The sequence below is a fragment of the Gossypium raimondii genome, chromosome 13 (genome assembly GCF_025698545.1).
Source record: "Gossypium raimondii isolate GPD5lz chromosome 13, ASM2569854v1, whole genome shotgun sequence".
NCBI classification, from domain to species: Eukaryota; Viridiplantae; Streptophyta; class Magnoliopsida; order Malvales; family Malvaceae; genus Gossypium; species Gossypium raimondii.
The window spans coordinates 2,955,729-3,097,940 of NC_068577.1; the positions used below are offsets into that span (position 1 = coordinate 2,955,729).

Below are 142,212 nucleotides of genomic sequence, written 5' to 3' on the forward strand. Positions count from 1 at the left end.
CCGATGGTTAGACCGAACCAGTCAGGTCGTCATTAACTAGGACCGAACCAGCTCGGTGTCGTAAGGGTGTCGCATCTGCATCACCAGACATGGCAGTGTTAGTGGTATAATAAAGAAGATCCCAAGAGTGATTTACGTTGGTCATCAGTGGTTGAGCAGTGGAAGAGTTACACTCCTACTGAGACTCTACTAGAGAATTTGATTTCAAATTAAGTATTCCAAAAATAATATTATTTTAATAGTTTAATATTAAATTTAATTTAATACTTATCTTAGTAGTATTTTTTAATCTAATATTAAAGTGATTATCTTAATATTAATTTAATTTAATGTTTATCTTGTAGATAAACATTTTATTATTTTAATAAGATTTAATATTAAACTTAATCTAATATTTATCAAAATAAATATTAGATTAATTTAATATTAAAGTAATTAAGTTTAATAATAGTTGAACTCTCTAAACTCTCCCTATATAAAGAGAGTCTTGGGTCATTATTTACACACACTTAAATTTAAGAGAAAGTTTAAATTTAAAAGAAAGTTGTAGAGAGAAAATTATCTAATGAGATTATTCCAGAAAATTTCTAAAAATATTTTTCTAATTTACAACTTGACCTAAAAGTTTAGAGAAATTACAAAATTACCTCAATGGTAATTTTTGTGAAAAAATTTTTTGATTTGAAGTGAGCCCACACTCGACAAACGTGAGATTGAGGATAGCGGAGAAGACTATTCGGTCGAAGCACTCATCTTAGACGAATCGAAAAGGTACAATTTTGATTAAGTGCTTATAACTTTAAATATCACAACCAAGATCTTGTTTTGGAAAAAATTTTAAAACTCTGGTTTTTTCCTAAATTTATTTTCCGCTGCGTTTTTCAAACCTATTTTTCCAACAAAATCAAGACCGAAATTCTCTCTTTTCTTCAAGTATTATTAATTTTGATAAGATGTGGCATTCTTGTAATTATATACATGTTTAGGGAAATGTATGTGAATGAATTTATGATATTATTTTTTTATTATGTATGATAAAGTGATTTTGCCAAAATTGTGATTCCTAGAAACTTAAATGTAATTTATTATTTTTTCGAGCATGTATATTTTAGATAGTGGACTATCATCTCCACGCAAGGTTTAATTTTATTATTTTAGAATAAAATATGTTAGTTGAAAATAGAAATAGAAATTTTGTAATATATTTTTCTGATGGAACACGGAGAACCAAGACACATTCAAGCTGATCAAGATGATGCCAACTCGACCCAACCAAATCAGCAATAGACCGACGGTGGTTCTACAGTAGGAGGCTTTCGGTGGTCTGACGGTGATGATTGACGGCAACAGCCGACGGGGTGGCTAGCGGTGGGCGACGACACAAAAACGACGATAAAAGACAGTGATAGCGAAAATGTGAACCAATACGGCAACGAAAGTCCGTAGTGGCAAAATACAAGACCAAGTATGCTTTTGGGTGAATTTTGTGATTCTGCAACTTTATTTTTTTAGGACGGAATCATGAAAACTTTGGCTAATTGGAGTTATTTGAATTTTATGCTTTTATTTATGAGATAAGCATAATGATATTTATATTACTACGAATGTATATTCATGCATATGTATGATAAGCATGACATATAGTTTAGGGAAGAATGCCACAAGTACTTATCATGCATATATTGATCATTCATGATTGAAATCGAACATTAAAAACCTTCCATGTTTTTAAATTATTGAGTAGGAGAAGGTCCCTAAACAAGACCTACGAGCTCCATCAGTGGTCTCTTATGATGACATGGCAATTTAACTACCCCATGATAGGGTTGTCTTGTGGTTTTCACTGAAGAGATTTCCTGAAAGTCGGTAGAATTGTCTTTTAATCATATGATAGTTAGAATTTTGTTCTAATCGTATGATTATACTGAGCTGTTAGAAGCTCAAAACATTTCTTTATAATACGTGCCCTTTAGCCACTCAAGTTGAGCCTAGAAAATGCTAGAAGGAGTCTGATGAGATAGCTTGTTGCTATATGCTGCCAAGCATGACCAATACATTTTATAAGCAACTTGAGAGTTGTAAGACTGCTAAAGCAATTCTAGACAAACTAGAAGACATGTTCAGATGCCAAGTTGTCTTGGCTCGACGGTTGGCAATTACTAGTTTGATGAATGACCAGCAAAAGCTTGGCACTCTGATTAAAGACCATATGATTACTCTTATGGGATACTTTACCGAGGCCATAAACAATGAGGCCAATTTGGACCAGAACACTCAGATTGAGATGGTGTTCAAGAGGTTGTCAAAGGATTTTGATGGTTTTTAAGCTACATATAACCTTGGGAACAATACCCTGACGCTTACACAAATCATGAAGGAGTTACAATCCTATACGTTGATGTTGAGTGGCAGTTAGTCGGTTCAAAAAGCAGAAACAAACATAATTGTTACTTCTTCCTCAAAAGGGAAGGGAAAGCACACTAAGAAAGACAAGACTAAGGTTTCTAGGCGACTACAAGTGGAAATAAAAAGAACCGGAAAGCCTAAAGATTTATCTAAATAAAAATGCTTCTTCTACAATAAAAAAGAGCACTTTAAGGCAAACTGCAAAGAGTGGAAAGAATACTTAGCCACCAAAGTCAAAGGTATGACTCTTTTTATGATAAAAACTTGTTTAGTGGAGGATTCAATAAACCATTGGGTCATTGATTCGAGAGCCACTAATCATGTATGTGTTTCTCTACGAGGGTTTGAGGAGACGAAAGATCTTAAAGATAAGAGTATATCGTTGCGGACTGGAAACGAGAAAACTATGGCAACTGAAAAAGTGTGAGATGTACATCTTTATTTTGAAAGGTATTTTCTATGTACCAAGTTTCAATTCCAGTTGCATGTTTATATAAAGACGGCTTGACTGTGACTTTAAATAATAGTATTGCAATTTTTAGAAATCGCAAACTTATCTGTAATAAATAGATGTCAAATAATCTCTATTTTATCAAACCAAATATTTACACACTGCTTGAGATTGAAATATCGAATAAAAAGACTTAAAAGTTCTCACTCTAATGAGATGTACATTTGGCATTTAAGACTTGGTCATATTAACCAAAAAAGAATCACTAGACTTGTGAAAGATGATATTTTGAGTTCGCTTAAAGAAGTTTATCTTCCACAATGTGAATATTGCTTGGAAAGTAAGATGACTAAGTGATCTTTTATGTAACACCCCGTTACCCAACCCAATAGTCGAATTCAAGTTACGAGATGTCACATTCATTGTCGGAGCAACCATTGTCAAATTTACAGAAATATAATCATTTCAAATCATCATCCAAGCAAACAACAGCATTACAAACATTGTATAACATAAACAACCTTTTTTCGGGTCTTATACGAGCATACGAATGCCCTAAAATTAACCTGAGATCGAACAAGGACTATTTTCTAAAAGTTTCAAAACCTTGTGTTGACGTTGCGACGTAAGGGGGGTTCCTCGTCGCAGCGACAGATTTCCTTATCGCATCATTGCCTGGAGTTCAAGCTCGTCACGATGACCATCGTTTAACGTCGTGACGTAACATATTATTTTGGCAAAAAATGTACCAATTGGTACCTAATGCCAAGCCAACCGCTCGTTCCCTTAATTCATGCCTAAGTCAATCATTTTACTTGCAACAAACACTTCAAAAACATGTTCAAACATGTATAGATGGTCACATTAATCTCTCAACATCTACAACTTCAATCACTCATCAAACATATCATTTTTACCTGCCAAGAATCACAAATCAACACTAACATGATACATACAAAAAAACATAACCAAAACACATACAAATAACCATATGCATCCTCATTATCAATCTCAACATTCCATCATTCGTTTAACCAACATTCTTTACCAAGAATACATGATAAACCTTAAAAAACTACTAGATTGTCCACACCAATTCATATCCCTAAAGTTACCATTTCACATACCTTATATGCATTCCAACCATTACCAAAACATGTCATTATCAACAAAGAATTAACCATTTATACCACATTTCTATACCAAACTTGCATATACCTAATTACATACATTTATCAACTTCTAATTCAAACACTCCAACATAGCAAAATACAAAAGGACTCTACTTGGTGCATGTCATTTAACTAACAAAGCAAATTCACCAACTTCATTGAGTCCGAGATTTTGTCTGGATGCTAAAGTTAATGTAACCTCCCAAACCCGACCTAGACGTTATAGTCGAATCTCGGAGGCTATATTGGCAATCGAAATTGTACAATAAACTTCAATATTTTAAATCGTACTTTAAAAGTATTTGTCTTTTTTAATTCAAAACTTGTGAGCTTGATTATTTTCCTTTGTTTTGAGAAAATATGTTTATTTTTAAAAATCATGCAACTTTATAAATTCATTTGTAAAGATCACATATTTCAGAAAACTAAGTCGTATTTTATTAAAAATTATTTTAATATTGCAGCAAAATTTAATGCTAAAATCATATTTTCATTAAAAATCGCTTTTATGCATAATCATTAAAATATTGAATAAACAGTTTAAATATTTAAATCATGTCAAAAATAAAATAAAAATCCCCAAAGTAAAGTCCCATGTCACAGTCCATAAAGAAAAATATTATAGTCCCAAAAATAATTATTATAATAATATTTAAAATACTTTAAATTAAAAACCATTTGAGAAGCTCCTTCAATAGCCGCGTCCAAGTCCTAACCTCGAGGGTTATCTGTAAAATCAGTAACTAAGTAGTGAGCTAATAAGCTTAGTATGAGTATTAACTCCAAAAACAATAATAAACAGTAATATAACACTCAAGCTAGTAAATAAATAGAATATCAAAACAGTACAAAATTCACAGTTTATGTAGTGCATGAGCATGTTAATGCAGTGTTTTCAGAAAAATGCCTTACCCAACTCCGCTACACACCATAAACAGAGATTCCCAGAACTCATCTAACCAATAACACACCAGTTTGTGGACATGCCATCAATAATGCAGATAAATTGTTAGAGTTATGGACAAGCCACCAAAATTGCAAACGAGCTGCCAATAGTGTGGACAAGACACCAGTAATGCAAATAAACTGTCAGTATTGCAGACAAGCTGTTAGTACTTCCTCCTTACAAAATCATCCCACCCCAATGCAATATGACATGCTTAATCAATATCAAAGGCAGTACAGTGCAATAGGAATGATTTTTAACATGCTATAAGTGATAGTTACAATGAGCATGATTTTTCATGCGTTCAATAATTCGGTATCAGAAATCATGATTTTATCATGTAATCGTTATACAGCGGAAACAGTGGCATGTCTTAAACATGCAATTATATTTATCAATTTCAGTGAACATGCTTTATCAAGCTTTCAATATTAGTATCAAATCAATGGCATACTATCATCACATTCATACAAAACATCATTGAGTCATACAATAACGTACACATTTTTTTCAGTACAGATTTCCAGATTAGGGTACTTATTTGAAGCCTATCCTTAACAAAGGATTTCTTTTTCCACCACAATTACTCATGTAGTCAATTGGTCACAATTATAACAATAGTTATGCACATATTATTATTTAATATTTTTTTGTATTATTATAGAACAAGTCATCATTAATCCTTAAATCAGTTAGAACCCACACTACGAATAGCAAGACCGTTCATACTGACTCTGATCCCAACACTCCAAATATGTAGATTTGGCCTCAATTAATCTCCCAAATTAAGATTCAATCTTCCTAAATCGAGAATGCAGATATGAGAGATTCGAATTGGAAAGCCTATGTCAGCAAGTTCAGAAGATCTACGATTCGACAGAAAACTTGATTAGAGAGGGAGTGTAGCGACCAAAGATAAAGATAGTTGGAAAATAGAGAAAAAATGTGGGCAACAATAGTGGTGGTGTGACGGCGACGACGGCGGTGGCAGTGGAGGTCCAATGGTGTCAAGAAAAGGGTGAGAGAGGAGGGACAGTGGTGAAGTGGTGGTGATTAGGTGTTATAACGGTGGTCGAATGTGGCTAATGGAAGAGGAGAGAAAAATATGAGAGAAAATAGTGGATGAGAAGAGAAACAAAATATTTATTTTGTCTAGGTACATGAGACGGCAAAAGTCAATTGGTGATGAGGAAAATGGCAAGGAGTGAGACATGGGGAAGAAAAGAAAAGGAGAGGGAATAAGGAAGTGAAAAAGAGGATAAAAAGAGAAAAAAGAGAAAGTTATGGAAGGAAAGAATCTCCCTTGGATGGAAACTTAAAGGGATGAAAAAAGGGGGTTTAACCAAGATTTAAATGCTGAATTTAAAAAATAAAACAAAAAGGAGGAGAAGGGAATTGAACTTGGGTCACAAAGGAAATTTAGTTTGCTCTTAACCACTAGGCTACAATTCAAACTTGTTCATGAATTAACTATAACTAAATTGAAATGGGGTGTGACATCGATGCTCGGGATCTCGTGTTTAACCTAACCTACACATGGAAAACAAAATAGTTCGCTGAGTAATAAACTCAGTGGTATTTCTACAATTCAAACATCAAATGCAAGTTAAGCTAATCTATGAAAATCAATAATCATGTCACCTTATCAATTGCAAACCATATTACCAAATGCACCAATTATGCCATATGGTTCAATTTAACATATTCAAAAGATTAAGTTAGAAGCAGTCGTATTAGCATATTATATTTCGAATCGAAATGGATTGATTCTTCCAATTTCATATCAATCTTCTAGGCTTATAATTTGGTTCACATAGTATTTCACAATAGTAGTTCATTTCAAATACCATTTTCAAATTTTCATTTTAAGCCCCTATTAACCTGACTCGGACTCGAATGGATACACAGATCCAACCAACACACCAATTTGGCACCCGCTGCCTCATTGGACAATTATGAAATAAATAGATTGTACCTAGCGCTCATCAGTATAACCAAAGTAAAAATTGTGCCCAGCACTCATCAACACGTAGTCAAAATAACCCGTACTCAATCTATCTTATGGCATGTCAATTATATCTGACTCTACCTGAACAGTTAATAGGGTAACAACCCTTCAATTCTGAATATATTCCAATTTCACAATTCATCATATTCAATTCATCAACCAAACAGTCATTTCATATGTTATAATAATATGAATCAATCCAATTCAAAGTTAATTTCACATTTTCATCAATTTACACTATTTTCAATTTTATGCCAATTCAATTCAACAAATTAATCTCAACTTACCACAATATCTTACTGTGCTATACAATGCACTTATGCAGCAATTTAAACAATTCAAATTTTAGAAATACAAACTAGAAACTCCGAGCTATTCGTCAAAGACTTTAGTTTTTCATTTCCTTTCAATAAATCCAGGTCAACGTTAGCTTCGAATTAACATAAACATAAAACACCATCAATAATCAACCAAATTCACAATCAATTGTCATTTTATACAAATTTTGTATTTTATTCAATTTAGTCCCTAAAACCAAGACTAACATAACTTTCAATTTAAAACTCTAAATTGTAATCTGATTTCACTATTGTCCATTAGGAACCTCCTATTTTTTTTATTTTTATAGACAATTTTACATTTTATTCAGTTTAGTCTATAATGTATGTAACTATCAATTATGCTTTAAATTTTAGTCATTTTTCATATCTAAGCTTAAAATCTATCAATTTAACACCAAAAATGTCAATTCTCAAACTATGAAAACTATCGAACTTTAACAGTTTTAAAAATTAATACATGGGCTATCTAAATTAAGCTCTCATGATCTCAAAAACATATAAATTACAAGAAAAAAAACTAAATTACACTAACCAATTATTGATTAAAAGCTTTTAAACCTTTATCCATGGTGTCTCCTCTTTGTTTCTTACTTTGGTTTGGTTGGGAAGAAGAATTTTCTCTTTCTCCCCACTGAATTTCATATATATCCTAAGTTAATTTTGTTAACTAGTTAATTAACCTTTCTTTATAATAATTAAATTTCCATTTCACTAAATTAATCATCATTTTATGCTACCGTCCACCCACTAATGCTTAGTCATAGTATATTTTCTATTTTGAACCCTAGGTTAATTGTAATTTAAGTCTTTGATCCTTTTACTAATTAAAAAACTATAGCAATTAGACTTTACAATTTAATCCCTAAACCTTAATTTATCACTAATTCGGTAAAATTACCTATACCAAATTCAATTCACCTAAATAATAACTTCGTAAATATTTTGGTTTACGAAAATGGGGCCCCGAAACCCAATTTTTCTATACCATTGATTCTTGGGTCATTACATTCTCCCTCTTTTAAAAAAACTTTGTCCCCCAAAATTTACATGAAATGAGGTGGGGATATTGGGATCTCATTGCTTCCCCGGGTTCCCAAGTCAGTTCTTCCACGCTGTGACTGTGCCATAGAACTTGCACAAGTAGAACGCATTTATTTCTTAGCTCTTTCACTTCTCGAGCCAAAATTTCAATCGATTCCTCCTCAGATGATAAGTCAAGTTGAATTTCGATTTCTTTCACCAGAATAATATGAGACGAATCCCAACGATATCTCCTAAGCATGGATACATGAAATACGTCGTGTATCTTGTGTAATTCCACCGATAATGCTAGTCAATATTCCACTGGTCCAACCCTTTCTGTAATTTCATACGATCAGATGAATCTAGGGTTTAACTTCCCTTAACGACCAAACCGTAAGACTTTCTTCCACGAAGAAACTTTCAGGAATACCTTATCTCTCATTGAAAACTCGATATCTCTCCATTTCAGGTCAACATACAATTTATGCCTATGATCAGTTTAACCATATCTTCAGTTTCCCGAATCAATTTCGGCTCAACAATCTTTATTTCGTTTAATTTCGACCAACAAATAGGCGTTCTACACCGTCAACCATATAATGGATCATACGAAGCCATTTGAATACTCGAACTATTATTATACACAACTTTGACTAATAATAAATAACTTTTCCAACCTGATTCAACCTTGTACCTAAAGATTGCACAGCGTGCTTGTGTTGATTATCTCTAACTTTGGGAGTGGCAAATCAATTCTAATTGCTAGCAGGTCAAGCATTTTGCGACATACTCAACAATCTCTCTTTTCATATTTTCATATTGGGCCACCAATACATTTTCCGCAAGTAAATATATAAACAAAATTTTAATTTAATTTTTATAGATTATGAAATCAACTTAATTTGATTCCTTTCAATAAATTTATAGTTGATGTCATAGTAGACGTAGAGGAATGAGGAGATAAAAGGTTGATTACGTCTCCACTTGGGAATATGGGCCCGACTCTGCACTCCAATAATCTAGTGGATGATTTAACATTTTCTTTTCTTTTTAGCCAAACCTCATGGGACCACATTTCCTATTGCCATTCTTCTAAAAATCCTCTAATCCTCATCTTGTAATTTAAAATTCGTAATAATAATACAATTACAAAGAAACTAATTGTGATTGAATTTTCAATCATTTGAAAATGCAACTAAAAATGGTATGATTAAATTATTACATCTTACTAAAAATCTTCAACAAATCTCAAAACAGGCAAAAGAATACCTTAGAAACCTTATCCTTTAAGGTAATTAAATAAATTAAAATTAGAAAAGTGAAATTTGATAAATTAAAAATTAAAATAAATAAAAAGCGTTTACAAATTAAATAAAAGTAATAACTCGGATTCGTTAAATTTTAGTCTAATATCATTTAAGATACAATTTTTTAAAAAAAGTAAGGTTGTAAGAAATAATGCAGGAAATTGAAAAGAAGATACTTCATTCCATTTTTATGCTTTTAAGAAAACAGTAACAACATCGATCAAAAACGAGAGAACCCAAACCAAACAGTAACAGAGAAACTTTAGAATTACTAACTACCAAACCCAAGCCAAACCCATAACAATATAGGCCCAAGCCCACTTTGAAACCCTAAACTTAAGACCTCCAGTTGCCTTCAGATGCACCGCCGCCTCTTGAGTAACGAGATCCGCCGTCACCGTATCCTCCTTCACGGCGTCCACCTCCGTATCCACCTCCACCATACCCTCCACCGTTTCCGTATCCACCTTCACGGCGTCCGCCACCATATCCTCCTTGGCGACCACCATATCCACCACCGCCGCCTCCACCGCGGCTGTAACCACCGTTTCCTCCTCCAAATCCTCCGCCACCGCCCCCACTTCTGCGCGATTGGGCTTCGTTGACAGTTATGTTCCTTCCATCAAGATTTTGACCGTTCATTCCTTCGATCGCGTCCCTCATAGCTTTCTCGTCACGGAAAGTAACGAATCCAAAGCCTCGGGATCTTCCAGTCTCACGATCATTAATGATCTGAAAATGAAAACAACAAAACATTACTTACTTGAAAAAATATCACAATAGAAATTTTAAAAAAAGATTTGTTAAAATCGATCGATCTTCGGCCCAAAGGGATGAAGAAAGAACGTACCGGTGAGAGTTTTAAAAGAGAATAGTAACAAGAGAGTAGTATCAAGTAACAAGTAACACAAAAGAACAGAACAAGGATCACAGATCATATGACAGGGGCGCCCAGATCGGGTCGGATCAAGTCAGATCTGGAGTCCGATCCCTGCAACAAACGGACCTTCGATTCGACGATTTCACCAAACGCACTGAAGGCTTCTTCTAGGGCCCGGTCGTCGGTGGCCCATGCGAGCCCTCCGACGAAGCACCGGAACTCGACATCAGCGGCGGCCATGAGGGGGAAATATCAAATAAACAAGGGACAAAAAGGGAAACTAAGAGGAGCAGATATTTTGTAAAGAGCTGTGAATGGTTAAAAAAGAGGGGGACTAAACCATGATTTTATAGGGGGTGTGAGGTCTGAATTAGGGTTAATTAGAGCTGGATTGGCTAACCATGGTTAAATTCATGACAACCCTGAATAATAGGGGTAAACCGGAAATCGAGAAAAAATAAACCAGGGTTAGTTATGTGGGTGACTAGGTCAGAAAAGGGGCCCACAGTCACGTGATTTCTGAGCAGTTGAGACTCATAAAAAAAGGGCATTCAAAAAATATCTTCTTACCTACAAAAATATCTATCTCACACGTTCGTTGCGTTCTACTTGTCACCGAACGTTATGGCGTTTAGTTCGGTTCCTTTCTGCATGACCAAAACGGCCCAGTATTACTTTCGTTTTGGATTTTCCTTTTCTTTTGGGATTTAAATATTTTCTTTTTGAAAATAAAAATTAATGTTAAATTTTTATTGGATTCATATAGCAATTTAAATTATTATTATATTAATCATTATTATGTAATGAAGATATTTATAAAATATTGATATAAATAATAAATAGGGTTTTAGTTTATTAATAAAGTAGAAATGTCAAATTTTATAGAAGCTTAGTTTAAATATTGTTATGTGTATATATTTTCTATATAAAAAATATAACATGATAAAAGATTTATAGACATCACTTATCCATCTATTCAACATTTTCATCGATTTATTCGTTCCATCTTTCATTTTTAGTTTTTTCATTTATTTATTTATTTATTGTTTCTCAATTTTTTATTTTTGTTATTTTCTTAAATTTATTTGGTGTCTTCATTTTAGGTTAGATCTAAATTTTATTTTCAAATAAAACAACTTGAATGCGATGGGTTTTTACAAAATATTATAAAAATAAAAATAACTAAAATGTTATCATTTTTTATTTACCAAAATATATTTTTTTTATTTACTAAAATATATCAAAAAAAACAAACAAACAAAAAAAACCTGACACCAACCTGATCAGGCCAATTAAATTGGTGGCACCCATGGTGCCAAAGTCATTGGCCCATGGTGCCAAAGGAAAAAAAAGTGTATAATTACTTTCTAAGTCCTCCTTATTTATTATTTTCTTTTTATTCCCCTTCAACTCATTTTTTTATTTAATAACTCTATTTTAATTTAATAAATTGTTCTCATTTAATAACTCTACTTTAATTTAATAAAATATTAAGTAATACTTAATTTTTTAAAATTAAAATAGACTTATTAAATGAGAAAATTCTAATTAAGTGACTACCTGCAGTTTCAAGGACCTGACATGAAAATTTACCATTTTGAATTTTGAAAGTGAATTGCTCCTGCTTGGCACTAAAATTGAAATGTGACTAATTGTCTTCTAAGCCCTCCTTATTTATTATTTTCTTTTTATTCCCCTTCAACTCAATTTTTTATTTAATAACTCTATTTTAATTTAATAAAATATTCTCATTTAATAACTCTATTTTAATTTAATAAAATATTAAGTAATACTTAATTTTTAAAATTAAAATAGAGTTATTAAATAAAAAATTGAGTTGAAGGGGAATAAAAAGAAAATAATAAATAAGGAGGGCTTAGAAGGTAATTAGCCACATTTCAATTTTAGTGCGCAAGCAGCAGTAATTCACTTTCAAAATTCAAAATGGTAAATTTGCATGTCAGGTCTTTGAAACTGCAGATGGTCACTTAATTAGAATTCTCTCATTTAATAACTCTATTTTAATTTAATAAAATATTAAGTAATACTTAATTTTTTAAATTAAAATAGAGTTATTAAATGAGAATAGTTTATTAAATTAAAATAGAGTTATTAAATAAAAAAATGAGTTGAAGAGGAATAAAAAGAAAATAATAAATAAGGAGGACTTAGAAAGCAATTACACACTTTTTTTTTTCCTTTGGCACCATGGTGCCGCCAATGACTTTGGCACCATTGGTGCCACCAATTTATTTGGCACCTTTGGTGCCGCCAATTTAATTGGCCTGATCAGGCTGGTGTCATGTTTTTTTTTTTTTGTTTGTTTTTTTTTTGATATATTTTGGTAAATAAAATATATATTTTTTTTGATAAATAAAAAAAAGTTATAACATTTTAGTTATTTTTTATTCTTTTATAATATTTTTGTAAAAAACCCTGAATGCGATCCTTCCTCCGCCATCATTTATCATTTGGTATTAGATTTTTGCATTTTGAATTGTTTTCTTGTGTTATATAAAGTGTTTTGCAGATGTTACTTAAAACAAGTTTTAAAAATTTTAAAATAAACAATAAAAAAACTTGGGGCTAAATTTTATGACCAAAATTTTCAGATATGATATTTATCATATAAAGAGGGTTCAATTCAATTTTGTGATTTTAGCACATTAGGAAGATTGTAAACGAAAAATTCAAGTTATTTTCCATTATTTCGGATTTTCTATTGGGTAGTTCATTTTTTTTTATTCTAGTCTTAGGTATTCTTTTGTTTTTAGCTTTTCTTATTCTATTACGCATTGTTTTTAGCTTTTCTTATTCTATTACGCATTCTAACACATTTTCTCTTCTTGTGTTAATAAGTACAAAAAGAGTTGCATCTCCTTTCTGTGAGCGACTTATTTCATTTTGAGTCAAGTTTTTCTTTGGCTTCTTAGAGCCTTAGGTTATCTTTGTTAGAGAGTGATCCCACATTTTTTTTAATATTATTGAATTTGATTACTCTTTAAAAGTTATAAGTAAGAAAATCTCAACTTTTTGCCTCTTAGAGTTGTTTATAGTTTATTGCGAGTGCATAACAGTGAGGGTTAATTCTTTTTGACCAACTTTTCTTGTTTGAATGTCTTTTATTTTAGCCTCTAATAATGGTACACACGCATAGTATAAAAGAGGAGAATAATAAACCTTGGGCAAAGCATAGATGTCGTGTTTGTAAAAAACCGCACGAACATGTTGTTTCCAATGCCCAAAAATATTCTATTGTCAATGGATTTGTCAAGAAAGGCATTTGACCAAAGATCATAGCGGGATACACATACTTAATTGACCTTTTGAGGAGCATAAAAAAAATGCCAACAAGCAAACGAGAGTATGATTTATCTCTCACCTATTGTGAAATGTCATTAGTGTGGTTCCCAATGTCCAATTCACTATCCACCCAATGATGAAAGTTGCAAAGAAAAATATACGAATGACACCAAGCCTATTAAGTAGTCTTCTTTGAGTGCTACCATTGATGATAATGATATGAATAAGTAAGAGACTCCAGGTGACACCGTTTGTGAAGACAATAAGTGTGATTTTGTGCCTATTGTTGAGTCTAGATCTAGTAAAGAAAGAGAGAACCTATCCAAAAGTGGGGAATGGTTATGTTTTCACTAACCTTAACTTGAATTTGTCTAGCGGATTTGTTTCATTCTTTTAGGAATTTGTTAATCATTTGAAAGGATCTCAATTAACCCATTCCACCTATGATAAAGATTCCTTTTTATTCAACCAAATACAAGATTCAAAGATAAATATTTTCGAGGAAAGAGGGGATGATACATGTACGAATGGGGTGAAATTTATTAAATTTTATTCACCAAAGTTGTAAATTTTCAAAATTGGAAAATCAATAGACTTTTGATAACTTTTTGAATGAGATCTAGACATTTCTAGGTTGAGATGTCTCCATATATCTCTTAGGTTCAAAAAAACACTTTGAATCATTTGAATTCAAGTTTGGGAGCTCAAGTTATAACTGTTCTAGTGAAGATTATGCGAGCAGAATTTTTGGACGGGATTATTACGGAAATTATGAGTTTCGAGTTTTTAATTCGAGTTTAAATTATATTTGGGTCAATTTTTAGGCTTAATTTTTATTATATATGAGTTCAATGTTGTATTTATTAGGTTTCATTATTTATTTATTCGAGTTTGGATATTTTTTAAGTTTTATGTTATTTAGGATTTTTATGTTTCTTAGTAAGCGAAGTTTTAGCTTAAAACTACTTATTATTTAGATTAATTGAATTTCTTGCGGTTTATATCTCAAATGGTTCAATTGGATACTTATTCATCTATCCACCATATCCATCGGTTTACTTGTTCCATCTTTTACTTTTTTAAAATTTTCGTTTCTTTAGTTATTTATTATTTTTATTTATTCTTTGTTCTCAAATTTCTTCTTTTAGTGTTTTCGTTTTTTCTTTCTAAATTTGTTTATTTCTTTTTACTGGTCAAATCTGGATCTTTCTCAAGTCAAATAACTTAAATCGATCTTAGTCCACTATTTTTATCACATAATTTAGTGATTAATGATGTAGTTTACCCAATTAATGTTTACTTCTTAGAAAAACACTCTTATTTTAATTGTTCTATTCTTTTTTTTTAACGGCTCTATCTTGATGGTAAAGAAATTATATTGTTTCATAATTGATTTATTTTATCAATGGTAAAGCACATTGCATTATTAACGGAAGATGCATGTTTAAACATTAGAGACGATATTATTAGAAGGGACAAGTAAGTAACCACTAATCTCAAACATGGCCCGTAAAACAGATATAAAGAATACCAAAAGAAAAACCCTTATTGAATTAATATCACTAATTAATATTGACTGGACCTTAACTCGATTAGCATCGACATTGTTGCCAGTGCAGGAAGACGTAGGTTCGAGCACGTTGAAACACGTAGTTAAGGGTTGGAAATAAATTATGAATAGTTCTAAACATTATATAAAAAATCACAAATTAATCAAAAATGTAAAAAATATATATTTAAATAATAATATAATTAAAATGCAAATAGGATAAAAGGGCAGATTAATAAATTTTAACTATTCCTTTTTAAATAAAACAAAACTCACGTCTAAAGAAATTACCACTTTAGCTTTAAAAATGGGTTATATAATTTTTTGCCATTGAACATAGTAACTAAGTTCACTTTAGTATATGCTTTTTTTTTTGGGTCTATTTTGGCATCTGAACTTGGCAACTAGATCTATTTTGGTCTTTGAACTTGAATTAGTCAATCAGATTAATTGGATTGAGAAGCGATCAGTATAACATTCCGAATAAAGGGGTTGACCAATTAAACTGGAAACTGTTTGGTGGTGAAAATCAAATTCTGGGACAAAAACCAATAGTTGAACAAGTTGAATCAATTTAATAATTTGTTTATTTTTAAAGGTTTTAGATTTTTATGAATATTTATTTATTGTTGGTCTAACGGTTGAACCGATCAAATCAAGAATCGGTGGCCTGGCTGGTTCAACCACTAATCCGGTTATTAAAACACTGAATGTGACATTTTAATATTGCATCACATTATCACATAAAAATTTATATAATTATTTTTCAAGTAATGTTATGGTACAATCTCAAAATGTCGCATAATCAAACTTTTATAATTTTCAAGTTCAAGGACCAAAATGGACCTAGTTGTTAAGTTCAAGTCACAAAGTGAACCCAAAAAAATTAAGTACCAAAGTAGACATACTTAACAAATTTAAGGGCCAAAAATTATATTATCCCTAAAAAAAAACTACCACTTTTCATAAACTTCCACAACTGCCCATTCCTATTCTTTCCTTCTTTTCACAATATTTTTAAATTATTTTTCTCTTTCAAAATTTTAATATTTCATAACTATTTTCAATTTTAGTATAGATATTTTAAAATTTATGCACTATAAAAAAACTACTCATTTATTCCCAAAAAAAACTACCAATTTTTTTAAATAAAATATAAATTTTCACTTTTAATTAAGAAAAATAAAAATGTAAACGTTGAAATATGATGGAATTTGAGATTTAGTCTCTATATTTTAAAAGTTGAGTATTCAATCTTTCTACTTTTTCAATTTAAAAACTTTAACCCATCATTATTGTCGTTTATAGTTTCCGTTAATTTTTGTCAACTTAACATGTTTAATTTCCATCAATCATATGTCACGTCACATAAGGGTAACCGAATCAACGCGATAAATTGACAAATTCAAGGGTGAAGCCAAAACTCTTTTAGGGGGACTGAAATTGAATTACAAAATTTTAAGATATCAAAATATAATTTTATCATGTACTAACTTATAATACTATTTTTTGAAGGGATTCAATATTTTTTTCATATTTAGGAGGCCAAAGTACAATTTTACCATAAATTAATTTATAATTTTACTATTTCTAAATGGACTAAACTACAAAGTTTCATTTTTAGGGAAGCCATGGCCCTTGCGAGCCACCCTACCTTCGCCTCTAGACAAATTCTAGAGGAAAACACTTATTATTTGAATGATTGGATTGAGGTTTTTAAAAAAAAAAAATAGTATGAGTTAAATCTTTAACCTTTTAATTATAAGATTAAATCTTAAAATTTGTGAAAATATAGGGACTAACAGCAAATTTTAACCAAATGTAAAAGAAGTGGGACTTATGGGCAATCTTGTATTTTGGAATATACCCAACTATTCATTTTGATTGGGTTGGGCCTAATTTATGCAAAGCCTTTATCTTTCAAAGATGGCCTAAAAGGCTGTTGAATCCAACCTCAAATTCAAACTTCTTGTCCACCTTGACCTTACAATTTACATTCCAAGTTCATATGGCTACTGTTTTTGTTTTTGTTTTTGTTTTTAAATAGTTATTGTGTTGTACTGAACCGTTAATTACTATTAACGGTGTAATAGTAAATTGGTATGGCACGTTAAATCACCATTTCAAACAAAAATTTTAGTTTAATATATATAATTGATCCCATATTTTTTCGTTTTGAGCAATTTAAATTTTTTTCTTTTATCTTTTTTAACTTTTATTTTCCTTTATTTTCCATTTTCTTGATTGTCCCTCTGTTTTCTCTCTTATCCATTTCTTTTAACGTAGTTTTTTATGATTTTCATTTGTTAAAACTAGTCCTTATACTTTCATTTTTAAAACAATTTAATTTTTTCGAGTAAGGCGAGCTTGTAGACTAGTTTTAACAAATGGAAAACATAAAAAAAAACTATGTTAAAAGAAATGAAGAAGAGAGGAAAACAAAGGGAGAAGCAAAGAGAATAGAAAAAAAAGAACATAAAAGAAAAAAGTTTACTTAAAAAAAAATATAAGAACTAATTGTAGAACTTAACCTAAATGTTTTGTTTGAAATGATGATTTAACGTGCTACGTCAGCATACTATTACACCGTTAACGACAGCTAACGTCTCAGTGACTAAAATGTTACAATACGATAACGTAAGTGACTAATCGTAACATTTCAAACAAAGTGACTATTTTAATAGTTTACCCTTTTTTGTGTAAAAATTAACCCATCTACATAATCATATTTAACTACTAATGTTTAGCGAATTCTCTGCAAACAGTTGCAATCCCTCATTTTTGTCGAAAGTCATATGATGCGATCAGCTTCTATGTTTTTTTTTTTAGGAATATGGATAAATTCCCATTGAATCATTTCCAACAAAATCTGTTGAATATGGTTAATAAGTGCTGAATGAGAAGACCTTGAGAATGTTTCTTTAATGAACTGAATAACATTCATTTTGTCTATTTAAATTAACACTTTGTCCCATTGCCCTTAAATTTAAAAGATTTAAATATCAGCATCAAATTATTTAGGTTTAAGGGTGTCAAAAGCCCTTAAATTTTTTCAAAAAAAAATTAAGCTCATTCTTTTCTTTTAATCAATTGAACACTTGAATTTTTAAAATGTATAAAACTTCTTCCAAAAAAACAATTAAGCCCTTGCTCTTTTTTTCACTCAATTGGGTATTTAAACTTTCAAAATGTATCAAAAGACTCTCAAAATTTTCCAAAAAGCAATTAAACCCCTACTCTTATTAAAAATAGAAAAAATTATAAATAATAATAAATAATAAAATTTAGAAAATTTATTAAATTTTAATAAGAATATAAAATATTTTAAATTTATTAAAATTAAAATTTTTATAAAATCGTAAAAATAAAAATTGTAAAATTTTATAAAAATATAAAAATTAATGACCCTAGTTTTCTTTTTTCAATTAAAGTAATCACATGTCGTAACACAACGTGACATGTGACAAAAATGATAAAAAAAATAAAATCAATAAAAGTTATAGAAAAATTATAAAATGCTTATTTTGGTGCAATAATTTTTATAACAAAATTTTACTGAATTTATATTTCTTTACATTTTGTATAATTTTCTTACGACTTTATAAAATTTTATATTTTTTATATTTCTATTATTTTTTACGATTTTTATAAAATTTTACAGTATATTATATTTTTTACAATTTTATAATTTTTCTAATTTTTAATATTTGAATTTTTATTAAAATTCAATAATATTTATAGCTTTTATTGATTTTAATTTTTATATTTTTTCTAATTTTAATAAAATAGGGCTTAATTGCTTTTTTTGAAAAAGTTTGAGGGTCTTTTTTATGCATTTTAAAAGTTCAAATACCCAATTGAATGCAAAAAAAGGGGCCTAATTGCTTTTTTTGAAAAGGTTTGAGGGCTTTTTTGATACATTTTGAAAGTTCAAGTATCCAAATGAGTGCAAAAAAAAAACAGGGGCTTAATTGTATTTTTTCAAAAAATTTGAGGGCTTTTTGCACCCTTAAGCCAATTATATATATATATTATTTGTAATTGTCATAAGAATACTTAAAAATTCATATTTATGTTTTTTTATCAATTTTTATTATAATGTAATTTAAAATTTTTGTCTAAACTTATTTTTCGAGTTTATATTTTTATTCAAATTCTCTCGTTTTTCAATGAACCTTCCAACTTAAACACATAAATTCAACCATGATTTTCTACTTGAAGTTCCAAAGTAGTTAAAATGATAAAAACGTTTGCTTAGTTTTTGGTTGTGGTTGGGAATACACAAGGATTATTGTTTTTGCTTTACGAAGAAAGAAGGTTTATCCTCTTATAATAATCATACAAATGTTTTGGTATGATTGTTTCCATTCCATGGGCTTATTTTTTACTCAATGACTCTGCCTTAGAGTAACTTCAAAGCTTCACATTTCTTCTCCAAAAGCATGGATAGACCTGATCGGGGCGAACCACCGGCTTAAAAAATAAAAAAATATAAATTTGAAAAATAAATTTAGACAAAAAATAAGATTTATTCTCTAAATGAATCAAACTCCGAGTAAGATTTTTTTTATCCGGCCCAAATCACATATTTATATTTTCCATGGAACCCAAATTAAAAAAAAAACATAAAAAAGTAATTATATATATATTATTATATTTATGTTAATTTGGATACATATATCTACAACTGTATGCTTGCTTGCTATTTTTGAGTTGCTGCCATGGGTTATGTTTGCAGTAGTAAAATTTTCCTTGGATTGCTTATGTCGGAGAAGGCAATAGTAAATTTCCATGGATTCCTCATTTTAATTTCAAATTTTTACTATATTTTTTAAATTCTGTTCCTATAGTTATGGAAGCTGTAAATAATTTGTTATGTTAATAAAATATTCATGTAAGTTGTAGCTTTTAAAAAAATAATCTAAATTTTTTTTAAAACAGGCTAATCGAATAAAGTTTGAGTTTAGTATTTTGAATCTACGTCGAGCTTAAATAGAATTTTAAGCCTATTTTTGGATCAAATTCAAACCTAAAAAGCGGACCTAAAATTCTGCATCTGTCCAACCAGAACTAGACTTGTCCATGGGCCTAAAAATCAGGCCTAGAATTGCTAGGCCTGAGCTTGACCTGCTCGAATTAATTTTTTATATAAAAATTTTAAAATATATAATACATAAAAATATACTAAAAACATAACAAATTGAAAATAAATTTTAAAATATTAAGATAAATGTAACTTAACAAGCAAATACCTCTAAAATAGTAACAAAATTAACAATAAAATAAGAGTTATATAATATCCAAACAATAATAATAATAAAATAGTAACAAAACAGTAAGAAAATAATAATCTTTTTTGTTGTTATTTTTCTAATTCAACTATGATAAAGTCCGAGCCAAATAAACTTTACTCGAGACTTAACGAACCTTATTTTTTAACTAAATATATTTTTCGAGCTGGACTGGATGGTTGGGTCCATGGCGGGTGTAGCCAGAACCCAAAGACAGGGCAATGATTAAATTATTATAGAAAGGTACAAACTAGCCTGTAAAGTGATAAAAGTTCGTATATTTTGGGGGGAGGTACAAAGCCTGGAAGCTCCATCAATTATTCATGCTTTAAGTGTGGTATATGCAAAGCAAAACTCATAATTTTTAAATTTATAATTCCAAATAGTTGTACAAAGCTTTGGTACTGTCCTTTTTTTCCCCCTTAAATATTAGATTGTTGATCAGCAGACACGTACTAACGCCAACTAACTCATATTTTAAATTGTCTGTTGCTTGAATTAATGTAATAAATCATTTAAAAAAGGAAAAAGAAAACTTGAAACATTTATTTAAAAAGATTCAACTTTTAATTCAAGCAGAACATCAAAATCTACCGACAATAACTGTAAGTAGTGGTTCATGTTTTGACCATGCTTTAATTATTATTATTATTATTATTTCAAATATTGACTAATATTATAAGCTAAGTGTAACGGCTTTTAAGTTAGACAAATAAAGGAGGAAGGAATCCGTCCACGTCCAATTTTGCCCCATGTCATGTCAAATTCTAATAATTACCGACTTCAAGTTATTAAACTAGTTTTAATCTAATTCAAAAAAAGATTTTATGAAATAGAGATATCATATTATTACGGACGAAATTAGGGGTTGGTAGGAGCTTTAATCCCCCTAAAATAGAATATTTTTTATTTAAACTCTTTGAATATTTTAAAATTTTAAATTAAAAAAAGTAAAATTATATTTTGTCACCTAAAAATGATAAAAATTTGATTTAATCCTTTAAAAATTATAAAGATGGAGGCTATTAAAATGATGAAATTGTATTTAATTTCGGCCCCTCTAAAAAAAATTCTGACTTCGCCCCTGCATATTAATTTTAGCATTCTTTTTCCATGTCACTGACACATCTTTTTGATAATTTTTCAAACCTGAACCCTTAATCTTGGACCCTAAATCTTGAATCCTGAGTCAAATGTTTAAGGTTCAGGGTCCATGGTCTATGATCCAAGATGTAAGATATAGAATTTTAGGGTCCAGGGTTTAAAATTTTAGATTTAAGATCCAAAGTTTAAGATTTAAAATCTTGGGTCAGGTTGAAATTTAAATTAAGTCTAATGCCGGTAACTGATATTTAAAAAAAAAACTTATTCGATATTTGAAAATTTTGAGTTAAAACATTAATTAAAAAATTAGGAGTTAAAAGCAAAAATATAGAAGACCTACTTCGATTTTTTTGGGTTGATGTTGACAATAATTCAACAATAAATGAAAAAACAGCTAGGGCAGCAATATTTGGTGCTAAAATTTGAGCATTCATGGTAAAGCTTTGAGGTGAGGGCGGCGCTGCCTATCTCAGCACCACATATTTGCTTATATGAATTAATGAATTTAATTATTTATAAGTCCTTTTTTAACTTTTAAATAAGAGAATAATTCGTTTCAGCGTATTTGAATCTATTAAAAATAATATTAATATTAACTGAATTAAGACTCGATTAACTTAATAAAATATATTTTAATTTGTCATGATGTTGTTTATTTAAATACTTCAATATATTAATTTAATTATATGAAAAGTGGTAATTAAAGGGGATGGCTGGTATCGTGGAAATTCAATTTTGGTATAAGCTAGGTTAGTTGGCCTACTTTGTTTTGTTTTCGTTTTGTCTCACTCTTAAAGCCCTCGTCAAAAGGGAAGCATTTCAGTTCATACATGAAAAATAAAATGGAAATTAGACTCGTGAATTAAGTCTGAATTAAACCAATCATTTTAAATTTTAATAATTTAGATTAATTAGTCTTGGACGAGTAGTGGACCTTGAAGTACTAGTTTTGCATCTCTCTGATTAGATTGACTTATATTAGGATTAATTGTTAATGATTAATCGAGTTTGATAAATTCACCCTCTAAAGCAAGAAGTTCTAATCTTGAGGGGATAATATCAATCACTTGATGCCCATCCAAGCGATCTGTTATGGTTATTTCGTACCATTTATTCTTTTTATATGATTTTATTCACTATATTTATTTGCGTAGTATTATAAATTATATTATTATTTCTGCCATCGATTATGAAATATTATTGAGTAATCATATTAGATTCCCGTCATTTTAGGTCCTTTCAAAGCATGGATGAAGCCAATGGGATAGGTAGCTCATTTGCGTCTTGCTAAAAATAGATAAATTCCATATTTAATTCTCCATAAAATTTATAATTTAATTAAATCCCATTCAACATGAAAATTTAGCTTCCAAAGATTTTTTTTTTAATTTTTGTTGACATTTCATAATCACATTGAATCAGATCGATCCTTCGAAATTGAATTTAAATTAATCAATTCAAGAAAAAATTAAAAGCTTCGCCAATACAAAACAATACAATTAAAAGTATATAATAAATATACATAACAAATACAAATATTTATCCGATTAACTACAATATAGAATCCAACTAATATAATATACAATATATGAAACATCGAAATAATCCAAAAAAAGGGAATAAAACTTACAAAGGCAAAGATGTGTATGAAGTGAATTATGTGTGAGAGAATATGTTCTAAGGTGTGTTTGGTATTGCTACTAAGAAGTACTTCTGAGATAAAAATATTCCTAAACAAATTATTTTTTGAAAAAAAAGTACTTCTCCAAAATTAAAAAGTGGCTCAAAAGCACTTTTTTGATAAGCCGAAAATCTTAATTTCTTCCTAAAAGAAAAAAATTAGCGTTGAGGAATATTACTAAACTAACCCTAAATCCATGTAAGAGGTTAAAGAAAGAGTTCACATGTATTGTAGGTTAAATTTGAGTTGGCGACATTAACATCACTGTCATGGAAACAGTATTATAGTTTAGTCAAAGATACTACGAAGCAGGGACCTGAATAAGAGGCATGCATTCCTCTGTGTCCCTGGTTTTTTTTTTTTTTGGGTTAATTGGGGTTTTGTCTTTTCTTTCTTTCTTTTTATTTTTAAATAAAATTAACAACTTGATATATACAATAATAAATATAATATGCATCCCATGTTCTTATTTTTCATTTTTTTAAAAAAAATTAGGTGGATGGATTCATTGAATTGTAAAGGTAGGCACGAAGGTGTAAAGGAGATTTATCATATCTGAGTTTCCGCAGCTGACTATTTCAGCACTGAGTTTGTGTAAGTGGTCTTAAAATAAATATATTTGCTAAATTTTCTTTTTCTTTTTTTATAAACTAATTAACATTAGAATTATTTTTTTTATTATGCCCACGCCATTAGTGTTGTTTTAATATTTTTTTAATAATTTTTTATATTGTTGAATCTTTATCTTGATTGATGTGAATATTGTCGTTAATGTAAAAAAACGTGGGTTTCAGTAAGTTAAGTTGTATTATCTTTTTATTTATATGTAATTCTAGGCATTGTAAAAAAAAAAAACTAAAAGAAGGTGGGTAGAAAAACTTATTAGACACTGGGATCGATGGTATTTAATAAGTGCTACCTACTATCGGATTTGAACCAATGACTCTCGTCGTATGAAAGCAATACTCTAACCGCTGAGTTAAGTAGGTCATTTATTATCATAAGGAATCATAAAGAGAGAAAAGGGACTTATTACATCGATGGATTATAAATCTAATGTTACTTCTAAGCAATACCAATCAAACCGACCAAAAGGGTATGACTATGATGTTGGATCCTGTAATATTCACCTTGACAAGAAATTATCTACATAATATGATAAAATATGAATCACAAACACAAGGGATATAGCTCAGTTGGTAGAGCACCTTGTTTACATGTGTGCCAATGTATAAGTTCGAATCGAGTTGACTTTTACAATTTGAATAACAGATTGGTATAAATACCCTTTTGGTCTTTGTCAAGTTTGAAAATGAACAAATTGATCTTTTTCTCAAAAAAAATTACAAAAAAAATTTAAAATATTTATAAAGATTAAAAAAATTCTAAAAAAATATAAAAAAGGTAAAAAATAAAAATTTTTGTAGAATAATAAATTTGGGAACTTAAATAAGTTAATTAATTATTCGATTTTATTATACTAAAGTATTATTATTATTATTATTATTATTTTGCTTTGAATTTTTTTAAAAATATATATAGTTTCAATTTTATGTGCTCCAACATTATATTGTAACAATATTTTAATTTGACATGTTTAATTTTTTAATTTAACTCGAACATTTTACTCAATTAAAAAAAATCAAATCAAGTTAAGATGATAAAATAGGACTTGTCAACTTGATTAACTCGAAATTTTTTCACTCGATTCAATCGAGCGCTCACACCTAAAGAAGGATAATATGTTTCAGTGCACTCAAAAGCAACAATACACTTATCAATCGAGCTAAGACTCAATTGGCTGTTGTTGTAATATTTATACCGGTTGAAGTCAATTCATTTTGGATTCAAAGTTTAATCGTTATGTTTAAAATTTATGAATTGTTATAATATTTTTAATTTTTAAGATAAATGATGTTATGTCAACATGAAATTTGTTAAACTGTGGAGTTAATGTTTTAATAAATAAAATTATTTTGAAAAATATAAATATTTTAAAAGTTTTAAACAAAACCTGTCAGTAAATAAATGTAAACAAGTAGATGTTCCCAAATAAAATCTCTAATTTTAAAAATTGTTGGAGGAGAAAATTGTGGTTAAAAACTTTATCCCCATTTTGTGGTAAAAGTAAAAATAAAATAAAATACTAAACTCAATTGCTGTTACATAAGAAAGCATCTTTTATTGTTTAGAATGATTAAAATAAAAAATACAAATTGGGTGATCCCAAGGAAAAAATAGTACTCTCTTTATCTTCAATAAAATATTTGAAGTGAGATCCAACTTTAATATTTAATTTATCAATTGAAACTTGAAATGGAATCAAAGAGAAGAGTTGGATTATGCATAAAATCTATAAAAGGACTGAAACTGAAAAAATAAAGGGATTAAATTTTGAAAATTTGAAAAGTATATAGGTACCAAAGTGAGCTTAAACCCCAAAACAAATTGGGTTGGGCAAAAGTGTTTGACTTGAGGGAAACAAAGGACGTCAGAAATACCAACTACTTGCCTAAATGAAGCCAATGGTGGAGTCCCCCACATGAACTCATCACCAGTAATGTAACTTCCCCCCTTAAACCCTTACAGTGACACTGATTCACCTAAAATTTGCCAACAAAAATAAACAAACAAAAGCATGTGAAACCCCTCAAGACAATGAAATTAAAGGAAGATCAATGATAGGGGGCAGTGCAGTATTTTTCTTTAAAGCGTTGCTTAGCTGGCTTTGGAGGGCTGGCCGGAGTTCAGACAAAAAAAAAGGGTACCGGCGCCCTACCTGGCTCTGTTTTCTGATTAAAATCACGGAGCCACCAGTTTAAACTTTACCACTGGTTCATGGCTGTTAATCTGTTATTAAGCTTCTTTTTACCTTAATTAAATGAAAAATGCCAACCAATTAAGTTTTTGACCGGCCTCCCTCCCTATTATCTTTCCAGAATTATTGATTAAGATTAGTACTTTTTTTATTTATTTACTACAATTTTTTAAAAACATTTCATGCTTTCTTTTCTCTCTCTCTTACTCCCCTTTTGTCAACTGAAGAAACTGAAGGATTTAGAGAGAGAGAGAAAAACGTAGGTAGAGAGAGAAAAGAGGGTCAGCCAAGAAGAAGAAGAGACGTTGATACAGATTGGGTTACCAACAGTTTTGAAGAAAAAAAAAAAAGAGCTTTGGTGCATCAAGGTAAGAGCTTTTTTTGGGGGGGAAAAATTTCCTTTTTCGGGTTTGAGTCTTCAACAAAAGGGAAGAAAGTGGCTATTTTTTTCTCTCTTCTAAAGTGGGTTTTTTTCTTTTTTAATGTCAAATTTTCGTTACATGTAAATGATAAGGTTTATATGATTGGGGTTAGACTCCATGAGCCATGGTGGATCAGCGTAGCATAGGAGTAGCTTTGTTGTATCTCTTGTTGTTGATGTTACTTGAGTCTACATTGGAGCAACAAGTGCAACAGCGACTGAGTTCACGCATTGAGTTCACAGCTTTATTTGAACTGAGGTCCTCTTTGGGGCTTAGAAGCAGGGATTGGCCTAGAAAAGTTGACCCTTGTACCAGCTGGAACGGTATAAGATGTGAAAATGGCAGTGTTACTTCCATTAACATTTCTGGGTTTAGAAGAACGAGGGTTGGCAAACGAAACCCGCAGTTTGCTGTCGATTCTCTGGCGAATTTTACACGTTTGGTTTCGTTTAATGCCTCTGAATTCTTGCTTCCTGGTCCTATCCCTGATTGGTTTGGCCAAAGGCTGTTGACATTGCAAGTGTTGGATCTCAGGTCTTGTAATGTTTCAGGTGTTATACCTTTGAGTATTGGTAATTTGACTAATTTAACTACTCTATATTTGTCGGATAATAGGCTCACCGGGCAAATTCCTTCGACTTTGGGTCGATTGTTAAGACTTTTGGTTCTTGATCTTTCGAAGAATTCGCTTACTGGATCTATTCCATCATCACTTGTATCACTAAGGAATTTAACAAGTCTTGACATTTCCTTGAATAACTTAACGGGGTCGATTCCTCCTGGCGTTGGATCCCTTTTGAAGCTACAAATTCTGAATCTTTCAAGCAATAGATTAACGTCTTCAATACCTGCACAACTTGGTGACCTTGATAGCTTGGTTGACCTTGATCTCAGCAGCAATGGTTTGTCAGGGTCAGTGCCACGAGATCTTAGAGGGTTAAGAAATTTGCAGACAATGGACTTCGGGAACAATGGCCTCCAAGGGTCTCTTCCGGTCGCATTGTTCCCTTCTCCAAGTCAGTTGCGGATTATAGTTCTGAGAAATAATAGTTTCAGTGGCGACCTTCCTGAAGTATTATGGTCACTACCTGAGTTGAACTTGCTCGATATCTCTCACAATAATTTCACAGGGATGCTGCCTAATTCTGCTTTGAATGATAATGCCACTGCTGCAGTACTTAACATTTCCCAGAACAAGTTTTATGGAGGTCTCACCACTGTTCTTCGAAGGTTTATCTCTACTGATTTGTCTGGAAACTATTTTGAAGGCAGGGTTCCAGACTATGCGCATGACAATTCATTTCTTAGCACTAACTGTCTCCAAAGTGTGTCAAGCCAGAGGACTTTAACAGAGTGTGTATCATTCTATGCTGAGAGGGGCCTGAGTTTCGATAATTTCGGGCCTCCAAATTCAACTGAACCCCCTGCAACTGAAAGTCAAAGGAGCAACAGAAGGATAATTATACTGGCTGCAGTTTTAGGAGGAGCAGGGCTTGTTGTGCTACTAATGTTGTTGCTATTGGTGGTTCTATGTTTCCGTAAAAGGAGCACAAGGAATCATAGAGGGATCGATGTGGGAGCAGTTCCTGCTAGAGAAACATCTCTTTCACCAGTAGAAGAAATTAATTTTTCGAGCCTAGGTGATTTATTTACCTATCAGCAACTTCTTGAAGCCACTGGTGATCTTAATGATGCAAACCTCATCAAGCATGGTCATTCTGGTGATCTCTTCAAAGGTATCTTAGAAGGCGGGCTTCCTGTTGTTGTCAAAAGGATCGATTTGCAGTCAATTAAAAAGGATGCGTACCTTTCTGAACTGGAGTTCTTTAGTAAAGTTTCACATCCACGAGTTGTTCCCTTATTGGGACATTGTTTAGAGAGAGAACATGAAAAATTCTTGGTTTATAAATATATGCCGAATGGGGACTTGTCAAGTTCCTTGTACAGGAAAAAGAGTTCAGAGGATGATAGTTTACAGTCATTAGATTGGATAACAAGATTGAAAATTGCTATAGGAGCTGCAGAAAGCCTATCTTTTCTGCATCATGAATGCACACCACCCCTTGTCCACAGGTATTTTGCAGCTTTCCATTTTTATGCTTAAACTGCCTTCACTTGCACAATTCTTTTCTCATATATATCGTAACTTCTCATAAGTTGGCATGTAGAGAAATTTACTGGAAAAACTGCCTCATATCTTTTTTTCATTTCGGTGTGCAATAGATAATTTATTGATTAGCTTATGTACGCTGTACAAAAACTCGTGGTGACATGTTTTCTTTTGTTATTGAAGAGATGTTCAAGCTAGCAGTATACTTCTTGATGATAAATTTGAAGTGAGATTGGGGAGCTTGAGCGAGGTCTGCGCTCATGAAGGTGATGGTCATCAAAATAGAATCACAAGATTACTGCGGTTGCCACAGTGAGTATTCTGCAGAACTGTATTATATACATAGATGAATATTGTAGCTCACATAAGATGTTTGTTCAACGGTTTATTGCATATTGATTGTTACGTATTCAATTTTTAGTCAGTTTCCCGATACAGTCGACTTTTTTAATGTTTGTTAGTCTCTTGGGTGTTGTGGTTTGGCATGTGTATTTTGTAGTTTAAGAAGTTGCAGAAAAATGTTGTCAGCCGCCTTTTAATTCAAATATTTATCGATTTTTTCCCCATGGGTTCCTTCACTTATTTATGGATAACACTGGATTTTGCATTATTACTTCCTTTAGTTGTCATGAGTTCTAGTAGATAAAGACTCATTTAGGTTTCTCTCGTAAAATCAACTTTCTTTTTACCAGAATGAAGTTGAGGATTTAATGTGTATGGTTTTCACAGGGAGAATCTAATTCAACAGTGTTGTACTTCTACATTGTTCTATGTTTTAGCTACAAACAATGGAACGGACTAATAGGACATCGGATTATAAAATATGAACTTTGAGACACTTAAGTCCATCGTGATTTGCTTCATTCTAGTTCCGGTGCATATTTTTCCTTGACGGAAGCATGTTTCCTTGACTCAAAGGGATTAACCCGAGATCAGGTTTTAATGTCTGATGCAGTAGAGTGCTGCAGTTTACATGTTAAATAAAAATGTTATATATTGATACGAATCTACAATATGAAGCAATGCCAGGCCCATATGCATCAACATTCTTTGAAAACCGAGTAGTAATTAGCAAATAGCATGTCTCTTTTTTGATCTTATTGCTGTTTCAAACAAAATGTTTGAGTTGTATTTCATGGTTTTTTATGCTTGTTTTATCGGTAAAGGTTGTCTTACAGTTTTTTCTTTGCTGCATGCAGGTCATCTGAACAAGGTTCTTTAGGTATGTATACATTTCGGTTGTAAAATTCACGCTTATTTTAGATCTCATTGTTACCACTGGGCGGTTCATTTGTTGATATATCCTGCTTTGCACTATAGATCCTACATGTTCATTACATGCATTCAGCCATTTTTACTAATTAGCAACCATTGTCATTCGAGGTTCACATTCGGCAAGCATTGTACCTGAAAATTCAACTTCGCTTCCTTCTTCATATCCCCCCTTTTATTAGATCGGCAGCTTATTGCTGCAATATGCCTACTCATTTAGACTTAACAAATAAATAAATTCTAATTCTAGGACAGACAAAATGTTGCCAGTAAATTTGCTTGAGAGCATAGAATTGACAGTAAAACATTTTTCTTCAAATCCGAAATCTTTTTCTGAAATTTCCTTTTTTATTTGTAAAACATGCAGGTTCATCTACAGCAATATGCGCCTACGATGTTTACTGCTTCGGGAAAGTTTTACTTGGGTTGGTAACAGGTAAGCTGGAGATCAGTTCATCGAGTGATACCGAGATGAAGGAATGGTTAGAACAAACACTACAATGCATAAGTATATATGATAAGGAACTTGTGACCAAAATTTTGGACCCGTCTCTTCTTGTGGACGACGATCTATTGGAGGAAGTCTGGGCCATGGCCATTGTTGCGAGGTCTTGTCTCAATCCAAAGCCTTCTAGACGGCCCCCAATGAGATATATCCTAAAAGCTTTGGAAAATCCCTTGAGAGTGGTTAGGGAAGACAATACAAGCTCAGCAAGGCTTAGAACAACCTCATCAAGAGGATCTTGGAATGCTGCTCTTTTTGGTAGCTGGCGTCAAAGCTCTTTGGATGTAGCCGGTATTCCAGCAGCCTCCACTACTAGAGCTGAAGGGGGAAGTAGTTTCAAACATTCAGGAACGACGGGTTCGCAGGGCAGTGCTCAGAATGGTGGAGGCGACCATTCATCTTCACGTAGGCGGCATTCAAAGGAGATTTTCCCGGAACCACCTAAACCACAGCAAGATATAGAACGACAGGATCGTGACTAGTATAGAGGTTAATTCGTTCTCCAATTCTTTCTTAACAAGACAGCAGGCTTCCCATTCAAGTGCATTCTGGTCAGCAGATATTTTGCACTGGACTGGGAGGCTTTGAGGATGCACAAAACTTCTTTAGATGTTCATTAACTACCGAGTTTCGCGAATTCGAGTGTCGTGGACAGTGGTTTTAGTTTGTGACTGGATGGATATGGATAAAAGGGTCGGGGCAAAGAAAGGGGGGGGGGCATTGACAAGTAGTAGGTCATATTTGTTTGACAGCTTGTTTCAGAATAAGAACAAGCTACAATTTTTATTTGTTATTGTGTTTGTGGTCCTTTTGCGCAATGTAAATTGTAATTGTCCAGGATTCTTTCATTCATATCAGATTTTCAGCTATGCAGAAAAAAAAATGAAAATCAGGGGAAAGAAGAAATTATACTGATTCTTTTTTTGTTAGGCATTTCTATGGAAATTATAGTACTAATTGAAAGGGTGGCAGTATTTGGTGCAAATCTTATTTTCTAGTCTATGATGGTGAAAAAAAACAGTATGAATCAGATACATTAAGCGATGCAAGTGGGAAAAACACTATATATTTGAGTTTTGTGGATGGATAAAACAGGATTGGGAGAGCTTTTCTTCATTTAGGGGTCCAATCATCCCCAGGTTGGCTCTAAGTTTCAATGTAACCCAATATAACTACAGTTCATCGAGAGTTTCAAATATAAAAAAGGAAGGCAAAGCAATGAAATTTCTATAGGAAAATGAACAAAAGGAAGAGGTTCCATCGAGTATTGTAAAGGAAGAAAATAACATTGAGATTACATTCTCTCACTTAAAATTTTAATCTGGTTTAACTCTAAATTTAATCAAGGGTCAATGTAAGAGGATGTAGAGTGCGTTAAAGCGCATATTTCTCTTATCTATGGATTGAGAAGATACTAAATAATTCTAAATATTGTGGAAAACAAAAATAGATATGATCAAAACTAAATTTCGATTATCAATTAATTTAGTTCGAAATTGGATAATTAACTAAATTAAATTAATTAATCTAAATAAATAATAAATAATTTATATAATATATTTTTACAGTTAATAACTAAATCATTTGAACACCATTAGTAATAGACATTGCGAATAGACAACGGAAAAGTAAAGGAAAAAAACATAAGAAAGGTTCCACCGAGATTTGAACTCGGGTTACTGGATTCAGAGTCCAATGTCCTGACCACTAGACCATGGAACCATGTTGGCTAACTTCTCAAACCTTTATTTTTAATACTATTTTAATGCAACGAAGCTATGAAACCCCTCCCTAGTTTATCCATGTGCATTTCCCACCATTACCGAAAATGCTTACTTACACTCCTCCCTCTCTCCACCTCCACCTCCATCTCCACCGTTACCCTCATTCGACCACCATCTCCTCCTCCCTCCACCACCACCCTAACCATCCGACCACCACAGCACCTGACCCTGTCCTCCGTATTCATAACTCAAAAACCACTTCCTTCCTCCACCACCGCCAACTGGCCACCACCACCACCAACGAAACAAAGAACCCACCCCAAGAATACGAAAATGACCACCACCATCACCGAGATTCCGAAGATAAACCCAAAACCCCACCACACATACTTCCACCTCAAGAGAAACAAAACATCCTAGAAATGTCCCTGGTCACCAAACGCGGCCCACAATTCCCAGGCTCCATTTACGCCAATTCTCTCCCTTCTCTCCAATCCGTAATCCAAACCCAAAACGAAGACGATGAGGATGATGAAGAGGTGATGATAAGACGGGCGCTTGATATTAGAAGGAAGGTAACAGCGGAGGTTTTCAAGGCAGCAATGAAGAAGGGAAAGTTTGGGATTACGTATTCGACGAATTTGGTTAATAGACTGCCGGATTTTATTGACCACGTGATGATCGAAGCCGCTGCGTTGAAAAGGTCCCCTGAGTTTAAGGATTCCACCTTTAATTTGCGTGCTAAGCTTGTTATTGATCACTCCAATGTTGTTCCTCTCATAAGGTAAGACATTGCATTTGTTAGATCATGTTTTAAAGAAATAGAAATGATTAATGTATATCTATGTTGTATTACTTGTGATTGCTTAATTGTATAGGTGGCTGAAACACAATAACCTCTCATATCCCAAAATTGCAAAGCTGATATGCATGTCTAAAGGGAATCTTGACTCTATAAGACGGCTCGTTGAGTGGTTGAAGACGGTTTATGTGAAAGGAGAATTTCTGGGTGCAACGCTTTTGAAATCCGGAGACGATATTTTGCATCGTAGTCTAGAAGAACTGGATGAGATTGTTGATTATTTGGAGAGTAATGGAGTTAGGAGGGACTGGATCGGTTTCGTTATTAGCCGATGTCCGAGGTTGTTGTCCTATAGTATGGAGGAAGTGAAAACGCGAGTCGATTTTTACTTGAATATGGGTATGAATGAGAATGATTTCGGGACAATGGTATTTGATTATCCGGGTGTACTTGGCTACTTCACTCTTGAAGAGATGAATCAAAAGGTCGCTGACTAATTTACTTGCTCCTCTAACACGGCTCATCGATCACAATGCTATGGATTTGCTTTTATTAAGTTTTGTTAGAGTAATTATTGTTATCTAGTCTGCATAATCAATAAGATATATGCTCTTGTTGGTCATCCAGGTTAATTATCTGAAAGAGTTTGGGCTCAGTACCGAAGATGTCGGGAAATTACTAGCTTTCAGGCCACAGTTGATGGGTTGCAGCATTGAAGAAAGATGGAAGCCGCTTGTTAAGTACTTATATTACCTCGGAATTTCTCGAGATGGAATGAGGAGAATGCTTACCATTAAACCAATGATTTTCTGTTTCAATTTCGAGGCTACAATTGCACCAAAGGTTGTCATTGTTGTCACTTTACTTCCTAGATGTCGTACTTATTTACCTAACGTCTTTCCTGTTTCATTATCTTATATTTTCCCATTGTGATCCTCTTTATATCTTAATGTGTACATTTAGATTATATGTCATGAAGTTAATGCTTCAGCTCACATGAACCAAAATCTTCTATATTGAATGTTTGTGATGTCATGCTGTATAATATGGATGCTGACATTGATTTGGTCATCATGTTTGCAGGTACAATTTTTCCGGGACATTGGTGTTCGAGAGGATGCCATCGGTAACATGCTTGTTAAGTTCCCTCCCTTACTAACCTACAGCCTGCACAAGAAAATTCGGCCAGTGGTTTGTTCTTTTTCTTTTGATTTACTCTCTAATAGCATTTTAGTAGATTATATTTTTATTTTTGATGATCGTCTAAAAGATGTAATTCACACTCAGTTTTTTAAAATATAAATTCTACTTTCAGTTGGATCAAATGATTCAACTACACATTAAATATATTTGATTCTGCTTCTGGTATTATTGTTAGTGTTGTTTATGTTGGGATTCTACTGCCTATATGGTGTTTAAGATTTTAAGCCAAGCTAATATAGTCTGATCAATAACCCGGGAATATCATACAGGTCATATATTTGATGACCAAAGCTGGAGTTACAGAGAAGGATATCGGTAAGGTTATAGCTTTGGGACCAGAGCTATTGGGTTGCAATATAGCAAAAACCCTTGAGGTTAATGTAAAGTATTTTCTTTCACTTGGCATACGAGTTAGACAGCTGGGTGAGATGATTGGCGATTTCCCTAAACTTCTTCGATACAAAGTAGATCTTCTGTATCCCAAGTATCAATACTTACGGAGAACGATGGTACGCCCCTTGCAGGATGTCATTGAATTTCCCAGGTAAGCAAAATACTGTTTTATCTATTTCATTAAAAGTAGTTATGATCATAGTTATGTTTGTTGAGAGCAAGTTTCTAGGAGTTGACCTGAGATGTTCTTGAATCCTAATGGAACTCGAAAAGTGTTATTTCTCAAGCCATTTATCGAATTTATTATTTCTTAACCGGGAAGTCGTATTTAGAGTCTTCAACATAGTGAAAATTGAACAGGTTTTTCAGCTATTCTCTTGAAGAGCGAATAATTCCGAGGCACAAAATTATGGTGGAGAATCGGGTTAACTTCAAACTTCGCTACATGTTGGCGTGCACTGATGAAGAGTTCAACCAAAGGGTTGCAGATAAGGTCGAAAGGAGGCGGAGATTTGAATCCGGTCGCATGGATGATGCAGTGTCTGATTCTCAAATGGCCGAAGGTACCTTGGGGAAGACGGCAAGTAGTAGCTTATCCAGCTGATGTAAATGCGTTTTTTGGGTTCTCGTGTAAAGGATTAAGTCGAGGACAGATGAGAAATGGGCATACCAGAAGTGAGGATTCTCTAGGGTTGTTGCTGGGAGCTTGAAAGACTCTATTAGGTCCTCACACCACTTTCGATATTTCTTAAAACCTCAATGACCTTCATTCATTTCTTGGATGTAAATACTAATGAAATTTATCTCCATTTCCCCCTTTAACGTAGGATCAAAGGGTTTGTGCATACTAGTGGGATTGTGTACTAGATCATGTGTATCTATTAAATATATGAAGACAATTATGAGCCTGAAATTTTCATGAAAGCTCATATTTATTACATTTATCATCTCAAAGTTAGGGTAAGAGTCGTAATACAATCACAGTGTAGAACTTACAAGGTAAAATTGCATTTGATAGAGAGGTGATCATTTTAAAAAATCGAACTTGAAACTGATGTAACAAAACATATCACAAAAGTTATGCACCTTCTCATCATTTGGATAAAGTTACACAAACTGAAATCTTGTTCCTTCAACAAAGGCACAACGGGCAAAAATACAAACTAATATATGCAAGACCATGCATCTCTTTTTATTTTCCTTTCAAGAAACTAGGAAAGCGGCAGTTGTTGTTCCAAGCAAGAAGGAAACAGAGGGGCAACTTCACCGATAAAGGCTTTCGGATCTGAGATTCTCTGCAATCTCAGTTTCCCATCGGTCACCGTTCTCAAGCAGCTTCTCTTTGTCATACAGCAGCTCCTGCAATAACGTCGGCAATAACTAATTCACTTCAACTAACAACCAAGAAGTGATAGTAACCGTATACGATTTAGTTGAGAGAAAGACGAACCTCATGAGTCTCGGTGGCAAATTCAAAGTTGGGTCCTTCAACGATTGCATCAACAGGACATGCCTCTTGGCAGAGTCCACAGTAGATACACTTGGTCATGTCAATGTCATACCTTCAAAGTTGAACTCGTGTGAGACAAAGAAGACAACAATAATAGGAGAAAAGCAAAAAGACAGAATCAACCTCGTTGTCCTACGACTTCCATCCTCTCGTTCCTCAGCCTCTATCGTGATTGCCTGTGCGGGACATACCTGATAAACCACAAGCACTTCATGAGAACTATATCAAGATAGTAAATCCATACTTAATAAAGATGACGGGATCAATCTGATTTGCAAAATGTATTAGCTATCCGTGGAACAGTTTGACCAGCTCCAACTTTTCAAAGATTGCAAACTCTCAAGATAAGCAATGGCAGACACTGTTCTTCCATTGTAGAACCATAGAATGTTACGCAGACAAATAGTGGAAATAGTGGTAAACCAGGTTTCAATGCATATTCCAAAAGAGTCAGTGAAGTGACCATAATATCCAAAGGTTTCAGGTATGTCAACCTAAAAAATTTTCACACAGGCTAAAAAGGTAACGTCCCGTGGCACTCGCATGTCCAGTCAGGTGCCTATATCAGTGAGCAGCGGATAGTTTCTATGCGGATTGATAATTGCTTTCCCCTATTGAATCACTGCATGTTGGTACCATTCACATATAACAGGAACAATAATTTAGTTAATGGCGCCAAAAGGATAAAGCTCCAACTTACCGCTTCACAAAGTTTACAGGCAATGCAACGTTCCTCTCCAGTTGGATATCGGCGGAGAGCATGCTCCCCTCGAAAACGAGGGCTCAATGGACCCTTCTCAAATGGATAGTTAATCTGCATAAGGAAAGATAGTTTGCATCATACTTTTGCTTCAATCTAAGCCCAAAGAGAATGATTAGGAAGATGCTTACAGTAACTTTTCTTTCAAAGAAGTACTTGAGTGTCAGCATGAGACCCCGAACCATTTCAGTTAGAAACAGCGTGTTTATGCTTCTCTCGAAAACTGCAATTGTGCAGAATACGAGAAACCAATCACTTCCTAAAAGAAAATGATGTAAAAAGCAATGGAAACAGAGACATTCTGGCGCACTACATTACCAGAACTCCAGTCCTTTGAAATCTCCTTTGCAAGCTGCTCTCTTTCTTCATCATCTACAATTTACAAATAAAAACATCCATGAACAAACATGGGTAGCTATGCACTTAAAAGCACTCATATGCATTTTCTAGAGCTCTGTTACAAGAAATCACTATTTCTACAGCAAATTCTGAATTGGTTCGCATGATCCCAGTCAAGAACACTAGCGATCCAATTCAGTAAGACTAGTGATCCCCTTAACACATGGTTTATTATAATACTATTGAGTAAAACAAATAATTCACAAAACTTAAAATTTTATTTATTCAGAATTATGTGTTTATATAAATATAAAAGCTATATACATACATATACATAAAAGTTCCAAAGAAATGTTTTAGGTTCCAATAAATAGCATTTCGTTCCTAACAAATGATCCAGAGAAGTGTACCCTATCGAATTAGGTTTTACAAAATGTAGCGATTTGTGTTCCGACCGATCTGGTAAAACTGTTCTAGTTGTATTTCTGGTAGACCAATGAATCCAAATAGAAAAGGAACTGCATTTTACACCATTTCCACACTCTTTTCGAAATTCAAACCATGACATATAAACATGTAAACATTGAGGTTTAGATAAAAATGAGAAGACGATGAAATAAAAGGCCAACCTTTCTGCGTGCCATATGAGCGTGAACTGAGTCGCAACCCGTAGCGCTGTGAACCCTGCAACACTTGCCCTGACACAGCCTATACATATATATACATTCATAAAAATTTTCAAAAAAAAAAAAATCCTTATAAAAGAAAATTGAACTAAAAATCGTTTTCTTGATAAAAATATTACGAAATTATTTAGCTTAAATCTAGATAAAAAGATCTGAAAAGCAAAATAATGATTAGGTTCTAGAGGAGGATGAAGAAACGAGTTCTTACGAGGTGTCGAGCTCGGAGAGCGTTGAGAGAGTTACGAGCGAATATTGCAGCCATTGATTTTGATTGAAGCTGGTGTTAATCCGGCGGATGAAGACGATCAGATCGTCGCCGAGCAGAGCTAACCAAGGAACTGGAAAAAAAAAAATCTCCCGATTAATTGAGGGGTTTTCACGATGCCTTCGATAGAATCGGTTCGACTTGAAACACCAAAACGGCAACGTTTAGGGGTTTGCAATTGCAAGCCTATTACAGTAACTGGGGCAAGAGTATTTTCTTAATGTGGGCTTCAGGGAGAGAATATTCCCTAACGGGCTAAGCCCAAGAATAACACATTCATGTTTGATTACGGTGTCGTTTTCGTTATTCATAGAAAAATTGTACTCATGGTCGGGCTTGGGTTTATAGTTTTTGACTTTGAGCTGACTCGGTTTAATCTGTTTTGTTGTTTAAAAAAATAAAAAAATAATTTTATACAAACATTTATACACTTTTATAAATAAATTTAAATAAAGAATATTTACTTATTATTTTAAATAGAGAAACGAATAATTTAGACAATTCTAATTTGAATTCAGTCTTAAAAATATTTTGAAAAAACAATGAATAGATAGGTGTTATGTAAGGCCTTCCTTAGTATATAGATATAAATTAAATCTCAAAATTAAGTGAAATATATGGACCAAAATTAAAATTTATTAGAAATTAGAAGGATTAAAACTAAAATTTAACCATAATATTTTCATGTAAAAATAATAATGGATAGATTAGACCAATTAAAAAAATAAAATTGAATTAAAAGTAATTGATCATTTAAAATACAAAAAAAAATTATTATCTATTACATGCCGTTATTCATACATTTATTATTTTTGCTATCTCATTAGAAATAATACTATTAGGCCTCCTTTGATTTGACTTTTAATGCCAGCGAGGTGCAGTTGGGGTAAATATCTGCTACCAACCTCACTGTTATGCTGTTTGGTTCAGCATGCCAGTTCAGTGAAGAGACATTTCCACCACACTGATATGCTGAAAATCAGTTGGAGGTTTCAGCAATAATTGAAATTCACTGAGCTGTTGGTATTTTTAACAGACAAAAATACCCTTACTTTTATTTATTATTTTACCATTTTATCCTTGAAAGTTAAACTAATTTCTTTCCCAATCTTGAAAGTTAAAAATCATCCGTTTAGATACTTCAAAATTTGATCCAAGTATAATGTTACTATTTGTGAAAATAATATTTATCATTGTTATAAAAGAATATTTAACTATAAAAAATTAAAAATAATTATCATTTTATCTATTAAATAATTTAAATTGATTATATAATTTATTAAAATATTTATAATAAAATATTGGAAGATACATTTTAATATTTTATTAAATTAGTTTATAAATTCACATATTTTAATAATTTTATAAAATTAAAATAATTTAAAAACTCCTATTATATATCAATTCTAATATGATGTCCTTAATAGTCATTTTTTATTCTCACCTCACCGTTACAGCTGCGTTTGAATCTAAACACACACTCCACCATTGTTTCTAATCTCACCGCTACAGTATCCAATCTCACCGCTACAGTAACTAATCTCACTGGAGCTAAACACACCGCCCTAATATACTAAGGCTTAGTATATTAGAGTAATTTGTAAATATTTGATTTAGGTACCATATTAGACCTAAAAAGACTTATACATCAAATTAGAAAAAAAATGTTCGGTTATTTTACCATAATAACTCAAAATAATTTATTATTTACATAAATGACCCTGGTTAAAAAATAATCATCTAAATGACCTAAAATGAACAGTGTCGAGGGGTTTTGGACATCTCATGGCCGACACCCATGTCCCCAATCCCCAAAAAATCACTTGATAATTCAAAAAGTGTTTAAAAAATAAATTTTTTTAATGTAGGTCATTGCATGGTCGACACTCATGTATTTTTTTCCGGTATCTAAAAGAATTTTGGGTTTTGGCTTTATGGTGGCCAACACCACTTTTTGATTTAAAAAAAAAGAGAAGGTTTTTTAGTTTTGGCTTTATGGTAGCCGATACCACTTTTAATATGCTCAAAAAGTAAGATAGCCTGAGAGCCAAACCCATGGTGTGCATGCCCATTAATAATAATTGTCCATGCTGCGACATTAGGTGAAGAGATGCTGGAAACTGACTTGTGAGCATCACTAATACATATTTATAAGGGATGTTCCAACATAAACGTTTGAATGAAATGGCATTTTGATCAAGTGTGCATGAAGTAATTATCCTTGTTGAAGAGATCTCAGGCATGAACATGCATGAAAGAGAACTGAGAATGTTGAGCTTGTATGTGCTATTTGTAATCTGCACATATTCAGGTAGAGCATTAGAGTCTCTTTGTATTGCTCATTTTGAATATAATTAGACATCATTGAATTCCATGTCACAAGGTTTCTTCAAACAACTTTAAAGCTTTATCAATCTCTCCGCTCCTCGAATATATAGAAATCATGATGTTGATAGAAATTATTGTTCTTTGAGACATCTCTTCAAATAATCTTTTTGAATCTTCAACTTGGCCGTAAGCAGCATACCCTTTAAGCTTTAGATTATATGAAGCTGAATTTGCCTCAATGAGTGTATTAAAAATTAGTTTAGCATGATCAATCCTACCCATTGATATAAGGCCTATATTAAGTGAGTTTAAAGCATTCAAACACGAATTTGTTACTCCATCATAAACTCTTTTAGCATCAGCAATAGCTTCACAATTAGAATAAAATTCAATGAGTGTACCATCAATTAATTGATCAAATTCAAATTCATATTTGATCAAAATCCTATGAACAAGCCTCCCTTCACGTAAATTAGCTAACTTCTTACAAACATTTATAACAGAATCCAAAGTGGCGTCGGCCACCACAAAGCCAAGACCCAAAAACCTTTTTTTTTTAAATCAAAAAGTGGTGCCAGCCACCATAAAGTCAAAACCCAATTTTTTTTATATCGAAAAAAAGTACATGGATGTCAGCCATACAATGGCCTGCAAAAAAAAAAGAGTATTTTTTTTAACGCTTTTCCAATCATTAGGTGATTTTTAGGGATTTGAGACATGGGTGTTGGCGATGGGGTGCCTAAAACCCCTCAACACAGTTCATTTTAGGTCATTTAAATGATTATTTTTTAACTAGGGCCATTTACGTAAATAATGATTTTTGGGTTATTTTGGTAAAAAAACCAAAATGTTCAACTATCAAATTGGATAAAAAAGGCATAATGACTTTTTTAGCCCATCAGCTTTACAAAAAAAATCATTTTAACCATTTAATTTTTTTTGCCTCTTTTATCTCTTGAACTTGCATTTTTATCAAATCACTCCAAAATGAATGGGAAAGTTGATGTTTGCTAACTTTACCGACATGGCATACATGTGGATTGCCATGTGAATGACATATTAACATTTAATTACTTTTTTAAAATTAAAAAATTTTGTTATAATTTTAATACTTTTTTAAATAATTTTAATGATTTTTAAAACAAAAAATTATTTGATTTTTTAAAATTAAAAAATTAATTAAATGTTTATGTGGAATTCACGTGGCAATCCATGTGAATGTCATGCCAAAAAAATTACAAAACCGTTAATTTTTTATTTATTTTAAAGTGATTTGATAAAAATATAAATTTTAAGGTTAAAGGAAATAACTTTTTTATAAATTTAAAATCTAAATAAATTATTATATCATAGAAAACGTTAATTACCAAATTAAAAAACATCAAATTCAATTAGCAAATGTTATATTAAATTAATATTATCAAATAAATGAAAAATAAATAAAATCGGGGCTTATTTTATTACACAACAGAATCATCCTCTGAGACACGTGAAGATAAACAAAGAAAATGACAATTTCTTTTTATTAAAAAGGTAATTACATCATGGTCTAAATTTTAAATTGATCCTCAAATTTCAAAACATTTTAATTAAATCCTTAAAATATAAATTTCATATCAATCAAGTTCTTCGTCAGCGTAGTCATCGAGTTATTGTTAAATGTAGCTCAAATATGATGTTAAGCATATCTAAAACACCTTAATTAAATTTTAAATAATCGAATACTTATCACTATATGTTATAAAAACATAAATAGTACTCATTAAAATTTTAATGACAGTAACACGATAGATACAAATTGTCAATGTACTAATAATATAGACATACTTAAATTTGATCTGTATATTTTAAATACGCTCGAAGTTGACAATTAGGCTAACCAAAGGATTTGATTGATGGCAATTAAGGATTCAATTAAAACGTTATAAAGTTTAGAGACTAAATTGAATATAAGTCATAGTTTGGTGGGGTCTGATAGAATTAGCCCTCGAAGGAACATTCAATCTCAACAAATTTTCTTTGCTGACCAAAGGAAAATGAAGATTGAAAAAATCAAGTGGGAGAAAAAAAGAAGTGATTAAGAAAGAAAATATCTATAATCTATCAAACAACAAATATGCAAATAGAAGCGACAATATGTCAATATCATTAACAAAGTAGTTGCAGTAGACTTGACCCGTTAATTACCTCTCAGGCAAAACTTCCATGGAGGAAAAATAAAAAACAAACCGATTATTATTGAAGAGAACCTTTTTTTTTTTCAACACATAGGCTAAGTGAGCCTTCTTTTTCTCTTTCTAGGATAAGGATCTGTAGAATGTCTGATACGTTTTGACCCCACACTTAAGAATTTTGAAAAAAAATAATATTATCTGAAAGAAATTTATAATTCTAGGGAAAATGAAAGAAAAACGAGAACAACCCAGTTTTGTTTGCTGAATTTGTGCCCTTGGGTTGTTCTTTGTTCTTGGTAATTTTCATTGATTGTAGTGTGTGATTAATTTTGTTCTACATTTTTGCTGCTGTTAGGACTCCAGGTAGACGCCAAGATTCGATTGCTTTCGGATAACGTTACGCCACAAAGAAGATTGAGGTGAGTTTTGTCTCTGTGTTAACGAATGATTTGATTGAGGCGGGTTCAGATTTTTTCTCGAATCGGGTTTTTACTAATCGAATTGAGTTCGGGTTCTGATTACTTTTAAGAAAATGCAATCGTTTTAGGCTTTTTGAAGTTCAAGCAAAGCTGGGTGTTTTTCTTTTTCTGGGTTCAGATCATCGTTTATTGTCGTTCGAGCTTTCGGGTTTTCTTTCGGGATATAATTACGGGTTTTCGGATATAAATGATGTTATTGTGGTAATAAGATACATCACATCATACATGGATGATGGTTATGGCATGAAATGTATGTAACAATGTAAGGGAGGGAGGGATAGACAGATGGGTCTTCTTTTGTCTGTTAACTTGACGTGCCCTCAGGAAAAATGTTTGTTTGATATGTGTGGGGGGATTTTTGTATTCTTGCTTTTGTTATTTTTCTCTGCTATGATCCAATTTATTTGCTCTAATTTAATCTTCATTGAACTCTAATCCAAATTGATGCAGAGGACAAACATTCCGTGTTAGCACCTTAAATTTTTTATTTTAGATTATGTCGTATAAGATATGTCGTATCATTTAATAGTTAAATTAACGAGAAGGACATGATTAATGAAGACCGATAGTTTGAATATATAATTAGTAATCGGATCAGAACCAGTGGGATTCAAGTCATTGTTCTATCTCTATGTTTGTGTGTTTATATGTATATGTAGGTGTTAAGATATTACCATGATGATAGCTTTGATGTTATCTTTGGTGAGCTGAATGGAAGAATTGGAGGACTCATTATAATCTCCTATGGAAACGTTTTGGAACCAAATATTTAAGAGTGCTTGTAAAAATTTGCTCAGGTGATTAGAATGATGTTTTGTTATCTTAGTCCATGATAAAGATTTTGTTTAATTCTGGAATTGGAATTTAAGCTTTATTTTGGATGCCTTTTCTTTTTGGTATATACCTAATATTGTCTTTTCAGACCAAACATACCACTCGACAAAATGATGTCTTTTCATTTTGCTTTTTACGTCAATATTCTTTTTTAGGATTAAAAACACTTTGGAACTTTTGGAATTTTTTTCCTTATTTACCCATCTTCTTATCTCTTCTTTTATCTTTCTTTTTTCCCTTCTACTTCTAGTTTGGTAGCAGCTGCCCTTATATTTGCCTCTGCCACTGCTTGAATTGCTGCTTGTTTCTCAGTTCAATTGCTGCAGAAAATAAACAAAATTTCATTTGTATGTTCTTTTTAACTTGATGGCTGCATTTCTCCCTTCTCTATTTCCTTCTTGAGAGGTCTCATGTTTTGTTCTTTAGTTTCATCTTTCAATTTCTTATGTCCTGGCTTTGAGTTGAGTGGTTTTCAATGGAAAATTTAAACCCCACCACTCTCTGTTATTTGCTTTCTGCTTTTCTGGGTTTTTCATTGTCAATTGCATGAAATTACATTGGTTTCACCTTGTTCGCATTCCTGCAGGTTTTTCTTGCTGGAATGGTTTCTTACTTGTATGGACTTTAACAAGTTATCAACTCGATCAAGGTGGAAAGGTTTTACCAAGGGGTACTAAATTCTTTGTGATTATGGAGAGGGTTTATGAATCATCTAATGGAAATGGGCCGACTAGTAATGATCACATGGTTATGAGGCACTCTCCTAAGTCTCCTTACCAATCATTCTCTAAGAGATCATTACGATGGCTAGATTTAAGAGTTTTCTATGTCAGAGTAAGCAAGTGTGAGACTGATGAATCAACTCCTATGCACCTTACTCTAAACCATGTTCCTTTGAATCCTGATACACTTCTTGAAGTAAATGGTGTTAGAACTGGCATCTATTCTGATGGCCCATCAACCCTTCTTAGAAGGGATAGGCTAGACAAAAAATCGGAAGAAGCCACTTTTGTGAGCACGGATAGCATAAGGCTGACAGGAAGCATGAAGTTCGAGGTTTTTAATAAGGATACTCTTCTTCTATATGGGGTTTTAGAGTTGTGTGATAGAAATGGTTGCACCAAAGAGTCGAAAGGAAGTGGCCCGATGTGGAGCATGAACTGTGAATCAGTTATAACTACAGGCACTGGTTTTCTCAAGACCAAACAATTTCACAGTCCAAGTTCAACTTCACCCACAGTTGAGGTCTATGTTGCAGGGTCATTTTTAGGCAATCCAATTATATTAACTAGAACTTTACAGCCTAGTTTACGGAAGAAACAAATGAAAGGGATACTAGATTCGATACCGGAGCACGATGCAACTGAAGATCAGAAAGAAGCCACCCCTTTTCAGGTATTTGTTAAAATCTGGCTGGTTTCCCCTTAGCTACTCATCTGACATGTTGTCCTCCCAATTTATAAAAAGACCATTCATGATGCCCTAAATTTTCATTGTCTGATTGACCTCGTTCCTAGGAATCAATCATACTTTTAAGTTTGCAGATGATATGTATGGTACATACTTTTAATTCAAAATGTGATACTTGGACTACACCGCTGAAAGACATTGTTTACACTAATACCGTACTGGGACAGCTGCATGCATTTATCTCATTTCCATGTCAGTAATCCTTTGTGCAGATCAGATAATACCCAAACATTCTGTTTTGTTAGATGGGTATGTTTGTGTGATACTTGCCTTGGAACGAATAGAGAAAGCCTGAATATCATGTTGAGGTCAATATCATTAAAAGTTCTTTCTGCAGTTTCGTTTTATTAAAGGTTTGGGTAGAAATTGTTCTGCTGTATTGTCTTGTTTCTTTGGGGTTTCCCTTCTAAACCTCAAACACCCCGGAGTAGTAATAATTAGAAACCTACCACAAATGACTTGGAATGTAGTTCCCTTGATTGAGCTCTTTGCAAGTTTGCATTAACATATACCAGCTTATTTATTACTTGGATGCTAGTATGATATTCAGTAACTCAACTATCATCTCTATGTTGGAGCTGTTACATCTTATCTACTTTTGAAGCTGATATTTAATCCAGTTGATCTTACAGTTCGAATCAAGCCTTTGCAATCCCTTTCTTCATTCCCGGACTGGAACCTTTTTTCTTGGGTGTTGACTTTGCAAGCGCCAACCATATTGATGTGTTCCATATATTTAAATCATAACTATGGTAATACAACAGACATAGCTTTTGATTTCTTTGTCTCATGTTTTTACAGATGCTGGATTACTTGAATCACAAGTCAGAAAGTGAAGAACACAGGTATCTGTATTCAGGGGTGGACTATTTTGAGGGGGAAGATGGGGAGCTGTCATGGTTCAATGCCGGTGTGAGGGTAGGTGTCGGAATCGGTCTAAGCATCTGTGTGGGAATCGGATTAGGAGTAGGTTTGCTGGTTCGTACCTACCAAGGCACCACCCATAACTTTCGAAGACGACTACTGTAATAAACATTTTCACTTTGCGAAATAAGTCCTCCATATTTCCCATGGGCTAACTTAGATGGTGTTTCTAACATGTCTTCATTATGTGGATTAGGAGCTCATAATTTATGATTAAAAAAAGGCCATGAAATAAATTGGATGTATATCAATGACAATGTAGTAATCAAATTATTTTATGTTATAGGTTATTTGTACCATCATATTCAAGCTAAAATTGAGTCGCACAAAGAAATTTCGATCCAGTTTAGCGATTACTTGCTAATCTAACTCAAGTCAACACTCTTAGATTTCAAAGAAAACTTAATGCATTTTGATACTCTGAATTAAAGAACAATGTCGTAACCGAAGACTCCGAGGATTTCAAGCAAGATGTTCAAGGCTAGTCAGGTCGACGATGTTGTTCCTGATGCACTCATTCCACCTTTTCTTCCAACAGAAGAATGACCGAATATTACGCAGAGTGCTGCTGTCATTGAAAAAGCTCAAGTGATGGGTGTTTTGAGGAACAAATTAATACTATCAACATTGAGATTCAACGCTTACATACTTGCAAAGCTCCGCTTGCTGATTCGATTTAAAATTTAAGGTGGGTTTGGATGGACAGTGTGATGCGTTTAGCTTATTTTTTTTGTCTCACGTTACAGTATTTAATTTCACCCCTACCGTTACTTTTACATTAACAGCAGGTAAACGTACTGTCCATCCAAACCCTTAGAGTCGTCAAATTAGTCTGGCATTTTGGCAAAAAGGAATAGAGTTGGCAAATGCGCGGGTGCCAGAGCTGTTGCTGCTTTTTCTTATTGTTTTCCGTGATTGGTTATTTTTCAGTATTTCTACAGTTTGTTGAACTTAGTCAATTTATATTGAATATTTTGGTGCTTATTTGCATCTTTCACAAAATGATTCATCATGGGAAGCTTAATTGTTTATTTGAATATACGAAATTTCATCGCTTTCATTATTTCATTAGTGGAATGAATAATTGATCATGAGTTGTTTATTGGATAAGAATTATTGCTTTATCATTATGGATTGACTTTAAATTTGAAGCTTTGGTTTAGCACGGCTATTTAGTAAAACTCATCAAGTTTATTGTTCACTTCTTGTTTGCTCTATTTATAGGAGGTTCATTCTCTTGGTGAGGTGTGCAATTTTGAAAGTCGGAAGATTGGATCATCCTGCTCAAACTATTTACTTCTAGCTTTCATTTGATTCCATTGTGTTGATTTTTTCATGTTGATTTTGACGTTGAGAATTCTCGAGTATTGAAAAAGAGAAAATGTATCATACAGTTAACAAAAAAGAACTTGATACAAAATTTAATTACATGCAAAGTTTGAAATTTTAAAAGAAAAAAAATCACATAACTTAGACACCAAATTAGAACAGCTCATGAGTCGGGTCGGACTTATGCATACTTTTTAGATCAAATTTTCAAGTTTGGACCCGAACTAAATGGGTTTACTTTTTTACCTAAGCCCGACCTAATTTAAGAAAGGTAAACCTAGACTCACTCAATCCGTCCATATTTGATTTTTTTTAAATATATAATGTACTAAATGCACTAAAAAACACTAAAACAAAAAATTTCTAATACATTAAAATATATTAAAAAATATTTATATTAAAAACACTACCTTAAATATAATAAATATTTTATTGTATTAAAATATAATTTTAAATTTTCATATTTTAGGTTAGGTTATTTGAGTAAGTTTTTAGGTTTTGGATAAGAAATTTTATTGTTATTGGGTTAGTAATTTAATATAAATATATAATTATTATAATATTTTTATAACATAATATATTTGGATCAAGTTAAGCATAAACTAAAAACCTTACCTAACATATAGATAATAGATTTTAAATTTTACCTAAACCCATTTGTTGTCCACGTATTTTTATCCAAACCTTCCAATTTCTCAAATAGACCTTTAAACCTGGATATATAACAAAACCTAATTTTTAAACTTGAATAAATAACCCGACCCATGAACAACTCATAAACTTGCATATTTACTAACAAATAACATACAATACTTTCAAAAACATTCTAATATTCTTTTCATAACTTTTTTTAAAAAAAAAAAGTGCAATGCATGGTAATTGCAAAAACATAAAATTTTAATCTACTGCCAAAATACGAATAATTCATGGAGAAAAGCCAACACCTTCCACGTACGATAGGTAGGCCAGGTCTATTCGTTCACCATAATTTCAAGGAACTGCATCAAAAGCTTTCAGTTTTTTTTTTTTTTTTTTGCCTCTGTAGCATACATACATTGGAACATTGGGATTGAGAATATCTAGTTTTATGTACAAAGAAGCCAGTTTTGACCATACACGTAACCGCACCACTTTACTATATGCACAAAAGTTGGACAGACAAAAACTGAACTTCCATCACCAGAGTGACACTAAGGGGGAGACTAACCACCTACCACCACCATAAGCAAGTACCATTCTTTCTAATCAAGATTTTCGAGTTGAGGAGGTCGAGTTGCTCTGCGAAACCATGTATTGAAAGCCGTGATTAAGTGGGGGCAATCTTCAACATTTCGGGTTGAGAAGCTGAGACATTGTTGCAACAATAGTTGTGCATCCGACATCGGCAGCGTTGAGATGATTCTCAAGAACGTTTCCTCCAATTCCAGGTGCAGTGGTTTATGGCTGGGTAGCATAGGTGACACATTGTCTTTGCACACAAGCAGAACAGGAAGCCAATCTTTCACAAGCTTCATTCTAACCTGAAATTTTATACACACTATAGTCAGGTCCTGACCACCATTGATGGGCAAGAAACACTCAACTTCTTTAAAACTTGAGCATCACACATGCGTAACAACCAAGGAATGTAACGCAGCTTTCAGAAACCAAACAAGAAGCAGCAGACCATTTCCTAGAAAAATTTGGCATTACCCGCGATCTTGTTAGAATAAACTACCCCTTTAGTACTCTGTCATTTATTGTTGTTAGAATAAACTACCCCTTTGGTACTGTCATTTATTGTTGTAATCTTAGTATCAACACACGCTTGAACCACACTTCTGCTTTAAAATTATAACCTTTAATTACTCTTCAGAAGATCTTAGTCTTTGACAACCAAAAGTATTCATATTTTATTACAGTTGTTAGATCCAAAGCACATAAAGTTGAGTAGAATTTATTTATCAAACTAACTTGAGTAGGCATATTAAGCATATGGTTCCATCACCCAAAAGACACCACAGTGAATATATTTGCTCTTTTAAAACAGACCACTCTTTCTATTTTCACCACTCTATAAAAGCAAATCACATGTATTAAAAGGTAGCCAAAAAGTGATCAAGGCTGGAGCCAAAGGATTACCCTAACTTACCATTCCAACAGAATTTCCATCGACTCGAATGTAATCAACAAACTAAAGCAAGAACTTCCTTGCAGCAATCAATTAACAATAGCCAAACTTGGGGTTTATCTTTCAGAATAAGTATTGCAGCAGAGCTTAGAAAGATCTAAATAACAATATGGTCAGATATCATATACGCAATTCATAATGCACGGTCGCCTAGACTATCATATGCTTGCTTGAACTTCCCAATTTAAACATCACAACTTCTAAATTGAAAACAACTTGTTCCCATGGACGATTAATTCCTAAAATTCCACAAACAATTCACATTTGAATGCCTGACGAGCAACCCTGACCAGCAAAGTCTTATTGATTCCACCAAACAAACACAATTTTACATTTACCAATTCATTGAATGCTGTATGATAAACGCCTGCATATTCAAATAGTGGAATAACTTGCAAGAATGAAATTGATACCTGTCTAGCAGCCAATATTGTCCCAGCAGCAACAGCATTGGCAAGCTTACAAGTACACCGGAGGACGACAGCAGGGAGTCCCGGAACAATATTCCTCCAAGCATCATCCCTAAACGCTCTTTGCAAATCCGCCGTAAATGAAGCCTGCTCGCTCCATTCAACCACAGCTGAATCCGCCACCCTCAACTCAATCATCCTCTCAACCAACCACAACAAATGCCTCCCATTAGTCATAGCCGTATGCAAATTCAACCTCTGGATCGCCTCCGTCTCATTATGATCCCCTCTAAAATCAGGGCTCGTATACTCCTCCAAACTCTCCTTCACAACCTTCAAGCTCGTCTCGAAGGCCCTCTCCAAAACCCTCCTCGCCGATTCCCGCGACGAAAAATCCCTCAGAAGTTTAGCCACAAACGCTTTAACGAACGCCATATTAGGATGGTTATGAATCGCCGCTAAAATCAAGCCGTGCAACATTTCTTCGCAAGAATCTTCTTTCCCCGGCGAAAGCCTGACGAGAAGTTCCTTCGATTCTTCCTCCCGCAAGAAGGGGATCAAACTCAGCACTCTCTTCTCCTCCTCCTCGCTCCACGGCACGGCTTCCAAGAATCTCAAGCATGATTTCACGCAATCCTCGAAGAGTAATTCGAGAGCCACGGGGAGGATCTCGAGTGCGGTGGAAGCTGATTCGATGACGGTCGCAAAATCGCTCGTGTAAAGCAGTTGGAGGACGGTTAAATGGATGGATATAGAGTTCGGATCGTCGACAACGGCAAGGTTTAACTGAACTAGGTTATTATTGTTATCATTGCTCCTGGAACCTTCGGCGCCATTGTTGCTCTTGGCGTCGGCGTTCGTTCGGTGTTGCCAACAGTCGGATAAAATCGCCGCGAAATATTTTGCGCGGCGGATGACGGCGGAGTGGAGATAGATCTGGATGTCGGATTGGCGGGAAGAATCGGATGGGGCGTCGGAATCGAATGGGGAACGATCAACGAAGAGGCGGAGTAAGACGTCAGCGGTGTAGGGATCATTGAAGGAGGAAGTAACGGCATTGGGAGAGGTGGTGATGGTGGATACGGAGGAGGAGGTGCGGTGGAGCTTTTGGGAGGATTCGGAGACCGTTTTGTCTGAGAAAGAATTGACGACAGTGGCGGTAGAGGAGAGGCGCGTGGCGGAGGTGTGGCGGTGAGGCACGCGCTGACGCTTTCGATAGCTGTTTGGTATCATGGAGGAGGTTGTAGAAGAAATTGATAAATTAGGTTTTGGATAAGGAAGATATGAATAGGGAGGTAATGCTATACTACTACGTGAGGGCCGAGGGGGTAATGCCTTGTAATTTGAGGATGATTGATTGATTTTGGGTAAACTAACTCGTGGATGACCCCATTTTTTGGCGTTTCATTTTGGTCCCTCAAATAAAAATATTTATAATTTAATCACTATTGTTACAATAATTAAACATTTTAATCCTCTAGCCGAATGATGAAATCTAACCTAGTGCTCCACATCATTTTTACTATTTTTTAACCTACCATCTTTCATCTTCTCCTCCACATCACCCCTGCTTCCACCATTCTTTCTTCTTCTTCTTTTGCTCATTGCTTCGAGCCATTGTACCATCTCTTCCTTTACCCACTATTTCCATCATCATTGCACCATCAAGGGCTTCCAATAAACCATGCCCCCATCTAATTATAGCTTCCTCAAGTTACCTAGCACCTAACTTTTGGGTGCTTTCAGTACTTGCAACACTGTGGTTACAATAATTAAAGATTTTAGTTATCACATCGTTTCTGATGTAACATTTTATATCATCATTTTTTATTTTCTTTATGGGTTATTATTTATCTAGGGTTGTAAATATGGTGTTGGGTGTTCAACCTCTTTAAAATAGAAAATTTTTTATTTAAATTTTTTGAAATTTTAAATTAATAGATATAAAATTATATTTTAAAATAAAATTTTAATTTAATTTTTTAAAAATATAAAATATAAATTATTTAAATAATAAAATTATATTTTTACTATTATAAAAATTACCATTTAAATTCCGCTTTTTTCCCTTCCCTTCCCTTGTCATCTTTCTCCTCTCCACAGTCCACACCACCCCTGCTTCTATCTATCTATCTTTCTTTTTCTTCTTCCTTTGTTCCCTGCTTTTGGCCACTGCACCATCTCTTCCTTTACCCACTGCTTCCATCATCACCGTACCGTCAAGAAGAAATAGAGAACAGGCAAGCGCTACGGTATGCTTATCCTATTTATGTCCCTCCACCGTTTATCTTTTATCTTCTACCTCCCGTCTTCACCGTCTTATTTTGTTTCCTACTTCAAACTTTGATGAAACCAAACTCATAAGCCTTCCACACACGTGCTTTCTAGTAATTTTTGGGCGGTTTGGCCTATGGGGGCAAGCTGAATGGGGGTGTCATCAATGCCTTAAATGACTTTAGTTTCTTCTTCTTCTTCTTTCTCACCTATCAGAAATACAAAAAATTAGAAGATGGATTTTCTTTAATTTGTTTTTTAAAGCAAAGGAATGAATCCATGAAGTGATAGGATATAAATAGGCTAAGTTGTTTGGTAAGAATCACATTCCTCTTTCTTCTTTCTTTGTCACTTAGTGTGTTAAAATGAAGTTGCAATCAAAACTTAATAGTTCAGAAGGGTGAAATACAAACAATTTTTTAATGGAAGGAAATAGGTTAATTAATTATGGTAAATATTTGTCATATTTGCAGCAAAGAAAGCTAGAATTTGAGAATAAGAACCATAATGATGCATTAATGCATCCTCTGTTTAAATATCAGATTGTATACAAAATTAATTCTACCCAAATGTTGCGTAGAAAATTTTGTCAAAATATTTGTCTCTTGTTGCTTAGCTAAAACTCTAAACACTGTTTGGGAACTCTTTCTTCTTAACCTTTGGGTGCACAAATGTTGCTTAGGGATATTGTTTTGCGAAGGTGACAGTGGAAGAGCTCTTAGTCCCATGGTTGCTTTGTTTATAGCAGAAGGTCTCTTCCTCCACTATTTTTTTTACATAGGTCTCATCCTCTACTAGGCTTTGCGAGCTAGCCTCTTATACACACACAAAGATATAGAAGCATAATTTTAACTTGGTGAATTTGGTGGCTTGAGCTTGAATACGTGGCCATTTCCCAAACTATTAAAATTGTGAGGATCGATAGGTTTTGCCTTTTTGGTCAAATATACAACTATAACAGTTTTTTTTTGCATAAAATCATATTTTGAATAATATATATATATATATATATATACAAAATGTAGAAAGGGAAACTATAGGATAAGCATACGGTAGCAGTGGGTAAAGGAAAAGATAGTGTGGTTGCTAGGGAGCAAAGGAAAAAGAAGAAAGAATGATGGAACACGTGGTATGTTAGGATTAATGATGGAACACGTGGTATGTTAGGATTCATATCATACGCTTAGTTCGTTTCATCATTGCTTATCAAAATACATAGGTAAATGTTGACATTACAATCCTAAGTTTGTATTATATGACTAAATATAACGTGGGAAAACAACTTACGTTAGCAATTAATATAAATGTTTGTAGTACATGAGGTTAAATTGAACAAATTCATGTTAAAGCCTGTGATCTTAAGTCCAATTAGAGATAGATTGTATTAACTATTCGAGTTTGATTAACTTCTAGAAATAAAGACATATATATATATATATATATATAGATTGTTTGGACTGATAATGTATAAAAAAATTATCTTAAATTTGTGTAAGTGAATGAATATGTGTGTAACTCATGTATTTTAATACGTTAAAAAAATGTGCTCCCAAGGTTGTGAGCCAGAAGGTGATATGTTAGGTACATAATTGTTAGCCCTAGTTTTTCAAATGTTTTGATATAATAAAATAAAACTTTAAACTCTTACTCAGTTAAATTTGTAATCGGTTGATATAGGCCCTTAAAATTATTTTCAAAGTGTTTAGAAACTCAGATTTGTAAAATGTCTTTGAAAGATATTGGTTCATGACCAATTTTACCTTATTGAGACACTTCGACCAACACAAGTGGATACTTGTATTGATAAAAGTAAGTTAGAAAGCATCTCGAGCATTCCTTCGAACTTCTACCAATACTTGAAGGTTCTTCTCTTGGTACACATGCAATTGTATCGATACTTAGGAGGAGTTTTATCGATAGAAGTAAGTTAGAGAACACCCCAAACCACCCATCAAACTTTACCGGTACTTAAAAGGGTCTTTTACCAATACAAGTAAGCCAATAAGCATTTTTGGGTTCCCCTGCGCCTTCTACTAATACAAGTATTGGTACAAGTTTGAGCCCTTGAAACCCTCAGACTTCTACTAATACAAGTGGTCTTCTGCCAATACATCGAACTCCAACAGTCACATTTTTTAAGACTTCTATATCGACACAAATCCACTTGTACCAAAATAAGCAATTTGCAACCTACAATTAATGCTTAAATTTAATGTTGCAACAACTCTAATTTACTCCCAACGTCCCCAAGGTTGTTAGAAGGCATAAATACAAGTCAATAGCTCCATATTAAAGATAAGAAACAAGTTTGCCAGGTCAATTATACAAAAATCTAATATATTCATCGATATTCTCTTTGTTCTTTATACACACTCGGGTAACCAGATCTCTTTTATTATTTTCAAGTGTTGTACTGTTATTGAGTGAGCTTTATCATTGTAATATCTTCCTTGAGAGGTGTCTTTAATCATTGTTATTATTTATCATATTTGTAAGGGGTTGCTTAAGGTTACACACACTTGGGTAACCATCTCTTTTATTCTTTTCAATTGTTGTATTGTCATTGAGCGAGCTTTATCATTGTAATATCTTCCTTGAGAGATGTCTTCAATCATTGTTATTATTTATCATATTTGTAAGGGTTTGCTTAAGGTTTTTGAGTAGAAACCATAAGGGAAATGACTCTATCTTGCCCAGTGAAAAGATAGTGTTTTGTAGAGGTTAAACCTTGTTCTTAAAAGGTTCTAATCTAATGAATTTAGGAAATCGTGGTAAGTTAAGGTAGTGAAGATAAACAATTGGAGCTTAACTACCACAAATTCTTGAGTTTTCATTGTTTGCCTTATTTTTTTAAAATTTTAAAATCACCAATTCATCCCTCTCTTGATGATTCTCGAGCTTAACAGTAATTTATACGTAGCATGGCTCTAGTTAGAATAGTAGCATCATAGTTCGATAAAAAGAGTAAATACTAACCTTTTAATGGCATCATATGATTTATGAAAATAGAACATACCCCTGGATCATCTGTTTGAGACAAATTAATAATTGTTTTCATTATGGAAGATGTAATTATTATTATGAGATAAAAAATTGAGTTAGGTGAAAAATAGATAAATAATTTATATTAATTTTATTAAATTATAAATTAAGTATAAAAGATTTAGTTGGATAAATATAAAAACTGTTATAAATTAAAAATTAGAACATTATTTATAGAGTAAAATATATTTTATGTTTTCACGAAAACAAATATTACCTATAATATCTATACTATTGCATTGCATGTTGTATATTAATGAAACATAAAATATGATGATTAAATTGTTAAAATATAAATAGTAGAAAAGTTATAAAATTGCGTAACACCAAATGGTTTTAAGGTGTTTTGCTACATAGAAAATGATTTACAAAAATTATTTCTTGCATTTTTTTTTGTGTGTTTGTTTCATGAAAATCAATTTGGTTAATAGAAAATGACTTACGAATCAACAAAAAAGAAGAAGAAGCTAATTTTACTAGATATTGACTTATATATCATTTTAAAGAGCATAAGTTATTTTCTAAAAAAGTCATTTACAAGTAATTTGATTTTTATATAAAATTTACTTGAATCAAGCATAATATTATTATAATAATATTTTTTATTTTTATTTTAAAATATTAAAATATTGATATCAAATATTATAAATTTTAGTATAATTATACATACAGATTTAATTATTTTATATGATAATATAATTAATATAAATTTTTTAATAAATTATTTAATATTGCAATTTTATGTTAATAATATATTTTAGCATTTTTAAATAATATTTTTAATATTTTATTGAAAATATTTATATTGCTATTCAAAAATAAATATATACTACAATTTATAGATATTTCATAATAAATATTTTCTATTATAAAATATGATTATTTTAATAATATAAATACAACAACTTGTTTAGATTATCCTTAGCCAAATTTATTCGTTTCAACTTCAATGTTTCACTATTTATTCTCATATATGTAATATATGTAACTTTAAATTAAATTTTAATTAAAATTTATTTATTATTAAATTTATATAAGATATTAATTATTATAAAATAAATTTCGATTACCACAAGGAAATGCTTCTATAATATTATGTAACAAATTTAATTTATGGTTGTTTGTTTCACTAAAACAATTTTTAAAAATAATTGTAGGAAAAATTATTACACAGTGATAAATATATTACAGAATCATCTAAACACAAAAAAAATATCAGCTTTTTCAGAAAATCATTACATTTTCTAAAATCCTTTTTGAAAACTATTTTCAATGAAATAAACATATTCTTACATTATGTAAGTGAATCCTTCCCCTAATAATTTATTGGGTAAACTACATCCAAGGTCATTAAACTATTAATAAGTTTATATTTTGGTCACTCAATTTCAATAAGTTACAAAAAGACCATTGAACATTCAAAAGTTCTTGTTTAAGTTACTAAACTTTCCAAAAGTTTTTCTTCAAGTCACTACTCACTAGGCCGTTAAGCTTTTTTTTTTTAGAGTCCGATTAGCGAGCTCCAAGCAACGATTTGAAGATTAGTAGGGATAATTATTACCCATCGACGGTTAGAAGAACATGTCTTAGATTTAAGTCGGTCTAACGATCAGTTTCAGAGATTGAAGAAGAAAGTTGTTTAGGTTTTGGTTCGCAGATTCGTGATATTTGAAGTTGTTTCATGAAGAAAATTAAACTACAGAAGAGAAGAAGAATGAGAGCTTTTGATTGGTGTAGGCGGTGCGAATATAGAAGGTCATACATCAACGATTTTAACAACTCATTGACTTAAATGAAAACTTTTGCATAGTTGGGTGACTATTTTGTAATCTTTTGAAGTTAAGTAACCAAAACATAAACTTAAAAATAGTTCAGTGACATTGGTGTAATTTACCCTATTTATTTTATATTATATCAGGTGAGGATATGCTTATCCGGAAAAGGATGTGCGAAGAAAACGGAAGACTTCCGTAGATGGCGCGTGTGGGGGACGCACCAACTGTTAAATTTCAGGGACCAATTTTAACAAAACCACCATCCCGACTCTGTAGTGTGGATCAAGCCACCCATGAAACTTACATTCTGTACAGTTATTGGGGTTATTTTATTTTATTTTATTTTTTATATAAGTTTTAAATGATTAATATATTTATTAAAATTCACTATTTTTATTTTCATCACTTAATTAAAAATTAAAAATGGCTATTAATATTTTCAAAATTATTAAGTGACATTTGCTTAGCAGAAAAATAATATATTTTTAATTAGCATAATAATTTTAGTTCTCAATTTTTATATTTTTATTCAATTTAACCTTGATTTTATATAAAATTATAACTCTTTTTATAAAATTAAATGATAAATATGTAATCAAACATTTTTATATGTGAAATATTTTAAATACACATACAAAAATGTATAATACTAAAATTTACTATACTCATGATATAGATTGAAGACTAAATATTACACATATAATAATTATATTTACTAAAAATAATTATATTTGTCAAAATTGTTTGATTTTATAAATAAAAGAGTTATTAATTAAAAGATAATTAAACATAAAATTTATAAATAAAAGAGTTATTAATTAAACATAAAATGATATATTTATTAGTTAAAAATAAAAACTTGAAACAACATGAAATAAAAATTATAAATATGTTTAGAAGAGGAATTGAACTTGAAACTCGAGGATGAAATCATTATTACTTAACTATTTAACCAAGGGAGTTAATATGTTAAATATATTAATTAAAAATAAAAAAATGTTAAAATAACAGGAAATAAAATTACAAATGTGAGTGAAAGAGGAATTAAACTTGGAACTCAAAGATAAAACCGCTAACATTTAATCATCTACCTAATAAAGCTAATTATATTTAAAAAGTCAAAAAATACGACTTCGCGTGTCCAGCTGGACACTTTCACACTCTTTCTTCAAAAATGATCTATGTTTTAAATTTTTTTTAAAAATAACTTATTTGACCAATTAACTTTTTTTCTGACATATTTTACTAATTCAACCATAGAAACATGGGTTATAAAATTAGACGGGATATAAGCTTAGACTCCAAAAAGAAAAGAGTAAGGAAATAGTGGTAGCTACGGATGAGTAAAATTTGACTTGATTAAATAAGTTAATTTAAATTTCAAATTAATACTTCAAGTTATTTAATGTTTTAAAAATAAATTGAACAAAATAGCTTAACTTAAATAGTTTAACTTGGATTTAAAATCTAGAACTCAAATTATTCTTAGCATTGTTCAAGGTCTTTTGTTTTTCTTGACATATGTTGTTTTTGCACAAATCTTTTAGTTCTTAAAAAACTAGTTTGAGAAGGTTCAAGTGTCCAAAATAAATTTCTAGATTCGTAAATTTATCAACATCAAATTTGTAATATATATATATATATATTCTTAGCAATTATGTCAGGAATAATGAAAAAGTATGAAAAATCTTTTGCTTGAGTGGAAAAGTAGAAAGAAAATCAATTTTAAGCGTATTTGATTAAAAAATACAAAGAATATAATTTTTTATCCTAATACATTAAAATTAATCTTTTCAAATATGTGCATGTTAGTTTGAAATGTTAGTTTGAAAAAAAACTTTATTTTTTTCTTTCCATTTTTCATATCTTCTACCAAATACATCAATAAAAAGAAAAATTATATTTTTTAACCTTCTAATTTTTACCCATTTAATTTTTCATTTTTGATTTTATTTCCTCTAAATAAAACCTTAAAATTTACGAATTAATTCATTTATAAATCACTAAATATCAATAAAAAACATAATTTTGAAAATTTTAATAATAAGGAATAAATATTCAATCAATCATTAAAGCTTCATTCAATCAATTGATAGTTGTGTAGAGTATTCTGCTTGATGTGCTGTCTGCACGCCTCTGAGTACGGTTAGGTGGTCGGCATCATGGGGGGCTCGTGGTCATGGCAGACCAATTCAACTTTCTAAAAGATATTTCAAGCTTATACTCATTTGGTAAAGCAAATTGAAGATGCATTTGCCTTGGCCCTTGTTTGGTGGGTAGGGAAAAGTAACACCATTCAAAATGTTCCTCTTGTATGATTACTATGGTTTAAATTTTAGATTTAGACATTAATTTTAATTTAGTATATAATATATGATGGTTGATTTTGTATAATTATATATAAATATTGATTTTATTTTAGTTTTTATAAATTATTAATATTATCACTCATAAATTTATTATAAAAACATTATTACTTATAGAGTGATGTGAGAATAAAAATAAAAAAAATTAATTTAACGTTTTAAAAATATAAAAATAAAATCAAGGCCATGGTAAAATTTTATTTTAATGCTCTAAAAATTATAATTCAATTCTAGCCCATTAAGTTAAATTTATAGTCAAACCCCGTTAAAATAAATTTATAGTTATATATATATTTAAAATAAACTCATATTAATTACTAAGAAAGCAATAATAATCATCTCCAATAGTCCAGAGACTCTTAAAATCTTAAGTCGACAAGCTTACCTCGTGCACCCAGTCCTATGTATCTCCAACATACTAAAATCAGAACCATTACTATTCAACTCTAACAAGGTGACGTGGGAAGAGCATCCCATAAATGACAATCAACAAAAGACAAAGCTACCTGAGCAAGCTCATGAGCCACTTTGTTAGCAGACTATTTAGTCCATTGGAAGGACAAACCTTGAGAAGAAGCACTTAATAAATTATAATCATCAAGAATCATACCAAAGTCAAAATGTTCAAATAAGATTTAGTAAGAGCCATTATCACATCATTAGAGTCTGGTTTCATCACTATATTATCCAATCTTAATTCCTTAAGTCACAAAGGAGCATCGCGGATAGCAAGAAGTTCCGCCATCCGCACTCTACTTCATCAGGAAGGGTCCCGAATAATTCGTGCACAAACGAACCATCATGATTTCGAATAACGACTGCAATGAGGACTTGTTTTGAGCACTATCGAATGCAGCATCCATGTTGCATTTCAACTCATTCCGACCCGGCCGAATCCAATGCACATTTGACCGCTGTATCGAATCTGCCAGTTGCTGCACTTTTCAGTAAACAAAACAAGCCATCGACCAGTCCTGCACATACTGATCGACCACTACTATAACAGTGTGAAACAAGGTCGTCACCCCTTTTCAAAGGAGGAGGTTTTGATGCAGCCACAAACTCGAAGCAGCTGTCAACACTCTGCAAAATTGAAATACTAGACAAATTTAGAATCGCTAGAAAAAAAACCTCAACAGTGTCAAAATTAGCCGAGAGCCCAAAGTAATGCCAAACACCCAAAGCAATCGGGCACTGTAATAAAACATGCTCGGCATTCTCATGACTATTACACCGACTACATAAAAGGTCAATGTTGCACCCTCCCTCGACCAGTCGGTCTTTACAAGGAAGGAAATGTCGCAAACACCGCCCTCAGAAATCCTTGACCTTTAGAGGCACTTGTAAATTCCAAAGCACATTCCAAGGACTTTCTACCGCAAATTGCATGATAAAGGAAAGCGAATTGACAGTCGTGTTGTAACCCAACTTCACCTCATACAACCCTATACGAGTCAAACGCCATACCAAACAATCGTCCGGCTTATTAAGGGCAATAGGAATAGCCAACACACGATCAGCATCATACGGCGCCAACATCCCTTTAACTAAGTCGACATCCCATCGGTCTCCCTCGGCAGTCAAAAAATCATGAACCCTCGTATCCGTAAAACCATCGATAGGCTCAGAAGCAATAAAGAAATTAGATCCGTCTGGAATCCAAGGGTCCTTAAAAACCCGTATCTCTCGGCCTATCCCCTATCTCCGACGAACCCCAAGCGACAACTGCGTAGCAGCACAAATACTATTCCAAACAAATTAAGGATTACTACCTTCAACAGAATCAAGAAGCACTTCTTTCCCCGATCGAGATAAGAGCTTGTTCTTCCAACTAGATAGACGTTTGCTGAGACGTTCTCTGATAAACTGAAATATCTGCTTCTTGTTCCGCCCCACCAACGATGGCAAGCCTAAATAAAATCCTTGAGTAATAGACACATCCACTCCCATAACAGAACATGCATGTTGCTTATTCGGCAACTTCGTATTGGAGCTAAACATAACTCCTGACTTTTGATAGTTGATCGTCTGCCCTGACGCCTGCTCATAAATATTAAGAATCTACCGAACAGAATGACACTCCTCCGTAGTGGCCCTAAAGAAGAAAAAGTTGTCGTTGGCAAATAACAAGGGAGAAACCGAGGGACCCCCTCTAGAAACGACAATACCACGAAGCTTGCCCCGCAGTTCCGCTTGCCGAAAAAGAAAGCTAAGGCCCTCAGCACAAAGAATGAACAAATATGTATAATTAAATAAAAAATTAAATTTATTTATAAAAATAAAATTTTATATACATTTAAATAGCAATAAAAAATTCATACGTAAATCAAAATTAACGTATCACCTTAAGTTTGAAATTTATAATGTGTAATAAAATGAATTATGCTAACATGTATGAGTAAATATATATTATATAGATACTATATTTATAACATATTCATAAAAATTATTTAATAAATATCTTATATTTAATTAATCTATATTTATTATAAACCCTTTATTTGATATCACGAGTTATCAAAATATCATCTCAATAAAAAATTAAAAATACCACTAAAATAATAGAATTCACAATTATAAATTGAAACATACATAAAAATTATTTAACTAAGTAATCACACCAAAGTTTATTTTATAACTTTATATTATTTTTAAAATATAATAAAAAGAACAACTCAAATAAAAATATTTACTTCTCTACTTTCTTTCATGTTCATTTTAGCTACATTTTATTACCTTATTATCAATCATTATCATTTTAAAAATAATTATAAATTAAAATTTGTATATTATTTTTACGTTGCACCCAACTTTTAATTTAATTTAATTTAATTTGCAAAAAAAAAAAACATAATAAGTCAAAACCAAGTCAATCAATACCAAATCAATATTCTTGCCGAAACCTAAAACGCACCGTCTCCTTAGGAAACAGCTAAATTCTATGCTGCTATTGCTATTAACTCCACACGTTTCTAGTTTTATCCACTTTATCCGACACCTGTCCTCTTAACATTCCATCTCTTACAAATTAAAATCCATTTACCAAAATTGTAAAACCCCAAAAGTCTAATTATGAAATCCCGTCCTTATTCTTTAACAAAATTTAAACTTAGTCCTTTTATTTTAATTTATTAAATTTTAGTCTCGACACTTTGTGAAAACAAATAAATTAGTCCAATTATTAGTAAGCACATGGACTTAAATCATTAATTAATATTATTTTTTGTATATAAATTAATCAAATTGCCAAATTTTAAGCATATAAATGGTTGAAATATTGAATTTTAGATTAGTGATTTAAAATAAAAGTTTAACTATTTTCTAATTGGACAAAATTTTAACAAATTAATATAAAGGGGTTAAATTTTAAATTTCATAAAATAAAGTGATAAAATTCAAAATTAGACAAACCCAAAAATATTCGCCCACACACGCCCTTGCCTTTCGGCGATTAAAGATAAATAAAAAGAAAAGAAAAAGTAGTTATAAAATCACTTCAAAGCTCTAGATCTGCTCTACAGACAAACTTGAGAAATCTTTGAGAAAATCTGAAATCTATTCCAGCATTTTCTTATAGCGATTAGTTTGAGAATGGAGGCGAAGCTGATAGAGAGGCTGGAAGCCGCGGTGGCTCGGCTGGAGTCTCTATCGGCCGGTGGAATCTCGGCGAGGGGATTACCGGACGGTGTTGATGAGGTGTCTTCGGATCCTTCGATTTTGGCGTTTGACGATCTGATGGCTCAATATGCGGCTAGGGTTTCGGCTGCTGCCGAGAAGATTGGAGGTCAAGTGCTGGATGTGACTAAGCTAGTTCTCGAGGCATTCTCTGTTCAAAAGAAACTTCTTATCGAGATCAAGCAGACTCAGGTCGCTGTTTATTTTTTTTCCCATTTTATTTAATTAAAATTTGAAGTGTCTATTTTGTTTGGATGAGCTTTTTATTAATTGCGCTTTTATAATTATTTTATTTTGTGATGGATTATGTGAAATTTAGTTAAATTACATTTATGTATAATGCATTCGTATCTTGAATCTGGTTTTGGCGTTGATTTTGCAGAAAAGGGTTTGGTTTTAGGTACAGTGAGAACTGTAGGTGCAATCAGAGAGTGTCCCATTCCTGTTTGAAATTCGACTATGATTGTTTCACGACCTTAAGAAAGTATGAAAACGATCGAGAATTGATATTACTAGCCAATTTTTTAAACAAATAATATTAGCGCGAGGAGCATTTAAGCAGTAGAGTTTATAGGAAGCTGTCTGAAGGTTTTATCGTAGAGCAAAATTAACATTTTGTGGCTTGCGTACGGTTTTCTAAATACTGATTCTAGGGCAGTAATATTGATTGTCTGGCCGCTATCTGCTTTTTGTCCTTATACTCTGCAAGTATCCTATTCCGTGGTTCTATTGTTTTCATGAAAATTTTTAATGTCTTTCCACTCTGTTGGTACAGAAACCTGATATGGCAGGTTTGGTCGAATTTCTCAAACCACTGAATGAAGTGATCTTGAAGGTTAATGCTATGACGGAAGGGAGGCGATCTGATTTCTTCAACCACTTGAAGAGTGCTGGGGACAGTCTTTCAGCTTTAGCATGGATTGCTTACACAGGCAAAGATTGTGGTATGTGAATGTATGTTGTAGCCTATTTGCACATAGCTGTACCTTCACAATGAAGTGGCTCGCGCGTGGGGTGTAGCATAACTCCTAACTTATGTTGAAAAATATTAGGAGTCTGATTTACACTATTTGTTTAAAGTGTTGATTTACATTCCTGCCTTTGTCTGGAATTAGGCTCATACTTTCAACTAATAACGCTTTGGGAAAAAGTGTGTGACCCCAACCTGTGCTTGTCATGCTCAAGCATTTAGCCCTTTTCAATTTTATATGGCAATAGCATGTGATCTACTACCACTTGTTTTGATTCTTGGTAATGCTTTTCTTACTCAAGGTATGAGCATGCCTATCGCACATGTGGAAGAAAGTTGGCAAATGGCTGAATTTTATAACAACAAGGTACCTTTTTATTTGTAGGAAGCCACAACTCAAACTGAAACTTCCATATGGTAATTGTCTTAGCATTTCCATATCTTAATGTAATGTAAATATCAGGTTCTTGTAGAGTACAGAAACAAAGATCAGATCCATGTTGAATGGGCCAAAGCTTTGAAGGAACTGTATTTACCAGGTCTGAGGGATTATGTCAAAAGCCATTATCCTCTTGGCCCGGTATGGAGTGCTTCTGGTAAAAAGGCATCTAGTGCTTCGTCGAAAGCTCCTCCACCAGGGGCCCCTGCACCTCCTCCCCCTCCACCTGCTTCTCTTTTCAGCTCAGAACCTTCTCAGCCTTCTTCATCAAATCCAAAACAAGGGATGTCAGCTGTTTTCCAAGAAATTAGTAGTGGGAATGTTTCTGTAGGTAATCCTCTTTCCCTCCCTCTCTTCTGCTTTTCTGTCAATATTGAGCAACTATGATCTCATTCTCTTTATGTCTAGGCCTGAAGAAGGTTACTGCTGATATGAAGACGAAGAACCGTACAGATAGAACAGGTGTTGTTAGTGCCAGTGGAAAGGAAACACATTCAAGCTCCCCTTCTTTCTCAAAAGCTGGACCACCCAAACTAGAGCTGCAAATGGGTCGCAAGTAAGTGTGCATGATTCTTTTGCTTGTTTAACTTTATTTAGGTGGTTGGCAGTGGGAGTTGAATTTTTTTTGAAGTGTCTCTTCCTTGTGATACTGGCAGGTGGGCTGTTGAGAACCAAATTGGAAGAAAGAACTTAGTTATTGATGACTGTGATGCCAAACAGTCTGTGTATATTTATGGATGCAAAGATTCTGTTTTGCAGATTCAGGGTAAATTCATTATATCATATGCATAATTGTTTATTTTGACACCATGAATTTTTTTGTTATCTGAAAGAAATAACTACTGAAAAGTTATGAGCAACTTAATGTTTTTGTGATATTGAGCAGGGAAAGTCAACAATATAACCATTGACAAATGCACTAAGATGGGAGTGGTATTTAAGGTTAGTAGGGCGAAGACCAACTTTTAACATTTATATTTTTGTTAAGCACATTCACATCTATACTCATTTATGCCTTTGACTTAAATGGCAGGATGTTGTGGCTGCTTGTGAGGTAGTAAACTGCAACGGTGTTGAGGTGCAATGTCAGGTATCTTTCTTCTTCTTCTTCTTACCGACTTCCTCTTTCTGGCATAGTTACCTTCAAAGCAAATACTGGCCATGGTATTATGTTTCATAGCACATGATGGTCTTTCTTTCCATGCTCTTTGACAGATATTGTTACTACTTATCAGTGATTGATAGTTGTATTACTTATGATCATCTACTTTGTGGCTTTCGTAGGGTTCTGCTCCAACAATTTCAGTGGACAACACATCTGGCTGTCAGTTGTACTTAAGCAAAGACTCTTTAGGGACATCTATAACAACAGCAAAGTCAAGTGAGATAAATGTGTTAGTGCCTACTGGACCTGATGGTGACTGGGTAAGTTGACAACTTTTTCCCCGCGTGTCTAAATCTTTCTGTTGCGGAAGCGACAATATTAATAACAATATTATCAGAAATATTTAGATAATTATGCCAACAATTATACTAAGAAAATTCCCAATTAAATTGGAGGGGTCACAAATGGTCCCACTTAAAACCCAACAACTAGACAGAACTCACTTAGTTATTTATAGCAATAATCACTAAATAAATATAACCAACATAAAGCTATTAAATATAAGCAAACAAATAAGAAATAAAACACCAGAATTTAACGAGGTTCGACCAATTTAGCTTATGTCCTCGGACACTACCAAATTAATATTTCCACTAGAAATATTACAAAAGAGAAGATAACACCAAGTTACAATTAGCTACTTGGATTTTCAAAATGAGATTTTGGGATGATGAAACCTAAGGGGGAGGGGTTCTATATATAACAAACCAAACCCCCTCCATTTCTATCTTTTCCTAATGTGGGATATTGCCAATATTCAACAAATCTCCACCTTGGCGATATTCCACATCTTCGAACATCTTCTTATAACACAAACTTCAATAGTGTCTTCAAATTTGCGCCAACGACGCCATATCAAATGTGTCGGACATTGATCAAGTCTAAACAATGTTCAAACTTGGCCCTTGTAACCACCTTAGTCAGCATATTTGCAGGATTCTCCGTAGTGTGAATCTTTTGGAGAAGTATCTCCTCTTCTTCGAGAATTTCCCGCACAAAGTGATAGCGAACGTCTATGTGCTTTGTTCGTGCATGAAAGACTTGATTCTTTGCTAAATAAATAGCACTCTGACTGTCAGAATATACCTTAAGTTGTTTCTGACCAACTTCCAAGTCTTTAAGCAATCCGTGAAGCCAAATTGCTTCCTTCACAGCCTCTGTAATTGCCATATACTCTGCCTCTGTAATTGCCATATACTCTGCCTCTGTTGTAGACAAAGCCACCGTGGACTGTAAGGTAGATTTCCAACTAACTAGCGCTTTTGCTAAAGTAAACAAATAGCCAGTTGTAGACCGTCGCTTATCCAAATCACCTGCATAATTAGAATCACAATATCCAATTATGTGTTGACCAAGTGATTCATCCCGCTCGAATGCCAATCCGACATCTATGGTATTTTGGAGATACCGCAGAATCCATTTCACAGCTTGCCAATGACCCCTGCCCGGATCATGCATGTACCTGCTAACAACACTAACAACTTGTGAAATATCTGGTCTCGTACATACCATTGCATACATCAAGCTTCCAACTGCATTTGCATGTGACTTTTGCCATGTACTCTCGTTCTTCCTTAGTCGTTAGAGATAACTGGTTACTCAGTTTAAAATGAGGAGCAAGTGGGGTACTTACAGGTTTTGTACCTTCAGACATACCGAAACATTGTAGTACCTTCTCCAAATACTGTTTTTGTGACAGTCAAAGTTTGCCCCTCTTTCTATCCCGAGTTATTTCCATGCCGAGAATCTACTTGGCTTCCCCTAAATCCTTCATCTCAAACTCTTTACTCAACTGAGCCTTCAGTCTATCAATCTCCATTTGGCTCTTTCTTTTAATCGGCATATCATCAACATACAAGAGTAAGTAGATGTAGGAACTATCTTGAAGCTTGCGCAAATACACACAATGATCGTATTTGCTTCTTTTGTACTTCTGGTCCTTCATGAACCTGTCAAATCGTTTGAACCATTGTCTCGGAGATTGTTTCAATCCGTACAACGATTTGCTAAGTTTACAAACCTAATTTTCTTTACCAGCAACCCTGTATCCATCTGGCTGAGTCATATAGATTTCCTCCTTCAAATCACCGTGTAGAAACACGGTTTTCACATCAAGTTGAGCTAGCTCCAAATTCAACTGCGCTACCAAGGCTAACAAAATTCTAATGGAGGAATGTTTAACAACTGGAGAAAATACCTCATTATAGTCAATTCCTTCCTTCTGAGCGTAGCCTTTAGCCACCAACCTTACCTTTTAACGAACATCTTCTTTATCAGGAAATCCTTCTTTCTTTGCAAATACCCATTTGCAACCAATCGCCTTATTCCCTTTTGGTAGTTGTGCCAGCTTCCACGTCTTGTTTTTCTCTATAGAATGCATTTCCTCTTCCATTGTACCTAACCATCTATTATTCTCTAAACTTTGAATGGCTTCGGTGTAAGTGGATGGAATATTATCAACAACTGGATGTGCATAAGCTACCATGTCAGTGAAACGAGCAGGTTTCTGAATTTTTCGTCTCTGCCTTCTGACTACAATTGGCTCTGATTGCTTTTGAGGTTCTTGGGTAGAAATCTCTTCCTCATCTGACGCTGCATCTACCAATGAAGAATCACTAGTGGTACATTCTGCTGGAATTACCACACTCTGCTCAAACTCCACCTGCTGCGGAGTACACTCCACCTGCTGCGAAATACTACTCACTCCTTCTGGATTTACCTTATTCAACATGGCAGATTCATCAAAGGTAACATCCCTACTGATTATCGTCTTCTTTGCCTCTAGACACCACAAACGATATCCCTTAACACCAGCATTGAAGCCCGTGAATAGAGCCTTCTTTGCTCTTGGATCTAACTTTGATTCTTTCACATGATAATATGCAATAGAACCAAAAATACGCAAGGTGTCATAATCGATGCAGGTTTTCCATACCATTCCTCCAAAGGAGTCTTGCCATTTATAGCGGATGATGGCAAATGATTGATGAGATGTTAAGCGTCGTCACGACCTCATTAAAACTTTCTATCTAATCCGACATTAGATAACATACATCGAACTTTCTCCTGGCGTTCGATTCATACGCTCTGCCACCCCATTACATTGCGGTGTTCCACTGCGGTGAAGTGCCTTACTATGCCACAATCTTGGCATATCTTCACGAATGGATCGCTTTTATATTCTCCACCGTTGTGCGATCGGAGAACCTTAATCTTCCTTCTGTCGATTTTCAACTTTAGTTTTCCACTTAAGGAAAACTTCAAGCACCTCATCTTTGTTCTTCATAGGAAACACCCAAACTCTTACGGAAAATCATCAATAAAGGTGACAAAATAACGTCTTCCTCCAAGTGATGGAGTCTTGGACGGTCCCCATACATCAGAATGCACATAATCTAGAATAGCTTTGGTATTGTGAATCCCAGTGCCAAATTTCACCCTTCGTTGTTTTCCCAGAACACAATGCTCGCAAAATTCAAGTTTGCAAGGCTTTGTACCTTTCAATAATCCTTGCTTGGCTAGAGTTTGCAAGGATTTTTCACTAGCATGGCCCAAACGCATATGCCACAGCTGTGTTGCCTCAACGTCCTTCTTGGTACTCGAAATTGCTGCTGCTGTTGTCCCGACCACTGTACTACCTTGGTAGTAATACAAATTGTTCTTTTTTATGCCTTTCAACATCACCAATGCTCCTGAAGTTGCTTTAAGAACTCCATCTCGTATTGTCACAACTAGGCCTTTAGATTCTAAAGACCCCAAAGAGATGAGATTCTTCTTAAACTTTGGGACATATCGTACATCCCGCAAAATTCTAGTAGATCCATCATGATTCCTCAGTTTAATTGAACATATCCCGGCTGTTTTACATGTGTTATCATTACCCATGTAAACAACCCCTCCATCTAGTTTTTGAAATTCAAAGAACCATTCCAAAATGGGACACATATGATAGGAACAACCAGAATCCACTCATCTGCATGTGATGTTGAAGATGACATACTAAGAGAAAAGTCTGACTCTGCTTCACTATTGCATTCTGCAACATTTGCATCTTGCGGAGTCTTTCATTTTTTCTTAAATTTTGAACAATCTTTCTTCCAATGTCCTTTTTTTTTGCAAAAGGAACATTCATCTTTGGCAACAGCTCGACCTTTGGACTTTCTTCTCTTCCCCTTAGACTAACTTTGCTGACGACCTCTTGTTACCAATGCTTCCACTGCTGCTTCACCTGAACCTTTCAACTTATCCTTTCGGCATAGTTCATATCTATACAATGCAGCAGTTACTTTATTGAAAGTTACTTCCGACTTTCCATGAAGTAGAGTAGTTTCAAGGTATTCAAACTCCTCAGGAAGCGATCCCAACAAAATTAACGCCAAGTCTTCGTCTTCAAAAGTCACATCCAAATTCAACAAATCGACCACCGGTGATTAAAATTGATAATGTGCTCGTTCATCGTGGTACCGAGAACATAAGCGAAGCAAGCAGTCTTTTCTTCTTATGCAACTTATTTTGACTGTTCTTCTTCAGAAATTTCTCCTCCAATGCTTTCCACAATTTACTTGCAGAAGTCTCTTTACTGAATGTATACTTCTGCTCTCTGGAAAGACATGATCGAATTGTACCACATGCCAATCGGTTGATGGTCTTTCATTCTTTATCATCAACACCTTCTGGTTTTTCTTCCTCAATGGCAATATCTAGACCTTGTTGAAAGAGGGCATCTAGAAGCTCACTTTGCCACATGCCGAAATGACCTGTTCCATCAAAAATTTTCACTGCAAATCTCGTATTTGCAGTTCCAACCATCGACAAAATGTACGAGGTGGAAGTTGTTGATGTGGATGGTTTTTCTTCTGTCATTTTTGTCATAGCTTCTATTTAATAGCCACCAAATGCGGAATACCCACAAGCTTTAGGAAATGTTTCTGATGTGTAAGATCAGACTAAGCTGCAAACACAGAGCATAGTACAAAACCTTGGCTCGGATACCAATTGTTGCGGAAGCGACGATAATATTAATAAAAATATTATTAGAAATATTTAGATAATTATTATGCCAACAATTATACTAAGAAAATTCCAGTTAAATTGGAGGGGTCACAAATGGTCCCACTTAAAACTCAACAACTAGACAGAACTCACTTAGTTATTTATAGCAATAATAACTAAATAAATATAACCAACATAAAGTTATTAAATATAAGCAAACAAATAAGAAATAAAACACCAGAATTTAATGAGATTCGGCCAATTTAGCTTACGTCCTCGGACACTACCAAATTAATATTTCCGCTAGAAATATTACAAAAGAGAAGATCAACACCAAGTTACAATTAGCTACTTGGATTTTCAAAATGAGATTTTGGGATGATGAAACCTAAGGGAGAGGGGTTCTATATATAACAAACCAAACCCCCTCCCTTTCTATCTTTTTCTAATGTGGGATATTGCCAATATTCAATAAATACATCCCCAATTATCGGAAACAAAGGTCAGGTAAAAAATTTTAACTGCAGATACATTGGATACAAGAACCACAGTACAAAGCATATTCTTTTTACTTCTTACATTTTCTAGGGTGTGTGATCAGAACAATATTGCTATTTAAGGCAAGCAACCATCCAAACCGAAAAAGAAAAGGACCAAATCTCGAAATAAAACCAAACAAGAAAAGCAAAATATATTCTTTCTGATATACAATGCCAGCTAACCTATTGTTATCAAGACTTCAACTTTATAATTAAATTGTAATTACCGGTTTCCGTTCCTATTTCATAGTTATGCTATTAATAAGTCATTTAACTTATGTCTAGAAAAAACTTTTACTGCCACGTGAATATTGCAGTTTTAACACATATATTACTTTCTATAAGATATGGGCAAGGCATCTAAATGAAAAACAATGTAACTATTCTGCAAGTAAAATAAATGAATTCCAAACAGGAGGAAGGAGAATTTAGCTAATCAATAAGCTTTTAAGGTCGTGTTGAATATTGGCAATATCTAACATTAGGAAAAGATAGAAAGGGAGGGGGTTTGGTTTGTTATATATAGAACCCCTCCCCCTTAGGTTTCATCATCTCAAAATCTCATTTTGAAAATCCAAGTAGCTAATTGTAACTTGGTGTTGATATTCTCTTTTGTAATATTTCTAGCGGAAATATTAATTTGGTAGTTTCCGAGGACGTAAGCTAAATTGGTGAACCTCGTTAAATTACGTGTTTTATTTCTTATTTGTTTGCTTATATTTAATAACTTTATGTTGGTTATATTTATTTAGTTATTATTGCTATAAATAACTAAGTGAGTTCTGTCTAGTTGTTGGGTTTTAAGTGGGACAATTTGTGACCCTTCCAATTTAACTGGAAATTTTTTTAGTATAATTGTTGGCATAATAATTATCTAAATATTTTTGATAATATTGTTATTAATATTATCGTCGCTTTCGCAACAATTGGTATCCGAGCCAAGATTTTGTAGTATGCTCTGTGTTTGCAGCTTAGTCTGATCTTACACATCAGAAACATTACTTAAAGCTTGTGGGTATTCTGCATTTGGTGGCTATTAAATAGAAACTATGGCAAAAATGACAGAAGAAAAACCATCCACAACAACTTTTACCTCGTACATTTTGTCGAGGGTTGGAACTGCAAATACGAGATTTGCAGTGGAAATTTTTGATGGAACAAGTCATTTCGGCATGTGGCAAAGTGTGCTTCTAGATGCCCTCTTTCAACAAGGTCTATATATTGCCATTAAGGAAGAAAAACCAGAAGGTGTTGATGATAAAGAATGGAAGACCATCAACCGATTGGCATGTAGTACAATTCGATCATGTCTTTCCAAAGAGCAGAAGTATACATTCAGTAAAGAGACTTCTGCAAGTAAATTGTGGAAAGCATTGGAGGAGAAATTCTTGAAGAAGAACAGTCAAAATAAGTTGCATATGAAGAAAAGACTGTTTCGTTTCAGTTATGTTCCTAGTACCACGATGAACGAGCACATTACCAATTTTAATCAGTTGGTGGCTGATTTGTTGAATTTGGATGTGACTTTTGAAGACGAAGACTTGGCGTTAATGTTGTTGGGATCGCTTCCTGAGGAGTTTGAGTACCTTGAAACTACTCTACTTCATGGAAAGTCGGAAGTAACTGCTGCATTGTATAGCTATGAACTACACCGAAAGGATAAGTTGAAAGGTTCCGGTGAAGCAGCAGTGGAAGCATTGGTAACAAGAGGTCGTCAGCAAAGTCAGTCTAAGGGGAAGAGAAGAAAGTCCAAAAGTCGAGCTGTTGCCAAAGATGAATGTTCCTTTTGCAAAGAAAAAGGACATTGGAAGAAAGATTGTCCAAAATTGAAGAAAAAAGGGAAGACTCCGCAAGATGCAAATGTTGCAGAATGCAATAGTGAAGCAGAGTCAGACTTTTCTCTTAGTATGTCATCTTCAACATCACATGCAGATGAGTGGATTCTGGTTCCTATCATATGTGTCCCATTTGGGAATGGTTCTTTGAATTTCAAAAACTAGATGGAGGGGTTATTTACATGGGTAATGATAACACATGTAAAACAGCCGGGATAGGTTCAATTAAACTGAGGAATCATGATGGATCTACTAGAATTTTGCGGGATGTACGATATATCCCAAAGTTTAAGAAGAATCTCATCTCTTTGGGGTCTTTAGAATCTAAAGGCCTAGTTGTGACAATACGAGATGGAGTTCTTAAAGCAACTTCAGGAGCATTTGTGATGTTGAAAGGCATAAAAAAAGAACAATTTGTATTACTACCAAGGTAGTACAGTGGTCGGGACAACAGCAGCAGCAATTTCGAGTACCAAGAAGGACGTTGAGGCAACACAGCTGTGGCATATGCGTTTGGGCCATGCTGGTGAAAAATCCTTGCAAACTCTAGCCAAGCAAGGATTATTGAAAGGTACAAAGACTTGCAAACTTGAATTTTGCGAGCATTGTGTTCTGGGAAAACAACGAAGGTGAAATTTGGCATGGATTCACAATACCAAAGGTATTCTAGATTATGTGCATTCTGATGTATGGGGACCGTCCAAGACTCCATCACTTGGAGGAAGACGTTATTTTGTCACCTTTATTGATGATTTTTTCAGAAGAGTTTGGGTGTTTCCTATAAAGAACAAAGATGAGGTGCTTAAAGTTTTCCTTAAGTGGAAAACTAAAGTTGAAAATCAGACAGGAAGGAAGATTAAGGTTCTCCGATCAGACAACGGTGGAGAATATAAAAGCGATCCATTCGTGAAGATATGCCAAGATTGTGGCATAGTAAGGCACTTCACCGCAGGTGGAACACCGCAACAGAATGGGGTGGCAGAGCGTATGAATCGAACGCTTGTGGAGAAAGTTCGATGTATGTTATCTAATGCTGGATTAGATAGAAAGTTTTGGGCTGAGGCTGTGACGTACGCTTAACATCTCATCAATCATTTGTCATCATCTGCTATAAATGGCAAGACTCCTTTGGAGGAATGGTATGGAAAACCTGCTACTGATTATGACACCTTTCGTATTTTTGGTTCTATTGCATATTATCATGTGAAAGAATCAAAGTTAGATCCAAAAGCAAAGAAGGCTCTATTCATGGGCTTCAATGCTGGTGTTAAGGGATATCGTTTGTGGTGTCTAGAGGCAAGGAAGACGATAATCAGTAGGGATGTTACCTTCGATGAATCTGTCATGTTGAATAAGGTAAATCCAGAAGGAGTGAGTAGTACTTCGCAGCAGGTGGAGTTTGAGCAGAGTATGGTAATTCCAGCAGAAGGTACCACTAGTGATTCTTCATTGGCAGATGCAGAGTTAGATGAGGAAGAAGTTTCTACCCAAGAACCTCAACAGCAATCAGAGCCAATTGCAGTCAGAAGGCAGAGACGAGAAATTCAGAAACCTGCTCGTTTCACTAACATGGTAGCTTATGCACTTCCAGTTGTTGATAATATTCCATCCACTTACACCGAAGCCATTCAAAGTTTAGAGAATAATAGATGGTTAGGTGCAATGGAAGAGGAAATACAATCTCTAGAGAAAAACAAGACGTGGAAGCTGGCACAACTACCAAAAGGGAATAAGGCGATTGGTTGCAAATGGGTATTTGCAAAGAAAGAAGGATTTCCTGACAAAGAAGATGTTCGTTACAAGGCAAGGTTGGTGGCTAAAGGCTACGCTCAGAAGGAGGGAATTGACTATAATGAGGTATTTTCTCCAGTTGTTAAACATTCCTCTATTAGAATTTTGTTGGCCTTGGTAGCGCAGTTGAATTTGGAGTTAGCTCAACTTGATGTGAAGACCGCATTTCTACACGGTGATTTGAAGGAGGAAATCTATATGACTCAGCCAGATGGATACAGGGTTGCTGGTAAAGAAAATTGGGTTTGTAAACTTAGCAAATCGTTGTACGGATTGAAACAGTCTCCGAGATAATGGTACAAACGATTTGACAGGTTCATGAAGGACCAGAAGTACAAAAGAAGCAAATACGATAATTGTGTGTATTTGCGCAAGCTTCAAGATAGTTCCTACATCTACTTACTCTTGTATGTTGATGATATGCTGATTGCAGCAAAGAGCCAAATGGAGATTGATAGACTGAAGGCTCAGTTGAGTAAAGAGTTTGAGATGAAGGATTTAGGGGAAACCAAGAAGATTCTCGGCATGGAAATAACTCGGGACAGAAAGAGGGGCAAACTTTGACTGTCACAAAAACAGTGTTTGGAGAAGGTATTACAACGTTTCGGTATGTCTGAAGGTACAAAACCTGTAAGCACCCCACTTGCTCCTCATTTTAAACTGAGTAACCAGTTATCTCCAACGACTAAGGAAGAACGAGAGTACATGGCAAAAGTCCCATATGCAAATGCAGTTAGAAGCTTGATGTATGCAATGGTATGTACGAGACCAGATGTTTCACAGGCTGTTAGTGTTGTTAGCTGGTACATGCATGATCCTGGCAAGGGTCATTGGCAAGCTGTGAAATGGATTCTGCGGTATCTCCAAAATACCATAGATGTCGGATTGGCATTCGAGCGGGATGAATCACTTGGTCAACACATAGTTGGATATTGTGATTCTAATTATACAGGTGATTTGGATAAGCGACGGTCTACAACTGGCTATTTGTTTACTTTAGCAAAAGCGCTAGTTAGTTGGAAATCTACCTTACAGTCCACGGTGGCTTTGTCTACAACAGAGGCAGAGTATATGGCAATTACAGAGGCTGTGAAGGAAGCAATTTGGCTTCTGGATTGCTTAAAGACTTGGAAGTTGGTCGAAACAACTTAAGGTATATTCGACGAAATGAGTGCTATTTATTTAGCAAAGAATCAAGTCTTTCATGCACGAACGAAGCACATAGACGTTCGCTATCACTTTGTGGGAAATTCTCAAGAAGAGGAGATACTTCTCCAAAAGATTCACACTACGGAGAATCCTGCAGATATGCTGACTAAGGTGGTTACAAGGGCCAAGTTTGAACATTGTTTAGACTTGATCAATGTCCGACACATTTGATATGGCGTCGTTGGCGCAAATTTGAAGACATTATTGAAGTTTGTGTTATGAGAAGATGTTCGAAGATGTGGAATATCACCAAGGTGGAGATTTGTTGAATATTGGCAATATCCCACATTAGGAAAAGATAAAAAGGGAGGGGGTTTGGTTTGTTATATATAGAACCCCTCCCCCTTAGGTTTCATCATCCCAAAATCTCATTTTAAAAATCCAAGTAGCTAATTGTAACTTGGTGTTAATCTTCTCTTTTGTAATTTTTCTAGCGGAAATATTAATTTGGTAGTGTCCGAGGACGTAAGCTAAATTGGCCGAACCTCGTTAAATTCTGGTGTTTTATTTCTTATTTGTTTGCTTATATTTAATAGTTTTATGTTGGTTATATTTATTTAGTTATTATTGCTATAAATAACTAAGTGAGTTCTGTCTAGTTGTTGGGTTTTAAGTGGGACCATTTGTGACCCCTCCAATTTAACTGGGAATTTTCTTAGTATAATTGTTGGCATAACAATTATCTAAATATTTCTGATAATATTGTTATTAATATTATCGTCGCTTCCGCAACAGTATTAATGTCATTATCTTACCTCTTCGTGCTAGCTACCACAGGAAGAAATCTAGAAACACAAATACGAATACAATGTGATACCTTTCTAAAATGTTGTGAATTAATCTATTTGTAATTTATGGGTTGTTCTATTCCATTATTTTATGTGTCAGAGGTAAGTTAAACCTATCATACCTATGTTACTCGGACTTGGTGTGGGGGTATGAGTGTTGAATATGGATATACTTCGATTTTTCTAAGATCTTTCGTGTAGTTAAGAGGATCCTTAGAGCTTGTATCGTCAATCCTCATATCTTGTGTCAGTCCGAGCAACATAGAGGTAAACCCTAGTTAATCATGTTTCAGAATGACATGGAGGATGATACAGTTGGTTTATTTTTGTTTACAATAGACGGCTTACGTTGTTTTGTGTTGTAGGGGGAGCATTCATTGCCGCAACAGTATATCCATGTATTTAAGGATGGTCAATTTGAAACTACCCCAGTGTCGCACTCAGGAGCATAAGTGAGATCTATTTGAATTGAAAACTCAGCTTTCCTTTGGGGGGAAAAAGAATTATATTCTTTCATTTTCTTGGATACATACCTATGGGTGAATTTTACTTCTTCCGTACGGCTGTTTATTTATTTTAACACACATATCATTTGGTCATCATCTGTATTATTTCACAACTACAGTTTGAATCTCTTCCATAACCTGTTTTTTGGTTGGTGTGTTTTGTTTTTTGGCGATGATGAGTTGGGAATTTTTGCAAATATTACTGTTAAGTTTCTAATGTTCTACTTTCCTTTGGATTTTTATTAAGTAAATTAATGTGTGTTTATGTTATTTGGGTTTTTCTTTAATGAATTCTCTTTTTGAACGATTGAATTTGGCCTGAGATTTTCACATTGAGGTGTCGCCTGGTGAGGAATTATCTTCTTTTATTGGTACCGTGAAACGGGTAATAATAAATTTAAATAAATTTTTTATTTTTTAAATAGGGAAATGGGTTATTTGGGTGGAGAATAGGTTTTGATTATCTCTATGATATTTTTTACAAGCCTCTATGCATCTGATAATAAAGGAGAAATATCTTCATTCCAGCTATACAGTTTTAGTTCTATGAAGCTGTCATTTTCGTGGTACCTATATGCACAGCCTAGACTTGATCACGTCAATGCAAAATTTTATATTATCTTTTATATAAAAATAAATTTAAAAATATAATACATTAAATATATCCAGTAAGTTGAAAATATATTAAAAAAGTATTTATCTTTAATTAACACTAAAATAGATGTAAAACAGGAATTATACAAATACTTAAACAATAATAACAAAATAAAAGTAATATAATAGTAAAATATAGCAAAACAATAGTGAAGAAGATTAGATAAATTTAGACTGAACTAGGCTCGAGTCGAAAAAGATTAATTGAGCTCAAACCCCGTTTAGAAAATGAAATTTATTTTTTTTGTCAAAGTCTACTTTTTGAGCAAAATCCTTCTACTTTTTAGATAAATTTTTGAACCTAGACGGGTGATGCTATTCATAATTAAGCTAAATTGACGACTTCTATGCATAAAAGAAAATTTTCCACATCTAATAATTATGGGTAGACTATAAAAAGAACGCCCCTCTTATTGTAGTACTATCCATGACTTTCTGTTAGAAGAGCAATGAAAAATTTATTGCAACCACCATGGTGGGGATACCTGATAAAAAAAAAAAAAGAGGCAGATTATGAAAGCTGAAACTGCCATTTTGAAAATAAATAGTTAAACAATGGGCGTGGGACATATTATACGTACCTTTTCAGTCTGTCTTTATTTTAATATAATTATTTTTCAAGTTATTTGGATGTTGGATAATTATATTAAATCTTAATTAAATTTAAAGTTAAATAAAATTGAATTTTTAAATAGAAGATCAAACTTTTTAATATTGTTTTTTTATCAATAAAATTCAAATTCAAGACTATACTTTAAAGAAATCATACTCTTTACTGTCCAACCTTGGTTTTTAAAATAAAATTTTAATAGTACAAACCTTCTCATGTTTTACCTCTAATGGAAGAAGCATTAATAGAAGAGCAAATTACTTACTTAAATAATGTATTTATAATTATTTACAAAAATAGTAGTTGCTAAAATTGAAAGTCGATAATGTCAATGTAAAACAATCGCAAAGTAATAAGAAATAAAAATAAACCACACAGATTTTACGTGAAAATCTTTTTAGAAAAAAATCATGGGCAGAAGAGAAGCAAATTCACTAATGATGGAAATCGAATGATACAAGAGGAGTTTCGGCTGCATCTATTTAAATGTTGAAAAACTTTATTTTTAATCAATGTAAAATAGAAGAAATATAGTTTTATACAGATTCTACTTCGGCCCTCGCCTTAAGCCCTACACAGATCACTTAGTTTTGTCACGATATTTTATTTTAATAAGGATTCAGGTCACACAACTCTAACAATATAAAATGAACAATATTTTAATAAATTTAACACCTAATTATCTTTATTCATAGCAATTTTCGGAATCCCAAGGTAATCTTTTGGTGGCAATTTGGGATTCCAAAATAGCATGTTAAAATCTTGCAACTTCAAGTGCATCTAATCATGAGCGAGATATTGCAGCTCTAGGTGCATTTAGCTTTAAATAAAATTATCGTTTTTATGACCCTATCGTTGTTTTAAATTATTCTACAATTTAAGTGGATACTACATGATCAAATGTTTTGTTCTCAACCTGAGAATATGACAGAGATTATCATAGTCAATTCAATTTTTAATATACGGAGCTTTCAACTAATCTTGTACTACCAAATATTACATTAATATTGGTTTGTTTCAATGTCAATTAAGATAAATACTTTCTACTTAATATTTATTGTTACATTATCAACAAGACATACAAGAGATACTGGCCAATAATTTTTCATACCAAAGCTAATTATAATTCAAATATCAAATAAATTAAATGTCTCATGAAAATCACTAGATTAAGCAAAGGAATATCCTATAAAAATTGGTAGTAGGTATATTACAATTCAAAAAAATGGTTGAAATTTAAAAGCTCTTTATCAAATCTAAATTTTACCTATGTTTGTATAACGATAAATCAAAGATCAAGAATAAGAATCAACATACATTTTAAGATTAAGGGTGAGTTTGGATGGGCGGTACGTTTACTTGCGGTTAGTGTAAAAACAGCGGTGGCGGTGAGATTAGATACTGTAGCGATATTGTAGCGTGAGACAAAAAATAAGCTAAACGCACCGCACAGCACTGCACCGCACCTCCAAACCCACCCTAAATCTTTCAACATCCTTAACACCATAGAAATAAAACAAGTTAATCATGGCATAAAAAATAATAATCTCAATATGAATTTTATAAAATTTTGAGATTGTACAATAAAAACTTGTTGATTGTTAAATGGTTATTGCTTTTTGAAAGAATAAGAGAAAAATTGGAGAGTAAAAGAGAACGTGTTTTATTAATCGATGGGGATGACAACTATATTTTCTCAAATCAATATTTATAGATATAATATATATGATATAAAATTCTACTTTTAATAAACATTAAAGTTTTAATTTGTATCAAACTTTTTTATGGGACATGCACAATGATTTAAATATTTTATATTTAATTAATAATAATAACTTTTTTAAAAAAATAATACAAGAGTTATTAATTATTTTATTTACTTGAAAATAATTTTTTAGAAAATTTATTAAATAATATCCAAGAGTTATACAACCAAACTTATTTTTAAAAATAAGTTCAAAATTTTAAAATCCAAAATTAGTATAAAATCAACAACCAAACAAAATCACGATTGATTTAAATAATTCAAAACCATAATCGAATTGATCTAAACTCACCACTCTTAATTATAAAAAAATAATTATAATAAAAATAATAATAAAAATCTTAGGAAGAACAATATTATTAGAATTGAATTGGATGAATCGGTCAGACCAATTAAATCGATACTCGACTAATATATTGGTCAAATAAAGAGATTAGACTGATTAAAAAAAACAGTTCAAAATCTATAAAAAGAATAAACATTTTTTTAATAATTTTAATTTTTAAAATTTTTACATTTAGTTATTAAACTGAGAATTTGATGAATTAAGCCACCGGTCTTTACTGGGGGAAGCAGCAAAAGGAGAATGAATCACGTGGAAGTTGGAAGCAGAATGGGGCCGGCGGCGTCAGTTAAACTCAAACTAAACCACAAACTTCTCATTCTCAAATCTCACTCCCATATATATACACTTATAAATCCTTGCTGTTTTTTGGGTTTATGCTCATTTTGATTTAAGAATCCATCGATAGAGGCGTATAGAGTTGATAGAGAAGCCTTAATTTCATAACCACCCACACTGCAAACAACGGTCAAAGCTGATTATAAAATGCTTCTTTTCTTTTGAGTGAAAACAAAAAAGGTAACAAAAATGTCCGTTGCGGAGCTGAAAGAGAGGCACGCCGCGGCGATTGAGGCAGTGAACGATCTTAGAGAGCGATTGAAGCAGAGACGCCAGCAGTTGCTCGACGCTGACGGTCACAAATTACATTCTTTTTCTTTGCTTTATTACTGTTTTATTTGGAAATTTGAGAATGTGGCTCTGAGATCTGTTTGGGATTTTGGGTAGTGGCCGGATATGCAAGATCGCTAGGGAGGAGTCAAGTTACTTTTGGCCCAACCGATCTGGTTTGCTGTAGGACCTTGCAAGGTCACACCGGCAAGGTACATATTTAAAAAAAAAAAAAAAAAACTTGAATTGCTTTAGAAATTGTGTTTTTGTTCTTCTTCTCCGTTTGCTAAATAATTCTTTCTTGCAAATTTATTTAATGCATAACTTGGAGACGAACGGATTTCAATTTTTAAGTTGCTTCTTGCTATGTAGCTAACTGATTTGTAGGTAGAAAAATGGTGGTTTGGGAAGTGGGATCCTCTAATGCAAAATTCCCTTTTCCATTATTATTTGCTGAAATGGGAAGAAAAAACTTCTAGGTTAAAGCAAATCAGCATTTTGATCATTTGGACAAATATAACCCCTTTGGTTTTACAGAATGATGCACAAAATCAACTTAAAACTTGAGTAAATTGTATCACTTGTCTATTAACTATCTATGATTTGCTATATTTCACTTTGATTTTCCAAGAAAAATGTAGGTATACTCATTAGATTGGACACCGGAACGAGATCGAATTGTCAGTGCCTCTCAGGATGGACGCTTAATCGTGTGGAATGCTCAAACGAGCCAGAAAACTCATGCCATAAAGCTGCCTTGTGCATGGGTTATGACGTGTGCTTTTTCCCCAACGGGTCAATCTGTTGCCTGCGGTGGTCTTGATGGTATGTGTTCTATTTTCAACTTGAATTCAGCAACCGACAGGGATGGAAACCTTCCAGTATCAGTAACCCTTAACGGGCACAAGGGCTATGTTTCCTGTTGTCAGTATGTCCCGGATGAAGACATTCACATTATTACAAGTTCCGGTGATCAGACATGTGTGCTATGGGATATTACAACAGGTCTCAGAACTACTGTTTTCGGGGGAGAGTTCCAATCTGGGCATACTGCTGATGTACTGAGGTATTTTAGTTGTTCCGTTTTTTGGTAAACTTATATATTGCATTAGCCTTTTTTTAATAATAACTGTGTCCAATGACACTGTCTCTGGTATCTTTACAATATCATGCAAAATGTTCATCTAGAAGTTTGAGAAAATATTGTGGCCTTTGTGAATCGATCGTAAGGAAAGTACTGAGTTACTGATTCACAATGCGGTGCTCTGGTATTGTCATGAACTGGCACGGCAATGAATTTGCATTGGAAAAGTTTCCGATAACTGCTGGGTTGTAACCTTGAGGAAGCCTTAACCTCAGTTTTGTATATGATATTTATCTCTGATTAAATTGTTCTGCTTTTATTAGGCATATGATGGACCCTATGTCTATGATCACTGATGTTCATGTTCACAAGAAGTGTAATGCTATAGAAACTTCTTATGAAAGATAATGAAATTTTTATTTAACAATGTTACCTTTTTTCATTCTTTCAGTGTCTCAATAAATGGAACAAACTCAAGAGTGTTTGTTTCTGGTTCGTGTGATGGAACTGCCCGACTATGGGATACTCGTGTTGCGAGTCGAGCAATGCGTACGTTCCAGGGTCATGAGGGTGATGTTAACACTTTGAAGTTCTTTCCAGATGGCAATAGGTTTGGAACTGGATCAGATGATGGAACTTGCAGGTTATTTGATATCAGAAATGGCCACCAGTTGCAAGTATACTATCAGCAACACGGCGATAAGGAGGTTCCACTTGTGACCTCAATTGCATTCTCCATATCCGGAAGACTCCTTTTTGCTGGATACTCAAATGGAGATTGCTATGTATGGGACACATTATTGGCAAGGGTGCGCAACTAAATTATCAACCTCCCCCTCCTTTTGTCCCCTTTTCTTCACCTTTCCATCCCTGGGTTAAATTATACCAGCATAGGCTGATAACGGTCTTCCTTTCTTGACTTTAATTGCTTCTTAAATACTTTTAGGGTTTAGGGTTATAGACATAGTGCGTGGAAATGCATCACATGAAATGTTAACATGAAAGTAGTGAGTTTTAGACGTTAATTTATTGAGCTTAGGGTTTAGGGTTTTCCTTTCTTAAATGCTTTTAATGAGATCCCCTCCTTTGTTTCTACTCAAGTATGGTATGTGTGGAAATGCGTCACATGAAGCATGAAACGTAGTGAGTTATAGACGTTAATTTATGAAGGCCTTTCATTGCCTGAGTCTGTCATTTTAGTCTTAGCATTAACTTTTTGAGCTCAGGAGCCCTGCACCTGCAATCATTTTATGTTCTCCCATTCTGTTGACTGGTTTCATTAAGCATGAGCTGAAACGAATTAAAGCTGATTGTACTTTGGCGTATGGTAGGCAGTGGTTCTAATTACTTAGTGTTTTGCAGGTTGTGTTGAACTTAGGATCCGTCAAGAATTCACATGAGAACCGGATTAGTTGTTTGGGTTTGTCAGCCGATGGTAGCTCCTTATGTACAGGAAGTTGGGATACAAACCTCAAGGTTAGTCTAATGTTGTCATTATTTTCAAAATTCAAAATGCATTTGCAACTAATAGAAATGAACAGTAGTAATCCTGCCTATTTGTTTTCCCTGTTCTTGTATGTGTTTTTCGTTAGGGAAATTCAGAAATTCTACTGAATGTGATAAATGATATATCATTGTTGGCATGGCAGATTTGGGCATTTGGGGGGCACAGGAAGGTTATTTGATTCGAGTACTTAGACAGGAATCCATTTCGATATTCCCATTCTTCTCCATCTTAGGCTGTCCTTCCTGCATTAATCCTACCTGGAAGAGATTCGTTCGTATTTCGATCATGTCTGCTGTTTGGGGAAACCCTAATCTTGTAATGTTGCTTGTAACTTTAATGTGGAAAGCCGATTAGATCAGTTTTAATAAGAAAGATTAAAAAAAATGTAGCATTCAATATGAGAACTTAGTGTCTGCTGGAGAAGTTTCTTTTGAATTTTGCCCGACTGCTAAAAAGGAAGGTTCCTCAGTAGTTCGTAACTGTAAGCTATGATTGCTGCCAACTTAATTGTCACTTTGGTTTCCCTTTCACAAGTTCTAAGCTGTCATATCGTTATAAAACCTCAAAGCCCCTCCCAGTAAATTTTTTACTTCGGTATCCCTTGGTGGGAAATATAGGGTTTAAATCCTGTTATCGTCAATCCCTACTTGTTTGCAATATGTAGCAAAAAAGAAGGAAAAAAAAATAGGGGCTCATTCAGAATATTAATGCTGAATTGGTGATTTTACAACATGCAAAATTATGAAACGTTCTTTTCAGGATGACACAATGTAGCTCTTGAACAAAGCTTGATGGAGCAATAATCCCACATAAGAATTTTGTATGAAGAAATCAAAAGAAAAAAGGCAGTAACGGCCATTGAAGTTTCTTTCTACAGGCTTACCAGGTTTCTGCGGTCATCTACTTCCAATATCATATAAAATCACAAAAAAATTATATATAGAAGCCAGATTAGAGGCAAAAAACAGCCGAATGACACAAACCTAGCCACTAGCTACGATCTCATGAATGGCATCACTAACAGCTTCATCCTCTGATCTAACAGCGAGTTTCATTGCCACATCTTTTGGACCGTCAAGTCCGAACTGCAGCCGCACAAGCACCTTGACATTGCCGATGTATACTCCAGATAGAAGACAAGTGTGTGATCTTGAATTGTTAGGGACAACCTCTGTGCCCTGGATACCCACCACAGAAAAGATCCATTCAGTTCAATGGAATTGCAGTGAAACACAAGGATGGTGTTTTTAAGTTTGATGCACGGCAATTAAGGGTAAAATGCATATCCATAGCAACAACATAAAGCAAAACAAAGGAGAAAACAATATAAACTTACCTCACAAGGTTGCATGCCTAGAAGATTGATGACTGCATTAACAGCTTCAGCCAGGCTTTCCCTAGGGCCAAGGCCATATTCATCGACACGCTCGCAATCTGCATCCATGGTTTCCCATGCATTCCTGAAATTAGAGACACCCACCTTCAACATATAATCAGCTGCAACAACTTCAAGCTCCTCTAATTGGTACTCATCCTCTACTCCATCATCCTCTGCCTCACCAGTACTTGGATCAACCTAGCAAAACCAATGCAAGCACGAGATGGTCGAACAATAAAATACATACTGTTGGTTAACGGAAATCAAAAACACACTGCCAATAGAATATTAATGTAAGTTAAAAATCACTCAATTCATGTTAAAACAAGTAGTTGCATGTTCTAGTAATGGAGTATTATGAAACGCCTAAGATTCTGCCAGTGCAAAAGGAGGAGAAGCCATACCTCTTTTACAATGAACCTCAGCATATTTGAAAACTTTCCAATAGCTGGGACCCCCTCTGGCTTCTCAAATGCAACAAAGGTCTGTCCAGGTGAATCATATGGGAGTGATCTTAAAGGCTTTGAAGCTACTTCAGCAAACTCCTCAGCCTCTGAAGCATCCACAATAACAGTGACCTGGTAAAATGCAGATTAAGTTGTTGAGATACCTCAAAGATTTTAAGTAATTCTGAGATGCTTTGTGTAATTTGATCATTACGTTCTCCAATAATTGCTCTGGAATGGTATTGGTGCAGTTATACTGAAACACAACATGACCATCAAAAATATGTTTGACAACATTAACTGCATATTCCGTTTCTGCTTCTGTCAGCTCCACAGGTGCAGAGGACTGGCCAATACAAATTGGAACCAAGGCATTAGCAAGTTCAAAATTTGAATAACATCTACATTATTATATGCATGGAACACATAAGGCAAAGTCAATGGAGGTACCTTGAAAAGCTTGCCAAAGTTTGCAAATTCGGGAATTGATGAAAGCAGCTTCTCATAAGCATCAACAGTTGATGGAGGGCCAGCAGGAGGCGCACCAAGACCAGTTGGCTTTTTACCTGGAGCTTTCTTCTCAGCAAGTGGCTGAGTCTTGACTTCTTTTGGCACAGAGTTGATGTCAAAAGCCTCTTCTGATGGTTCCTGTAGCCAAATTAAATACATGAGATAATGATCTAAAGAGCAGAAAGAGTGCAACAGAAATTTAGAAACTTACATAATTCTTCAAACTGTTCTCCAAGTTAACCAAAGGGATATCTAGTGAACCAAAAAGAAACTCCTTTACATCTTCACCAGTTTCAACAACTGCACCATCACCACCAAGTGTATTAAGATAGAGGGTTGCCCTGTCACGAACCTACAACAAGAGATTTAAAAATCCTCATCATCATTCAAGTTCCCAAAGCTTGGGATTAAGCGCAATAAACACAAATAACAAATGAACAGACAACAATGCATACTTAAGTATATAATACATTAGTGTAAACATGACAATTCATGATAGGCTGACCTCGTCATCATTGTCAAATAGACAGCGTCTTAAGAGAACAAATACACGGGGCTGCAAAAGATTGCCAAGATTTTTCAGCTTAAACAGGTGAGCAATGTGTAGAAGGTTGAGAATACTTCAGAAAAAATGAAAGAATAATTAAGATTTCATACCTTCAGTGTATCAACCATAGCACCGAATTTTGCTAAGGTGCTCACTGCACCAGCCCGGACAGTTGCATTCTCAAGATGGACACGGTTGTAAATGTACCGTATATATTTGCTTGGATCTGAGGTTTTTGGGCCTTCAATCCCCAGAAAATGAAGTATCTATAATACAATGTTGAGACAAATTTAAATGAAGTCAAAGATGGGACAAAAGAGGATAAAAGAATAAAGGGCACAAAAGAAAAGATGAAAATGCTACCTGTGCCGAAAGATAAGTGAATTCACAATCTTCAATGAATTCACATAAATGAAGCAATCCACTCTCCTTTGCTTCCGGGATATCTCTGATTAGAATCACAATTGAATCTACAATTGCCTTTTTGTACTCAAATCCACCTTCTTCCCTCAGAATATTGCTTAAGAAATTCATCCTGAAGATAAAATGAATAAAAATTGCTTTAAGGCACTAGAAAAGATGCATTTGCTGAAGCCAACTTATGAATAATGCAAATCCAAGTATCCCTTACAAAGATCTGTGCTTCAATGGAAACTTTAAGCATAGAGATCTTATGGCTTCCACAACAACAATTTTGAATTCATCAGCAATATCAGACATAAAATTCGTTATTTGCTTCATCAGGCGATCCACACTAGACTCATTTCCAGTCTTAAGAAGGGTAGTGATTGCAAGTGTGGCAATGCTTCTATTTTGGTCAGATATTAAACTCTCCATGTCAATGTTGCAGTTAGTAACAGCCATGGGATGAGTCATTGCAACCTGAAAAGAATGTCACAGTCAGATATCTGCATGAACAGGATAGTACATGCATCTGAATTAGAAAGAAACAACAATCAATTATGATTGAAAAGTAATTATATGTTTGGTAAACAATATGGTAAAAAGAACTTTAAGCAAGCTCCATAAGCATGTTTGAACTTCAGAAAATTGCAGAAGAAACTGCCCTAGGCCCTCTGACTAAAGTTCCAGACTTTCATTTTCCTCGAACCAGCAGCAACACATATGGATTTAATAGCATGATATAGAAATTGAAAATATATCAACCTTGTTCAAAGTCCGAACTGCAGCAAATCTCAGCACTGGCTTAGAAGAGCTTAAAAAGAGCTGAAGAACTGTAATTGCTGGTGTTAATTCTCGGCTTGTCACACCATTGAGCTCGGTGATTGCTCTAGCAGCCTCAAAAATCACCATCTCAGCCTTATGGCGCAGGCAGCCCTCAAGAAAATCGTAAAAAGGACGATCCCCTGCTTGATTGTTATTGGCTGACTCACGAATAACCTGCAGATTCTCCAATTACTTCACAATGTTTATGAATAAAAAGGTTGGCAGAAGGGAAAAGATATTAGAGATGGTGTGTACCTGACTAGTATAACGTATCAATAGGCATTGGGCTAATGGAGAGCGAACACTTCCCTTAGTTAAACTACTAACCAGCTTATTTACAGCTAGCCGATCATTTTGCCGTATCTGCAAATACAAAGTCACATACTTCATCATAGTTGTCACTCAATTGTAAACTGAAAATATCAATTCAATGATCATCAACCCAAATCCTACCATTCGTATACAGTATTATACACAGATATGCAAGCATGCAAAAGTACAATTGATTCATACTGCATGAGTTTAGCAAGCACTCACTGCAGATACATATATAAGTACTGTTCTAACCAGAACAATAAATCAAGCAAGCAAATGTGTTAAAATCAGTAACCATAACACATAAGCTATGAAAATTAGTTGGAAGAAATGAAAAAGCTTGAAAAGCGGTGCCAAAAACTATTTACAAGAAATTATAGACAAAAGGCTGAAATCGATAACAGGTTAGGCTTGAATTGAGTAACCTACTTCAACTACCAAATAAAACCCCAAAACTTTCTGAGCAAGGAAAGTAACTTACCTGGTGAAGCAATGCCAAAGCATGAAACTGCACAAGGGCTGCTCTTGATTGAACAGCTTCTTGAACCTCGTTACTCCATCTTTTCACAATCTCAGGGTTTGTCTGCCAAAATATTTATAATATGTTAATAAATTATCAGACTTTTGATATTAATTTGAGAATAATATATAATAAAACAAACCTAAAAAAAAGCATTACCTGCAGTAAATGGATACCACTGACTAAAGCTGCACTTGCAACAACTGGATTTTTGTCAACAATTGCTTGTTTCAAGTATCTCTCTATCTGGGTTAGAAGAGTTCCATCTGTTATCCGACAAAGAACACGAATAGCATTTGCTCGATACATATCAGTCTTGCTAGTCATGTCCTTCATTAGCGAGCTAGTGACAATAATAACCTATGGCAAAAAAGAATTAAGAAATAATTAGTATCCACAAACAAACAAACAATAAAATAGAAAGCATGGATGTTAAAAGATTCAAGACATATAACCTCATCTGCTGATGGAGATAGCTCCTTTATCATCACATAGACCATTCTCCTCAAGCCTATATCCTTCGATTGGAAAAGCTTTGTCACAGCAAAGAAGACTTCTGTAGCTTCCACCTATCCATATAACACCAGCAAATAGTTAGTGAACAAGGGAAATTTTCATCACAACAGAGTTTAAGTCCTTCAGTGTACATACTAACTGCAGGAGAAATCCAAGCAACAGAGGCCAATTGTAATTTAACAACTGAAAAAGAAAATAATAAAGAATCTTATCTTTTCAGGCACAAGTAAAAAGAAATACTGACCTTAGTGAATGTTTCTCCTTGGTTCAGTAGATAAAGAAGTTTTGTGATAACCTACATAAAGAATTTACAAACAAACATTCATATAAAATGTAAAAAGAAAATACATAAATTAGAATATCAAGATTGCTTAAAAGGTAGAAACCTGAGAGCATCTTCGAGGATCAAGCTGAGGGTCATTGAAAACCCTAGCTTCTTGAAGGACTGCACCCTTCTCAATCCCCAAAAATGGAGAGTAGTCCGCTGTTTTAAAAAAAATTACAAAATTAACAATTAAAAACCTTTTCCGATCACCTACAAAGCTAAAAAAACTCAATACTATTATATACATATAGTCTCGAGATGTTCATCTCCACATAAATCAACTAAAATTAAACACATCCATCGAAAGTTTGAAACTAGCAAGCTACATTGCCCTTTCAGGAACAGAAAATCTAGCGAAGCAAGAGTACATATCAGATCAACTAGAATTAAAAGAAATTCCACTAAACCTAAATCGTAGTCCTTCAAATTTTAGATCTACAAATCATGAAATGCCTTAACAAATCAATCCATATTAATCAAAACCGCACAGATCTAGAAGCTCAAACCTAAGATTCACGATTAACATAACACGAAATGAACAATTAAATCCAAATAAAACAATGAACAAGAGTGAGGAACAAAAGAAGGACTGAAGGAATCGAAGGAAATGAGAAATTTTACCTTCATCATCGCGATCGTCGTCCTTCTTCACCAAAGGTTGTGCCATCGCCAACTGAAACTTTGAATCTAAGAGATCTAAGGCGATTTATTTAAAATTTTCCGATTTTATATATGCAATCCAGTGAGTTTATAATCTCTTCGTCGTCTAACTCGCTTGCTCTCTTCTGTGCTCTCTTAACGCATTGGATTTTGAAGACGGGAGAATCAGAAAAGAATAAAAAAAAGAGTGGAGATCCGGTGGATCCGGTAATATTTGCAATCACCTTTGATTACTTTTCCGAGCAATAAAAAAGGGCCACGTGGAGGAAAGTAATAAGATCCACTCCATTATTTTTTCATCTATTAATTACTAATATAATGATTATCAATAATTCAAATTTGTAAAACTCATGTAGTACCCATCTTCAATGGTTATATTAGATATAAATGGACCAAAAAGTCATAGACGGAAGCCAAACCTGAAGTTGAAGGTATGATTTTTCCGATTAATTTCAACAAAAAAATCCCCAAACATTAACAATTGATCTTAAAATTCTAAATGTTAAAGTCTTTTGACTTTGAATGGGCGGTATGTTTAGCTTCGATAAGATCAAAAACAACAATAGTAATAATATTAATTGTTGCAGCTATGAGGTAAAAGATTCTACCGCACCATAGTCACCGCCTATCCAAAGGATGTCTAAGCTTAGGCATTAGATGCCATTTTGAACATAAGCAAGTCATATTTAAAATATGTGATCAAATTTTAAACATGCATATATAAGATTTTAAGTTGTTTATGTGAAAGTACATATAAACTTAAAATTTAATTCACGTATTTTAATATACATTCTACGATATATTTGAGCTGACATTTAAAGCTTAAGTTGACCACTAAGTCAATAGAGAATTTTAATTAACTCTTGATAGTTTGAGAACTCGAATAGATTGTTTTAAAATTTGGAACTAATTTAAAATATAAAACATAGTTTGAAAACATTTGTGTAATTAACCTTCTCAATTTCAATATTTAAAATGACTCTTGTTTAAAGAGATCAGATCAGATACTACTTAAAATTTTATCAAAAAAATTAATAGTTGAAGGATCAAAATAGAAGCAAAGGTATAGTTGGTGATTTTTTTTTTTGTAGTTTACCTTTTTTTTTTTTGATACAATAGAATCTCAAACTCAAACATCCGCGCACACACCCATTCAAACAACCGCACAAGTACAACCTACGGATTGGTCAAAGGTGTTCACCATATCCCCAAGGTTATGGGATCGATTTGTAGTTGTGCCTATGTGTTTGTTTAAATGTGTATATAGATGTGTAAGTTTGATATTCTATTTTATAAAAAAAATTAAAAGGTAAACTATAAAAATAATCGTCCACTTATACATTTGGTTTTATTTTGGTTACTCAACTATTAATTTTTTTCTATTTAATCACTCAAGTTTTTGAAATTAAATATTTTAGTCACTCTCTAATTAGTTGCGGTCGATTAGTGACAAAATACTAACGTGTCCTCTAATATTTACACATTCTATAATTTTGATCCTAAAACTAAAAAAATCAATAAATTTAGCCATTAATGTTTACAAAATTTGTCATTTGAGTTTGAATTCTAAAATTCAATAAATTTAGCGCTCAACATTTACAAAATTTATCATTTTAATTTTAATTCTAAAATTTTAAAAAGAGAGAAAAATGTTTTAAAAAATCATAACTTTTAGTATTCCTTAATGTACCTCCAAAACACATTAAACAATAAACGCCATTTGTATCATGCTTATTTTAAACTAATTTCACTTTTGTGAATATGGAAAAATTAAGTTGGTTTAAATTCAACTAAGTGTCATATTTTAAATTAATATCATATTATTTAATTAAATTCCTCTAAAAATAACAAATTTTAAATTATTACAAAATAATTATTTTGAATTTTTCTTATTTTAAAATATACAAAACCTAATCTTGAGTAGAAAAAACAATGTAATGTGAAATCTTTCATGAAATGAAAAATCTTGAAATTTTTTTTGAGCTTGCTTTTTGTGGACTTGAACATGTCATCAATTTCCAAACTTGGGTAGTCCAAGTACGTCGATTAAACAACTGATGTCCCAAAAAATTTAGTCCAAGAATTGAAAATACAAGCTAAACTGAACCAAGAGAAATAATTTTAACGATTCCATACCCCATGGGGATGTCCAACTTTATCTCTCTCTAATATTCATCAATATATTTCATGTCCATTTCTTTTTTGAAATATTTTTTCTTGTTTTTGTATTTTTAATACATATGTTTTGGTTTTTGTTTATACTTTTAAAATTTTCAATCACTTTATAAATTTTTATTCAAAAACAATTTTTTAATATTTCCTTTTTTAACTTTTAGAAACAAAACTAAATTAACAAATTTTATAAATGTTGAGGGCTAAATCTATTGATTTTTTGAATTAGAACTAAATTGATAAATTTTATAAATATTGAGGGCTAATTTTTTGAATTTTTAAATTTAGGATCAAATTGATAGAATGTGTAAACATTAAAAGGTTAAATTCATTATTAGACAAATAAAAAAAGTCCCACGCCAACTTTTCTTCACTTGATAACATTAATAAAATAGCATATAATTAAATTAATTTATATAAAATACAAAATAACTATTATTTAAAAAATCTAATTTACACCAATTTACTTTAATGACTTTTGAGAGTTGAAAAATAGATTATATATAAGCAATCAAAATAGAAATACATATACATATCTTCCTTAAATGAAACCGTGGTTAAAATTTTTGTTAAACATCGATTACTTCTATGCCTACCCTAATATTATATCGAAAAAATAGAAAACACGTATACATCAATCCACCATTACTCTTCCCAATATTCCAAGGATATGATCAAAAAGTGAAAACTTCTCAAAAACTAGGATATAATACAAATATACACAATCTAACAAGGAAAAATGCTAGAGAAAAATATTATCGCAAATATTTCGGTACTCGATAGTCACATTAGACTTGTATTAAATTTGGAGTCAAATCACTTGATTAGTGTTGGACCGGGGTTTAAGTTAGGGTTCGGGTGGAGGTTATATGATCACTTGAGCTACTACTAGAGGAAGAAGAATTATGGCCGTACTCACTAGTGTTACCGTAGTTATTGCTTGGATGTTCTTGGCTGTCCGTCATCGCCGTTTGCCTGAATCTTCTCATGTCTGCACTGTATGAACTTGAATTGTACTCGCTGGTGTCGTTGGTCGTGCTGAACCTTGAGCTCTGGCCTGCTGCCACCACCCCATTTATTTCATCCAATGGAACGTCATCCTCCAATGCACGCACAATCTGTTTCACATATAAATTAAATCAACTTCTCAGTTGGATGGTTTGAGTTGGTTTAGAACTCAACTTGAATTGGGTTTCAAAATTTTTGGATCATATTTCCAATCGAGTTAATTTCGAGTTTGAGGTTTAAATTTTTTAGGACAAATCATTACAAATTCTAGCTATTTCGAGTTAGTTTCAATTTAATTTGGGTCAATTAGAATTTGAATGGATTTAAGTTTGAATTGTCACCCGAAACAAGTTTTAAAATTTGAATCAAAATCAGTAGATACACAAAAGAAAAAAAAGAGAGTATAGGGATTGAAACCTGTCGCATTTTGGGTCTTCTTCTAGCAGAATGCCTAATAGAAGCAGAAGCACATGCAACCATACTGACCATCTCATGGTGAACAAAATTGTTTTCTAGGCGCCGATCCACCAATTCACCAAAATTCCCATTCTCCATTGCTCTCTCACATAATGGTCTAGCCTGTTAATGCATATACAATTGAAAATTTATTTGTCAAAATCTACTCTACCAACATTTTTTTTTCTTTCTTTTGGAAAGGGTGTAATATTTCTAGTAGTCACATTAGCTCTAGATTAAATTTAGAATTGAAAGGAATCAAAATCATAAATGGGGGATAAAGTCTCCCAGATCTCTTTTCTCCATTTATAAGACTCAAATTTAAGATTTTGTTTAATAAACATCAAGTTCTTTACTATTTGACTCAACAAACACAGATAAATATTATATATAAAAAAAACATTACTTACCCAATCCACTAAACTATCATCCATATTGGAGTTCAAATCTAAAGGTCTACGCCCAGTTATGAGTTCCAAGAGCACAACACCGAAGGAGAAAACATCGGATTTTTCTGTCAACTTACCACTTGATGCATATTCAGGAGCTAAGTAACTGCATTTGTTGATTATAAGGAAACACATGAAATTAATGCTAATGATCAAATCTAACCAAAATCTTGTGGTTTATTCAAAATAATTGTGCTGATTTTTTTTTACCCAAATGTTCCCATGACACGAGTTGATACATGAGTATTGTTATCTTGAGTAAGTTTAGCCAACCCAAAATCCGACACCTGCAGATTATTTCGAAATAAATCAAAACAAACAAAAATAATCTAATAAATTTATTTCAAGGTTATTATTCTAATAATGCATACCTTAGCTTTAAAAGTAAAATCAAGTAAGATATTAGCTGATTTGATATCTCTATGAATGATGCCAGGATAACCTGAATTTTCTTAAATTAATTAGATGTTATAAATAAACTATCAAATATTGATAGCTCAAAATTTGTTTTTTTGTTTTAAATAAACACTAAAAGTGAAATGAATATTGATTAGAGAGTCTACTAATAATATACGAAATTTATACTTACAATCTTCATGCAAGTATGCAAGTCCTTTAGCTGCTCCCAATGCAATTTTGAGCCTAGTAGGCCAATCCATGGGGCATTTGTCTACAATCAAACAATGATAGGCATAAAATATGAACATTATTAGAACTCTAGCTTATAAATGATGTTGTCAAAAAAAAATAATGCATTATGTTGTTGCATTACCATGAAGGTGGAATTCAAGCGTTTTATTAGGTAAAAATTCATAGACCAACATCCTTCTTTCCCCTGCTATGCAATACCCAACAAGCGACACGAGGTGGCGGTGATGGACGCGACTAATGGTCTCGACTTCAGCTTGGAACTCACGTTGGCCTTGCCTACTACCGGATTTGAGACTTTTAACGGCTACTTCCTTACCATTGGCCAAAACTCCTTTGTGGACATACCCAAACCCACCTTGACCTAGCAAGTTAGCTTGAGAGAACCCATGAGTTGCCATAGCTAGCTCTTCGTAGGAGAAAGAGCTTTGGTTGATCAGCCCTAAAGGCGATGGTGACGCATACGTGGGTGGTGGTGGCAGAACTTGACCCTGCATGTTGGGGCTCATTTCACTAGAATACGACGCATACCCTTGCGTTGATGGTGTTTGCCGTTGTGTTGGCGGTGTTTGAGGCCAACCTCCTCCATGGCCAGCATTAGTGCCGTAAGGCGGCGGGGGTAAATTAATGGCAATGTGATTATTAGCTTCATACCCATTGTTCATTTGCCCTCGTTGGGCTAAGCTTGATGCATTTCCATATCCGCCATCACCTATACACATTAAAAGGCATGCATGGCATTTTTAAAAATTTTAATATTTTTTATCTTTCTATTTTTCAATCTCAAAGTCTACATTTTCCCATTAATTTCCTCAAATACTTTGAACTTGCTTTTCAAAAATATATTTTTTTATACTTTTTTAGGTTTTTTAAAATGTTTTGTGCAACAATAAAATAACTAACTAAATATGTTACATCATTGCATATTTAAAAAGTCATGCTAAATTATTTGATTGAATTAACAAAAAAATTAATCTTAAAAATAAAAAATATATGTTTCAAAAGTAGAGATTAAGGGTGGGTTTGGATGAGCGGTAATGTGCATTTAGCTTACTTTTTGTTTTACGTTATAGTATTACTATCACTATAATATTTAATCTTACTGCAAGTAAACATATCGTCCATCCAAATTCATCCTAAATCTACGAAAATTAAATAGTATGGTATCTTAGCATTTGACGTTTCTCATATAACAAGGGATTATACCTAGTTTGTTGAAATAATTACCTTGTGATGGTGTATAATTATTGTAATATTGCATAGGATTATCATGGTTTGCCTTCTTTTTCTTTCTGCAGCAAGCTACAGTAATGATGGTTGTAATGATTATAAGCAATAAAACAACACCAGCTAAAAGGCCTAGTATAATAGGCAGAGACGATGAGGTATTGGATTTTGATCCACTCTCTGAATTACTTGATGATGAATGCCATTTTGGTGGTGGAGGGGAATGTTTTGAGGGAGGAGATTGAGTTGTTGGTGTGCTTGGAGGTGTCAATTTTGGTGGTGGTGGACTATATTTAGTTGGGGGAGCGTTACTGCTCTTAGATGGGGGTGGTGGTGACGGTGGCGGTGATGGTGATGGTGGCGATGTTGATGGTGGGGGTGGCGATGGAGTTGACTCTGGTGGTGGTGGTGGTGATGGTGATGGTGATGGTGGTGGTGGTGGTGGTGGTGAAGAAGAAGTTGACTTCGACTCATTCGGAGGCGGAGCTGATTTTCCCGGCTTCGAGGATGATGATTCTGGTGGCGGTGAAGCCGACTGCGACGGCGGTGGCGGAGATGGTGGGGACGAGTTATCTGATGATGATTGAGGTGGCGATGAAGTAGTAGTCGGTGAAGGCGGAGAACCTTCCGGAGCGTCCGAACCCATTTGACGGGGTATTTCCGACGAACTTTACACTTAAAAATAAACCGGAAAATGCCACTTCTCCCTCTCCTCCAGACAATGATGCCTGTCAAAAAAACCACTGCAAATTAACATCCAACAATGATATTAATTAGATAAAAAAACTAAAGAAAACAACAAGAATCAAGGACCTAATATTAGATTAATTCTTTCAAAAATAAATTATAAAACAATATTTATTATGTTTTGAATCTTCCCAAAAGATTATATTTTATTTTCTAACTCTAAAAAAAAAAAAGTAGCTTCGTCTCGGACAATTCCGCATACCATAAGCTTTGCCATATGTAAGAAACTTTTGATGGAAGGCAACAACATTGAGTCAAACAAAAAATGAAAGTGGAAGGAAAATAAAGTACCTATAAGGGGGGAGATTTGTGAGAGGAAAAGGGCAGAAAGAACGAGATTTTGATTGCTAGGTAATAGCTCCACCAGACACTGTGATAATTACCATGTATTTCCTGGTAACCATCTCCTACTATGGAGGAGAATCTCTATTTCTTCTTAATTTCCTTATTTTTTTGTTAATGTGTGTTTCTTAGTTCTTTCATTAACTAAATTACTTTTATCTGACATGTTCCAAAACTGTTACTAATTTTATGTAGTGTTTGCTTGTTTTTTTTTGGATTTGGATTTAATTATGTTATTTTTATTAACGAATTAATTTTTTTATTAATTCTAATTAATCCTTTAGAATATCTTTTGAAAGTTTTAATTAATTTTATCAAGTAAACATTCTCACTAAAACCTCTAAATTTTTTTGAACATTTTATTTAATCTCCTCCCATCAAATTTTAATGCCAAGATCCACCATTAGTCATGAAATAAAAGTTATGCAACCATAATGCATGGATTGTGGCATCAAAACCAGGGCTGAAAGCAGAAATTATTTTTAGAGGTTGAAATTAAATTTTAATTTTTACGATAGTAAAAATGTACTTTCACGATTTGAATAACCTATATTTTTATAATTTTTAAAGGATTAAATAAAAAAGTTTATCATTTTTAAAGCGTCAAAATGTAATTTTACCTTTATTAATTTAAATTTTAAAAAAAATTTAAAGAGCCTAAATAGAAATTTTTTATTTTTGGGGCTAGGCCCGGATCAAAACCAGGAGTAAAGCCAGGGCTTGCAGCTTAAAATGGAAAATTTTCATATTTGTTTTCTAAGGATAAAGAAAAGGGTACATTGGAACTATGATAATAATGTATTATCTTCTCAAATGCGAACTCTAAAAGAATAACCGTAGAAATTATTGGGGTCGGCCACTTCACTGTTCACTCTAAGTGGAAGGTGTTATTCACTGGGAGAGACTGATACTATCATTGTCTTAAATTAATATTTCGTAATTTTTGAAAGGACTTAAGTATAATTTTACTATTTTGGGGGTCAAGGCCCTTCTTCATTCCCTTTGCATTGTTCCTATTACTCATGTTTATAATTCAATCCACAAATATGCACTATTTCAAATCCGAATTAATGTATAATGCTTAGATTAACAATTAGTTCATGAAAAACTCGATTGATACAATATGAGTAAATTATAGTAGTAGTCACTCTATTGTTAATATTTTCTTTGGTCATTGAACTATGAAAAGTTACAAAATGATCATTCAACTATTCAAGATTATCTTTTTTGGTTATCAACGAGTTAACAATGGCAGCTTTTAAAATTTGCATTGTAGCAACTTTAACCCTTAACATTTATACATTGTGTCAATTTAGTCTTGATTCTAAAAAAAATCTAACCCTCAATATTTACACATTGTGTAATTTGGTTCTTTTGGCAATTTTGCTTTTCATTGTGACCCTTTCACTTAAAAAGCTAAAAAAGAAATTATCAGCTTAATTTGATTGAAAATATACAGAAAATGAAAACACTAAAAATCCAAGATAATAATTTTCATCTTTTCTCATTCTTTTAAAATTAATCCTCAACGTCACAAAGAAAAGAAAAATTACAAAAATAGGAACAAATTACACAACATATAAATGTTGAGGGTTAATATTTTAGAATCAAGACTAAATTGACATAATTTATAAATGTTGAGGGTAAAAGTTGTTATTATGCCAATTTTAAAAAGCTCAACTAGTGACCAAAAAGACAAAATTGAGTAATTGGGTGACCATTTTGTAACTTTTCATAGTTGGGTGACTAAAAAGTTTTACTAATAGTTTAGTGACTATTAATATAGTTTACCTATACAAAGTAGGTACTTTAAGGACTTAACTAAAACATTATGAAGACTAGTATAAAATCTGAAAGATGCCTTAGGGATGCTCAGTGAAATTAACCTGAAAATAAAGATTTAAATATGTTAAAGGTCCTGTACTCTTTTGAAATTTAAAATTTAGTCCATATACTTTAATTTTGAGGCATTGAGTCCCTATATTTTTATATAAAATCTTGGTCTCTTCATCTAATTTTGCGGTTAAAGTTAACAGTGTCAAAGGTAATAATTTTAGCCCTCAAAATTTACAATTTTTTTCAATTTGGTCTTTACCTTTTGACATTTAAAAATTTTTATGTACTTCTAAAAGTAAAGACCAAATTGACAAAAATATGAATGTTGAGGACTAAAAATTATTTTACTTTGACATTGTTAACTTTAAGGGTAAAATTAAACTGCATGAAAAGATTTTTAAATAAAAAAAATACAGGATTAGATGTCTCAAAATTAAAATATAGGATTAAATTTTAAATTTCAAAAGACTACGGGACCTTTGGCATATTTAAACCGAAAATAAATGAAGAAACTTTGAGGAGAAAAACGCTGGAAAGTTCACTCAATTTTCCTACCGAAATTTCTGTGTCAGACAAACAAGTCCACGAGCTACTCAGTCACACACTCTCTCTTTCTAGATACAGTGAATTTTCTTTTTTCGCTTCTCTTCATCTATTGATCCCTCGATTCCTTAGTGTTTCTTACGATGCCGTCTCGCCGTAGAACCCTCTTGAAGGTCATCATCCTCGGCGATAGCGGGTTAGTTAGCTACTTTTTCTTGAACCTGCTCGTATATTCATACGTACGGATACGCGTTTTGTTTCTTTAGGAAATTTCGTTTCTAGGGTTTTCCTTACGGATCTTTCGGTTTGAATTACTGGTCTCGCGCTTGTCGTTAAGCGCTATCTATTTTTCATGCAATTCAACGTTTATGATTGTGATTGATCTGTGATTTGCAGGGTAGGCAAGACGTCTTTGATGAATCAGTATCCTGCTGTAGTTTTTTTGTTTTTGATAATTCTTAAAAAATGTTGAAGTCGTAATTAGTTATTAGTTGATTGTAATTATTATCAGTACGATTATTTTTTTTTTTTGCTTGCCTTTACAATTTGCTTTTAGATATGTGAATAAGAAGTTTAGCAATCAGTATAAGGCAACGATCGGGGCCGATTTCTTGACAAAGGAACTGCAGTTTGAGGATAAGCTTTTCACCTTACAGGTTAGATTTCATACTGAACACTATATTTGATTTAGTGTAAATTTAGTATCTTTTTTTTTCTTGTACTCGAATACAAGCATTTTTAAACATTGTGATGGTCTTATTAGGCTGTTGCATTTGCTTTTTGGGATCTTAATTTCACATGCTGGTTAGTGATTATGACGAAGAAGAGGCTTGATTTTATCTCTAGCTCATTGTATTGAGCTTAGATTTAATAGAATAGAACTTAACCGAGATTCTTAACTACATCTATGATCTGTAACAATGCATCTTACTTTGCTATGTGATCTCACTAATTTGAAGTTGCCAGTGGCTCCTCTTTCTTTATTCATCGAAAAGCTCAGAGATAGCTTCTTTTTTCTCAGGTTATAGTGTTGACAAGAAGTGAACTTGTGATGATCGACTTTGGAATTATATTTTTTTGTGCATTAATTTTATCTTAATCAAGCAGGGTTCTCTAAATTAGCACATTAGTGTTAGTCTGTTAGACGTTATGGAGCACCATTGAGTTTTAGTCTAGCAAATTATAGCAGTACATTAAAAAAAGATTCAGGTTTTGTTTTAGCTTTTTTGTGTTTTTTGCATATCCGCTTTGCTCAAATCTTTTCCTTTTTTTTTTTGGTGACATTTCATTTTGCTGAAATTTATTCAACATTATTTTGTTTCCCAGATCTGGGATACTGCCGGCCAGGAACGATTCCAAAGCCTAGGTGTTGCTTTCTACCGTGGCGCTGATTGCTGTGTTCTTGTATACGATGTTAACTCAATGAAATCATTTGAAAACCTTAACAATTGGAGAGAAGAGTTTCTTATTCAGGTATATATATATATATACTGAATTTCTGAATTCTGTTTAAAACCATCAATATATATATACTGAATTTCTGAATTCTGTTTAAAACCATCAATCAAACCAGCTCTCAAGGATTTATTAAGTAGAGAAATGATGATATGAGAAACCTCTTGCAGGCAAGCCCTTCGGATCCAGAGAATTTCCCATTTGTTGTTTTGGGGAACAAAATCGATGTGGATGGTGGAAACAGTAGAGTAGTATGTATATGTATTTTTCATTATTCTTTCTTGCTCTGCTGTGGCATTACACGCGGACTCACTTTCTCCGTATAAAGATACAATTATCTGCTTCTTGTGGATATTTTAGGTGTCTGAGAAAAAGGTTCGAGCATGGTGTGCCTTGAAAGGAAATATCCCATACTTTGAGACATCTGCCAAGGAGGGAGTTAATGTGGAAGAAGCTTTTCAATGCATAGCAAAAAATGCCCTAAAGAGTGGAGAAGAGGAAGAAATGTAAGTTAACAAATCACAATCAGTTATATTCCTGCAAGTGTTCATTCCCAGTTAATTTTGACTCATACGAAAAGCCTTAAACTGTACTTTAACACTAATTAGTTGCTACATATAGAAATGCAATACGATGGTCGAATGAACCAGCTTCAGTAACAGCAACTGAAAGTACAAATGCATCTTAAATTTGCACTGAATTTAAGTTTATTTCATGCATTAGTCAATCATCTTTTTGTGTAGCCATTTTATCATTTCAACTTACGAGGCAAGTTTTCCTTTTGGCACCTGAGAATGAACAACATTTGCATGCAATATCGATTTTTGAGGGTCCACATTAGTAATTCTTAACTTATTTTTGTTTTCTTATGTTGTTGTGGTGGATACTTCGATCCGGAAGATACTTGCCTGACACCATCGACGTTGTAAGCAGCAGCAACCAACCAAGGTCAACTGGGTGTGAATGTTGAAATACATATTATGCTATATATTTTTTCCCTCATGGCTGCTCAATAAGTTATGTTTCGAGTTTCACGAATGATTTCAACCATTTTTATGGAATCATAGTGGGGCTATACACTGTACATTAGCATTTGTGTGAGAAACAAAGTGGTCTGCTAATGCTGTGGTTGGATTTAGTTCCGTGGGGTGCCTTTGAAATGTTTTTAAGTTCCTCATTTGTTTAACATTCTTATGCTTGCTGATTCATTTTCCTTGAAATATGTATTTTATGTTGGGCGTTTTAGGGTTTAGGAAAAAAATTAGCCGCTAAATACATATTTCAACGCCTTTTAATTTGTATACCATAAGAGGATTAGTTTCGCAATTCATAACCCAAAGTAAATAGAGGCGCACTTTTTTGGGGTAGTTTGATTCATAATCGAATAAGAAAATGATTTAATTTTATTAATATGTATGGTTTTTTTAGAAAAATTAAATATATTCATATTAGATTACCTCACGATCACAAAAGAGTTCATGTATATTTATTAATAATTTATGTACAAACTAAATGAAATTTTGGATGAAATTATAAAATTGGAAGTTTAAAATTAATGTTATCTGATTTGTATGGAGTGGTGGTTAGACTTTTGTTAGATATTTATTTGACTCTAGTTTAAATACGTGTCAAATTATGTTAACTCTATTCCTACCTTAATATTGTCTAAAAATTTATAGTGTGCTAAAATCAAACCTCTGTGTGTATTTTTATTAATTTTATATTAAAATATAAAAAAAATATTTTAACTCGATTAGAGGATTGTTTCAATTGTGTAGATTGGATTTGATAGGTCTTGAGCTGGGCAAATTTAAATTTTAATATTTTCGAGTCATTTTGAGTTGAGTATTAAGATCATTTTGGATTCATGCTAATTTTAAGTTTGTGGCAATTTTGGGTGGTCATTTCAAGTTCAAATAATTTTGGGTCCATACCATTTGAGTTAGAGATTCAAATATTTTGACTCCGATCATTTCAAATTTACATTGTTTTTAGTACAAGTCTTTTTGAGTTTGAACTAAGATTAATGATTCTTGTGATGAAACCGAGTTGAGTGAGTTGAGATTCAAGTTGATCAAATAGAGTTATCGTATCTAAATTTATACTACTACATTTTTCAGAGGGTAAACTATAAAAATAGTCACCTAATTATTAGCTTGTTTCTAATTTGGTCACCTAGGTTTAATTTTTTTTTAGTCACTAACATTAACCTTTTTATTGGCGTTGTAAAAATTTAGTCCTCCAATGTTTACATATTCTATAATTTTAGTCCTAATTCTAAAAAATTCAACAATTTTAGCCCTCAACTTTACATATTCTATTAATTTAGTTTATTTTCTAAATATTTAAAAATAAAAATTAAAAAAACTTTAAGATAATAAAAGTTCATTTTCGATAAAAGTATGTAATATTTTATTAAAACACATATAAAATTATAAATAAATGAATACTCTTATTTTTCTCTCTTTTCTAACATAAAATTTATTATTAAAATAATACTTTTATAAATAATTTTTTAAAAGAAAACAAAACAACACTTCAGCCAGATCAAAACTTTTCCTACTTTTTAGTTTATTTTATAAGTAATAAATTTTATTATACATCTAGTATTGCTTCTTAATCCTTGTCAATTTTATCGAGTGCTAGGTATCACCTTCGCCTACAACTACTAGCACCAATAACCCTTATTCTGAACTCCTTGATTTTCACATCTTCCATCATTACGCTATCGAATTAGGATTTGATTATGGAGCTAACTATATAGCGTTCCACTTACCGGATCTCTATGAACTTTAAACGCAACAAGCCCATTCTAGGCTACAATCTAAAGAGATTAATTCTTACCCCTTTCAATTTCATGCTATAGTTTTTGACCCAACTTAAATATGATGATTGTTAATGTTGAAAGAAGGGAAAACTTGAATTATCATAAGTTTTCTTCATAGGATTTTCCCTTAAAATTTTATGTTAAAAAACGAAAAAAAAAATATTCATTTATTTATAAATATTTTTATAATTTTTATGTGTTTTTTTAATGAAATCTTATGTATTTTACTAACTTTTAAATATTTTTTTAATTTTTTTTAATCTTTTAAGTTTTAAAATTAACACTAAATTAATAAAATTTGTAAATATTTAATAGCTAAATTTATACCCTAATAGTTGGAAACTATTTTTATAGATGACCCTTTTCACGTGGGAGGCAATACTAGGCTGTTTTTCAGTCTATTGGGGGCCAAAACAACAAGCATCCTTCCCCTTGAGTGCTGTCAAAGGCAGTGGTTCCATCTCCGTCCCATCTCCATGGAAACTCCCTACCCAAAACCCATCTCCCCCACCCAAACTCGCATAGGCTGGATCGGTATAGGCATAATGGGTGCTGCCATGGCTTCTCACCTCCTCTCTGCCGGCTATTCCCTCACCATCTACGCCCGTTCCCCTTCAAAAGCCTCCTCTCTCCTTTCCCAAGGAGCCCATCTCGCCCACTCCCCACACCAACTCGCCCGTCAATCCGACGTCGTCTTCACTATGGTCGGTAACCCACAAGACGTCAATCAAATCGTCTTACAACCTAACGGTATCCTTTCGACACTAAATCCAGGCGCCGTCATCGTAGATCACACCAGCAGCAGTCCATCCCTTGCACGCCAGATCTACGCTTCGGCCCGCGAAAAGGGTTGCTGGTCGGTCGACGCTCCGGTATCCGGCGGTGATATCGGAGCTAGAGAAGGAAAACTGGCTATTTTCGCCGGAGGGGAAAGATCCGTGGTGGAGTGGCTGACACCCTTGTTGGATTTGATGGGGAGAGTTACTTACATGGGGGAAGCAGGGTGTGGGCAGACTTGTAAGATTGGGAACCAGATAATGGTGGGTGCTAATTTGATGGGGTTAAGTGAAGGGTTCTTCTTCGCTGAGAAAGCAGGGCTGGAGCTGAGCAAGTATATGGAGGCCATTAGGGGAGGAGGTGCAGGGTCAATGGCAATGGAGTTATTCGGGAGGAGAACGATTGAGAGAGACTTTAAGCCAGGTGGGTTCGTGGAGTACATGGTGAAGGATTTGGGGATGGGGTTGAATGTTGTGAAGGAAGAGGAGGATGAGAGAGTGGTGGTATTGCCAGGTGCTGCGCTGTGTAAGCAGCTGTTTTCGTCAATGGTGGCTAACGGGGATGGGAAGCTTGGTATTCAGGGACTTATAACTGTGGTGGAGAGGATCAATGGCAAGTGAGTTGGAATGCCAAATTTTGGTGTTCAAAGTTCATACAGGAAGAATTTGGTTGTATTGCACTTTGTGTTTGGTTACTTAGAATTATGATCAACTTTCAAGCTTAGCTTAATCATTATCTCAGCAAAGCTGCCAAATTTGGTGATTTGATGTTTTTGTGAGAAGAGTGTAATTTTACATAATTCTGAGATTTCTTTGGGAAAACTCTCTTACAACCCCATTTCAGATCAAAATCCGACTGCCCACATCTAATCCTAATAACTTGGTTTAATCCTTCTTTCTTTTTCTAAACCGTTTATTCTATCGCCTCCTTAGTTTTTGGGTTTCCAAAAATTCAACCAATAGAATAAATCGATTTTTATTTTATTTTTTCAAGGGTAAATTGCTAAAATAGTTACTTTTATTTACCTTATGTTACATTTTAGTTATTTATGTTTGAAATGTTACGTTTTAGTCACTTACATTAACGTGTTGTAATATTTTAATTATTGAGCCGTTAATTACCGTTAACGGGATAACGGTAAGCTAATGTGATAAGTTAAATTATTATTTCAATTAAAATTTTAAGTTAAATTATATAATTAGTCTTCATATTTTTCGTTTTGAACAATTTAATTTTTTAACTTTATTTTTCTCTTTATTTTTCATTTTCTTTTGCTTCTCTCTCTCTTCTTCCCTTCCCCATATATTTAACGTTTTTCTATATTTTCCATTTATTAAAACTAAAAGGAAGAAAAAAGGAAATAAAAAGAAAAAAAAATTGTTCAAAAAAATAAAAGTATAAGGACTAGTTTCAACAAATGAAAAACATAGAAAATTTACGTTAAAAAATATGAAGAAGGGAAGAAAATAGAAGGAGAAGCAGAAGGCAATTAACGACAATTAATGTGCCACGTCAGTTTACTGTTACATTAACGGTTTTGTGACTAAAATGTTACAACACTTTAACATAAGTGACTAAAACGTAACATTTAAAATATAAGTAACTAAAATATAACATGAGGTAAATAAAAATCACCATTTTAGTAGCTTACCCTTTTTTTTTAATTAATAAACCTTAAACCATATCCATACTCAAGCACAAATCAATACTGAAATCTATATACAACTCAACTCAAAATCAAAATGTAAATTAAATAGTCAATTGAATCTTAATCGGTTTAAGTATATGAATTTGAACATACTGATACGTATTTATTCTTTTATTTAAGGGTTAAAAAAGAAAAAAAAAATCAAATTGATTGAATGGATAGACTCCCTTCTCCCAAAGGACGTATATGCTATGGACCTTCCCTTTCCTTTTAGCTTTAGAATGAATGCACATCATCACATCCGCATCCTTTCAATCTCTTCACGGTTGGTCTAGTTGAGATGTTTAGTATGAAATCACTTTGATATCATTTGTCACCAGATTATTACATTCTTTTTTTAAATGGGTTGTTTCTAAATTTATCTTCGAAGTTGAAGTTTGCTCTTAAATTAAATATGTTCTTCCCCTACAATGTAAGCTAGTTGATGTGTCTCCGAATACTGTTATTGAAAGAACGAAAGTAAAACAGAAAAAGGAAATTTGGGGTGAGAGAGGCTCGAACTCTCGACCTCAGGATCACTCAGAAGCTATGAGACCTACGCGCTAGCCAACTGCGCCACCACCCCTTCTTTGATTCTACCGTGCTCTCTTAAAAATATAATATATGAACTGAAATTTGTTACCATCGGACACTGCCTGAAAATACGCTACAGGTACAAGAAAGCTAACACGGCACGAACCATCAGCGGTTAAGAAATAAGAAGCAACTTTCTTTGCTATAAAAGTATTTACAGACATTTGGCAGTTACTCTTGAGAAACCAAATTTGTTCAAATTTCCAAACAAAGTAATAAACCCATTTCTATTGTTACATGGAATTTAGTTAGAAAGAGAATAGGAGAATAGCAAGTCAATGTGAATCCTCAGATTGAACACTGGTGTAAACATACTCCCTACTTTCCACCCTGGTACCATTTTCATTCACCTTTGTCCATGAAACCTTCCATGTCTTCAGTAGGCTTATCCTGCATGAATACAGGCATTTACACTGTTATTCAACACCACAGCTGGGATCACATTACAATTTACACGTTAGTTTGAACCACTGTCCATCACAAACAACAGATTCACAACAGGCTAAATAAGGTTCCATCCAGCTTTGATTGGAGGAACTACGAGTAGCTAATCACAGAAAGCATTACCACCAGATTAACCACTAAACACAATTAAGTTCCTAGCACTGCTGCATCCAACATATCACTATTACCATTGCCTACACCGATAAGGTTAACACCCTGGAACTGTTTAGCCAACCAATACCAATTAGCATACACAACTTATTTAAAACTATCATTGCCCTTGCTACAGAATTACAAGAACTTCCACCTCTATTCTCTTTCAATAGTTCCACAACTAAAATGCAAGTGCCATAAAGTAGAAAGGTCTAAAGAGCAACCAGCAGGAATGAATTACTTGACCATTCATTTCAGTTTTCGTACTGCAGAAGGGGGCTTATTTGTTGTTGGTATTTACACAAGAAAGAATAGAGCAGGTTAGAGTTGGAAATTTTGTATGAGATCTGTGAAACACTATGTCAGGAGGCAAGCATCTGAAACACAAATTCTAGATTTAAAAATGGATGCCAAATTGGAATTTCATCAGAGATATTTACTGTAAAGGCTTTTATTGCAGTTATTACGCAAAAAAAATTTAGAATCTTTGACACCATAGGAGGGTACAAACAAGAATAATACCTGTTTGTTTCAGTCGTCCTCTTTGCCAGCATAAGTGTCAAAAACACCGGAACCATGGCAGCACACAAGTGCTTAAGGGTGTGTCCACTCACAATATGATGGGTCCATTTGTATATTACTTTATCCTCTGCTTCTTCAACCTTAGCTAAAAGATAGAATGCTGCGAGTGAAGATTTATATTAGAGATGCATACACATATCATGTATTTGGAATCTCGAAGGCCATGGATGAGAAGCACAAACCTGCTGCCCAAAGCCAATATGTAGAATGTGTGTACATCGGAGGCAACAAGATCGCCATGAGGGGGATGACAATGCAAGGAACAAACTGAACAACGGCATAGGGTCGGAGGTCATCAAAAAACCTGCAGCATAAAATCTGTAGTAAGACATACCTGTTGAAAGAGCCACATACCTGTTGAAAGAGCCATCATAAGGAAATACACATCCCAGCTTAAATGGATCAGTAGAAGCCAAAAATTACTACAATCGCAATTCACATTTAAAACCCCAAAAGCACATTTTCCTAAGATATCATTAATTCCAACCCCAACCTGTTGTCACCCCAATGATTAATATTCAACTCCCCCTGGTCTCTAACTAAACTAGTCAACATAAAAAATGAAAGAAACCCGACTCGTTTTAAGATCAGAAGCCAAATCATTTCACCGGACCAAAACAAGGAGCTCATCTAAAAGACAGAGAATTGGGTCCTCAATTCATATATCAATTTCCACAGCAAAGACCTGCAAGAAATGGACTATGATAATATATATATATAAAAAGGCAAATAAGCAGAATGCTTGCCTCCAGTACAAAATACTGACTAAGCCAGCCAGCAGCAGCGGTATGATGGAAATTGTTCCTTTCTGCTCATCAATTCTTTCAATGATAAATATAGCCATGATTGATGTGAATGCAATTGTCATCTATGCACAACACAATTAAAGAATTTAAAACAAATTACCAAAAAAAGAAGACATTGCAAAGACTACCATGCATCAAGGGTAAAACAAACTGACCGGCAATCTATCCCACACAAGCCGGGCATCATTTGGGTCAAGATGATAGTACGAGGAACCAACCCCAACAGCAGCCACACCAATGAAAAAACAAGTCCAACCCCATAGTTCACCTTGCAAACTTTATTACAGATGTAAAACTCAATTAACAATTGATAGTCAGCTACAAAACAGCTATAATTTGATATAATTACAAGAACCAACTTACCTGAACTTGAAATAATTCTTATAAAAACACAGTACAAGACCTATAACACCAATAACTAAGAAGGGAAAATTCGAAATGACATTTAACGTATTGGGTATACCTGCAAAAACAACAATAATAAGCACCCATAAGAGAACTAATTCTAAGTTTTTACCTATGCGAATAGCTAAGCTGGTTTAAACAAGATCCTAATTGCAAGGTATAGGACTTGAACCAGATCCAACAAAAGGTTTTTTTTTCCCTTCCCTTTTTTGGATTTACAGGGTCTAGGCTCTTTCACTGTAATAGCTAGCTTTTGGGTGTAGTTCTTCAAAGATTTTTATCATTTTAAAGGAAAATAAGCATTGATATATGATAAACAAAGCAAAAATCAAGGGTGAAGTAAAATTAGCCGAAGAATGATAAGCACCCATTAGAGTAGTAATTCTAAGTTTGCAACAATATGAATAGCTAAGCTGGTTTTAACTATGGGTTCTAACCAATTAATAACAAGATCGTAATTGCAAGGTACAGGACTTGAACCGCATAGAAAAAATGGGTTCTCCCCCCCCCCCCCTCCTTTTCTTTTTCTGGGTTTACAGGGACCTAAGCTCTTCCACTCTAATAGCTAGATTTTGGGTGTAGTTCTTCTGAGATTCATATAATTTTAAAGGAAAAAAAGCATTCATATACGATCAACAAAGCAGAGAGTAAAAGAGAGAAGTGAAGATAACCGAAGAATTCGCGTTGATCAGCGAAATTGTGGTACTCTTGAGACTGAGGGATAGCGGGAGTGACGATCATCAACACTACGAAACAGAGAATGGCGACTCCCCATACGTAAAGGGTGCGTTTCCTCATAGTGACTTCTTTTGGCGGTGAAGAAGAAGAGGATGGGGGTTTAGATATGTACTTTGGGAGTTGGGTTTACGGTTCCAATTGTCTGCTTCTGAGAGATATAACATTTGGAATAACGTAGAACGGAGGAATCGTAATTTACAAAGTCAATCTTCTTTTTGTTTCTTACGGATGAAGTCATTTTAAGGTCAATCTGTTAATTTTAATGTTACAACTTATAACTTAAAATATACCGTCAATGGATAATTTAGTTTTCTACTTTAAAATAAAGTAAAAATTAAGTTTTTTCATTAAAATTTGTTCACTTAGTAGATTGATTATGTTTACTATAGTGTTCTATCGATGTTGCCTGACATATTAGTTGTATCAAATTGATATATTGGATGCCGAAAGAAAAGCTTTATAGTGCTTGATAATGTGGCGGCATAAAACCTTAAATAGAGTTAATTGCTTTGTCAGCTCTCCTTATTTATTATTATTTTTATTCTCATTTAACACAAAAAATAAGGAGGCCTCTTACTAATTAGTCTAAAAAAATTCTATCAAAAGTATTTTTTAAAAGATAAATATTTTTGCTCAAATTAAGTCTGAGATAGCAATTAACGGTGTTGATAGTAGTTTTCTTTTGCTCACATTATATTTGGAAATCGTAAAATTAACTAATAATTATAATTTATATATAATAAGATTTTTCTAAAGCTTTTATAATTATAATTTTATACCGTGTCCGTAAATCAAATTGATATGTTTATGAAACAATTTACCCTATTTAAAGTTTCGCAGCACCTAAAAGCTTTTTTTCATCAGCCAATCCAAATGAGAAATTTATATATCAGGTTCCTAAATATTTTAGGTCATCGCATGTTAGTAGCAAACGTACCATTTTAATTTTTTTGTATTATTAGGTTAAAAAGTCATTTTAATTTTGATAAAAATAGTATATATTATTTTATGAAAAGGATCCAATTACATTAATATAAAATTAAAAGTTTTTTTACATACTTATGCTAAAATTTAATATTTTAATAATTCAATGTTGAATTTATTTATTTGATTGTTGAAAAAAATCTATTTATTATACTTGTACGTCTATCATATCAATATTACCTTTATTGATATATTTAATAATTAAAGATTATTTTATATACAAAATTAAACATTTTCAATTTACTCAAAATTTGAGATGTCTAATCCTCTAAAATATATATGAAATATGATGGACGTATAATTGAAGTGGATGTGAGTACTAGCCATTGAATATCATTATCCAAATCCATTATTCACTTGAATTTTCAAATTTTGTTTGACTTAATTAGGTACGCTTAAATCTTAAAATTACACATGAATTTTGAATAAATGTGTATTATTATACATTAATTTTGATTTTGTGCAATTTTATATATGAGATTCTCGTTCGATTTAATTTTTACAAATCACTTGCACAATTATTATTATAGAACCATTTTAATATTACATATTTCTTTAAATGTGTATACTTGAATTACAATAAAAGTTTTATGTATACATATGAATCATACTCGGAATTTTATGTATATGATTGCACCAAATCAAAGTTCATGTATCAAATTGCACATTAAATTAAAATTCATATGTAGTTGAAATAACTTAACCGTTTGCTGAGAATCAAACTATTAAGGCGAAGTTGGTGGCTAAGGTAGCGGGCACTCATTCATCCATCAAAAATAAAACAATAAAACGCAGTTTAGTTTTCTTATTTACGTAGAGCCTAACTCGGTGAGAAATATCCATTTTCTTCAACAATTACACAAAGTGAACCTACTCAATCACATCCCATGATAATTTCCTCACCCTTATGCTTTGAAGACTCGATACTCTCATCATTGGATTCACCCTTGTGAATACATCAACTAAAATCACAGCACAATATTTTACTATCAAACTGCACTCATATAAAAATATTCTCACAAGAACATGTTAAGTGATTAACTTTCAATACATTCACCTATGCAAGTCTGTCAAATATATAGGCTTAATTCCTAATCTATATCAATACCACTTAAACAACAATAAAATAAATTTAATACATTATAATAATATCAAGCAATGTAAATATGGGCTCTTGAGAGCTTAGTAACTAGAATCACGATCCAAGAGATTGTCTTGGGTAATTTCGAATAAATCCAAATAATCAGTTCAATAAATTGCCAGCATCCTACATAAAACCGTCTTCATACAGATTTGATGGTTAGGAAAGTGAGCACTCTTTTTTGACACTAAATTATCAGTTTCATATTTTCCAACAATAATTTTAAGATTTATCTCATTATGATAGTAATATATTTAGACATCGTATCGATAATTATTTTAATTTTGATTTTGATTTTAGGGTAAATAATTTAAAGTAAATCTGTAGATCCAAATATTATAGAAATCACAAATATTCGACCGTCTTTATGGTGAAAATATCTAGTAGCATAGTTGTTATCACCAAATAATCTTATTTTGCATTTAATAACCTGCAAAACATTCACTGGAATTGACATACAAATTGATTAATTATTCTCATCCATCCTGAATTACTAGAAGGAAAATAGTGGCATAATTGTTATCACAAAATAATTTGTAATATTTTGTGAAAAATAAACAAAATACTAACAAAATAACCTTTGTTTACACATTGGACCAACGGGTGTAAAGAGAAACGAGAGATAATTCTGATCTAGAAACAGAGAAGAAGAAGGTCCTCCCTTTAAAATATTTGTCACCTTTTATTATATAGGGTCGAATCCCAAGTCAAATTCCAGGTCGAATTAGGGAATTAACAACCCTTATCACCAAAACTAAATTAGGGAATTAGCATAACCATGAAATTACCTTTTCTCTTAAACTTGCAATATGATTTTCTCCATCTAACCTCTCATGCATCTGCTCAAATTCCAAATAATGAAGTAAAATATGCACTTAGAGGAGTAGAATGATGAAAAGTACATATAAATTAACTGAAACTACAGCAAAATTGAGTTTTAAATAAAATATTATAAAAGTGTTGCCAAAAAAACCTCACTTTAATTTACTATATTTACCTGAAATATATTTGGTAGAGATGAAAATTTATGTTCCTCGTTCCTCTTACAAAGCAATTACTATTATTTTGAAAATATTTATGTTTTCCTATATTTTATTAATTATAAGATTTAAACTTAAAATCGTTATCTTTACTATATTAATTAATATTACATTTAATTTTTATATTAATTTTTTATAACTTTATTACATAAATACTTTTACTTGTATTTTTTGAAATTATAATCATCATGACGACTTCCTCAAATAAAATCATCATGACCACATATTTTTATTCATTTGTCTAAATAAATAATTATCTAAAAAGAAAATAGTGGTAAAGAAATTGCATGCAACTCCTTTTATCCCTGGAAAAATGGAAATTTTTATAAAAGAATTACGAAAAATTATTTTATGGACTTTTCTCACTTCATTATTTATGGTCCATTTTCCTAATTATTTAATGACATTTCAGTAATTTTTTTCATATCATTGTCACATAATTTTGATAATTTTTTTACCCTAAACCTTGAACCAAAAATCCTAAACCCTGACAGTGAACCTTGAATCCTAAACTCGAACTTGAGTACCAAACCCTAAATCAAAACCCCAAACCTAAACCTAAAACCCTAAATTTAAACTTCAACCTTGAACCCAGAACCCGAACCTCAAACTTGAATTGATGGTCGAGATCTGAGGTTTGAAGTTTGAAGTTTGAAATTCAAGATAAAAAAATTATCAAAATTATGTGTCAATGATATTGAAAAAATTGTTGAAATATCATTAAATAATTGAAAATTAACTATGGATGATGTGGTGGGAAGGGTCCATAAAATAATTTTTGGAGGAGGATTATCGTTAATTATAAAATAATCAACTTTGGGTTTTACTAACTTTTAAAAAAAATTAACATTAAATTCAATTAATTTTATTTTTCTATAATAAATATTCATGATTTGATTCACTAACAATACAAAAAATTATATATTATTACAGCTCAAATATGTAAATATGCATGTATGTACCTGTATATGTAAATGGTAGCAATGTCCATGATCCGAAACTTGGTGCGTTGAAGCACTTATAATGCAGATACCTTCTTCTTCTTCTACATTGTGCAGTAGGTTTAAGAAAGAACAATCTGGATATTCTTGGGTGCATATTTGTACTATAAATTCACCTTGTTTGATTTCATGCACCGAAACCGATGGTTGTCGGAGCTGAAAGTGATTGAGCACGGCACAAGATTTCTTGTTTTTAATAGTTGACAACATATCATTCTTCCTCAGAGTTAGCTTCTCTATTTCTTTCTCCAGCTCTGGTATGTATTCAACTGCTCTGTCAATTATAAGCGCCGTACTCTTTCTCTTCTGCAAACATTGTTTACATCAACTACCATCGTAATAATTCTTACTTTTTACCATAGTAAAATCCATGGTTGAATTAGTGTTACCTATCAATTGACAACAAACCTTTGATCCGGTGGAATCTGAAGGAAGCAAAGCTCCAAGTGCCAAGTAAGCTGCATGCAGTTTCATCCTTCGAATCCTCTCCTTGGCGTTATGTTCCTGCTTCTTCATTGTTGTTCCTTCTCCGTTATCCTCCATGTTTAACCCTTGCTTAAACCTATGATTTCTTCCCCTAGTCTTGGAACTGATTCGTTTGGCATTGATATGAGCATCCCCAGTTTCTTGATACGTACTAGGAAGCTGTCGGCTGCTACTTTCATGCGGAACCAAATCTATGTCGTCCAAATCTTCAAGAGGTGCCGACAAACTGACATCAATGGGGTAATCAAGTATGCTTTCCATTGATTCTCCCACGATGTTGTGATCAACAGATTCTAAAATGAACTTGCTTGTTGTACCAAGCTGATCACCAGTTCTCGCATTATCTTCAATGGTGTAATCTGATAGTAGTGCAGGAATTCCTTGATCAAGAGCCAAAACGGGATCCAATTTATTCCCATTTACATTATCCATGACAGCTTGGGACGATGATGATGAGCATTGATGACCATCTGTTTGAATGGAAGCTGAGAAATTCTTACCATCATCTTTGTTATCTTGTGTCAGTGGCCATAAATATTCATCTGTGGCTTCAGGAATTGAGAACAAATTTTCTAGATGTAGAGAAGACATGCAGAGATGGTTTGCTAAATTCCTGGCTAATTCATTACACAAAATAAAGGGGGGAAAAGACCCAGAAAGGTTAAGCTTTAAATCAAAGCATGAAAATGTAACAATTGCTAAACAAGGATGCAATAGATCTGAGGACTAAAACTCAGAAACTGGTGTTGAAGACTTGATACAAATCTTTTGCCCTTAATACTAGGGCTTGTTGAATTAAGCATAGGTATGGAAAATTAAACCCTAAATGCATGAAAACATTAATAATCTCATGAAATGGCAACCTCTATCCAATTACTCCAACAATATTACATAATATATATACATATATATAAAGAAAACAGAAACAAAGAAAGGTGCAAAAATGTTTCAAAGCCTTACACAGATTATAGAGGAAAGATGAGCATCCTCACAAAAGGAAAAGAGGAGAAGAAAAGTAAAACCTCCATTTGCAGGGAAAGAAGGTTATGTATATATTATACAAATAAGGACATGATTATATAGTGAATAAAGAAATACTATAAGAATATTACTTAACTGTAGTAAGAGGCTGACAATTTGGATTTTATAATGCATAAACCAACATGATGAATGAACTGAAATATATGGCCACAAAAAGAAAGGGTTAATGGATTTCTATTATATATTAAAAAGGTTACCTTTCATTATCAATCATATGTTGTAATGGGTGATGCTACATGTCGAAATTGTATAAAGTCAAACTACCATTAGGCTTAAATATTCCATTTTATAAGATTTAATAAATACTAATTTAACAGGTTTGGGAAGATGTAGAGAGAGATGAAACAGTGACATATCCCTCATCAACTCAGCATTCAATAGATCAATGACATGAAATTTTTCATTAGGTGCTAGTTCTTGGAGGAAGAAAATAATGGTAGGAGAGTTTTAATTTCCATTTAAAGATTGAATTTAATGTAATTTTATATTTAACCATATGCAAGAATGGTAAGGTACCAATGAGAAAATCCAGAAAGAAAAATGAAGTATACTGGATGAAATGCTAATGCCCATAATAGCTAAGCTACAGAAAATGCTGAAGTAAATGATATGAATTGGAAGCAAGATGAATATTCATTAAGAAAGCAAAATTACATCAACAATAAGCAAAAGCTAGGGTTTTTTGCTTTTGAAGGAAAAGAACATAATCCTTTGGGGGGGGGGGGAATACAGGCAGCGACGCCATGAAAATAGTTGAATATACTTAGAACATCGATATCTTACAGTACTTCCCTTGGGAACATGCATGGAGATGCTTATGATGAGAATGTGAGCAGCTACATAGGGAGGACGAGCAAAAACATCACTTTATTTTGGATCCAAAAGAAAAAGGGTAGAAACACAGAGAAAGGAAAAAGGAGAAAGGAAAAGGAAAGCGTGGGTTGGGGGAGGGGGGGGTTGTTTTTCAAAGAGTAGTGTAGTACTATTGACAACAATGGGAAGTCGAAGAAGCTTGTACTTGTGCTAGTAATGTACTTTCATTTGATGGTTTAATTTCCATCCAGTCCTTGTTTTCTGTGGATTTTTACAATTTAGTCTCTCTCGTTGTATTCGAAAATTATTAAAGTTTAATTGATAAAAATTTTAATATATTTATGTTAAATTTGGTAACGCATTTAAATGACTAGTAGAGATCAATTAACATGGAACCTTAGATGTCATCCCAAGATCAAAATGTTTATTTGTTGCATGTCCAAGTAGAACCTATGCTGGCGACATTGCGGACGTATCTTGGAGTGCCTTAGATGTGAAAGGTTCCAGAAAACAGAACATATTTTGTTTCATTTTCCTTTAGCGCAGGCAGTATGGAGATGCTCTGAAATCTGTTATGCCTCTTCACTCCAAGGCTCTGGATCATGCATTGACTGGTGGAAGTCAATTATAGAAATGTTTATGAAGGCTGTTGATGCCTCTTCAACAATTATGGGTTAATGGATGGACAAAAGTTTCCTTTGAATGAATTTTAGTTATTATGGCCGAATAGACGTAGTGTTAATTTTTAAATCAGATAAGTAAAGTATTAAATTCTAGGAATAAAAAAACAGAAGGACTAAATTTTGAAAACCAAAAGAGTATGAGGACAAGTGGAGAATTAGACCACAATCTATTAAACATATAAATTTGTACTACACGAAACACTCCGACATCTATAGCTAGCGGCCTACAACTCAAGTTTTTTTATTGGGTGTTCTATTTTCAATGGAATATTATATATATATTATATTGAAATGTACAGTGTCTTTTGCTTGGTTGGATCAATCAGGTAAAGATTAAATTTTGAAGAAATTAAAATTTAATATTGGCTGTAAAACTAATACCTTAGAAAAATATATATTAATTAAAATTAGAATAATCTTCAACTCCAAACTTTGATACATTTACACAATGCACGATGCAAAATACTAGAAGGTGTCCTTTACGTAATTAGGATTTACAGTTTGATTCCAAGGTTAGGAATAGGATTGAGGGTTTAAGATTGATTTCGAGTTTAAGGATGGTAATGGGGTTTAGAGTTTAATGAATTTGGAGGTTAGGGTTTGATTTCGGGGTTAGGAATGGTAATAGGATTTATAATTATTTTTTGAAATATTTAATTATATACACAATTGGCAGAACAATCAGCCGTACGTGGCATCCTAATCGACTTTCCATTTGGATTTTAATGGAACAATGACCAAAATAGAAATATTTAGTAGTTGCAGTGCTATATTTGACCAAAAAAAAATCAGGATTTTATTAACAACTATTAAATCCTAAACTCCTTTTATTATTGCATTTCTTTGATTTTTCTTAACAATCCAACTATTTGTTTGGATATTAATGAAATGCGATGATAAAAAAATTTAAAGTCTAATAATTTTGAGATTTAGAATTTAATTTCAAGATTAAGAATGGTAACAAGGGTTTAGGATTCAATGATTTTTGAGGTTTAGGATTGATTTTGAGTTTAGGGATGATAATGGAAGTTTAGAGTTGAACGATTTTGGACGTTAGGGTTTGATTTCGAGGTTAGGAATGGTAACAGAGTTTATAATTAATTTTTATAATATTTAATTATATATACAATTGGTAGAACAATCAGCAATACTTGGCAATCTAGTCAGCTTTCCGTTTGGGTTTTAACGGAACAGTGACCAAAACATAAATATTTAGTAATTGCAGTGCTATATTTGATAAAAAATTTAGAGTGATCAAAACAGGTATAAAGTAATTTTAGAGTGGTTATCTAGGCAATTTACTTTCTTTTCTTTTATAATTGGGAGTAGAGGTGTGATTATGAAGGATCGAATTCAAGCTCTAATGACATAATACGAATGCTCTTATCACTAGATTAGAAGGTTGTTGGCACATTAGTAATTTTTTCAGTATCATCTTCTTATTACAAGTGATGATTCTTGTCTTCATGCTAAATTGTTTGGATAAATTGTGAGATTAATTTCGTAAAAATAAAAATAGTGATGATAATAAAATTAATATTGTAAATAGTAAAAATCGATGTTATATTGATAAGATTAAAATGGATGATCAAAGTGGAAAATAACGTAGTTAATATTTTGTGAAATGGGAGGTACACTGATCTACACCCTCTTACGAGTAAAAAAGAAAGGTATGCTAATATAGGTTTGTTCTTATGGGATCGGAAAATAGAATAAAGAATAATAGTCTTTTTAAAATTATTTAAAACTAAATAATCTGACAGGGAAGAGACACATTGAAATTTTCCAAGTTTTCGAGATATATTTTCTCTGTATATTTTCCAATCTGTTTTCCAGTGACATCCGAAGACAATGCTACTATTTGTTGATCACTGCAGCTGTGCTCATCTTGTTGTTGTATCCTAGGAGACAGTCAACCACTGTTTCTCCAGCACCAAAGGAGCAGCCGAATCTATCTTAAGGAGACTGTTTATATAGGTCTCAACTACCAGTATAATATTTTAAATTTTTTTTATTTTTTTTCCAGTTTTATATATATTGTTCTTGTTCGATCTTATGATTAATATAAAACTTTTTATTACTGTTATTTTACTAATGTTTGTGCAACAAACTCTTGAGTTGCTTTTGACGTATGTTGAGTGAACTAATGTTCTTTATTGGGCTTGCATGAACTTGACATATAAGAGGTTATGGGCTTTAGTCGATAGAGACGAATTGTTACGTTTGATTGATTTGGTAATTGAATAAGAGTATATCCTGAGCGAGGCTCCGTAAACGTAGAACTGTTGTGTCTAAACTACGTAAACAAATATTGGTATTGCCATTTCTTTTTTCATTTCCTTATTTCCTCACACATTCTATTTTCGTTCTATTTATCGTATCTGTAGACTAAATTTTTTTCAATATTTATGAAGTTTTGCTTTTAGATTTTGTCAAATAATACTTAAAAAAAATAAAATATAACTCATTTTATTAAAATGAAGTCCAAAGTCCAAAACTCAAAATTAACATGAAAAATCAAGAACCAAACTGAATATTCATGGACAATTCAAAAAATACAATACAAACTTAACTGGATCGAATTGAACTGATCATCCCTATATTTAAGCATAGGAACTTTAGCAGTGTTAGTGAAGTTAAAGTCCTAAAACTTTGAGTGCTCAAGTTCGAGTATCATATAATATAAACCATGTGAGAGATTTTTTAAAATTTATTTCAATTTAAATCTCATAATCTTATATAGACTTGTTCTGATTTAAATTGAAAAATATTCTAATTATTTATCTGATATTTATAATTTTGATTACCCCAAATCCATTTAAATCTATTTTATTATTTTAATTTTTAAAGTATATGCTTTTATTTAGCATTTAATAAATTTATATTTTATTTTATTTTATTAAATTTTAAACATGAACTTATTAACGAAACATATTTTTAATTAAAATGAACATATTTTAATACCTTATGGTTGAATAAATCCAGTTTGGTCTACCTAAATAACTAACTTCCACCATGGAAAAATGTTTAAAAAATAATATGGGATGACAATGCATTAATGCAACAATAAACCTGAAAATTTGGAAGTTAATTAGAAATTAATAAAATTATAAAATTACCACTCAATAAATGTAACTATATACACCACATAATACAGATAAGTGTCGGTGTTAAGTCTTAACACTAATTTTCATCAATTTTTTATTAATTTATTATTATTTCAAATTAATGACTGTCGGCCCTATGCCAACGGCAGCCACACACATTGTTCCAGCCTTTATCACGCTTCACCGACCTAAGAGTATTTTGACATATAATGTACTTGAATTTAATAATTTTTTAAAAAATTTGCTTTGGATTTTATTAAAATATAATGATATAATATTTAAAATTTTTAAAAAATTATATAAAATTTATAATTGTAAAATATATAAAAATTAAAAAAAAATTTGTCAAGTGACGTCGTGGAATAGTCTTTTAGTGCCAAGTCATCATAGTTTAGCAAAATTTAAGTCTAAGGACCAAATTGAGAAAAGTTACTAAGTACTAGGACTAATATAGACCAAAAAAAGTAAAGAGATCAATATGAGAAAAGTTGACAAGTTTAAGGACTAAATATTACTTTATCTCTTACATAATATTGCTTGGATTATTACGGTTAAAACATGTTTCAAGTCACTGTGCTCTTCATATATTTAGAATTTAGTTCCTTTACTTTTATTTCAATTGCAGTCCGTATACTATTTAGATGTCAAAATTTAAACTCAATTGTTAACTCCGCTAATATTTTGTTAAATTTGTTGGTATGACGTTTTGAAATAAAAAAATCATATAACAAAAAAATTGTGTAGGGTTAATTTGGGCAACACAGAGTAATTGAATAAAAGTGTAATTATTATAGTAATAATTACAATTTACAAAGAATTGTAATTCCCTAGATGTGTTTGGTTGATGAGTGTAATTACATTACACTGTAATTCCTTATGCCATGTTTGGTAATACAAATTGTATTACACAATTACATAATTTATATTTAAAAAATTTAATTACTATAAAAATTATTAGTATGATAAATAATTTCTAAACAAGTAATAAAAATTAAAATCAAATCATTATATGTATTAAGTTAGTCTAAAATAGTAGATGATAATATGATTCTGATAAAAATAGCAAGAAAAATAAACATCATATGTAATTTTATCTAATTGTTCCAAGGCATATTTGTTGGGTTATTCCATATTTAATATTTAACATATGCTTCTTATCACCATCTATTAGTTCTTGATTGATTTCGTCGTCATCCGAATTTGAATATGGATCATTAAGATTATAAAACCTCCTTCTTCTATGTACTCTTCGAAGTATATGGGTCATCTCAATTCCACCTATAATTGAAGTTATAAAATATACAACATACGAGTATGACCCACCTTTTTTATACTATACTAACGTGATGGTAATATGAGAAATATTTTTTTAGAACAACAAATGTCTTTTTAACCATATTTCGAAGCCTTGAATGAATAAAATTAAAGATTTCACTAGTTGTCTATGGTGCTTGTGCCTGCCACCATTTTCTCAAATAGTATCATACCCTCACGATACGGTGTAAAAAAACATCTTCTATTTGTAGGTTCACAATTCAAATAGTCTTTAGCTTTAATTATAAAAACTTATATAAATTTAATTTGGAGAAAAAACTTCTGCTAGGTTATATCCCTTTTCATAATACGTAAATTAAGTCAAAATAATATAATATTTATAATATTTAACATTCATAAAAAATGGTTTTATAAATTGTCCAAAACTTTCATAACACTTCTTATATATAATATAATTTTTGTAACTAAATTTAAAAGCTATTTTCATAAATAAATTATGATAAAAAAACTATAACATTATATAGTATATGGACACATAAATAAGTTATGTCCATACTTGGTCATAGATTTTTATAAATAAATATATTATAAAACTTTTATAACATGTAAATTATTTTTATAATAAAATTTTTAAGATTTAAATAATATATTTTTGTTATAAATTTAAAATATGTATAAATTATTTTTATAATATAATTTTTTTTGTCATAACTATCCCAAACACTCATACATGTCATGCTTATAATATAATTTTATAACTTGTACAAAAATAAAATTTTAAAATTAGATTTGAATGTAATTACCTATATAATTACTCCAATTCTCACCCTCTTCCTTAAGTTCGGTGGAATCCATAAACTATAACGGTTACTTCAACATCTACGCTCAAATTCAGTTACTAAGCGCATTTCCAAACACTACCGTAATGGACTTAAATATAATAATAATTAAACTTATATTTTTAAATTCAAAAAATTAAAAAAATTAAAATTTTGAAATAAAAAGTAAAGACACCAAACCCAGATAGCTCTGTGGAAAATTAGGAAAACTTTCCTAAAAAAAGGAGAGCCAAAACAGTTATTTTGTGGGTTAAGTCGTGTGAGTTTGTGGGGATAAATTCTAATATCAAATCATTTTGACATTAGTGGACTGCTTAGTCATCATTTTGACTCATATTCATATGTATCTTTATTTCATGCATTTAAAATATTTAATAAAATTACTCATTCAATTTTAATTTAATTGCAACCATTATTATTGCCACTTTTATTGTAATCTTGTTATATCAATTAAGAGGGGTATGTTGCCGATAGAATCTTAGTTTAGTTGGTATCGATATTGTTGTCAGTGTAAGAGGGCATGGATTTGAGTATACTGAAGCACAATATTTTCTTATTTAAGGGTTGGAAAGAGACAATAAATAGTTTTAGATGTTATATATATATATATAAAAAATAAAGACTAAAAATCGTAGTATTACACTCGTATGAACCTCTTTCATCTCTAAGAAAACTCTTAACATATTTTACTCATGTTTCTGCAACTCTTTCAGCATTCGTAACAACCATTAGCAACTTTTAGCAGTCCATACGAGTGTAATGCTTTGCACCCAAACTTTGTATAAACAAATTTAACACAATGTTATTATTAAAAATGTAATATTTTGCTGAGAAAAAAATTAATATTTTGTAAAGTGTCCTAAAGGCTATCCTTACTTACATTTTTGCAATGGTCCTCCTATCCATTAATACTCACATACATAAATATTTAGTACTATGTAAAGGAAAAATGCAAAATATTGCAAAACCCACCGACTCTATGTATCTTTTCCCTAACACATCCATTAATGCGAGTGCCTTCCCCTCTCCATTTTATTTCTAGGCTCACTATTTTCCTTCTTTACTTTACTTATTTATTATCTTTGGCGAAAATATTTATTTACTCCTTGGCTTATTATTATTATTATTATTATTATTATTAATACCTATACTTTGATTGTCGTAAAATGTTTTCCGTAAAATGATTTCGGAAAATGTTTTACTTTTCGTAAAATGATTCTTGGAAAATATTTTACGGTGTTTGATTGAATCATGTAAAATATTTTCTCATTGTTTGGGAGATTTCTTGAAAATATTTTCCGGAAAAGTTGTTTTACATATATTAATATATATTAATAAATTTTATATTTTAAATTGTTTTTACATATATTGCAATGATTTATTTATAATAATATTCAATTATTAAGCTACAATATTAATCGTTCTAAATTGAAAAAACTAATATCAAATAAATTATTTGTAATTGTGTTAAAAAATAAGTATTGAATAATTATAAATTGCTTGAAACCACAATGAGTACTAGAAATTATAATATTATCCAAATACATAATTAGTAGTATACCACTTAGTAACAACATTGTCCAAGTGCATAATATTACACCACATAAAAGTATCAATATCTTCAACATTGAGAAAATTTTTGAAGCCAAATTTTTTTATGCTTCTTACTTTTAACTAAAAAAGATTTGACATCGGATTCATGATTCACTAGATAATCAAACACAGAACACAATAAGTCATCATCAAATCCTTCTTCCTCCATCGACATCACTTGTTCGTAAAGTTGTGGTGTCTTATCGGCAGTAAATTGTTTCAAAGCATTAGCAATTTCGCCAAGTTGTTCACCCACTAATTTAATTTTTTAATCAACGAGACTTTCTTGAACACTTTTTCTTTTACGTTTGGATGTGCCAGATGGAGATACATTTGTTCTTACCTCTTCAGCCTCTTCATTGTCGCAGTCTACAGGCATTGAATCTTCATTACCATCATCCAAATCTATGTCAGCAAATGTTCTGGCAAAACTCCCTCTTGCCATATCTTTGCCAACAACCAAAGCCATTTCATCATAATGATCAATACTTTTATTCAAAAATGGTTCATACTTCTTATGTGACTGTTGGATATTATACACAATTAGAATAACAAGTAAAAAAAAATTGAAATATACTTAACATATATATACATATATTACCATCACTGTTGCATCATATGTCGCTATATCACATGTGATCATTTTCATGTTATCATCCCATCCAAAACCACTTTCACCTCGAATTTTGCATATAATCTGCCACTGGTTTTTTACTGTCCTCGAATGATTTTCCACATGCATCGCATCGCATTGAACTTGGAATCTTTCAGAAATGGCGTCGACAACTCGATTAATAGAAACTGCTTTGAAAATATTAGAAGGCTTATTTCCTTTTCGAGCCTCCTCTGCTAGAATTTCAAGGAAAACATGTTCCATCGGTTTTGTCCACCTGAATTGCTTGGGGGTCCCTTCTTTGTTGCCCTTACCCATTCTACATTAAATAATTATCATTGTCAATCATTTCAATATCCAACAAGCTTAAAACATAATAATAAATTCAATATCCAACAAGGTTAAAACATAATCAATATCTAACAAATTCAAGACATATATCAAAATCCAACAAACTATAAAAAAATTCAATATCATTATCCAACCAACATTTACAAAAAAAAAACAATTTTAATACTAAAACATACATAACATAGAAACAATAACCCTAAGCCCTAAATCTACCTAATATTTCTAGCCATATAATCAGCCCACATAGTTTGTGCAATTTCATCTCTCTTAGCAGACCATTCTCTTGCTTCTTGTCTTTCTTCTCGCTCGTGAGAGTTTGTATTATCGAATCGACTCGGGCGCCTCGTATAATCCTTGATTAAGTAAATCACTAGGATCAACTCCCATTATATGATTATGAATTATACAACAAGCCAAAACTATATCTACTTGAGTTTGAAAATTCCAAAATGGTTCAGCATCTAATACACGAAACCGTTTCTTCAAAATCCCAAAAACACGTTCAACATTGATCCATAATGATGAATGGCGAAGATTAAAGAGTTCCTTTGCATTTTCAGGCCCTTCAGCACCAAACTCTTTTAAATGATATCGGACACCACGATATGGGGTAATACATCCAATTCGGATGCCATATCCAGCATCAGCAATATAATATTTACTTACAATTTTACAATACATAATTAATACTAATAAACTATGAGCTTACTAGAACTATTTGTGATAAATATTACCTTCCGGAATTTTTAATCCTCTTGGGCGTGAAAGTGCATCACTTAAAATACGAGAATCATGTGCACTACCTTCCCAACCAGCTAGAGCATAGGAAAATTTCAAATCAAATGTAATGGCAACCAATACATTTTGTGTTGTCCCCCCTTTACGGCTACGTAATCTTCCTTGCATGCTAAGTGGAACGGATGCACGAATATGAATTCCATCTAATGCTCCAATACAATCTTTAAAATAAGGATAAAACCTTGGATTGTTTCTAATTTCACTAGGAGTTGACTCATCAGGTAATCTAATAACTAGTCTATACAATTTCAAAATAGCTCTCAATACAACCCTAAAGTAATGGTGAACTGTCTGAGTTGATCTATAATATCTAGATCCAATCACTCGAAACCTTACATTATAACCAATTATATGTAAAAATATAACTACTTGCTCTCTAATATTGACAGATTTAGATGATTGTAACAAATTATTCCTACTAAGAATATCACATAAATTAAAAAAAGCGATCGGTTTCATCCTTATCACATCAATACAATGCTGGTCACCACTATATAAAATATTATTAATATAATTTTCTCTTTCATAATCTCGATTCACACGAGGGCGAGAAGCAATTTCCTTCCTAGTTTCTAATTTTTTAATCCAAATAGCCCCAAAAGCTAAAACTGAAGCCACAACTCCAACAATTGCATTTTGATGTTGATTACGATCCATCTACACAAAATAATGCCACACAAATATTAGTTTTCAAATATATTATTTTAATTATTTTAAGTTTCACTTTACTTAAATCATGTGTGGATTTTATTTAAATATAAATATATATTTGACTTAAATTTCACTATATACAAATTATTCTAATTGATTATCAATCAAGTTGAAAAGGAAATGTTATGTGAATTTTATAATAGCATTATTTTTATTTAAGGTTTCTTTTAAATATAAGATTTATATATCAGATTTTAAATTACCAATCAAGTGGTGTATTACTCAAATTTATCTATAAGATTTATTATTTTATAAATTAGTAATTTTATATTTTTAAATTGATTTTTCTAAAATTTTATTCACGCGATTTAGCTAATGAATGCAAACATACTGGCAAATGCAAACATATATATAAATATGTACATATATTACACTAACAAATGAAAGTACTCAATAGTTGCAAAGATAGATCACAACCCAAACAGAAGATCAACTCTTCAATCTTCTGGTTTACTAAAGCATAGTAAAGAAAATGCAGAAATTGAAACATAGGAAGCAGCTACAAACTTATTCAATTGTCTTTTCATTAACAAGCATTCAACAGCCAAATAAAAACTAGAAAGTTATATGCATTCAACAGCTACAAACACATTTGAGCTTTTCTGTCAAAATGCATGTGCCTCAATGAAAGTTGGCTTTTGCAAGCTCAGTATTGCCATTGGCACCTAAATATGGTGCTTGACTACACTAAAGTAACTGTCCAAATAAGATCAATCCAGCAAGTAAGAAATTGATTTATCACAACTCAAATTACAAAGAATTTGACCAATTTATCCTTAAGAATCCAATTTATACTGAATCAATACCAGAACTCAATTTATCCTTAAGAAACCAGTTATTGGATTCAATTCTGGAAGAATGATAAACTGTTTAATGGAATCCCCATCAGAAACATAAGAAGGAAGGTCATTTGCAATCAAAAGACTTTTAATCTGAAATGACTGCAATAAACAAATACCATTTATTTGTATCAATTTAATGATCAACAAAAGAAGAGAAAGTAAAACTCAAATCTTTTTCACAGTAACAAATAAAGTCGCATCCCTTTAATCATTCTAAATAGAATAGTAAGCTCTTTTTCCATGAAATTACTTTTATCATATGAGACTGAAAATTTTTAGTCTCAAAAACCAATTCTTTAGTCAATTATATTATATGGAATAGAAGGCTTTGGCCCCATATTAGGGGAAAACCGAAATCATGAACCAACACATAATTTGGTTGATAAGGAATCTGTAAGATATAGCAGATAGCAGCATTGGTGGAAAGCTGCATTGTCTGTGGTGTATATCAAGCTAATCCCAGACTTCTGTTCTTGAAATCTGGCAAACAAACCTCTTAAAAAGAAGTAATAGATTGAACTTAAATAACACACCAACAAAACTATCCGGCATCCTAGCCTAATTAAACAGAGATGGACACTTAAATGAACTAGTTCAAGTTGGTCATGGACTCATAGTGACTGTATGATAAACAAAGGGTCAACGTTCTAGGTTAGACTATAAACATATAAAAATTTGGTACATAGCTTTCCATTCAGTGTTAACATGCGAAGCTTCAACGGGTAAATAGAGAAAACAAAAATAGAAAAGATATATAGCATAACCAAGAGAAATTATAGATGCCATAGTTTTAAATCTTTGCAAAACGAGTTCGGTTCATAATAAAAACCCTAAATTCAGGTTGAAGTTGCATGAAATTGCTGAAATTATGTGCTCTACTTCACCAAAATGCAAAATGCAAAATGCAAAAAAAAAAACACAAAACAAAGCACTTTAAAACATAAAATCAACATCAGATCCAAATAACGGAGAGAAACATCACCAGCCAAATTACCAAGAGATAAAGATAAAAGTACTAACCTTGTCAAGAAAGTTGAAACGAATCTCCACCGCTCCTTTAGAATTTGCCAAAACTAGAAAGCCCAAAAGAGATGGTAGTAACTAAAAAAGAAATATATGTTGTCTGGAAATAAAGAAAATCAGAGAAAAAGATGAGAATCTCAGGGAAGTTGAAAGAAGAAATGAAGAATGAGAGACTGGAAAATCGATAGAGAGGCGATAGAGAGGAGAGCCAGTAAAATGTCTTAGGGAAATTGAAAGCGTAAGACATTTTCCCTAAAATGTAAAGGATTTTCCCGTGTTTTGGAGTTCATTTTCAAAATGGAAAATGTTTTCCGCCAAACAAACACTGAAAAAGTTGGAAAACAATTTCCGGAAAATCAAATCCCACAATCAAACCAACCCTTAAATGAAAATTGAAAGTTAGTTCATGTGATTTGTTATATCTTTACCTAAGTTCCTTTTAACACTTGACCATCACAAGAATTTGGCAATGCTTAATTTTTAGCATTGCTCGAACATCATCTTTAAGGGACACAAAAAATCCATAGAAGATATATTGCAAAGAGTTCCTGACAATCAATAACATTCGACAGACACTTTGCCCGGTTTCATCCAAGTTTGCTCTAATAGTGCCCTATGCTGACACATGTCACCCTATCACTGCATCGAGGGGAAGGGTTGTTAGGATCTAGTGCCTTAAGTGTAGTTTATTTGTCATTTATACTTGTAATTTTTCAAACAGATTGATTTAAATAAAATCCCACTATTCACGTTAATATCGTATGTGTTTGTCGTCAATGGTTTTTGCACGCAAAGCAAAATAAAAATAAATATTAGCTCATTGGTTATCTAATGTTTAACTAATACTAAGTTGCATTACATGGTCGGATTGTATTGCAAAAAGATAACTTGTATTAGTAGGTAATCTAAAAGTTTCATATTATGATGAATTGAACTTGAGCAAATCAAGTTAAAGGGCTATTAGGTCATTTATCAAGTCCAAATGGGGGGATACCTTGTCTTGGGTATCAGAGTGATTTACTCTCAAAAGATAGACACTTAGATGTGATAGCCTAGATTGACAATACATAGAAAATAACCCAAGTCGAATTAATCCTAGACCCGTTTATGGATTAATTCACTTGTGACATTCATAGTGTGACTTACCTCAATCTTAAGTAAGTGACTGACTATGTGTGCGTGACTCATATACTTTGATATATTGAAGACCTGAGTTCAAATAATTAAATAGCCGAAAGTTAGTATGTTGGGTATATGACTTTTGCATGAGAACTTTATTTACAATAATGAAATTCATAACCCAATAAAGGATAATAATATCCTCTCATTAGCATTACATAAAGATGGAAAAGTAATGTGGCCAAAGATCATTTGTTTAGGACAAATGAATTGATTACTATTTATTAGTAATTGACTTTTTCATGAAGATGTAATGGTTACCATGAGATAAAATAAGATCATATTGGAAGAACGAATTAATCCCAAAGAGTTTAAGGACATTCTATAAGGGTAATATACTTATAATAAGGTCATTAGACGACACTTGATAAGTAACTTTCGTAATGGTATATAATAAAGGAGGGTTCAATCATGATACTATAGTGGAATGACTCCATGATTAAATAATGTTATAATTAATAGATGAAAAGTCAGAACTTAATTACAAATTATTTGAGCCTTAATTATATATGTCTAATCGATCCTTCTGCTAGCTTGAGATAACTTGAAATGAATTACATGTAAAACCAATAATATGGAATTAATGAAAATAATGAGAAAAAGAAATGGATCCATGTATTACTGTAACAGTCCGTTTTTCAGTGGTGTCGAAAACAATGATTTTGGAACCACAATTTCGATGAGTAAGTTAGTAAATATTATTTATTTAATATTTACGAGGTTATTTGAGTGTCATATTAAATTTTGGTCCAGTAATTTTAATGTTTGGTTAGTGAATTAAGGAAAAAAAGATTAAATCGTAAAAGATGTAAAACTTAATCACTATTGAACTTTATTGATTAAATGACTCAAATAACATAAATGGAAGGATTTATGAGCAATAGAACCATTATTATTGTAAATAGATGGTTAAGGCGTAATTAGTTGAATTTGATGTTATATTAAAAGGGTAAAATTATAAATAGGTAAATAATGAATAAAGAAAAAAAAAAGTTTATCATCTTCCTTAGCTTTGTTTCTACCGGAAATTTGAAAGGAAAGATACCTTAGTTAAGCTCAACATTCAGCCATGCTTGAATTGATTCATGTAAGTTATTTTCTTAATTGTTTCTTGTAAATTTTATGTTTTTGAGATCGTTGTAGCTTAATCTAGCTAGCCCAGGGACTATTTTGTGAAACTGTTAAAGTATTAAAAACTTACCATGGTTGTTCTTGAAGTTTTATTGATGTTTAATCTTGAGTTTAAAGCTTGATATTGAAATAGGATTATTTTGTAAAGTAATTTCGTAGTATTTTTTAAGTTTAGGGATTTAATTGAAAATAAAGTAAATATAACATGTTTTCTTGTGAAATTTCAGCATGTGAGGACTGATTTGGGGTGGTTATGAATTCGGTTCAATGGGTATAAAGTTTAACTGTGAGAATAATCTCGTTTTGGTCTTAAGGACCAAATCTAATAAAGTGTAAAAGTTTGGGGCTATCTTGAACAAATGGTAAATAGGAAGACAGATGCATTAAATTGAATATTACATGAATTTGAAGCTAATAAATTGAAATAAACTAATTTATAGATCAAGAACTAGTAGATAATTGTGGAAAAGAGAAAGTTGCTAATTAGTCCCTAAATTTTACTATATCTCTACAGTTTAGCCGTGGCAAGCTCATACGATTTAATTTGGTTTAATTGGTATTATTATGTTGATTTCTAAATTTTGGTATGTTAAAATGTATGTAAATTTGTATTTGAATTCTTATAAATTAGTTCAAGATGAGAAAATGATTTGAATTGTAAAATGTTATATGATCTTGTATATCGAGCTTGAATGAACATAGGATAGGATACAATTGGCATGCCAATAGGTTATTTTGCGCATTGTACAGGATTGACCTATGATAAGAAGATTCCTGACTTGATATTAAACATTGAATATACCAGAGTCCAGCATTTGTTACGGACTATCGAGTTACATTTATAGTGATTCCTGTGTGTTTCTGGGGGCGGATGTAAAGCCTACGAGCTTGGCACTAGGTGCTCAAGCGTGTTCTTGGTTGGATTGTCTCAACATGTCTTGGGTGGATAATTGTGTATCCGGATCTGTTTATATCATTCATCGGGCTGTTTTTAAATATTTAAAAATTTTACTAGTAAGTTATATAGACATTGACATGATTTCCGACATTAAATCGTGACTTGATCTTGAATAGTTGAGTATGTTATGTAACTTGTGTATTTAAAATTCACCTATTGAATGATTGTGGTCAACAGGGTTAATGTTTAGAAACATTGTTGTTAAATGTTATGTTATGATTATATGGTAAGTTTATCGTTTCAACCTCTGAACTTACTATGCTCTATTGAAGCTTACTTGTGTCGTTTTATCGTTCTTGTAGATATCGTTTTGTGAAATTGGGAAATCGAATCAACTTGAAGATCACACTATCCAACTATCTTTTGGTAGTTTGTTTTGAAAAAGTTTATTTTGGGATATGTGGCATGTAAAAGGAGAATTATGAATATGTTTTAAGTAATTACTACAAAATGGTATGTTCTATACTTGTGTGATGAATGTATTTAGTTGATAGTGTGTTTGTTCATGGTTTGGTATGAAATTCCAAATGTGGTGTGGAACTTGTCATACAATAGGAGATATGTGCTTATAAAGATGTTTTGGAGATTTTATGGTTGTATGGACTTGTTAATATAATGTTATGGTTGGAATTGTCTTTATAGGATGTTAGCTTGAAGGATGTAATGGTACGTTTGATATGATTGTAAGTAGGAACTTGTGATTGTAAAAAACGAGCGAGAATGACACCAAGGAAAAAGGTATTGCGATATCCACACCTTGAAATCGCGATACCTCCAACAGTATTAAAGAATAGAGGCACCCTTTAGTGGTATCACGATATCCACCTTTCAAAAAGGACCCCAAGGCTCGACACTGCTCGAGATATAGCAATATCCTCTTCTGGGTATCACGACATGGACATCGTCAAGAGGACAAAATTGGACAAAAATGATAGTCATTATTCACCCGGTCCACCAATCACCCAAAGCCTGTGTAGGGGGTATTTTTGGCAACAAAAACTCATCAGAAGACAACCTAAAATAACCAAAATTGGTTGAGAAGGAGAGAGACACAAATTAGCTTAGTTTTAGGATTAGTTTTCTCTTGGTTTTTTTGCACTTTTTCTAAGGTTTTCATTTTCTCTTCTTCTTTCTTAGTTTAAAGTTTATTTTTTATGTATTTACTTATTGTTCTTGATGTTCTTATTGTTAGTTATCACTGTAGCTTAGGTTTATTTACACTTTAAGTCCTTGTACTTTGGTTGCAAAACATTTTTAGCTTTAGTTTAATGTATTTCAGTTTCTTTTACTTTAACTCTGTTAAAGTTTGTTCCTTTAATGTTTATTACTTTAGATTTTCTTGTTGAATGTTTTTATTTTCATGTTATTTAAGTTTTCTTGCATAAAAATCCCAACTTTTATATTTTTCTCCAGTTTTACTTCAATGGTTGTTTTGTTTTCTGTTTCCATGTTCATCCTCTTTATTTTCAGCATGAGTAGCTAAACCTTAAAGGGGGTTGGTTGATAGAGATGTGGATAAGCTGATTTTTTTACCAAAGACTAAATCGTAATAAATTGGACTAAATCGAATAGGCCTAAAAACTTAGGAAGTGACACCCCTAAGGGAATATCTAGGCAAGTGAGACCGAAAGGTAATCTTGTTGTGCACCCGTTCTTTAGTCTCGGATTAATCATGAGACAAAGAGATAAATTGAAGTTAAGCCATCTAAGTCGGTAAAATTGAGATCGAAATATAAAATGAAGCTACTTAGAATTTAAGCGATTTAAGTTTCTTGTCTGAGAACCGGTGAACCATATTGAAATCAACCAACCATCGTTAGTCATTTATTTGCTTAAATTCTTAATTTTATATTCTTTGCAATTTAGCCTATAGATTTGCATATTTAATTTTCTTGCAAAATTTCCTTGTTATGATTTGTCGTATTATAAAATCGTATGAGTAACTGCTTAGACTCTATCATGTATGCTAGTTATCACTTAATCGCCATCTTCTTTGGGTTCGATCCTTAGAATACTTTGGTATTCCATTGTAACACTATAAATATTACAGTTGACTTATACGTTTGTAGTAAAATTGTGCTTTAAAAATTGCCTTCTAAAATCATTGTTTTATGTGCACACGCGCGATGTTAGTCAGAACTCAAGCCATGCTACTATATAACTTACCTTTCGTCTACCCATAAGGGGGGCAATCGTTAAATCTCTACCTTAAGTCCCCTCACCAAAACAATTGACCACCATAAGAACCTAATGATGAATAACCTCACCATAACTTCTTAGCATCGCTATTACATCATCCCAAGGGATACACGCAATCCATAAAAGATATTTTGGGAAGATCTCTTGACAAAATTTATCAACCCATCACATCCAGCAGTCACTTAACTTGATCTCATCCAATTTTTCTCCAGTACTGCCTTAAGTTGACACGCACCACCTTATCACGACACCTAGAGGAAAGGGTAACTCAATGGTTGGGACCCTCGCCCAACCCTGATTCCACTCACCAGGTGGATGAAGGGCAAGCAACCTTACTCTATAAAAATTCTTCCTCATAATCTTCCCAGTATAATAAGTATGCGCAATACTCACAGTGTGAACTGCCCTCATTCTATTGGCTCTCCACACTCTCATGGAGTAAACAATCACCACAAGTCACACCTACATTTTGTGTTAAAACATATTAAAAAGTTAAAGATTAATTTTTCATTTTGATTTAAAAACCATAATCTAATCATTGAAGCCATTAATATTTTCGTATAAAAATGACTATCAATAACTCATACAATCATATCAACCTAAAAATTAAATTATTATGAACTCAAGAAACATATCTAATAGTAAACCAATTTTGACAGAAAATATTAACTATGTTAATGATTGGACTAAAATTTTAAATTGAAAAGATAAAAAATTAATAACTTTTAACCACAACAATTAAAATTTAAATTTTGTAAAAATATAATGATTGAATTATTATTATTGGACCACCAACTACTCTCCCATAACCACAATAATTATATCAACTCTCTCTTGTTAGTATTTTTTTCATTTGGGGGTTTGCCTTTTTCTCCCACATCTTCTCCTTCAAACTCTCTTTAATTCACTGTCCTTCACCACTGTATTTAAAGCCCCCAGCTTTTGCTTAAAAAAACTCAAAGCTTGCCTTTGGAAATGGAAGTGAAATTTTCTCCAGAAAGATTCAACATAAGCTCAAACATGGCAAAGGTTGATAGGGTTGAGCAGCTTAATAAAGATGATGCTATTGTAAATGAAACCCCACAACCCCACACAGATGATCATAATTCAGATGAAGAAGATACATCTCTGAGCTTGAGCAGCTTGTCCAAGCTTATACTTCCCCCTTTGGGTGCTTCAACCTATAACCACAGCCACATCAAGTCCAAAGGATGGATCATCTCTCCCATGGATTCAAGATACAGGTATGCTTTATGTGTATATACATATATGTGTGCAATACTACTCCAATAATTGCTAAGAGAGAGACAATTATTTGTTTTATTTGATTAAATTTATTTTTTTTACGTTAATTATTTGGAACATGAAAAAGCATACAGGAATACATATTGTCAACTGGTCCAGAATAAATTCCTAAAATAAAATCAGTATATAGGGATAAGCTTTTTTTCAAAGCTGTTTTTTTATTCACAAAAATTGGTCCAGAAACTTTTACTTAAAGGCATATTCATGATAGGTTCAATCACCCAGTTAAAAGCATTTTGCCCCCAACAACTATCATTATAATTCCAATTTTGCATAAATTCTCTCACCTTTTTAAGCTGTGATTTAAATATCATACCTACTTGTGCCTATCATTCATTTGCATAAATTTCTGTTGAAGCAATTTGTTTAGTTAAATCTATTGGCTGAGTTCAATTTTCTCCAAATTTCATGGATTCCCCCATCTTCTTTATCTCTTGCAATATGCTCCTTTTCGTAATTACAATTGGGCCGATCTTGTATGCAAAGATAAGTTTGGTCAAATTTATAGAAGGTCCTTGTACTTTATATTTTTGGTGGATTTAACCCCTCGTCATATTTCTAGTCTCTAATTTTTTTAAATCTATATTTTCAGTCCTGAAAGATAACCTTTTTTTCCTGTTGATTACATCAAGAACTTGACCTGGTTTATTATATTTTAACATATATATAATCATGTGACTTATTTATCTAGAAATTTATTTTTTCTATTTATATAAAAAAAAATTTGCACAAAGGGCCGGTTTAATATTGCTTTTAAGAAGCTCTTTGGGGACAAAAGCATTTCTAAATAAGTTGCTTTTTCAGAGAAAAAGTGTTTCTCCCGAGCCAAAAATTGACCCAGAAATATTTTTTTCAAATTGAAAATAAGCATTTCAAAAAGTAGAAGTTAATGGAGCTACCATTTATATGGATATAAAAAACAATACAAATATATCAACCTCATAAGAAAGCAAAAATTAAGGCATGAACATAACACCCAAAATATGAAGGTTGAAACAAACTATTGGTATCCTCCTTTCTCAATTTTTAATATATACCAAAGAGAAAAACACAAATGTAGTAATATGGAAATTTTGGAAGTAGAATATTTGGTTAACATACCCTAACTCACCCAGATAAAACAATCTCACTTTAAAGTACTGTAATATTACTATCTCTTTATGGAAAGCTTAGGCCAAAAGAAGGAAAGATGATAAACTTGAATCACTTTAGAGTACATTATTTATAACTTAATGGTTTGAAATTCAATAATCCACGATACGAGAAAGGATTGTATGAATTAGGGGCATCACGTCATCTTATATCCTTTTTTTAATTATTTAACAACATATCAATAATTTTCTCATGTCATTGATACATAATTTTGGTAATTCTTTTTAACTCAGAACCTTAAACTCCAACTCTAAGCTTTGGACCTCGGACCCCAAACTCGAACCCTAAACCCTGATTTTAGATTTAGGGTTCAAGGTTTGAGTTAGGGGTCAGGTTCAGGGTTCAAGTTAAAAAACATACCAATATTAAGTATCAATGACATGAAAAAGAAAATTGCTAAAATATCATTAAATGATTTAAAAGAAATACATAATGCCATGAGGTCTCTGTTTCATACCATTTTTCCTCTTCACAATTCAGATACCATAAATTTCAGTTGGATAGAATAGTGAGGAATTTGACGTCAGAATAATATTTCATATTTAATTAATAATAGATAGCGTAAATTTGAATATTTATAGATATTTAATTTGTGTTTTATTCTAATATATTTAGATATTTTAATTAGTATGCGCTACAGGTTTAGAGTGAAAGCATATATTTTATATATTCATTTTCAAATATTATTTATTTTACGGATTTGAATATCTGTTTATTTTATTTTTAAAAATATTTCTATACTTACTAAATCTGAATATTTAGCTGATAACTTAATTAATTCGAATATTAATTATCGAATTTAATTTGAAATCAGATTTTAAAGTAGATTTACATATTCAAATTTGAATTTTATAGAAATTATATATATTCGACCCACTATCATTTTTATTATGTTTTATTCTTATAAATGAAAAAAATTTATCTATTAAAATAAAATCCAATATACACATATACTGGGAACCAAAAATGTTGAATTTAAGCATGCAATGCAGATTAATTAAAATTAAAATTTGTTGATTTTTAGGTCGATTTTAGAGTTGGATTCGAATCGACTTATTATATAATAAAATATAAAATATATATATAAATTATTATAATCGTATAACAATTTGCCTCATATGGTCGAAGAAATATAAAATAATATATATAAATTAATTAGAAGTGTAATAAAGAAATGGAAATTGCATTTGCAGGTGGTGGGAAACATTTATGGTGATGTTAGTATTTTATTCAGCATGGGTTTACCCATTGGAAGTAGCGTTTTTCACGTCGTCGTCTCCGCCCACAAACCTCTACATCGCCGACAACGTTGTCGATTTTTTCTTCGGCGTCGATATTGTCTTGACGTTTTTCCTGGCCTATATTGATTCAACCACTCATCTGCTTGTCCGAGACCCCAAAAAGATTGCCCTAAGGTTAGTTTTAATCGTTATTATATTATCAGTCTAATTTTGATTGCAGTCCCTATACTATTTTTTGTTATATATTTAGGATTTGATCCTTTCACTTTTATAATATTATTAGTAGACCCAAATTGATAACACCTTTTAGTTTAAAATGGTGATGTGGAATTTTATAAAAAGATTGACCTCAGTTAGTGGTTGAATGTGGCATTAAGATTTAAGGGCTAATTAAAATTCTCAAAGAAATTGGGTTTAATTAATTTTTTCAAAATTTTGGGGTTTAGTGAAAATTTTAAAATTATTAAGAGGTTTAATAGAAATTTTTAAAAAGTAATGAGAATTTTCAAAATTTTGAAGGTTTAATTAATATTTCAAAACTTTTGTAGAACTTAACTAAAATTTTCAAAAATTTAAGGGTTTAAGTAACATTTTCAAAAATTGAAGAGCTTAAGCCCCAAGCATTGATTGATATGTAATTTTATTATTGGTTGAATATGTCACAAAACAGTAAAAAGTTCTAATTTTTATAGCTTTAACTATGAAAACTAATAATGTTATCAATTTAAACATACTAAATTAAATTAAATATAATACTAAATCTCAAATTACATACCTATATTAGTTAATATGTATAATTAATTATATAAAAAATATTAAATATTAAATATATTTATAACATTATTGAGCCTTAACTTAGTTTTGGTGTAGTGTGTGATACTGTTGGTATCGCAACAACTAGTAAGACATAATTTTATACGCGCTTAAGCGCGTATTGTTATCAAATTTAAGGATGGGAGAGTTTATGGGTAGAAACGTAGACTTTGTATAAATATATATATATATCAAACATGTATGTAAATATAACACATATTTTAAATTATGTTTAATAAAAATTATTATTATTTGATACATTAGTAATGAATATTTTAACTTCACAAGCAAGGTTAAAAGCTACAATATGTTCCGTTTATTTCTTTTATTTTATAATTATTAATTAAGGATACGTGGTTACCTTTTAATCCCGCTTGTAAAATTAAAATTTCCGTTATTAATATATCGAATAACTATCCAATAAAAGAAATCTAGATCCTTTTATTCTAAATAATTAAAAGGAATATGTATATTTACCTAAAATATTGGATTTGATGAATTTATTCTGTTCCTAATTTATTTGTTAATGGAAGGAGAACATATTCCACCACAAATAAATCAATTAGGGTTGCTTTATACACAATTTTTTAAAATCTTTTAAAAAAATTTAATTCAAATCATCAACTCGAGTTTCGAGTAACAACTTGCATTCATAGTTCAATAAATCTATTTCAAAGCAAATAACTAAAAGAAACCTCTAATAGAATAATATGCAACTGTATTTAAGATTTGATTGAATTGATGTCAATATCAACCAAGTTCGATTCAGTTATAAAGTTATCAAAACTCGTTACTTTTACAAAGTAATAGATATTATTTTGAGGATAATTTTATTTTTCATATAAAATTTAAAACAAAATACTTATATATTATGAGATTTGATTCGTGAATATAACATTGTTGATAATGTAATCACGAACTTTGAAAAGATTAATTTTCACAAAGTACATAAAAGAAAGGGGGAAAATGATGAAATGGTTTTGGGATTTTAGGTACCTTTCAACATGGTTCTTAATGGATGTGGCATCCACTATCCCATTTGATGCACTTGCCTATTTGTTCACTGGCAAAAGCAAAATGGGACTCTCTTATTCCCTTTTGGGATTGCTCAGATTTTGGCGTCTCAGGCGGGTCAAGCAGCTTTTCACCAGGTTTTTTCTTTTTGGCTTAATATATCAAAGTTTGGGTCAAATTTCGTATCAAACCCTTGAATCTTTACGTTTTTTATTGACACTACTTTTTGTAGGCTGGAGAAGGACATTAGATTCAGCTATTTTTGGATCCGGTGTGCCAGGCTTATAGCTGTAAGTGAAAACTAAAATTATCCTCCAGATTTTGAATTGGTAATCAACTTCAAAATCGTCCAAATACCAAGTTGATCAAATCTTTTCGCAAATTTAACCATCAATTTAAGCATTAAATACACAGTTCAATCTGGCTTGCAGTATATTTAAAATATGTGGACCAAATATATTTGAGCTGGGCATTAGTATTAACTCCCCTATATAATTGACACTGTGAATGCAGGTGACACTGTTTCTGGTGCATAGTGCAGCATGCCTTTACTACATGCTGGCTGACAGATATCCGCAGCAGGGAAACACATGGCTTGGGTCCGTGAATCCAAATTTCAGGGAAACAAGCCTTTGGATCCGATATATCTCGGCTTTGTATTGGTCCATCACCACCATGACCACCGTCGGCTACGGCGATCTCCATGCAGTCAACACCGCTGAAATGATCTTTATCATCTTCTACATGCTCTTCAACCTCGGCTTGACTGCTTATATAATTGGTAACATGACTAATTTAGTGGTTGAAGGAACTCGACGCACCATGGAATTTGTAAGTTCTTCTAAAGTTTCTCGAATTCAAATTAATCCCTTACTATTAAATGTATCAATTTAATCTTTATGCTAATAAAAAGAATAAAATAAACTAAATTTTAACAGGGTTGGGAATAATAAAAAAACAAGCCATTTTAACAAAACTACTTAGCAATGAATGTAAAATTAAAGAATAAGGACTAAATCTCGAATTTAAATACTAAAGGGGAATCAAAACCAGAATTCGACCGCCATATATTCGAGAATTTTATGTAATTTTTCTCAAAAATGTTGCAGAGGAAAAGTATTGAATCAGCTTCAAATTTTGTGTCTAGAAACCGGTTGCCCCCAAGGTTAAAAGACCAGATATTGGCTTACATGTGTTTGAGGTTTAAAGCTGAGAGCTTGAATCAGCAACAACTCATTGAACAATTCCCTAAATCCATTTACACAAGCATTTGCCAGCACTTGTTTTTACCTATAGTAGAAAAAGTATACCTTTTCAATGGCGTCTCAAGGGAAACCCTGCTGCACCTGGTAAGTGTTTGGGTCAAATTTTGTAAAGAGATTCGAATTATGGGATTTTATTTTATTTTATTTTTTGAAATTTTATCAGGTGGCGAAGATGAAAGCCGAATACGTACCGCCAAGAGAGGACGTTACGATGCAAAACGAAGCGCCAGAAGACGTTTACATCGTTGTGTCGGGGGAAGTAGAAATCATCGAGTGTGAGATGGAGAAAGAGGAAGCTGTTGTTGGAACCCTGCAGTGTGGGGACATGTTCGGAGAAATCGGTGCGCTTTGTTGCCGGCCTCAAAGGTTTACGTTCCGGACCAAGTCGCTTTCGCAACTCTTGAGGCTCAAAACCGCCGATCTGATCGAAGCAATGCAGGCCAAACACGAAGATAATGTTGCTGTCCTTAAAAACTTCCTTAAGGTCTCTCCGTTCACTAGTTTCTAGCTGCTTGTTTATGTTAATAGTTTGCAAACTTAGGTGTTGAAGTTGAACATGTAACATGTTGCAGCATAACAAAAGGCTTAAGGATCTTAAAGTTGGAGGTATAGTAATGGAGGGCGGAGAAGAAGACGGTGATCCGAAAAACATGTCCGTTAATTTGCTTGATGTGGCTGACACCGGCAATGCTGCTTTCCTCAACGAGCTTCTCAGGGCAAGATTGGATCCCGACATAGGAGATTCTAAAGGCAGAACCCCGTTGGTGCGTTTTAATTTCAAGAGAACTGAAGAGTCGAAGTAACATACATTACAATCATAATAAACCCGAACTAACCTAAACTATTGTTTGATTTCTCAGCACATAGCAGCATCAAAAGGGCATGAAGATTGTGTATTGGTGCTCCTTAAGCATGCTTGCAATGTGCATTTACGAGGTAAAAATAAG

The 142,212-nt window shown here is 32.6% G+C and overlaps 15 protein-coding genes, 1 long non-coding RNA gene and 2 other non-coding genes across 23 annotated transcripts in view; 8 read left to right on the forward strand and 10 right to left on the reverse strand.

The window, feature by feature from the left end:
* Positions 1-9,815: 9,815 nt before the first annotated feature.
* Positions 9,816-10,869, reverse strand: LOC105783144 (glycine-rich RNA-binding protein GRP1A). Its single transcript, XM_012608392.2, has 2 exons — positions 10,661-10,869; positions 9,816-10,386 (listed from the first exon to the last, which is right to left on the reverse strand). The coding sequence occupies exons 1-2, from the start codon at positions 10,772-10,774 to the stop codon at positions 9,991-9,993; spliced, it is 510 nt and encodes a 169-aa protein (XP_012463846.1). The 5' UTR covers positions 10,775-10,869; the 3' UTR covers positions 9,816-9,990.
* Positions 10,870-26,091: 15,222 nt separating this feature from the next.
* Positions 26,092-31,574, forward strand: LOC105783795 (probable LRR receptor-like serine/threonine-protein kinase At2g16250). Its single transcript, XM_052626831.1, has 4 exons — positions 26,092-28,775; positions 28,996-29,124; positions 30,012-30,034; positions 30,452-31,574. Exons 1-4 carry the CDS (start codon positions 26,827-26,829, stop codon positions 31,069-31,071), a joined length of 2,721 nt encoding a protein of 906 aa, XP_052482791.1. The 5' UTR covers positions 26,092-26,826; the 3' UTR covers positions 31,072-31,574.
* Positions 31,575-32,239: 665 nt separating this feature from the next.
* Positions 32,240-32,311, reverse strand: TRNAQ-CUG (transfer RNA glutamine (anticodon CUG)). The gene has a single exon. It is a non-coding gene; the product is annotated as a tRNA-Gln (tRNA).
* A 71-nt stretch (positions 32,312-32,382) lies between these two features.
* LOC105782952 (transcription termination factor MTERF2, chloroplastic) lies at positions 32,383-35,651 on the forward strand. Its single transcript, XM_012608072.2, has 6 exons — positions 32,383-33,097; positions 33,192-33,600; positions 33,743-33,958; positions 34,199-34,306; positions 34,588-34,862; positions 35,072-35,651. The coding sequence occupies exons 1-6, from the start codon at positions 32,418-32,420 to the stop codon at positions 35,313-35,315; spliced, it is 1,932 nt and encodes a 643-aa protein (XP_012463526.1). The 5' UTR covers positions 32,383-32,417; the 3' UTR covers positions 35,316-35,651.
* On the reverse strand, positions 35,625-38,388 carry LOC105782953 (NADH dehydrogenase [ubiquinone] iron-sulfur protein 8-B, mitochondrial). The gene is made up of 8 exons (XM_012608073.2): positions 38,215-38,388; positions 37,950-38,028; positions 37,300-37,353; positions 37,113-37,204; positions 36,922-37,035; positions 36,345-36,412; positions 36,162-36,273; positions 35,625-36,070 (listed from the first exon to the last, which is right to left on the reverse strand). The coding sequence occupies exons 1-8, from the start codon at positions 38,266-38,268 to the stop codon at positions 35,975-35,977; spliced, it is 669 nt and encodes a 222-aa protein (XP_012463527.1). The 5' UTR covers positions 38,269-38,388; the 3' UTR covers positions 35,625-35,974.
* Positions 38,389-42,728: 4,340 nt separating this feature from the next.
* Positions 42,729-46,782, forward strand: LOC105783769 (uncharacterized protein At1g01500). Of its 5 annotated transcripts, XM_012609413.2 has the most exons (4): positions 42,729-42,875; positions 43,129-43,192; positions 44,673-45,481; positions 46,358-46,782. In XM_012609413.2, the coding sequence occupies exons 3-4, from the start codon at positions 44,777-44,779 to the stop codon at positions 46,583-46,585; spliced, it is 933 nt and encodes a 310-aa protein (XP_012464867.1). In that variant the 5' UTR covers positions 42,729-42,875; positions 43,129-43,192; positions 44,673-44,776; the 3' UTR covers positions 46,586-46,782. The 5 variants fall into 5 exon arrangements, with proteins under 5 accessions (XP_012464867.1, XP_052482915.1, XP_052482917.1 ...); XM_052626955.1 differs by having other exon boundaries at positions 42,738-43,192; XM_052626957.1 differs by lacking the exons at positions 42,729-42,875; positions 43,129-43,192 and adding an exon at positions 43,245-44,049.
* Positions 46,783-48,736: 1,954 nt separating this feature from the next.
* Positions 48,737-51,731, reverse strand: LOC105783101 (BTB/POZ domain-containing protein At1g63850). Its single transcript, XM_012608314.2, has 2 exons — positions 50,393-51,731; positions 48,737-49,329 (listed from the first exon to the last, which is right to left on the reverse strand). Exons 1-2 carry the CDS (start codon positions 51,620-51,622, stop codon positions 49,051-49,053), a joined length of 1,509 nt encoding a protein of 502 aa, XP_012463768.1. The 5' UTR covers positions 51,623-51,731; the 3' UTR covers positions 48,737-49,050.
* An 8,671-nt stretch (positions 51,732-60,402) lies between these two features.
* Positions 60,403-62,023, reverse strand: LOC128036067 (uncharacterized). Its single transcript, XR_008192919.1, has 2 exons — positions 61,619-62,023; positions 60,403-60,929 (listed from the first exon to the last, which is right to left on the reverse strand). It is a non-coding gene; the product is annotated as an uncharacterized LOC128036067 (long non-coding RNA).
* Positions 62,024-63,323: 1,300 nt separating this feature from the next.
* On the forward strand, positions 63,324-78,025 carry LOC105781830 (cyclase-associated protein 1). Its single transcript, XM_012606348.2, has 10 exons — positions 63,324-63,713; positions 64,297-64,465; positions 64,794-64,858; positions 64,955-65,261; positions 65,339-65,486; positions 65,587-65,696; positions 65,817-65,872; positions 65,964-66,020; positions 66,215-66,355; positions 77,615-78,025. The coding sequence occupies exons 1-10, from the start codon at positions 63,438-63,440 to the stop codon at positions 77,699-77,701; spliced, it is 1,416 nt and encodes a 471-aa protein (XP_012461802.1). The 5' UTR covers positions 63,324-63,437; the 3' UTR covers positions 77,702-78,025.
* Positions 78,026-81,365: 3,340 nt separating this feature from the next.
* Positions 81,366-84,860, forward strand: LOC105781831 (guanine nucleotide-binding protein subunit beta-2). Of its 2 annotated transcripts, none has more exons than XM_052626808.1 (6): positions 81,366-81,797; positions 81,854-81,948; positions 82,378-82,802; positions 83,272-83,629; positions 84,183-84,296; positions 84,470-84,860. In XM_052626808.1, the coding sequence occupies exons 1-6, from the start codon at positions 81,656-81,658 to the stop codon at positions 84,503-84,505; spliced, it is 1,170 nt and encodes a 389-aa protein (XP_052482768.1). In that variant the 5' UTR covers positions 81,366-81,655; the 3' UTR covers positions 84,506-84,860. The 2 variants fall into 2 exon arrangements, with proteins under 2 accessions (XP_052482768.1, XP_012461803.1); XM_012606349.2 differs by having other exon boundaries at positions 81,368-81,761.
* Positions 84,861-85,031: 171 nt separating this feature from the next.
* LOC105781828 (coatomer subunit gamma) lies at positions 85,032-90,921 on the reverse strand. The gene is made up of 18 exons (XM_012606346.2): positions 90,733-90,921; positions 90,173-90,270; positions 90,031-90,081; positions 89,726-89,839; positions 89,430-89,630; positions 89,232-89,333; positions 88,691-88,798; positions 88,376-88,609; positions 87,840-88,090; positions 87,572-87,743; positions 87,319-87,474; positions 87,167-87,217; positions 86,873-87,013; positions 86,602-86,799; positions 86,366-86,497; positions 86,110-86,283; positions 85,664-85,903; positions 85,032-85,505 (listed from the first exon to the last, which is right to left on the reverse strand). Exons 1-18 carry the CDS (start codon positions 90,776-90,778, stop codon positions 85,311-85,313), a joined length of 2,664 nt encoding a protein of 887 aa, XP_012461800.1. The 5' UTR covers positions 90,779-90,921; the 3' UTR covers positions 85,032-85,310.
* Positions 90,922-93,785: 2,864 nt separating this feature from the next.
* LOC105781829 (proline-rich receptor-like protein kinase PERK4) lies at positions 93,786-97,377 on the reverse strand. Its single transcript, XM_012606347.2, has 8 exons — positions 96,732-97,377; positions 95,629-96,216; positions 95,446-95,526; positions 95,228-95,298; positions 95,067-95,143; positions 94,818-94,962; positions 94,369-94,530; positions 93,786-94,061 (listed from the first exon to the last, which is right to left on the reverse strand). Exons 1-8 carry the CDS (start codon positions 97,375-97,377, stop codon positions 93,786-93,788), a joined length of 2,046 nt encoding a protein of 681 aa, XP_012461801.2.
* A 2,819-nt stretch (positions 97,378-100,196) lies between these two features.
* LOC105781833 (ras-related protein Rab7) lies at positions 100,197-102,842 on the forward strand. The gene is made up of 7 exons (XM_012606350.2): positions 100,197-100,395; positions 100,596-100,622; positions 100,756-100,855; positions 101,526-101,672; positions 101,825-101,905; positions 102,015-102,160; positions 102,555-102,842. The coding sequence occupies exons 1-7, from the start codon at positions 100,343-100,345 to the stop codon at positions 102,622-102,624; spliced, it is 624 nt and encodes a 207-aa protein (XP_012461804.1). The 5' UTR covers positions 100,197-100,342; the 3' UTR covers positions 102,625-102,842.
* Positions 102,843-104,841: 1,999 nt separating this feature from the next.
* Positions 104,842-106,079, forward strand: LOC105781834 (probable 3-hydroxyisobutyrate dehydrogenase-like 2, mitochondrial). Its single transcript, XM_012606351.2, has one exon. The coding sequence runs from the start codon at positions 104,958-104,960 to the stop codon at positions 105,876-105,878; it is 921 nt and encodes a 306-aa protein (XP_012461805.1). The 5' UTR covers positions 104,842-104,957; the 3' UTR covers positions 105,879-106,079.
* Positions 106,080-107,446: 1,367 nt separating this feature from the next.
* On the reverse strand, positions 107,447-107,531 carry TRNAM-CAU (transfer RNA methionine (anticodon CAU)). The gene is given in 2 exon segments: positions 107,447-107,482; positions 107,494-107,531. It is a non-coding gene; the product is annotated as a tRNA-Met (tRNA).
* A 123-nt stretch (positions 107,532-107,654) lies between these two features.
* LOC105783972 (uncharacterized) lies at positions 107,655-110,834 on the reverse strand. The gene is made up of 7 exons (XM_012609700.2): positions 110,601-110,834; positions 109,888-109,987; positions 109,680-109,800; positions 109,465-109,586; positions 108,901-109,022; positions 108,659-108,818; positions 107,655-107,929 (listed from the first exon to the last, which is right to left on the reverse strand). Exons 1-7 carry the CDS (start codon positions 110,725-110,727, stop codon positions 107,815-107,817), a joined length of 867 nt encoding a protein of 288 aa, XP_012465154.1. The 5' UTR covers positions 110,728-110,834; the 3' UTR covers positions 107,655-107,814.
* Positions 110,835-113,254: 2,420 nt separating this feature from the next.
* LOC105784034 (uncharacterized) lies at positions 113,255-117,327 on the reverse strand. The gene is made up of 4 exons (XM_012609797.2): positions 116,280-117,327; positions 115,242-115,936; positions 114,795-115,139; positions 113,255-113,631 (listed from the first exon to the last, which is right to left on the reverse strand). The coding sequence occupies exons 2-4, from the start codon at positions 115,908-115,910 to the stop codon at positions 113,560-113,562; spliced, it is 1,086 nt and encodes a 361-aa protein (XP_012465251.1). The 5' UTR covers positions 115,911-115,936; positions 116,280-117,327; the 3' UTR covers positions 113,255-113,559.
* Positions 117,328-135,316: 17,989 nt separating this feature from the next.
* LOC105783763 (potassium channel AKT2/3) overlaps positions 135,317-142,212 on the forward strand; it is an 8,990-nt gene continuing 2,094 nt past the window's right edge. Inside the window, exons 1-9 of the mRNA XM_012609404.2 lie at positions 135,317-135,719; positions 138,126-138,347; positions 139,979-140,137; positions 140,233-140,290; positions 140,514-140,831; positions 141,110-141,349; positions 141,429-141,749; positions 141,838-142,029; positions 142,126-142,201. Coding sequence (XP_012464858.1) covers positions 135,451-135,719; positions 138,126-138,347; positions 139,979-140,137; positions 140,233-140,290; positions 140,514-140,831; positions 141,110-141,349; positions 141,429-141,749; positions 141,838-142,029; positions 142,126-142,201 — 1,855 coding nt within the window. The 5' untranslated portion in view covers positions 135,317-135,450. The remainder of the gene's footprint in view (positions 135,720-138,125; positions 138,348-139,978; positions 140,138-140,232; positions 140,291-140,513; positions 140,832-141,109; positions 141,350-141,428; positions 141,750-141,837; positions 142,030-142,125; positions 142,202-142,212) is intronic.

Coding starts and splice junctions, on each gene's coding strand:
- LOC105781828 (XM_012606346.2), bottom strand. CDS start 90,778: ATGGCACAACCTTTGGTGAAGAAGGACGACGATCGCGATGATGAAG. Junction 87,218..87,318: donor CTATGGTTGATACACTGAAG/GTATGAAATCTT, acceptor AATCTTTTGCAG/CCCCGTGTATTTGTTCTCTT. Junction 86,498..86,601: donor ACTTTGGCAAGCTTTTCAAG/GTACCTCCATTG, acceptor TGTATTGGCCAG/TCCTCTGCACCTGTGGAGCT.
- LOC105782952 (XM_012608072.2), top strand. CDS start 32,418: ATGCTTACTTACACTCCTCCCTCTCTCCACCTCCACCTCCATCTCCAC. Junction 33,959..34,198: donor AGGCTACAATTGCACCAAAG/GTTGTCATTGTT, acceptor TCATGTTTGCAG/GTACAATTTTTCCGGGACAT. Junction 34,863..35,071: donor GATGTCATTGAATTTCCCAG/GTAAGCAAAATA, acceptor AAAATTGAACAG/GTTTTTCAGCTATTCTCTTG.
- LOC105784034 (XM_012609797.2), bottom strand. CDS start 115,910: ATGTCTTCTCTACATCTAGAAAATTTGTTCTCAATTCCTGAAGCCACA. Junction 115,140..115,241: donor CAGATTCCACCGGATCAAAG/GTTTGTTGTCAA, acceptor CAATGTTTGCAG/AAGAGAAAGAGTACGGCGCT. Junction 113,632..114,794: donor GCTACCATTTACATATACAG/GTACATACATGC, acceptor GAATTTGAGCAG/ATGCATGAGAGGTTAGATGG.
- LOC105781831 (XM_052626808.1), top strand. CDS start 81,656: ATGTCCGTTGCGGAGCTGAAAGAGAGGCACGCCGCGGCGATTGAGGCA. Junction 81,949..82,377: donor TGCAAGGTCACACCGGCAAG/GTACATATTTAA, acceptor AGAAAAATGTAG/GTATACTCATTAGATTGGAC. Junction 84,297..84,469: donor GTTGGGATACAAACCTCAAG/GTTAGTCTAATG, acceptor TTGGCATGGCAG/ATTTGGGCATTTGGGGGGCA.
- LOC105782953 (XM_012608073.2), bottom strand. CDS start 38,268: ATGGCTGCAATATTCGCTCGTAACTCTCTCAACGCTCTCCGAGCTCGA. Junction 37,036..37,112: donor TCTTTGAAAGAAAAGTTACT/GTAAGCATCTTC, acceptor TTCCTTATGCAG/ATTAACTATCCATTTGAGAA. Junction 36,071..36,161: donor TTGCCACCGAGACTCATGAG/GTTCGTCTTTCT, acceptor ACGTTATTGCAG/GAGCTGCTGTATGACAAAGA.
- LOC105783795 (XM_052626831.1), top strand. CDS start 26,827: ATGGTGGATCAGCGTAGCATAGGAGTAGCTTTGTTGTATCTCTTGTTG. Junction 28,776..28,995: donor ACACCACCCCTTGTCCACAG/GTATTTTGCAGC, acceptor TTGTTATTGAAG/AGATGTTCAAGCTAGCAGTA. Junction 30,035..30,451: donor ATCTGAACAAGGTTCTTTAG/GTATGTATACAT, acceptor TAAAACATGCAG/GTTCATCTACAGCAATATGC.
- LOC105783769 (XM_012609413.2), top strand. CDS start 44,777: ATGGAGAGGGTTTATGAATCATCTAATGGAAATGGGCCGACTAGTAAT. Junction 45,482..46,357: donor AAGAAGCCACCCCTTTTCAG/GTATTTGTTAAA, acceptor ATGTTTTTACAG/ATGCTGGATTACTTGAATCA.
- LOC105781834 (XM_012606351.2), top strand. CDS start 104,958: ATGGAAACTCCCTACCCAAAACCCATCTCCCCCACCCAAACTCGCATA.
- LOC105783144 (XM_012608392.2), bottom strand. CDS start 10,774: ATGGCCGCCGCTGATGTCGAGTTCCGGTGCTTCGTCGGAGGGCTCGCA. Junction 10,387..10,660: donor GTGAAATCGTCGAATCGAAG/GTCCGTTTGTTG, acceptor TTTCATTTTCAG/ATCATTAATGATCGTGAGAC.
- LOC105781829 (XM_012606347.2), bottom strand. CDS start 97,377: ATGGGTTCGGACGCTCCGGAAGGTTCTCCGCCTTCACCGACTACTACT. Junction 96,217..96,731: donor TAATTATACACCATCACAAG/GTAATTATTTCA, acceptor TAATGTGTATAG/GTGATGGCGGATATGGAAAT. Junction 95,527..95,628: donor GCTTGAATTCCACCTTCATG/GTAATGCAACAA, acceptor GTTTGATTGTAG/ACAAATGCCCCATGGATTGG.
- LOC105781833 (XM_012606350.2), top strand. CDS start 100,343: ATGCCGTCTCGCCGTAGAACCCTCTTGAAGGTCATCATCCTCGGCGAT. Junction 100,396..100,595: donor ATCATCCTCGGCGATAGCGG/GTTAGTTAGCTA, acceptor TGTGATTTGCAG/GGTAGGCAAGACGTCTTTGA. Junction 100,856..101,525: donor ATAAGCTTTTCACCTTACAG/GTTAGATTTCAT, acceptor TTTGTTTCCCAG/ATCTGGGATACTGCCGGCCA.
- LOC105781830 (XM_012606348.2), top strand. CDS start 63,438: ATGGAGGCGAAGCTGATAGAGAGGCTGGAAGCCGCGGTGGCTCGGCTG. Junction 65,873..65,963: donor AGATGGGAGTGGTATTTAAG/GTTAGTAGGGCG, acceptor CTTAAATGGCAG/GATGTTGTGGCTGCTTGTGA. Junction 66,021..66,214: donor GTGTTGAGGTGCAATGTCAG/GTATCTTTCTTC, acceptor TGGCTTTCGTAG/GGTTCTGCTCCAACAATTTC.
- LOC105783101 (XM_012608314.2), bottom strand. CDS start 51,622: ATGATACCAAACAGCTATCGAAAGCGTCAGCGCGTGCCTCACCGCCAC. Junction 49,330..50,392: donor CAATATTGGCTGCTAGACAG/GTATCAATTTCA, acceptor ATAAAATTTCAG/GTTAGAATGAAGCTTGTGAA.
- LOC105783972 (XM_012609700.2), bottom strand. CDS start 110,727: ATGAGGAAACGCACCCTTTACGTATGGGGAGTCGCCATTCTCTGTTTC. Junction 109,801..109,887: donor AAGAATTATTTCAAGTTCAG/GTAAGTTGGTTC, acceptor TCTGTAATAAAG/TTTGCAAGGTGAACTATGGG. Junction 109,587..109,679: donor TTGTGTGGGATAGATTGCCG/GTCAGTTTGTTT, acceptor TGTTGTGCATAG/ATGACAATTGCATTCACATC.